The 122,730-nt window shown below is 39.0% G+C and overlaps 6 protein-coding genes across 7 annotated transcripts; 3 read left to right on the forward strand and 3 right to left on the reverse strand.

Annotated features, from left to right (window-relative positions):
- Positions 1–490: 490 nt before the first annotated feature.
- ipo8 (importin 8) lies at positions 491–49,593 on the reverse strand. Of its 2 annotated transcripts, none has more exons than XM_084710723.1 (25): positions 48,843–49,593; positions 47,755–47,836; positions 46,486–46,642; positions 46,168–46,326; positions 44,800–44,956; positions 43,053–43,142; positions 39,700–39,794; positions 39,533–39,617; positions 39,290–39,424; positions 37,333–37,432; positions 36,900–36,976; positions 34,792–34,908; positions 34,612–34,701; positions 31,303–31,468; positions 30,025–30,185; positions 29,742–29,867; positions 29,512–29,587; positions 21,753–21,878; positions 19,822–19,919; positions 19,619–19,714; positions 15,594–15,814; positions 10,440–10,645; positions 6,469–6,690; positions 3,804–3,933; positions 491–1,358 (listed from the first exon to the last, which is right to left on the reverse strand). In XM_084710723.1, coding segments are annotated over exons 1-25 (3,057 nt in total). In that variant the 5' UTR covers positions 48,927–49,593; the 3' UTR covers positions 491–1,357. The 2 variants fall into 2 exon arrangements, with proteins under 2 accessions (XP_084566849.1, XP_084566850.1); XM_084710724.1 differs by having other exon boundaries at positions 29,521–29,587; positions 48,843–49,592.
- Positions 49,594–51,959: 2,366 nt separating this feature from the next.
- caprin2 (caprin family member 2) lies at positions 51,960–75,455 on the reverse strand. Its single transcript, XM_084711286.1, has 20 exons — positions 75,187–75,455; positions 75,045–75,107; positions 73,248–73,334; positions 72,398–72,636; positions 68,957–69,039; positions 66,249–66,362; positions 66,080–66,120; positions 65,757–65,981; positions 62,344–62,385; positions 62,138–62,266; positions 60,168–60,252; positions 58,312–58,361; positions 58,108–58,215; positions 57,927–58,028; positions 57,690–57,830; positions 57,078–57,213; positions 56,799–56,975; positions 56,585–56,646; positions 55,302–55,356; positions 51,960–53,195 (listed from the first exon to the last, which is right to left on the reverse strand). The coding sequence occupies exons 1-20, from the start codon at positions 75,427–75,429 to the stop codon at positions 52,621–52,623; spliced, it is 2,757 nt and encodes a 918-aa protein (XP_084567412.1). The 5' UTR covers positions 75,430–75,455; the 3' UTR covers positions 51,960–52,620.
- A 13,314-nt stretch (positions 75,456–88,769) lies between these two features.
- LOC146306499 (E3 ubiquitin-protein ligase TRIM21-like) lies at positions 88,770–92,619 on the forward strand. Its single transcript, XM_084710734.1, has 2 exons — positions 88,770–88,896; positions 90,404–92,619. The coding sequence occupies exon 2, from the start codon at positions 90,406–90,408 to the stop codon at positions 92,044–92,046; it is 1,641 nt and encodes a 546-aa protein (XP_084566860.1). The 5' UTR covers positions 88,770–88,896; positions 90,404–90,405; the 3' UTR covers positions 92,047–92,619.
- A 2,042-nt stretch (positions 92,620–94,661) lies between these two features.
- LOC146306500 (E3 ubiquitin-protein ligase TRIM21-like) lies at positions 94,662–97,010 on the forward strand. Its single transcript, XM_084710735.1, has 2 exons — positions 94,662–95,141; positions 95,268–97,010. Exon 2 carries the CDS (start codon positions 95,275–95,277, stop codon positions 96,910–96,912), a length of 1,638 nt encoding a protein of 545 aa, XP_084566861.1. The 5' UTR covers positions 94,662–95,141; positions 95,268–95,274; the 3' UTR covers positions 96,913–97,010.
- A 1,715-nt stretch (positions 97,011–98,725) lies between these two features.
- Positions 98,726–104,175, forward strand: LOC146306501 (E3 ubiquitin-protein ligase TRIM21-like). Its single transcript, XM_084710733.1, has 2 exons — positions 98,726–98,864; positions 102,373–104,175. The coding sequence occupies exons 1-2, from the start codon at positions 98,750–98,752 to the stop codon at positions 104,016–104,018; spliced, it is 1,761 nt and encodes a 586-aa protein (XP_084566859.1). The 5' UTR covers positions 98,726–98,749; the 3' UTR covers positions 104,019–104,175.
- Positions 104,176–109,329: 5,154 nt separating this feature from the next.
- On the reverse strand, positions 109,330–118,375 carry LOC146306502 (SIN3-HDAC complex-associated factor-like). The gene is made up of 6 exons (XM_084710736.1): positions 118,232–118,375; positions 114,261–114,385; positions 113,018–113,117; positions 112,787–112,904; positions 112,441–112,591; positions 109,330–109,756 (listed from the first exon to the last, which is right to left on the reverse strand). The coding sequence occupies exons 2-6, from the start codon at positions 114,383–114,385 to the stop codon at positions 109,477–109,479; spliced, it is 774 nt and encodes a 257-aa protein (XP_084566862.1). The 5' UTR covers positions 118,232–118,375; the 3' UTR covers positions 109,330–109,476.
- Positions 118,376–122,730: the final 4,355 nt, after the last annotated feature.

The following is a 122,730-nucleotide window of genomic DNA, read 5'->3' on the forward strand; positions in this document are numbered from 1 at the left end:
AAAAAAATCTTGTTTTTCTGAAATAACAAAATACATTTTCATGTGAAAAAAAATCTGCTGTTTTTCTGAATTAACAAGATAAGGCTTAATGGAAAAATATGCAGTTTTTCTGAACTGACAAAATACTTTTTCATGGGAAAAATCTGCTGTTTTTGTGAATTGACAACATACATTTTCATGGGGGAAAAAAAGTTCATTTGATTTTTCATGAAAACCTTTCTCAGTATTCTGAGATAATCTTGTTAATTCAGAAAACCAGCACAAAAAATGCTGTCTCAAGTGAATGTGTTACGCTTCCATATTTTTCAACAAGGTAGCATCAGTGTTCTCTACTGGTCTCACCTACTTTTACCGTCTTGCTCTCCAGTTTGCCGTCTACAGTCTGCCTGAATCTATGTGAATGCAGCATAAGCATTAACACAGCAAAGACATTGTTTAGTTAAAGTAGGAAGGAGTAAAGAAAAATAGAAGAACAAGAACAACTCAGAAAAATGTTACATGAACTTTTATGATTTTCTTAAATTAGTTCTGAAAACTGTTACAAAAACAAAATCCAGGGACAAACAGAAAGACAAAAAAAAAAAAATGCTTCTCCCAAGATCCCTCTCCCATTTTACATTTCATATGTGAGACGTCGCAGCCAGAGAACACAAGTCTTTGACCTTTGACCTCGAGCTTCTCATCCATCCACAGTCTGTATTCAAGGCACCCTGACAGAAACCGGGCTCTTCTTGCTCCTTGCAGGCCCTCGCTTCATGAGATGATAAAAAGTGTTCAGCTATAGAGAGACAAAGACAAGCGCTTACAGTACATACAAACACACACTCTGATGTGTTCTTATTTCTTACACTTTCTCTCTCTCTCTCTCTCACACACACACACACACACACACACACACACACACACACACACACACACACACAGTTACTTAGTCACAGACCAAAGGACTGCACTGTACAAGAACTTAAACGAATTCTGCTGGTCAAGGACATTTATACTTATAATGCAGACCTTTCTCTGGATTCCACACACACGTGCGCACACACACACACACACACACACACACAAACACACACACAGGCCAGCGGTCCTGTCCTGGTGATAGGAATATTCCAGTAGGGGCTCTTTACAGTGCACCAGGTCCCGTACTGATAAAATGCAGCCCCTGCTACTCCATCCAGTTGTGATGGCACCCTGGGACCTGGTTTTGGTGGGATCCATTAAAGTCTGATGTGGTCTGATCTGGACTGAGATCATTCAGGTTAGACTGAAATCCACTTCAGGTCAGGTCAGACCGGCTCCTCCTGTCATCGTCCCCCCCTCCTCTGATTCTGCAGTCCGTCAGTCTCCTCAGTGCTCTGAAAACACAACAAGCTTCAGATCAACGTGGGACTAAACAACACGGTACATCATGTTTTTAAACACTTCTGGAGTCATTCTGCTGGTGGTGCTCATTCTACGTGTTTGCTACTGAACCTGAGAAAAGAAGATTTTTATATTTGTGTGATCTACAAAAGTTTTCTCCCAAGACTGCAAGACTTCAGAATGGGGCTGAACAATTTATCAAGTTAAATTGTGATGTGGCCAAATCACAGAACCAGAACCAACTTTTTGAAAAAGAAAAAATGTGTGAAAAAACAGCATTATAATGAGGTACTGTAGTGCAGCAGAGATGACCTGGCCTTAAAATCTTTTTCTCCAGATGAAAGAAAACATGTTTGTTTGGTGCAGACCTCAATAACTATCACATCATCAATAGTTTTTTTTTTTTTTTTCAGTGAACATGAAAATTATAATGCAAAACTGGTAATTTTCACTAATCATATTGTATACCACAATCGCAATTTCAATCAAAATAACTGTGATATGACTTTTTTTTTACCAACTTGTGCAGCCCTACTTCAGAATAAAAGTCCCAATCCAGTTTTTACAATTGATTAATTTTCTGATTTAACGGTGGACATTCATTAGTACAACTGTAATTTGTGCACCATGCTTCTAGGCAATTAAATGATCATACTTAAGATTTACCTCAGAGAATAAGTCAATATTTTGGAAAACAGTACTGAACTATTTAGATTGCAACAGTGATTTCATATCTGTGTGTTAAAGGACCAGTGTGTAGGATCTAGCGGTGAGCTTGCAGGTAGCAAACACCACCTGTTCCTCTCCTCTTTCAAGGGTGTAGGAGAACCTATGGTAGGCGTGACAGGCCATATCTAGAGCCAGTGTTTGTTTTGATCGTTCTGGGCTACCGTAGAAACATGTCAACCTCGGTGAAAGAGGACCTGCTCCCTCTGTAGATATTAAGGGTTCATTCTGAGGTAACAACAATACAACAATTCTTATTATCAGGTGATAAAACACATGAAAACATACTTATGAATATTATATTAAATTTCTGTCATATTTCAATAAATCCCCCTGAATCTCACACACTGGTTCTTTAAGTACTTTAAGTTCTTTAAGTTTTTTATAGCAGTACAGAGACTGACTCAGGACACGGTTAGCTTAGCATAGCATAAAGACAAGACACAGGTGGAAACAGTGTGGTTATGAGCCAAGTTGAAAAATACACCCACCATCACCTCTAAAGCTCTAAACTTTATTTAATCTGTAAACAAACAAATGTAAAAATGTCCGTTTGCAGTTTTAGTTGGTAATGAGCTCCAACTATTGCTGAATCCACTTTTAGCTCCTGTATTCTGTGAGGTAAAATTACTGGCTTTGCCAAAGAAGTCTGGTTGCTTTGACGAGAGTCATATTTGGCTTCCATAGCAGTGGTTTTCTCCTGGAAAAGATCGCCTGAAGGCAAGATAAATTCCTTAAAATACTCTATATAGCAGTGGTTCTCAACCCTGGTCGTCATCAAGCCTCTGCAGAAGCCTGATAACAACCTGATCATGTGAATCAGGTGTGTTGGAGCAGTGAAACATCTAAAACATGCAGGGCAGTGAGCTCTGAGGACCAGGGTTGAGAAACACGGCTATACAGAAAGCTACACTTAAACTGGTATTCATTTTGTTTAGGTATCGAAAATATGTTTTGTTGCTGACCCTGTCCACAGCGGTACATTTTGCTTAGCTTCCTACACCAGTACTCCTGCTGCTTCTCCAAAGTGGGGACGTGTCCACTGCCATATATATATTTTTTATTTTATAAGTACCTCATATAACCACACCTCAAATCATTCAAACTATCCCCTTAACCTCCAGCCATGACATTGATCAGTCTCAGAGAGAACATGTTTAACTATTCCGTTAATATTATAGGCTTGCATTGTTTTAGTTACAAATATTTTGATTAATTTTTATTTCTTACCTTAAAAAGTCCTGATCTAAATGGAGGGTTTAAGGATTAAGAGTGTCATATGTTGAACACGCTGACTTGACAGTTTCTGTGAATGTGGGATTTTTGGTCAGTTAAGGTTTGTGGAGACTTTGCTTCATTCTGAAAGGCTTTGAACCAGAGCTCCTCTTGTAGTTGTTCAATGTAGGAAATAAGCAAAACATTTCTCTGGCTAACACAAAGGTTTTCTATTTCCCTCCATGTCCCTCCTGAGTCTCCACAGTCTGAATGATGTCCACTTGTCCTCATGCTTTGCTCCACAAAGTGAGTCAGAAAGTTGGAAATCTCCACTTCACACTATGAAAACTGTGACAGAACATGCCTTCAGGCTAATGTTCCAATTAAAAAACATCTTGAATTGAATGTATTGAACATTTTTTCACACCCCCTCTCCTGTGTCTGTCTCCATTTCTCTTTCCTGTCTGTATTCTACACTGGTGTGTGTTGCCTCTCACCACTGGCCCTTGGCGGCGGTGCTCCTCCTCTGCTGTGAGATGCTGTAGATCTCCTGCAGCTGTTTTTTCTGGTCGTCGCTGAGCGGAGCCGTCAAACACTGGTACCAGGCTGCATCGCTGTTCTGGACCCCTAACAAACACAGGTAGGGTCAAAGAGAAACGTTATGGTTAATAAATAAACCTAAAGTTAACAGGAAGTATCACCTCTTTTGTTATGTGCTCCAATTACAGTTGAGCAACCACAGTACTTTGATTAACTTTCTTCTTTTCCTGTAAAATCAACATATAGGATCACATCATAAGTTAGTCAGTGTTAGCAAAACACTGCCTAACTTGCAAGCTAACAATTGATGTAGATTAGCTAGTTAATTAGCCAGTGTTTTGCTAAGATTTGCTAATTTAAGATGTGAATATATGTCACTTTTACAGGTCCCTCAGCAACATCCTCTAACAATCTTCAAAATGTGGTTTTCCTTTTGTCACAGACAAGATGAGATACACACAGGGGCAGGACTTAAGAGTGGTCAATTCTGATAATTGATGAATTGTTCCAATCATTATTAAAGTAAAAATACCAAAGATTCTCTGGTGCCAGCCTTTGTGTGGAAGATTTTCTCGTGTAGGTTTTGATGATGCTAGCTGCAAGTGGCCGTGTGTCAACAGTGTAATTTCCAGTCCTCTTTTCCTCAAAGTTCAGTCTTATTCACTATTTATATAAATGATATTACCTCTTTATTGTACTATTATAATTACCATCTTTACGCAGACGACACTGTCCTTTATTCCTGTGCAGATTTTATTCATGCTGCCACTCTGAATCTACTACTGTCATTTAACTTCCTCCAAAATCACCCTCACATCAAACTGTGCAAAGACAAAATGAATGTTTTTGAATGCAGGAAATATTGACTATGATGGTGTTGAAATCTGTCCTGTTGATAACACCATCAGATAGAATAATAATCTAGTTATATGGATGGATGAAAAACTGATATGCTGTTATCAAAGCAGAGTTTGAAACTAGTTTTTTTCTAAACCTTGTTTTCCTTTGTTTACACAAACAGGAAATGTTGACATTGTTGTTCTTTATGGACTGCCATCCAGTTCCACTCTAAAACCTTTGGATGCAGTGTATCAGTCCTTGTTTGGTCTGGTTAAAACAAACTGTGGTCTGTTTGCCTAGGGGTGGGCGGTACAAACGGTATACAGTAGAAACAATATCAATTTGGGCAATGGTAGAGATTCTGACTGTACCGACCGGCGATAGCGCATGTTGATGATGTCATCAAGCTGTAGTAATCTGCAGAGTGACAGCCTCTACTCTGCATCGCGCTCTCATCCAGTGGCGCAGTGTACACCCACTCAGCTGACCATGAGTGATCTGAGTTGGGTGAGGAGTGAGAGGAAAACAGCCTGCAGAGTCAAACTCTTTACACTGTTTTAATACGGTGAATTAAGGATTTATTTTGACCAAACCAGAGCTGGTGATTGTTGGAAGAGTGGACAGACTAACAAAGAGGGTTTTGCTGAGTTCTACATGTTTTGTCGATTTTAAATTAAGTGTGTTTTCCGAGGTGTTAACAAGCCAGTTAAGCTTGTATTAGTTCGGTGGGGGGGACGATGGTATCGCCAATGGCAAATGGATGAGCTGACGATAACCGCTTGGACAATTTTAGCATATCGCCCAACTCTGATATATACAGAAGAAAATAATATATCGCAATATATATCATTATCACATATGCTTCAAATTATACCACAATATAAATTTAAGGCCATATGGCCCAGCCCTACGTTTGTCCCTGTAGGCTGGTTCATGTCAGCTGGTTTGAAAACTTTCAATCGAACTCTGGTGTGGACCAAAGAAACGGACTGAGTCCACCTGAAAAGGTGGATCTTGCTGCAGTTCCAAAAGAACTCTGGTGTGAACCACAGGACTTTATGATAGCAGGTGTGATTTCAAAAGCTAAACTGCTAATAAATCCATCTGCTGATCGTTAAATCTGTTCAGGAGATGATCATATAATTGACAGCCTTGATTAATTAAATTTATTTAAGTAACAGGCAACTACTTCAGCGCAGGTATTTTCCCTGATTAACAGGCCAAGTGCTTGTATCTATTCTATGTGTTGTGATCCCACAGTAATACAACTGTACGTCACACATGGGAAAAGTCAAGTGAAGGGCAGATGCCCTAAGATTAATTACTGAAGTGATCCATGTATCATTCCTTTATTGCTACCTCCCAGCTTTCTTTAATGATTGTAGTTGTGTTTTCTCTTATTCTGTGTCTATATCTCTGAACCACAGGAAATGAGGGCTCACCCTCAGTGTGTTTTCCTGAGATTTAAATAAACAAAATGAAGGAATGAGTAAACATTATGAGGTACTTAATGTGACAGATCTAGATGAAGGGTTTTCCAAGTTTGACACTGAGCTGAAAAATTATAGGTCATGAAAAAAGTTATCTGATTTAGATCACAAAAAATGTAATAAAAAAACTGACACTTTTTGATACTAAAAATGCATCATAAAATATGAATTTAGTGTCAGTCGTTGATAAATATAGGCATTTATGTTGTCATGTCGTGCAACAGAGACGAGAGCAGCTCTGGCAAAAACAGAGCATCGAATAAAGATAGCAGACAGAAGAATGATGACTCACGGAGGAGAGCAGAGGTGAAGAAGCGATACTCGTCCTCTCCGTTGTCGTAGTCCAGAGGCGTGCTGTACTCCTCCAGGGGTGTCCCTTCAAAGCCATCGTCATCCCAGTAGTCGTCTTCGTCTTCATCGTCGTCCTCGCCGCCCTGGCCCGGCGGCATGCTGGACTGCTGCTGCATGGCGTTACGGTTCTCGTTCACCTCGTCTTCATCACTGGGGATTTCCTCTGCACATACAGAACATAATGCATCAGGACACACTGTCATTAGGAGCCTTCATAACAGCAACCATATCTGTCCATTTTGAACTTTTGAACACATAAAGAAAAGAAACTTTCTAGACAAACACACAGAATTAAATGATACAGATATTTATCTCCTCACAGACTCCCTAGAGATAAACCTATTTGAAAATAATGATTTTAAGAGTCAAAAGATAAAGATTACAATTCAGGATAGTATCATGAACTCTTCATAGTCTTCAGAATCCAGATAACTATCATGCACCTTAGCATGTTTTGGGAGTAATGGATTACATGTAACAGGATTACATAACCTGGACACAAAGAAAAGTGACTATATTCCATTGCAGTTACTGTTAAATTAACCTGCACCTACTTTGATAATTGATTAATAGTTTTAAATAATTTTTTAATCCAAAGTTCTTTGATTTCAGCTTCTTAAATGTGAATATTTTCTGGTTTCTTTACTCCTCTCTGACAGTAAACTGGATATTTTTGAGATGTGGACACAGTTGTGGACGTCATCATGAGCTTCGATCCAGATTTTCCACCATTTTCTGAAATTTCATGGACCAAACAACTAATTGATTAATGGAGAAAATGGACAGATAACCAACAGATTAATCAATAATGAAAGTAATCATTAGCTGCAGCCCTTAAAACATTGTATTAGTCTAAACAAAAAACACTATATTTTATACTAAGGTAATCCAAAAGTAACAGAAAGTAATCAAGTTGCATTATTTTAATAACTTTAATTATGTTACTGGTTACATCTTTTAAGAGTTAATTAGTAACTGTTTCAGAATACATACTTGAAGTAGCCCTCCCAGCCCTGCACCTTACTGCCTGCTGGCGAATGTGTCTGCTGTTGTTTAGTTGTTGCAGTTCTTGTTTCTGAGGCTGCTATCCACTGTAGTGTTGGTGATGTAACACACAGCTTTCTGCAGGGATGTTTCTGAGCTTCATGTGCTGCTCGCCACACTATTGGCAGCATCTGTAAACTAGCTAAGGTGAGAGGACCTAACAGCAAAAATCAGACAAAAAAATCTGCACAATTTTAATAATAATCAAACTGCCACCACACAGCATTATGACACAGGCGTGACATTTTTTCACATATGATTGATAGATCCAACTTTGACAGATATCTCAACAAATATGTTTTGATTGACTCTCCCAAAAAAATCCATATCTGTTGGTGCAACGTCTCTGTTCATTCTCTTTCTTTTTGTGTGTTTGGCTGGTTTTTCCTGTTGCAGGTAACAATACACCTTTTGGCTGAGTGCTAGTCTGAACATGCCTGTATTGCCAAACATCATTTGGGTAAGAAACATAATGCTGTTTTCATTTTTTCTTTGTATTTTTCTATATAGTAGTTTTTTATGGTAATTGTTTTTTCTGAATGATTTTATGTGATTTATGATATATATTCAACTTTACCTCTGACGTGTTGGATTTAATATGTGCCTGTATAATAATGATCTTGATGTTCCTGGTTGTTTTTGCCCTTTCTGGTATGTTCTGTCCCCCATGTGGGAGTATCAGACAGTGTTGCCCAGGTTTGCTCTGATTGGTCCAACTTTGTGGGTAGGCTGACTCTCAATCAAGCAGATCCCAATCACCATGAGTGATGAGTGTGTTTGTGTCTGTATAATGCTTGTTCTGCTGTGTGATGGTGATTTGACACTGTCTGACCAAGATCTCTGGCTCAGTGTTGCTCAGTTAAAGTTGCTGGGAGCTATCGGTGCAGTGTGTGGATCCTTTGTTTGTCTCTTGCCTTCAGTTTGCTCTTTGATTCAGCACCTGCAGAAGTTTAGAGGATGTGTGTACCCTGTACACTCTACAACCACATGGCAACTACCACGGCTGTCTATCACAGGCTGACAGCCTTATCAGTCAAGGAATAATCCCCTCAAACTTACTTCTGCTTGAGCCACTAACAGAAAGTGCCTTTGTACTTCAAGGAAACTTTTTGAGTTGAATCATTTACAGTCACAGGTTTTTGCATCTAGTGGCCACATGTGAATCCTCCTTCAAAAAACATTTTTATTAACTTTTATTAACTTTTTTTTCGTAATCTTTCCAAATTATTTTCTTATAGATTTATTCTTTTTATGACTCTGTTCATTTTTATAACTGAAAGTAAAAAATTGGATATTTATTTATCTTTAATGTATTGTCTTCATCAATTTGTTTATTGAACGTTTGAGTGATTCATTGATTAATTTATTTGCTATTATTTAATGTAGCCAATTCTTTTCTTTGTCTTAAATTACAAACCCAATGCATGTGAAAGTTCATTCTTCATCTTGAAAACAGTTGTTTGACAAGAGATAAAATCTTAACTCAATGACTACTTGAGGATAAGGATTGAAATAAATACCATGAGTTTCCATAACTATGCAAACAGAAAAGCAAATATTTATTCATGTATAGCATTTTATTTATGCAATTCATTTAATTTGTATACTGAAAGTTTGAAAGATTCATTGATTTATTTATTTGCTATTTATTTATTATTTAAGGTAGCCAATTCTTTTCTTTGTTTTAAAATACAAACTTAACGTGCATCAAAGTTCATTCTTGACCTCGAAAACAGTCAGACAATCTATATGCAATAAATAAATAATTTTATAAAACTACTTAAATATATGAAAATGTTTATAATTATTATTTTATATTTTGTTGTTTCTTTATATTTCCACATTAATTTTCTTGTTCTTTTTCAGATTTATTCTTTTTTTATGACTCTTACACTTCAGTTTACCCTCACTGACATAACTGGTCTGGACAAAATATTAGAAACGTCTTTCAGACTAACAATATAATCTAACAGAGGTACAAACTGGCCTACACAGATTTGGAACAAGACATCATTTAAATAACTTGAATGCATTCGATCAGATTCATGTACATGATTAACTGGCAAATCAGTTTCTAATGTACATAAAGTTTACTGCAAGACACTTCTGCATTGTTTTCTTTATAGGCTGTTAGATGACATTTACTTCAAAATGGAGCCCTCATGGACTGGTTTTATGATTGATGACATGCTTTGATTGTTTCGTAAGTTTTAGTCAACTAATTGTGTGTTGAAATAAAGATCCGTGGTAACTTTGCATATGTAGGAACTCTTTCTGTAATAATAATCAGAGTGAACTTCTATGAGTTAAAAGAAATGTCTGACAATGGTGAAGAATGTTGCTCTGTTAGTTGATATTCGCTCCATCACGCTGTCCTTTCATATCCTTCCCTCATGACTGAAAGTGGATTTCAAACCTGATCACGTTCAACTTTCACTGGAAGAAAATGTAAGCTTCTCTATTAAGAATACACCATTCTGAACCATTTAATGTGGTGAAATCAATGCATTTTAAATACCAGGCCGCGGGAGAAACCCTTAGCCGGCACCGTAGCACTAAGTTAATTTATCAGTCTGCCCCACAAGCAGTAGACAAGGTTTAGGAATCTAATTCCTTTACGCTTGACTGAAGCAAACCAGAGCCGGTGGGGGTGAGAAAGTAAATGTGGTGCGGCTAATTTGAGCTCTGGGCTGAATCAAGATTCAAGTAGTGGAAGATCCGATATTGGCAAAAATGGAGAATCACATTTCATTATTGTCACTAAGCCAATTTCTTTTCTCCTCTCTGCTTTCTTTCTGTCCTCATTCATTGCGTATTAGTTCCTCCACCTCTGTCCTACATCGTGTCCTCTTTCTGATCTGTTCTCACCGTTCTGGTCTTCATCCTGCGTCCCTGCGCGGGCCAGCAGGTCGGGTTTGTTGACAAGGCGGGAGGCGTAGAGATGTTTCAGGCCAAGGAACAGGAGCAGGATGGAGGGGACGATCTGGGCAGCGACTCCCTCCAGCACCGCTGGCCGGCTGGGCAGCTCCATCAGCACGCTCAGGCCGATGATACACATCTTACGGTCATGGAGCCTGAAGAGAGGATCAGAGAATTTTATGTCTGTGTGTTCAGTACGAAGCAGGAGTCAGGACATGGTTAGCCTGGCTTTGCATAAAGACTGGAGGCAACAGGGAACAGCTAGTTTGGTCTTGTCCATCATTTAAAATCACACCTCCCTGTACCTCTAAAGTTCGCTTGTTAACATGTTGTACCTCATTTGTTTAATCTGAACACAAAAAGAAATGTAGATAATTGGAGAATGAAGAGGAGGAAGAGGAAAAGGAAGAAGAGAAAAGAGGAGACAAGTGACAACTACATGAGGGTACTTCACATAATTGATGATAATTATTTAAAAATATCTTTGAAATCATGTGTCTCTAATCCCCAAAACTTAATGCTTGAGTGAGTAGTACATCACTTCAGGGGGCACCAACTTACAACCTCTGACTCCAAGAGAAAATCACACCGCTGTTCAGTTACATGTCAGGTGACAAACCCCAGATGACTTCACACTGTGACTCCAGCAACCAGCAGGGCTGCACGTAGGCATATTTCAGACTAGTGTTAAAACTTCAGTTATCAAGGAAAAAATCAGAAAATTTATGTCCATCTAGACAATGTACAGATGGCAGTAATTTATTTTTACATGTCCATTTTCCACCGACTGCAATAGCTTACGTGAAGATACAATTCAAACCTTTTTTAAAAATTCAGTTTCCACATCTACCAGGACATCAACACAACAGAGATTTATTTTGCAAGAATTTGCAGTAGCTGTTTACACTTTAAACATTTTAATGCACCAAGGGCTCAATTTTTGATAAATAAAAAAAAAAAAGCTGCATGGTTTGTGGAGAACAGTCTGAACATGCTGTGGAGCACATTTGGTATCAATTAAGCGAAAAATATGGAAGGAGATAAATTTAATTAGTTAGAGTTTTTGAAGTAAACAGAGTGATGGACTGATTTAAAAGCTCATTTCTGTTAATTCTGCTCACTTTTGGATGGAAGTTGCAAAGTTGTAGGATATACAGATGATTTGGTATGAATTTTCAGAGTTTGAAAGTTTAGATGCCACCACCAGGACTATTAGTGTACAAGGTCAGCTGAAGAAATTTGGCATAGGAGTGGACCTGTGCAGTTTGGTGTGCACAAGGATCAGGTCTGAGAGGCTACAGTTGACATTTAGGCTAAAAACATGGTGTAAATGGCATCTTTCTGGATCAAATTTTAATGTCGCGGTTTATGGACACTTGGATTACACCACACGAGCAGTATGGAGACATTTTACATGTTACATTTTTATATTTTAAAACTGGTCACCATTCACTTCAATTGTACTGGATTTGGCTGCAACGCTGTTTTCCACTGAAGCTCCAGGAGTGTTTTGTGAACTGGAGATCTTCACCCATCCTCACATCAGCACAGGGGTGAGGAGATATTGAGTGAAATGTCATTTGTAATGATGTTATTGAATAAAAGACGTGTCAGTTGTACCTGAAGATTGAAGTGAACGTACTTTTAATGTAAAAAGCACAAACAGCTACCAGCATAGAGACAGTTTTACAGTACTGTCACACTGGACAACAAAACAAAAATAAAGTGTCTTAACAACAGAGAGTGACTGATGTCAGACATACGTCACCTGAAGACTCTATAAGTGATTTGTATATGTCAGGTTCATCCAGTTTTTTGGAGGCAGACTGACACTCATCAACCCCTATTTTTTTATGCTTGATAAAGAAGCGGATCAGTGATCAGCAATGACATGACATAATTGTTCGCCTGACCAAACAGAGGACACTTATTTCCTCTTTAACATCAGCCTCTGAAATTGCATTTTCTGCTGCTCAAATTAGAAGAGCTGATTTTACTCATAAAGGAGTATGATCAGCAGGAACAGCTTTGGGTAACAAGTGCAACAGTATCTCACTGTCAACACAACTCTGGGAAGTCAGTAGCCATGGTTCCAACAACATATATTTATGCACATTTTGATGTATCGCATTAGAAAAGATTGATGGAAAAGGAAAAGAAAAAGAAAAAAAAATCATCATTTTTGCAAAAAAGTTTTTACACTTGATTGAGGTGGTTTTTGCTCTTGTTTGAAACAGGTCTGATGTAATGAGCATTAAACTCACATGACTGATGAGATGTTTCTGCTCTGACAATCTCCTCCTGGTTCCCATGGCTCTATAATACATCAATGATGACTCCACACAGATATAATTTAATCTTCCTCGCATTAATACATGAAACTGACAGAAATGTCTGATTTCTGACCTGTTTTCTACTTTGTTTCTGCTTTTGTTTTGGCTTTTGGTCATCTTGTTGCGACCTCTCATTCTGCAGTGGTATAATGGTCTAACCTGATATGCCAGAGGTGGCAGGTGATTGGATGAACCATCTGTCTATCATGTCTAAAACGGGCTGATGTCAACTAATCAGATCAAACACTTGCTGAAGGTGTTTGGGAGAAGAGTGAAAACATCTTTTCCATGTAGAAAAGCCTTCAGTGTTGCTCTTCTTTCAATGAAGAAATTCTCTCCAGTTCTGATATAACTGATGTTATCACAGTATCTACACTAACATTTTCAGGAGCCATCATAGTTTGTTAAAGATGAGTCGCTTCTATGGACGCTTCTCGTTGTCATTGCACCTAAAACCACACCCGTAGCTGACAGCAGTCCCTCCTAAGACGCTGACTGGCTGCACCACTTTTAATGCGGACACAAACTGATAACTAAACACCTGGCAAGTTGGATTCTCGTGTGATCTTGCAAATCCAGCTGGTTTTTCCAATTGAAGAACTGCTGTCACCTACTTCTTATCTTGATGAACCAACTTCTAATAATCACATAACAGCAGTGGATGGAAACAAGCATTCATTTGCATTTACTTTTGCAGATTTACTTCAAATTTGGTTACAATTTGCCATACATTTAGAAGGAAACGCGGCCCAGCTATTATTTATCAAAAACAGAGCCACGACGTAAGTCCCCCTAAAACCACACACTGAACTTTTTACAGTTCTGTTTGTGTACAGATTAAACACACACATACACGTTCATCATCAAACTCTTAAACAAATTTTCCAAAATGTTGGACTATTCCTTTAAACACTCAAGCCCAGAGCTGGACTAAGACCAGACTCTTTGTTAAGCATCAGGTGTGCATTAGCAGCTCCAGGTCATAAGCAATTACAACCTAAACTGATGTACCTGTTTCCATTGACCCATCGTTCTCAGAGTCTGTCTTCTGATTTACCCTCAAGTCATTTTTCAAACACACAACTTTTTATCCTGTACTTTCTCTGACATCTGAGGTGACTCAAAAGGAAAACAGATTGAGTAAACATGTGCACACAGCAGGAGTAAGATAAGTGAGACTGGCCAAGATAAGATAAGACTGTTGACTAATTCAGCACTGTTTAATGGAATCACTGACTGTGATTACAACCTTGTTACAGTAATTAAAATTTAATGATTAGACTGCATGTAAATGTATATTTGAAAACACTGCTGACATTTTTCAGATTGTGTCTGCTGTTATTAAACTATGATAGCATATTAGGGCCATTCTAGGTAAAAAAAAAATAAATAAATAAAAAACAGAGCTGAGGTAGGGAGTAATATACAGGTGAAGAAAACTCAAGAATTTCTGAGATTAAAGTCACATTTTGTCAAGGAACCACATCACTTCACTTTGCCTGATTGGATCAACCTCATCACACTCTGAGAATATTCAAGTATTTTCTCATAAATTTCCAACTTTAATTTCAGAGAATATCCAAGTTTCTTTCTCATAAATTTACCACTTTAATCTCGGGGAATCTGCAGGTTTTCGTTCTTGTAAATTCACCAATTTAATCTTGGATAATATCCAAGTTTTTTTCCCCTCAGAAATATACTGCTTTAATCTCTGAGAATATCCAACCTTTTGTCTTGTTAATTTACAACTCTAATTTCAGAGAATATTCAAGTTTCTTTCTCATAAATTTACCGCTTTAATCTATGAGAGTATCCAAGCCTTTTTCTCATAAATTTACCATTGTAAGAGAATATAATGATTTTTTTTTTATCAGAAATTTATAAGTTTGATCTTGGAAATTCTGATTTCTTTTTTCTCAGAATATTACCCCTCATCCCTAACTTCATTTTTAACCTTCTAATATGTTGTCAGATTAAACTGATAATCTTTTTCCTACAAATCTTATCCTGGAGGCCCAAAGTCAACTCCACACAGAAAGGCTCTGCACACCACATCAGGTTTGACTGCAGGATCTTCTTGTTCTGAGGCAACAACACCAACCATCAATACCAACCGTACTGTGACTTTAACTTCCACTACATGGTATTACAGTCATTACCAGGAAAAATGTCATTACGGATATGCAGAGTTGGCATTATGACCATTAAAAATTCAATTTCAGATATCTACAAGTAGAATTGTGACTAGATACAATGTCACTGCAGATATCCACAAATTCATTATGGATATCTGTTGGAATATTTTTTCCTTTTTAAATTTGAAATTAAAATTATGACTTGGAACAACGGAAATCATGCATTAATATTTCCTTACTTTTCTCTTATATTTGTTCTTAAACAAAGAAGAAAGAGGAAAATATGAAAATCCTACATGTGATTCATGAAATGTGCACTGACAGCCAAGTCTGTTCTTACTCGCCTGAGTGTGGTGATGAAACGTGCCAGGAAGTTTGCAATTAGCAGCAGACTTAAGTGTCGTGTGCAAACCACAGAGGAGCCACTGAAATTTGACAGGTGATGTTAAACTCAAAGAAGAAGAAAGGAATCAGAAAGGAAATGCCACAGAAGGAGAGCAAAAAAAGAAACTTTTTGAACAGACATGGAGGAGCAGATTGGAGCATCATTGGAGTGATTTTGAGACCTGATCCACAAACTCAGCAGAAACAATCCTACCTGAACAAGGTAAAAACAAGAGAAGCCTCCCACTCACCCCAGGAAGAACTCGGTGTCGTTCATCCACTGGTTGATGAAGTGGGCGGTGATGGGCTGTGGGTTGTGTTGGAAGTGCATGTTGTCCAGAGTGTGGATGAGCAGGGCTGGGTTGTAGTACAGAGCGGCGATGGCCACCTGTAGGCACATGGTCCTCAGCTCGCTGGACTTCACCCCGCGCATCAAACGCTCCAGGACCGCCTCCACAAACAGAGGGATGCACTGCAGGTAGAAACACAGATACATCAGGCTCCTGTTACTCCTACTGTTTAGTCTTTTGTGAAAACTTTTACTCAGACCTCCAACTTCATGTTGAGATTCCATCTCTCATTTTCACATCAGTTAATTATGAGCACCACTGAAGGGTTTGTGCATGTTCTTTTGTTTGTCTTTCCAAATAAAGTGAACAGCTGGCTTTGAGATATCAACCTGCATTTACTTATATAACATCAAATAAGTAAAATAAACAACTTTGCTTTTGTTCTCTCTGCACAATGTGTTCAATTGTCAAATCAATTTTATAATATTATTTATTATATTACAGTAAAAAGGACCAAGAATCAACATGGCCATTTTATTTGCTTTTGTTTTTTTATTTGTTTTCACCTGAAAAAGATTAGGATTAGAAAGAGAGAGCAGCCACAAAGATTTATGAAGCACAGCTCAACCAGAAGCATAAATATTTCTGCATTATTATTTCCTTAAAATATAAAAATATTAATTATTTTCCTTAGAACATTAATATACAAAATAAAATCAAATAATATAAAACAAATTAAAGTATGATAAATACAACTTTTTGCACTCAAAGAAAGCTTTTTCTTAAAATATTAGAAAGGAAAAGAAAAAACATGATTAGCTGTCTTCATGAGCACCTAGTTATAGTCAAAAGTAGGAATGCATGATTAGAATGCATTCACAATGAAGCTCAGTTTAAAGTGAACTATTACACATAAAAATCTTAGTTTTTCATTGTGTTCTGTACTTTGAGCATTGACTGACAGATAAACACACACTAAAGGTAAATATTTACTGCAGGGAACCAAAGTACAATTATCTGATAATCAGCCTGATCAGCCACCAACAGTAATCAATACATGCATTATTAAACCATTAATAAAACAAATAACTAATCACAGTCAACAACAGACAACCTTGTCATACTTTCAACTTCTTCTGTACTGACCAAACATAAAAAAAATGCGTATCAGCAGTTTGAATTAAACAGAAGCTCCCTGTGATCTCTGGGGAAAATATTACATCAAACTATTCCTTACATGTCAATAAAAGCACACAACTCCAGAAACACAAGATAAAAGGTGCAATATGGTGACAGTTTTTTGTAAATTTGGGATCAATATAATCCATTTTACGTTAATGGAGTTTATCGACTCATTTACAGTATAACTCTCACAAGGTCACGTGTGATTTTGTGTCTAACCTCCAGCAAAGTTTAAGGAGGAGCTCAGGTCAGGTCAAATGAGAAGACCGATATCAGTCTCATGTCTGTGTGTTAAGTTCAAAGCGAGTCAGGACATGGTTAGCTTAGCTTAGCATAAAGACTGAATGCAGGGGGAAACAAACCCATTTGTTATTGATTATACATTATCTGTGTCCATTTGGAAATGGGCATCTTTTGGCAGTTTTGTGTCTTTATTGTGGTTGGTAATTTCATAAATTCAATTCTAGCTGGATTACAAAGTGTCTTGGCCAATGTTTTTAGATCAGTATTTAGGACACTCTCAGTGTCTTTATTACTTCTTGAGCCTTCAACTATTACTTCTCTATTGTTGTCCTACTGCTAGATTCTCCGGGACCTACATTCCAGTGCAACTTCTTTGCTTTTTTTAACATTACTGGCTAGGTGGCTGATATTACTGAAGTGGAAATGTGTCTCTTCCCCTATGCAACCTCTAATTAAGTGTACAGAATCCTCACAGGTTCAACCTCCACCCCTTCTCTAACTGTTTAAACCAGTGTTTCCCAGTCCTGGTCCTCAGAGCTCACTGCCCTGCATGTTTTAGATGTTTCCCTGCTCCAACACACCGGATTCAAATGATCAGCTCATCATCACACCTCTGCAGAAGCCTGACAACAACTTGGCTATTTGAATCTGGTGTGCTGGAGCAGGGAAACATCTAAAACTTATTGTGACCTGTATTTCTTACATTTTCTGCTGTTATAAAAACACCTCAGCTGAAGACACACTATGGATGCACGATATTAGATTTTGTGCTCTAGTTGCCGATATTCTTTTGATTTTCTTTACAAGTTTTTCCTTTTACTCCCCTCCTTTTATATATATGTGTGTATATGAGGGATGATAACAATTAATCAACGAACAAGTAATTGGTTGTTAAGAATTTGATTGATCAAGGTAAATTTAAATGAATCTACTATAAAATAAAGGGTCGAAATAAAAGAGAAATAATTTCCATGAGCATGCTCTGCAGATTATCTGATATTAAAGTATATGTGTTTAACATGTAGGACTTTATGTCTATATGTTTCATGAGTTATGTAAAATTGTTCAATCAGTTGGTGAAAATGTTCACCACTTGCCACCCTGGTGTGTGTGTGTATATATATATATATATGTGTGTGTGTGTGTGTGTGTGCATGTTAAGTATATATTCCCTTGTTTTAATATATTTAGAATCCCATTGTTTTGCATTCCTCTCCTCTGTTTATATATAATGAGAAAATCTCAGAATTAAGAGAAAAAAGTTTGAATTTGTCTTTTTTAAAAGCTGCAGATATCTTGAAAGAAAACAATGTTTTGTGGATTCTGTTCTTGTCCTGTTTTTGAGCTCCGTACTCGACACACACATGAGACTGATATCGATCTTCTCATTTCGCTCTCTGAAAGAAAGCAATTAAGTGCATTTCCCAAAATATTGAACCAGTCCTTTGACGTGGTAATCGTGGCATGGAAACATGCCCTCTCACCATTACTGATAACTCTTACAGGCAAAAATATTTGTTGAAAGTATGATGGTGGACAATAAAAACACAAAAGCAGTGATGAGAATGTTTCATCAAATGCTCTGCAGTTTGCAGGATAATGAATGTGATGACAGCAGGTGGTGAAACATGCTGCTCGCTTTATTCTTATGCAGCTGATAAGATTCATTAAATACTCCACATATGAAACGGCTGGCAGCCCTTCAGATATATGCACCTTCAAATTCTTCCACAATCTGTCATTTCTTAGGTAATATCATGCTGGCTTGTATATGTGTTAAATTAGTGATTCCCAGCCAGAGATACCAGTACCCGACAGGGTGCAGACCCAAAAGAATGTTTTTAAGATGTGTGTATTATGTGCTGTCATGTATGTTGGTGTCCTTCTGATATTCTTTTTGAGTCTTCATGCAAAGTAAATTCTCCTCGGGGCAATTAATGTTTCCTTCATAATAAGTTGAAATGGCTACAAGTAAATGTTTGAATTATCATATGAACACAGTGAGGGAAAAATTAAATACATTTTTGAGATACATCAGTAAGTATGCATGAGCAGTTTAAATAGTTAGCATAAAGTAGAGGATAAATGGGTGAAACAGCTGAAAGCAAATGGCTGAAATAATCTGAAAGTAACAGATAAATAATTGAAACTACAATTTAACAATAATAGCTAACAATAATGCATTAAATACAGTAATTAAAATAGCTAAAAGTAATAGATATATGGCTGCAATATAGTGCTATAAGTGATGGATAAATAATTGAAAAAGTAAGCATACAATAATGAATAAATACAGTAATTAAAGTAGCTAAGAGTAATGAAAATATGGCTGTAATATATTACTGAAAGTAATGGATAAATAATAGAAATACTTGACTAAGAACTTGACTAACATCAACCTAAATACTGACAGTTCAATTATATGAAAACTACTTTAATAATATCCACTTGTTTACGTGAGACAAAAAAGGTTGGGAACCACAGACTGTGTGTTAAAAGATGTCAAAACAGAACGATTCCATGAGAATGAAGGTTGTGTGGTGTGTGAGGTGCTTTCTGACCTGGTCGATGCCTCTGCCTCTGCACTGCAGGATGATGACCTCCAACAGTTTGGCAGCATGACACTCTGCATCCTCGCCCGCATCTATGGTCAGCACCTGTAGCAAGTGAGAGGTCAAAACAGTTGACCAGTCAGGACTGAGCAGCAACAGCACTGGGAGAGCAGGAGCCTGTGAGCAGCAGGTGAAGACGTTTATAGTCTGACCTTTTTGCACATGCTGTAGATGACCTCTAAGTGCTTAGGGTTGGAGAGGAGCATGTCTGTATCCACGGTAACATAGTTGTGCAAGAGAGGCATCATATCTGTAAAGCAAAGGCAGACCAACATTTGTAAATGCCATGTTTTTAAGGTATAATCTGCAACATTTTCCAAAAAAAAAAAAAAAACAATTCATAGACTCATATGACATCATCTCTTTCAATCATCACTTCTGACCCACTAGAAGTGACTAGAAGTGAAGTGTGCCTGGGATGTTTCACCTATCCGCAACGCTGACATCCTGATTGGGCTGAGAATCTCTTGGTACTTGATGATTTGATTTGATTGATTCAGAAGGCTATAATCTGATAATAAAATGAATACTGATGCATCTTAATGCATCAAGATTTTAAGATTTTAAGCCACAGGGTGCTGGTCAGATTGTGTCAGATTCCATCCGCAGCTGTTTGTGTTCACTCATCATCACCAAAACTAACACAGAGAATAGAATTAAACATGGTGCTCATGTTCCATTTAGGGGTGAGAACCTTTTTGTCCGATTTGATTCTTGACTGAATTAATCAAAAAGGGGTCACATATTTCAGTTTCTTGCTTTAGTTCCACTGAAATATTCATATTTGACATATTCATATTTCATATTTCAGTAGAATATGAAACATAACCGGCAATTTAATGGAGAGCATCATATAGTCTGTGTGAGAATAACAAAATAAGGGAGAGGCAGCGTGTCCTGCCGGTTGTTCTTAACATTATATCTCCAGCAGTGGAGAGCAGCCTCTCTGCTGCACCGTTAACTCTGGTGAAAGCCACCGATGAAAATAGATTTTTGTCATCTGTAAACTGATTCAGACTCTTCCACGTCTGCGTCATGATACATCTAACAATAAAGTTGTCCCCCACTCCTAATCCTGTTGCATTTACCAACAGCTTGGGCAAATCCCACTGACTCTATTTTTAATGTCTCCAGCTGTAGCACGCAGCTGTTTCCCACAAAAAAAGCTCTGATAAACTCACTTTACCTGCACAGCCGCAAACTGCAGAAAAAGGTGTGAGTAGCTGGTGAACAACGTGTCTAGAAGCCTGATATTTTTCTGAGGAGTTGGTGGAAACATGAGAGTGAATATTGGACTAACATTCATCAGGTGGATCCATACACGACTCAAGATGAATGCTAATGTCGCTCCGTGCCTGCTGTTTGCTAACACTTTGTATGTGATGTGTGATTATGTGTTGATGTGTGTTCACAGCTTGTTTTGCTGCTCACTAGTGGGTGACAAATTTATTAATGCAGCTTGAATTTGATCGAGATAATCATAAAATAAGATTATCATAGTTAAAACAAGGAAGTGTTTAGACTTTAGAAGAAATTAGCCTTTGAAGAAAAGACTTAAAACTCTGTGCTTCTGCAAATATTTGCATGAGGATGAACAAAAAAGTCCCTAATGCAGCTTAAATAAATATTTTAAAAGCAGAAACATTTCCTGCTGGAGAAAATCAAGCACTCAAGAGTGGAAAAGTGTTAGAAAAGCCCTCCCTGCCGTGCAGGTTCTGTCAAAGTTAATTACCCAACCAAACTAATTCATGAAATTTTAGCCAGATAAGCCAGTATTTGGCAGCTGCTGAATGTTTATGCCATCAGATTTTACTGCTGTTAGTATTATGCTATTATAATGTCACTTTTCCAGAAAACCACACAGTAGCTCCTGGCAGGATGCAAAATTAACTTTCCTGTCCACCAGCCAAATGGCTAGTGACTGTTCAATAGATTACAATTTTTTGGCTTTTTTTTTGGCTGGTGAGTGAAGCAAATGTACCTTTTCAAGAATTTGGCAGGTGGCTGGTGCTAACTTAGTGCCCTGTTTCTTAGAGTATTTAAGGTGTTAATGAGTGTGTGTGCGTTCATTTGAGAGACACACCTGTGAAGTAGTCGAAGCAGTCGTGCTGGAAGACCTCGTACAGGACGCCCAGAAGCTGCCACATCTGGGGGGAGATGGTCTGACAGGTGAGGCCAAACGCCAGCGACAGGATCTCCTCGTAGAACTCTGCGAAGGACAGGAAGAGACTGTCAATGAATTTCATGCATGCACGTTCACAACACATCATGTATAACTTCACTGAGAGTTGGATAAGTGTAATTAGAAGTGTATATATATGTGATACCTGAAGGTGACAGTAGAACATGTTGATATAGAATGTTAATACAGGAAGTACAGAGATGAACACAGCATACAATTGTGTGTACAATAAAGTAGCTAGCTTCACTAGCATGAAGTTCCAAACTTTATATCGTATTTCATCAAATAAAAGCCAGGTATCAAATAATGGCTGGGAAAAAAACAAGGGTGGATAAACTCCCGGTGGCTGTCATATCATGTTCATGGTCATGACTTTAATTTGAGAAATTCAGCGATATAATCATGCTATTTTCAACAACCTGTTGTTCTGGAGAGCTCAACTTAAGTGTTATAGTCCTATGTCAGTCACTAAGGGTGTACAGGTGCATTCAAGGGCTCCTTGAATGGTTCCAGTTTCTAAGATGGGAAGTCGTTATTCTGACTTTGGTGTCTTCAGGTGCTTTTAGGTTGTAAAGTGGAAACAACTACTGGGGGTAGAGTGCAGCCTGAACTGACTAAAAGCTATCAACCAAACCAAACCTGGCAACTAGCATAACAACATTTTCTCAGACATTAAGAGTTGTTCCAACTCGAGGGGGTATTCACAGGAATTTTCCCAGTCCAAAAATATTTTTTATGAGTATTCACACACCACATGAATGCACTATGTGTGTTTGCATCTCAGCCTTATTTTGTAGTTGCATTCAAGTGCATAAATGGCACTAGCTATATTTCAAGTGCATATGCAAAATTTGACATTAACCATGGCCCACAAAAAGTGATTGATTGGCCACCAAATATTCCATGTGGCCCACAAGTTTTTACTGTGAGCCTTAACCAAAACTTTTCATGGGAAAAATGGACAGTACAAGTGTCACGGTTAATGAAGGCTGCATTAAATTGCCTTTTCTGTATTGTTTTACATTAAGTTTACATCTAGTCCAACAAAAATACACTTTGACTACCAAATTTAGGGGCTTGGTGGTCCTTGGGGCCAGTGCCTAAAGGTATTAGTGTCTATCCCTTGCAAGTCAGTCAAATTTTCACATATTCCTACAAATGTTTCACAATAAAAGCCATGTTCAGACGTGAAAGGTTTCTGTCCACCGAAACGCTAGAGGGCTTTTAATTTGAAACAGAAACAGGAGGTAACTTTAACAGGGCAAACGGGAGCAAAACAAAACAAGGCTTCATACTAAAACATGACCAATTACACCAGGGGTCAGCAACCTGTGGCCCTGGAGCCGTCTGTGGCTCGTTCACCCCTCTCCAGTGGCTCCCTGTGGCTTTGACAGAAAATTAATTAGCAACAGATTTTTTTTAAAACAATTTAATTGTTTATCACTGTTGTAGGCTTAAAGGGATTCTTAACTTCATTTGTTTATTTGATAGGGACACTGCATGTTAATGAACATCAGTATAAACATACGAGATGTAAACATGCAGGAGCAAATCTGTAGTCCCTAGGCTGGTACAAATGACAATGTATGAATACATATATACAAAACACAGGTAAAAAACATAAAATAAAATGTGCAGATGTGTAACAGCTCTGTACCTTTTGGTGGTGGCCAGTCTTGGGCTAGATATGGATGCTATATCCAAAAAAAGAAGTCTTTTTTGGTTCAAAAATGGCTCTTGTGATAGTAAATAGGTTGCTGGCCCCTGAATTACAGGGAAGAAGAAGGCTTGCCTTTAATACAAGTCTGTTGTAAGTGCAGGGCTGAGGTAAATAAAGGACCTGGTGCTATTTGAGGAAAAATGGTGGTTTTATTCTTCTGAAATAAGAAACATTACATACACCAGCAGGTTAGTTTTGTTAAGAGAAAGCTGCAACACAAGAAGATGCACTAAAGTTGCCAGGTATGTTGAAACTGATTGTGAATGTGCATACAAACTAGAAGACTTTCAAATAGCAATTTCTGCTCTATGCTGTGACTGTCGGGCACAGAGGCAACAGAAGTCTTCAACAAAGACAATTCTGATGAAGTCTTTAAGAAATTCAATGTGCACCGCCTATTGAAGAAAAATGAAATGTATGAGAGGTACATCTTTGGCTTACGCATGCAGCAACAGGAAGGGTCGTTTGATAGCTTTCCCACTGACCTCAAGCTAAAAGCACAGTCTTGTAATTTCAATGATGTCTGAACATTCACATTGGAACGTGCTGTAAAAATATGCCAAGCCAGTCAGTGAGCATGCCAATATGTACTGACTTTTGATGAGCCTGCACCTGGAGCAGCGAGACAAGGCGGTGAGGCGGCAGACGCGGTGTTGGTGAAAGTAAATGCCAGGGCAAGTTTAAAACCAAGGATAATGAGATGTTCACTGGCAAGAGATGTAGTGAAAAGCACCACATGCCCTCCTTATGGGGAAACGTGTGCAGAGTGTAAGCAACACCATTATGTAAAAATATTCTTCTCCAAAGATAAGAAGAAAGGACATCGGGTGCACACAGAGGAAGAAACATGACCATGATGATGTGAGTGAAATATTTTTCATCAAGATGGTGTCATGAGATGAAGGTGACAGCACACAAACCTCAGAGATCACAGACACTGGCCAGACTGTGTTATGTGAAGTGCAGTGAAAAATGGAAAATGGATTGCACTGCTGGGTGGGTTTCCATTCACCTGCTTTTAAGTGCGTTTTCAGTTTGTGCATAAAAAAAAGACAGAAAAGTGTAAGAAAATTTGAAAAAATCTTGAAATATTGGTTTCTGGAGTGAAAAAGTTGGTTTTTGGTTTGTATTTACATTGAGTGGAAAAAAATGTGGTAAAGTGCCCTCCAGTGGACAAAATGTGGCCAAATGTCTTCTAAGGTGCCGCTCCAGTGGACAAAATGTGGTACAGTGTCTTCTAGAGTGCCCTTTGAGTCACGTAAGACTAATAAATGATGATCTAAACCAGGGATTGTAGCTGTTTCACCATAAATGCATGTTGACTTTTGGCAGGCTAGTGCCTCACCACATACACCTGGCCCTTTTTATTTTTTTTGCCACTGCCCCTCAGACAGCTTGAGTTCACCACCGCATGATGAACATGACATACATGAAAGCACAGGATTTAAACCGACATTGAAGCTTCTGCCCCACTGAAGAGATGAAATAATTACAGATGAAAACATTAGATACGTGAAAATTAATGGAAAAAACTGAGAGAGACTACAGAGCCAGACTTCATGTTCTTGAAGCCTCAAAAAGAACAAAGACCTACAGTGATGCTTCAGCAGATGTTTAGGGAGCTGTGCTGCTCTGAGCTGATGGAGACAAATGGCAACTGATGGTGTATGTTTTCAGAGGCTGAAGAACACTGTGCTCAAATAGAAAAGGACACTCTGGGCTGGTTTATGGGTGTGGAAAGTTTGACAGTCTAAGTTTGCCGATATTTAGATGGATCATAAATGCTTGATTTCAATCATTTAAAAGAACTTCACAGACATTAAAAGAGAGCCAGAGAAGCAGTTCATTGGCTGATATTGACATGCAAATTGACAGAATAATCAGGAAATATGACACGTCTCAGACACCACTATAAACAAAGGAAGCAACACTGATCACAGACACTCCAACTTAACCATGGTAAAAGGTGGGCACTGACTAGGCCTATCTCTTGGTAAGAGATTACCACTGAAACTAAAATAGCACAGATATCAAGTACATTCTGTCATCACACATACTGTTTGTTAGTCAAGAGTATTTACACTTGAAAACCTGAAGTGCTACAAGCTATGATTTAAATAAGTGTGCCTTGGAAAAAGTCTGCCAGCCCCATCTAACTAATCTGCATACTGAGTCACTCTCATCAATACCAGTGTAAATGCTCAGGCATTCAGATAGAGATGGCAAGGCAGAGACTGTTTCACCTCAGATGCTTGAGGAAATTCCAGGTACTCCTAAAATAATGAGGGAAATTGGACTCTTGCACCATCAAGAGCATCTTAGCGGGGAACATCACTGCCTGGTACACAACACCACTGAATATGGCCATAAGGCCCTGCAAAGACTGTTTTGTTCAGATGAACATACAGTACACAATGCTCTACCCTGCCTAAAGAATATTTACACAAGGTGCTGCAAGAATAAGGTGAGTCATTTAGGATGCCAACCACCTGCAGAACAGCCTTTTTCTTTGCTGCTGTGAGGAAGAAAGAACCTGCTCCACCAAACCAGCCCTGAGAGGCTGTCAGGACACTTGGATCCTAAATGATCCTTGGATCCATAACATTCAAACCTGCATTCAAACAAGTGAATGACAATGATCAACTCATTACAACAGCATCTGTCAAGCGGTGAGATATATTTGGCAGCAAGTGAACAGTCAGTTCTTCAACTTGATGTGTTGGAAGCAGTAAAAATGGGCAGTATGAGGATTTAAAGCAACTTTGACAAGGGCCAGATAGTCACGGCAGATGACAAGGTCAGAGCATCTCTAAAACAGCAGGTCTTGTGTTGTGTAGCTGGTATGCATCTACCAAAAGTGGTCCAAGGAGGGACAGCAGGTGAACTGGCAACAGGGTAATGGGTGCTCAAGACTATTTGATGTGGGGACCAAAGGTTAGACCATCTAGTTTGATCCCACAGAAGAGCTACTACAGCACAAATTTCTGAAAAAGTTAATGCTGAATATGAGAGAAAGTTGTCAAAGCACACAATTAATTGCAGCTTGCTGTGGCCAGAGAGCCCGTGCTGACACCTATCCACCACCAAAAGCACCTAAAATAGGCATGTGAGCGAGAGAATGGACCATGGAGCAATGGAAGAAGGTGGCCTGGTGTTGACAAGTTGTTGACTTGGCCTCCAGACTCCCTAGATCTCAGTCTGACTGGGCATCTGTGGGATGTGCTGGAAAAACAAGGCCCATCCATGGACATCCCAACTTGCATCTTACAGGAATTGCTACTAACATCTTAAGTTAGGGGTACAAGGGGGCTGATAGACGTTAGGTCCTTTATGCAGGTGTTTTTAAAGTTCTCTTGGCTGACTGGTGTATATTTATTTCTATTCCAATTCTATTTCAATTCTTTTTAATGCATATACTGAAGGAGATGGTGGGATTACTTTCCACTGTGATTGTTCTATTGACATATATAGAAATGGACAAGATGAGAACTCTGCAAAAGTGATGCCAGAACATCTCTATTGTCCCCTGGTGTCTGGCTGCAATATAGGTTATAAATCTTGTTAATAGATAGGACATGGATCAAACTAAATCATCAAAGTACATGACATTTTTTGTCTAACATTGGTGTATGACATTTTGGGCAGTTTTTATCATGTTAATGTGTTCAAGTGTTCAATTTTCTGATCAGTTTGATTTTAATTAGTTATTTAATGCTATAAAAAAAAAGGGGGGGATTTATGCCATGACTGACAGCTGAGCTCTGCTCGCAAGTGAGTCAGCTGACTGTATGGGCGGTCACTGCTGCACAGACTCTGATGCCATCTTGCACTGGTGATATCATTTGGAGCCACTTGTGCGCAGGATATTTTGGCTCTAATTTTGTACAGTTGGACCAAGTGGAGACAAGGCATCCATCTTTATACACAGTCACTGGATTGTATCTTATATGCTTACATGTGACAAATAAACTGTTAATATAATGTTAATACTTGGTGGAAATGGACCCTTTTTTGTAGCAAAATCACTATGTTCCATTCTCTGCTAAAAATGTGGGTGTATGTACAATGTTATCATGACTAACAGAAATGAGCACCTAAACTAAAAGTAATAAGACCTATGGTTTACTAACCAGAACTATCCTTTAAAATAAGAGATGCATCTCATTTATGATCAGCTGAAAAAGAAAAGACAGTGGAAAATAATATAGACAAGTAAAAAGGCAGTTGTACTTCAGGTTCTGACATTAAGGGGAGCAACCAAGACAAGAATAACGTTTGCTGCCATCTGCAGGTTAAAAATGTAGCCTTTCACTGTCAGAAGTGTGTCCTCACTATGTCAGCAGGGGGGAAATAAACGCTCAGAGTAGATGCACGCTGGCAGCAGTTGTAATGAATCTGTGATACCCCTGAGGAGCGTCAGTGTGATTATGAGGACTGCACTGATGTGTTCAACTCCTCCTTCTCCTTGGGGACTCATGCAATAAAGTGAGGGGTAAAGAGCACAGCTGTGCTGGATCTTATGTGTGAGTCTGTCAGTGTGGTATAGATTTCCTGAGGAAAAAATTAGCTTGACCTCTCTATCTTTCATTTTATTCATTATGACCCTCTCCTGCTGCTTTATCTGCCTCTGCCTGAACACGGCTTTCCATTCTGGCAGCAGGAGGTTATCAGTTAATCCATTCATTAACAGAGGGGGAAGGCTCCAATCCTCCGCAAGGCAAACTGCTCCAATTACCAGGATTACACACACAAACACACACACACACACTTTTTCTATGCCTCATTATCTCTCATTTTTACATACAAGCACACATTAGCACCTGCAGCATTATGTGTATTCACATACACAGATGCACAGACTGTGGGCATAAATTAGTGCATGCATGTATAAACAAATACAATACAGTCCTGCAAGTTCCTTTTCTCTGTCTTCACTGCAACATTACTTTGTTCGTATATCTGTATGTTATGCAAGGACACGAGAGAGAGAGAAATAAGAAATAAACAATGATACCCAGGAGAACAGAGCAGGGAACAAAACTCAGAACAGCAACAACAAAAGCTGCGACTGAACAAAAATTCAAATTTAAAATCCATTTCACTTTGTAAGTGCTCAAAAAAAAAACAACAAAACTAAAAGCCTAAGAGCCACCAGTGGCCCTTAGAGGCTGAAATTTGCATCATCTTCTGGCGTACAGACAGAAGAGATGAGTCAGAGAGCTGCAGGTTTCACCAATCACCTGTTTGCACAAAAGCATGTAAAGTGAGATGTGTTGCTTATGTATGAAGATCTGGATAAGCACGCCTTTGAAAATTTGTAGATTTTAACTGTGTGAAGGACATGTTGACTAATTTGCTTGGTTGCTTTGTCTTAAGTTATATGCACGTGAGAGACTTTATATCAGGAGGAAATCAACAGTTTTGCAGAGTGGTGCACAGAAAACAACCTGCTGCTCAACGTCAGCAAAACCAAGGAGTTCATTGCAAAAACAGCGAAAAGGTGCCCACCAAAGCACTGGCTGCATTCTGTCACATGATCACTGCTCTGCACCAAGTAGCAGTCCCCAAACACTCTGTGTTGCATTGCAGATATGGATCTTGGTAATGGCAGTGACCAAAACGTCACTGGAGAAACCCTTGCAGAATCTGTCTTATGAATGGATCAGTTGGGGAAAACTGACTTTAACAAGTGCACAAAGACTCTTCAGAGAGAAGGGAATAAGAATAAACAAATCTCTTCCTTAAACTGTGTGAGGAACCCAGAGGGGACACGGCACTATGTTAAGGAGCAGATGAATAAATGAAAAACAAACCAACAATTCCCCAAAAAATATTTTAGGCTGAAGTGAGAGCGACAGAATATCCAAACAACAGGAATCTGGGTGTGAGTGTTTGTGTGTAATCATGTAAAAACAATGGGTCGCCCGCGCGCACACACACCTGCCATACCTATGATGGGCTTCTGCAAGACCAGGCCGATCACCTGCAAACAGATCCCCTCCAGCTGCTGAGTGATCTGAGAGAAGAACAAAATATACAGTGTCAAATATCACAATACTGTGACAGCATGTTCAAGTGTGTTCTGTGACTGCTGTGTGTGTGTGTGTGTGTGTGTGTGTGTGTGTGTGTGTGTGTGTGTGTGTGTGCTTGTGTGCTTGTGTGAGAGAGACCTCCTTGTGGTCCTCCATGACAGTGAGGATGGTGTCAATGGTGCTTAGGATGCCCAGGGCCATGACGGTCTTGTCTTCGTTCTCCTCATACTCTTCGCTCTGAAGGACCCTGGTGAAGATCTCCGCCTGACAAAAACAAACGAACACACTCAGAGGTTACACACACACTTCAGGACAGTAAATGATATCTTCTGCAGGAACAGACAGAGCTTCTGTGTGAATGAAGACTCTTTACAAGTATGTCATGATGTAATGATAAGAATTGTGTGTGTTGTGTTGTTACCAGGTTCTGGGTCATGTCCACGGCGATGGCGGCCACCTCCTGGTTGTACTCGCAGATCATCTTCTGGATGACGTTGGTCAGGTCGTCGTTCTCCGTCTCTTTCACCACGTGCAGCAGCTCTTGCATGATCGGACGAATGTAGGGCCTGATGTATAGCTTGGCTACACACACACACACACACACACACACACAAACAGGAACAAAGATCACATGTGTGTAAAATCATCTTTCACTGTATATGTAATTTTATATAATAAAATATATCAATATTATGATATATTATTAAATGACGTGGCTTGTCTAAAACCTGTCTGATTGTTTCTTGCCTTGTCAGACTTGATGCTGCTGTACTGTATATTGCTGTATCTTCTTGCTTTCAGTCTTTGCTAAGCTAATCACATCCTAAATGAGACTGATATCAGTCTTCTCATCTTTTTGAAAGCAAATAAATGTGTTTCTCAAAACGACTGCCTTTAAGTGTTAGTCATATTTCAGGGTTCCAACACATTTTGCCAGTGAATTTTCAAAACTTTCCCATAGTTCTTCCATATTTTATCCCATTTCCATTTAAAAAAGGTATGCCTATAGCTGCACAAGCTTTTTCATTAGCGCTTGATAACGTTACTATGCTTGTTAGATATTCCCACTGCAAACTAGCGGTGTTAGCTGCATACATCAATGTGCATCATGTGCTCCTAGTGTTTTAGGGTTTTAAGGGTGGCAACGTGTAACGTTAAAAACATTTTGAGATTTTTATGATCATATTTTAAACAATGGCTAAAGATTTTTTCTAATATCACAACTGTGGGAACCCTGATATTTGCACTTGTCCAGTACTTTGCATCATTCTTTGAATATCCTTTGACCAGTTTTTCTACTCAAATAATACAGCAGCATTAGCTGATCTGCAGGAATATGGATGCTTTTTTGCAGTGTTTTGGAATTTATGCTTAAGTTTCAAATTGTGAGAGCTTTCCTTAATCAATCATTAGTAAAAATGTAATTGTTTAATTGTTATTTAAAAGAAAACATAAAATTTTGCTTCTACCAAACAATACTAAAGGCATTTTCTCCCTCAATAAAGGCACAGCAACATATTGCACATTCACTGGCAGCATTATGAAATATAAAGAAGTAAAGATCTACAAATTAAGCACATATATTTATATATCAGATAACAAGAGGAGTGATAGTAGATTAGATTTACTTGATCAATAAATTATGATCAAAAAATCACTATCATCCCTAGTTTGTGGCGATATCAAATACTTTACAGACCTTGTTCTTGGTTGCTGACCAGCGTCTGCAGAGCGATGGCGGCCTCCACCTTGACGGGCATCTCTTTGTCGTCGATCAGGTCCTGTTTGACCAGCTCGACGGCGTTCCTCAGCACCAGCTCGTCATGGAAACGCAATGGGCTGAAGCAGTGGAGCACCCAGCATGACTGCCGAAACACAGCACAGAAACACGTCAACACAACAACCAGATGTGTTTCATCTCTGTCCATCATCAAGTGAGGCTCCACCAGGTGGCTCAGTGTGGGTTACAATACACCAGGGCTGCAACTAACAATTATTTCCATTGTTGAGTAATCTGGTGATCATTTTCTCAGTTAATTGATTATTTAATCCTGTCACAATATTATCAGTTGAAAAACAGGTCCAAACATGTGCAGCACATGGATGAACGTATTTTGGACCTCTTTCTCAAGTTTCTGTAACGATTACTTTCATTATCAATCAATCTAATGATCTTTTTCTACATTAATCAATTTGTTGTTTGGTCCATAACATGGTGAAAAATGTTAAACAGTGATTCCAAAGTTTAAGATGATGTCCTCAAATGTTTTGTTCACAGCCCAAAGATATTTTGTTTATGTCAGAGAGGAGTGAAAAAACAAAAAATATTCACATTTAAGAGGCTGAAATCAGAGAATTTGGGCTTTTTTTTCCTTTCTCAAAATGACTCAAATCGATTGATCAATTATCAAAATAGTTGGCAATTAATTTAATAATTGACTAATCATTGCACATATGAAGGTGGACATTAGGACCATGTGTCCTACATCCTGTGATAGTTGGAGGGTAATTTCTTCAGCTGCAATGTGGCGCCATCTGCTGAAAACCCTACAACATTACTTTAATTCACAAGTTACCTGTATATACTAATTGTCTGTCATCTCTGGTCCTCAGGGACCCCTGTCCTGCATGTTTTAGACATTTCTCTGCTCCAACACACCTGATTCAAATGATCAGGTTGTTATCAGGCTTCTGCAGAGGTTTGATGATGAGCTGATCATTTGAATCAAACACTGCTGTATATTGAAACCCTTGTGGCAGTATTTCTTTTTCCAGCGCTTTCTGTTCCATCTACTGGTCCGTTATTGCTACATCTAACTTTATTATGGTCAAACTTTAATACCTCAAAATGTCTTCATTCTAAAACATGAAAGGATGCAACTAATGATTATTTTCACTGTCAATCTGTCGATCATTTTCTCAATGGATCGATTAATTAATCCTGCCACAGTCTTGTCAGCTGAAAATTTTGACCTATTTTTCTTTCTATCCTGTAGTGATTATTTTCATTATTAATCTGTTGATTATTTCCTTGACTAATTGAAATGTCAAAAAATGTTGAAAACATTAAAAATCCAAGATGACGTCCTCAAATGTCTTGTTTTTTCCACAAATCAAGATATTCAGTTTACTGTCAGAGAGGAGTAATGGAACGAGGAAATATTCACACTGAAGAAGCTGAAATCTTAAAAATGTACTCATGACTGTTTACTACTGATTATCAGAATAGTAGACAATTTAATAGTCAATAATCATTGCAGCCCTAAAGATAAAATTCAAAAAGAAGTTAAATCACAAAACAACAAAATTCAAACTGATTAATTATATACCACTCAGTGATATTTTTCAAAATAAAAGTAATTAATTGCTTAATTTACAAGGACCAATATGATAATCAACAAACAATTTTTAAAGTAAAATTAGTGCAGGCTTTTTAAATGTGGGTAAACTTGATAAAAAAAGGTTACTGACCCTTTTTTTCATAGCCCCAACATGGCAAGTTAACTTGAAAGTCATGATTTACACCATGTTTTTAGCCTGAATTTTTACTGTAGATCCTTAGCTTGGAGCCACGTTCACATGCGCGTGCACACCGTCTGAACTGGATGTGTGTAATGTATCAGTATGTGCGTGCAGGTTAACTTGTCATGCCAGGGCTTTAGGAGACTTGTTTTTGAAAACTGGTCACTATTCACTTCCATTGAGATTCTGCAACATTGTTTTCCTGTGAAACTCCAGCAGAGTTTTGTGGACTAAAAAACTAAACCTGACCTTCACTCAGCATGAGGGTGAGTAGATGATCACTAAATTTTCACTTTTGAGTGAACTATCCTTTTAGGGCAGACGTGCATTATCTGGGAAACATCATACTGATTCACTCTACATGGAGCTGAAACTAATACTGGTATGATAAATATTCTCTGAATAACTTAGTGTATGTTAATGAATTTTACTGTGGCTCGGCTCTGTTAAATTTAACAGCATGTTAACAGAACATGACAATGTGCCCTGAATCAACACAGACATTGATCTGCACTAACATTAACTTCCCTTTAGTTATATAGCTGATATTTACTTTGACAGACACTGCAGGACAGTGTGTTTCCAGGTGTCTTTTACGCATACCTTTAATGGCGCTCATCATAATTAGGAATGATGTCTTATTTTCAGTTTGACTACAAGAGAAAAGTGTCCACAGACAGGTCGTCTCTCCTCTCTCTGGTCTTTTCTTTCCACCTGACAGGCTGCTGGTGAAGATGAGGCACTCTGCCAGATTTATTGGTGCTTTGAGATGCTGATTACTGTGATCCAGTTAAGCTGTCCACCTAAACAGACTATTTCATCTTGCTTTTATTCATCAGGACAGAATGAATAGAGATTTTGTCATCATTCTTGTTGTCAGTATTTTTTTTTTTTTTTACCGTCCAAATCACACACACAGATAAAAGACGTCAACGAATACTTACCATCAAAATTTTTGTTGACAAAATTAACACTGGAACCAATGAATACCTGTGACTACAGCAGAGTGATTTGCCCTGGGAGTGAATGCAAACTGTACTGCAGATGTTTGAAGATTTTTTTTCAGTGTAAAGAGGGCTTAAGTTACCAAATTAAACTGACTGAAATATCTCTACAGAGAAGTTCATCGTAACTGTGAAATAAAAAATTTATATTTCCATTTGGTCACTTTTGCAGATTTCATAGGTCAGGGCAGACTTTTCTGTGCTGCTTTAAAATGAAAGGGCTGTAAAATATTTATATTCACTGCTGCTAGTGGTGAGACTGCTGTCAGTATCAAAGGGATTCAATGTCTGGAGTGAGAATATACCTCCAGCAGGCACAGTTACACTGACCTACACCTGAGTACCAGCAGAGAAGCTCCTGGACTGTAAACACATCATGTGGGGTTACAGTCTGAACGCAGCCTCTCTGTGAGACACAATAACGCTGAACAAAGAGAAAAAAAGATGAGCCAAGTACCGGAGGGACAGGAGGGTTCACTCACCCTGGCTCGCAGGTACCCCAGAGGAGAGTTGAGCAGAGGGAAGACATAGTTTTGCAGCATCAGCTCCATCTGCTCCCTGTACATCCGCTTCTGTAGGATGAGACGTACAAATACATAATACAGAGATGAGCAGCAAGAACTTTAAACTTTACCTTTAAACTAATCTGTGGATGTGTGTACCTTCAGTAAGAGCTCAGCCAGAGCTCCGATGCAATGCAGGGCTCCGTCCTTCCTGCGGGGGTCAGCAGAGGGGTCCATCAGTATCTGGTGGCAGAACTCCATCATCTGAGGAAGAACCTGCAGAGGGGAAAGGACAGCAAAAAGGTGGATTCATAAATAGAGGCTCTTTTCACTGTTGTACTTGAGAATCTCTGGCTAAGAGGTGAATGTCTTCATTTTTTCAGTAACCGAACTGCTGACAGAAAAAACTAATCAGTGCTGTGATGGAGAAACACTCATTTAAAAGTCCTGCATTATAAAGTTTACTTAAACCGGCATCAACAAAATATATGACTTATTATCCCCTTATTAACAGAGGTGGGACATTTATTTCTTTTCATTTGCAAGGAAAATCTTTATTATTAACCACAGAACAGAAGTCAAGAACAGCCATTCCTGCAATAAAGATCTTTATCTCCAGATTTAAAGTTAATTATTTCTTTATCTCAAAAAACAAGCAAATGACAGGATAATGAACCTGTTATCACACGAAAACAAAAGGCTGTTTCATTTTATTACTTCTAATGTTTTGTTAGGTCATAAAAACGTAATGGTTTGCTTTGAAACTCCTGACGCCACCCTGCAGAGCAGTGTGTGTATGTCATGGTGCACTCTTAAGAATTAAAGCACATTGGTTTCTCAGTGAACACCAGTATAACATAAATATGAAACACAAAAAAGGCTGCCTTGAGAAGGAACAGCAGCCTGACAGCTGTGGCATTTAAAGAGGAGGCTGAGCTGTTAAGAGAACAAGAATGCTGCTAATAAACCAGAACTTGTCCAAACGTATACACTGTGTAGAAAACGTGACAAAACTAATGTTTAAAAGTTGCTGTCAGTCAGACAGTTCAACTCATTTTTGCCTGTGAGGCTACATATCAATCTACTCATCTGTACAAGCAGGTCTGAGGAGTAACAGATTACATGGAAAAAAAAAAGAAAAAAGGTAACCATTACAGTAACAGATAAAGAAGATGGGAACAGTTGTGCACAGTGCACAGACAGCTGCTAACCATTTTTGTCTTTAAATCGAAAAACAAAAGAAGGAACAGCTATATTAATCTGCATCTATTTTGAAAATCGATTAATTGTTTTGAGTCATTTTTTTAAGAATGTCCAAATTCTCTGATTTCAGCTTCTTAAATGTGAATATTTTCTGGTTTCTTTACTCCTCTCTGACAGTAAACTGAATATCTTTGAGTTGTGTACAAAACAAGACCTTTGAGGACGTCATCTTGGACTTTGGGAAACACTGATCAACATTTTTCACTATTTTCTGACATTTTATGGACCAAATGATTAATGGAGAACACGGTTGACAGACGACTGGTTAATGAAATGAATTTACAGGAAAAGAAAACTTGAAAAATAAGACCAAATATGTGGAGCACAGGGATGTACGTCCATGTGCTCCACATCTTTGGACCTGTTTTTCAAATGACAAGACTGTGGCAAGATTAACAAATCAATTAATCGTTTGGAGTAATTTTTTAAGGAAAAAAAGGTCAGATTTCTCTGATTCCAGCCTCTTAAATGTGAATATTTTCTAGTTTCTTCACTCCTCACTGACAGTAAACTGAATATCTTTAAGTTGTAGACAAAACATCTTGGACTTTGATTAACATTCCTTACAATTTATCCAACCAATTATTCAGTGATGAAAATAATAATTAATAATAGTCATTTGTTGCAGCCCTAAAAACACTATTAGTCTAAACAATTTCAGCATATTTTATGTTGAGTTTGTATTGCATAAAAGCCTGTGAAAACAAAAGCTGTATTCTTGTGATTATTTTGAGAAACTGGCCTTTTCTTTCCTCTAGATAACAAGATAAATTAACCTGTTATCAGAAGAAAACAGGCTTTGTTATTGTGAGATAACCACGTTAAATAAATTGCAGGCAGGTCGTTCTTGGCTTCCATTCCACAACCATCAGACAAAAGTACTGAAGTTGAAGTGTGAAGTCTCATAAAATCCTTGGTTTCATAAATTCAGGCAGAGATTCAGTGCCTACAAACTGTAGAAGTGCTGTAGTGGAGTAAATGTACTCTGGAATTTTCCCCCTCACCTCCTTCCTCTTGCGGGCAGCTTTACACAGGAGGCTCTGGGCAGCGGTGGCTGGCAGGGCGTGGTCATCATAGAGGTCTGCAACAGAGACAAACACACACTCACTTACACAAAAGAATGGGATCAAACATGTTGAAAGACATGGGCAACAGTGCTTCTCCACCACGAAACACAACGGCAATGTTACAACTGAAAGGTCACAGATACAAAGTGCAGTTCACAAACAAAAGCCCATTTTCTCAGTTTTTCCTGTACTTTAATTTATGGTATATAACACACACACACACACACACACTGCTGATTAGTCAAGACAGTCATCTGTTAAGCATCAAAAGCAGTGTAGGGATTAGTTCATTTCCAGTGTGAAATGTAGGTTTGACTAATAAAGTTAGGTCAGATTTTTAAAGGTAGAATTGGGGAGTTTGAGTACTCACTGAACTTCATGCGGATGTACTCGTAGGGGTCTTCCTGCCAGAGCTTCTCATCCTCGTCTTTGTAACACATGAGAGGGAAGATGACCTCCTGACAGATGGCCTGGAAGAGACGAAGCTTCTCATCAGCTCAGGGGCAGAATTACACTGGCTTAAAGAAAACAGGTTAGCAAATATGGATGCAAAAAATGCATATTCTCAAATTAAAAAAAAATGTTTAAGTATGCTTTTATACTGAGCAGGCTGGACTACTGCGATGCTCTCCTTGTGTGTTTTAAAGGGTTACTTCAGATTCACTTAAGTGACTAAATAAAACAAGCACTGTAACAGATCGAGGCAGCAGTCGATCTGCAACTGCTGTGTTCTGTGAGGTGAAATGACATCTGGTGGCTTTGGAGAGAGTGACATTTGGCCAATATAACAGCAGTTTCTCATTGGAAAATGCTGTCTGATGGCTAGATAAAGTGGTGAAAATATTCTAAATATACCATACACCAAAACTTATATTGATTTTATTCACTCCAGAAAATCTGAATCATGTCCTCAAAACCAATGTCTTCAGCCTGGCTTTTGGGATTAAGAAGGGAGAGATGATCTAATTTAGTTTATATAATTATTTTATTATATTACTTTCCTATCAGTTTCATTTATTATGTATTTTTTTGTATTAGTCCACGCTTGTAGTGTGTTATTTTCTGTCTGTCAATGAAGCCCTTTGACCTGCACTGATTGACTTGATTGATTTATAATTAGTTCATTACTTCAATAATCAATTGTTTGAAACTGTCACCATAGCCTCTGGGAAATTGTTATCTGCATTTTGACTGTTTTCTGACAGTTTATTGACAAAGTGATAAATAAAATATAGATATTGAAAATAATCAGAAATTATTGTGATCAACAAGAATACACACAATGTGATTTCATGAGAAACAGTGAATGTAAATAACATTTACCAGAAAACTCCTCAGGGCACAAACCTGAACAAAACCCAGATTTAAACCGTTGCATGGCACATTCCAACGCCCTTTGTCAGTATTTGGAACAGTTCCAGGAACGAGGAAACCAGTGGAACTAAACTCTGGAGCTAAACTAGGAACTTAAAGTCCTCTTTGCAAAATTCTGTTTTTCTCCATACAAGAACCATAAGATCAGACAAATCAGACCAATGAATGATTAAAGAATGATGGCTGTGTTTAAGGTGCTTTCACACCTAAAAGTCTGGACCAAGGTTTGTTTTTTTGGGACACTGTTAACATTTGGTCAGTTTTGGTTTTACATTGCAGTTATCCAAGCAGACTGAAGAACTTTTCATAGTCTACTGTCATATTTTACATGTTTTCCAGTTGACTCCTTATAAAGTTGTCAGACCAGATGTTGATTAAACATCTGGTCTCCTCCTGTTCACAAGTGCTCCTGCGGCTCATTTTATTTTGGTGCATTGTTTTTCATTCTTCCAGCTCTGATGACATCCTGCTGTAATTTCCTGTAACTGGTCTGAAGGAACGAACCATCCAAACAATGTTTTCACACTAAAAACAAACTAAACCATGGTTTATTTTGATTTGGACCAACACCACCTCTTTTTTTTGCTGGACCAAAGTCTAGCTTTTTGATCCAGAATGTGATCCGGAGGAGGTTTCACACCCAGACTTTTGGTCCAGATCAAACTGAAAAGTCAGACAATCCAGACCAGGTGCGAAAACACCCTAAAATGCAATGTTCACAACATAGCACTGATTTTGTTCTTTGTATGTGGGACTGATGGAACTACATCCTGTTCCTGTTTCTCTCAGTCAAAATGCTAGCTAAATTCCTGAGTTCATCAAAAGGTTCTTGGTCCCCTGTGACTGAAACACCCGGACCTGAAACAAAGGGAATTACAACCCTTCCAAACCTGAACCCATTAGGCCTGATCTAATCAGGTCTGGACTCAGATTCAAAGCTGTAGCCTGCCTACCTGCATGTGTGGCTTCATTTGTTTCCAGGTCAGAGAGTGTGACAGGCCCTGGTTGAGGTAATTGATACACTGCTGCAGGACGCGAGGAGTGACATACTGCTTTTGTCGGTGCTGGTCCACCACCTTTAGTAGGACCTGGACACACAACACAGCACCCACAGGGAAAAAACAGTGAGACCCAAACAGTCAGAGCTGCAACGTGAGTGACAGATACACAGGAAAATCTCAGTGAGACATGCTCACCTGCTGTATGCCCACTGCATACGTCTTCAGGAAGAAGTCTGCAAACTCATAGTACTCCTTTGTCACATTGCCAGGGCTTCCATACCTGTCAGTCAGAGCAGAAGCATGTGATTGGCTGTTGATTACAGATCTGCTTTCTGCTAATGTGAGAGCAGCTCTGGACTAACCGTTCAAACAGCCTGGTGATGATGCGCAGCGCCCACTTCTTACACTTCCACCATGCCAGCTCAGGACGGTCATCCTCATCAACCTCCAATGTCTCCTAAAACACACACACACACACACACACACACATATTATATTCAGTTTTTAAAACTTGAGACAGACAGTTCACCGCAAAATCAAAGACGCACATTTTTCCTCTGGCCCATTAGAGCCATTTATCCATCTAGATCAGACCTGGGCATTGTATGGCCCGCGGGCCGGATCCAGCCCACATGATGGTTCTATCTGGCCCGCGATGTCGAAGACAAACTACGCCATTTTACTTAAGAGGCTAAAGAGACGAATGAAATTATCTAAATCAGCTTTTATTTTGAAATGCTTGTGTGGCGTGAGTGCGCTTCCTCCTGTCATAATTGATTGACGCGAGTGATGTTTGCAGTCCCTGCATCTTCTGCTGAGGTTGATGCTGAATGTCGAGTGTTTAATAAGTCATGGACTGTTAAGTATTTTTTTCACAGAGGTCAGCAATAAGGCTGTGTGCTTAGTTTGCAACGAACACGTTGCTGTGTAGAACACAGTATTATTTTTTGTCAAGATTTTTGTTTTTTTGGCATTAACATCCACACTGAATCATTCAAAAAACAAAACAAAAGTACTCCTTTTCTCATAAATTGAAAAAAGTAACCTACACATGTGTTTATAGGTCAGGACAGGAGACATTGTACCGTTTTGGATTTTTTCCCATCAGGTTTGTTTTGTTGCTCAACAGTTCTTGTCAAAGAAGTAAACAGGAGTTCATGATGAGATGTGTCCAAGCATCACGTGTTTGTTCTGTGTGTACAAAACAGTATTATTTTGTCATGCTATTTGTTTTTTGCACTGAGAATCTACAGTGGATTATTAAAAAACAAACTAATGTTCTCATCTGAAAACAGCAATTTGTGCATTTTTTTGTTATATTTTATATCTGGCTGTTTTTCAGCTAACACTTCTTGCCAAAGATAAAACAGGTTTACAGGATGGGTTGTGTCCACAGCATCCCTGGTGTGCTGCTTTAGATTATCTGTACAGTATTTTCAAAGACTCCTGCATAATTTAATGTTCTTAATAAGATGCTGTTTGGAATGATTTTCAATATAATAAATACTGAAGACTAAGAGTAAGTGTACAGTATGTTTTCTATATTTAATCTTAACGATAAAAGTGAGGTACAGTGTGATAAAAATTTGTGCGGCCCCCGGCAACAATTAGGGCTTCTCATGTGGCCTCTTAGGAAAAATAATTGCCCACCCTTGATCTAGATAGTTTTGGTGTGAGTTGCAGAGTTTTGGAGGTGTCACCAGTAGAGATGTCTGGCTTCTCTTCAATATTATAGGACTACAGGGAACTCAGCTTGTGGTGTTCAAAGCACCAAAAAATACCATCCATTGTCCATAACCACTTATCCTTGATGGGTCGTGGGGGGGAGCTGGAGCCTATCCCAGCTGACACTGGAGGAGGGCGGGGTACACCCTGACGAGTCACCAGTTCATCGCAGGGCTGACACATAGAGACAAACAACTACTCACACTCACATTCACACCTATGAGCAATTTAGAGTTGTCAGTTAACCTATTACGCTGCATGGACTGTGCGAGGAAGCCAGAGTACCTGGAGAGAACCAATGCAGACATGAAGAGAACATGCAAACTCCACACAGAAAGGCCCTGCCTCAGTCACAAACTCCCCAGACCCCCAACCAGATGGGGGATTCAAACTCAGAACTTTCACGCTGTGAGGTGACAGTGCTAACCACTGCACCACCATGCCGCAAAAAATTATAACCAGTTACTCCTAGTTACTCAAGATCTATAGACCATGTGATCATTTCATGTAGCAACTATTTTCTTTCTAGTAGAGAGAAAGTAGTTCTGGTAGATTCTACTGCAGAACAAAACTAGTTCGTACATGAAACTGTTGATACATAGTTCAACTCATTTGGGTATATGTGAACATTGCAATCAAACTTGGATGCAGGGCAAAACAAGCAGGCCAAAGATCACATGGACAGTTTGTTTGCAGTCAGAATGCAATCAACTCTCCCATCCAAAACCGCTGGATTGCACACTGCCTGATGAGACGCTGTTTCACGTTAGAACAGCTATCTAATCACCTGATGTTATCTGAAGAACAATTGTCGTGCAAGTTAGTTGTTGTGTGTACCCATCTACGAGAGTGAACTCTCAAGGCTGCATGTATTATAATAAGATGCTTCGAGACACTTTTCAAAAAAAAAAAAAAACACTTAGGAAGTGATTGTATGAACCATCTATCACGTTAAACAGGGGCCAACTTCAACCAATCAGATCAAACTCTTGCTGAAGCTGCTCAGGAGAAGAGAGGAAACATCTTTTCCATCGAGAAAAGCCTTCAGTACTGTTCTTTGCTCTTCTTTCAATGAAGAAATACTCTCCAGTTCTGAAATAACTGACGCTATCACTGTATCTACAATAACCTCTTCAGGAACTGCCATTTTTTGTTCAAGATGAGTCACTTCCACGGACATTTCTCACTGACGTCACACCTAAAACCACGCCCATAGCTGCCAGCAGTCACTCCTGGGATACTAATCAGCTGCACCTTTTGTTGCGGACACAAACAGATCATTTGAAGCCTGGAAAGATGGATTCTCACTCAATCACATGCTGCCTCACCAGGTATGGTCTTTGTTAGAACTGAATGCTTTGTTCATTTAATGAACAGTCAGATTTTTCCCTGCCTATCTAACTCAAAGGTGGGCCATCTCTGTATTGTTGGCTGCCACCTATGTCGAAAATTCCAACAAATATTGATTATCAATTGTTTATTAAATCAATCACCAACAAAAGTCAAAATTCTCTGATTCCTTAATGAAAATGATTGACATTGATACTGAAAATAATTGTTACAGGAAAGAAAATAAAATTTCAAGTGACAAGACTTATTAATTGATTAATCAAGAAAATAATCAACAGATTAATCGACAGTGAAAAAAATCATTAGTTGCAGCCCTAATCAAAGCAATGAAAACCATCAGCAAGACATGCTGCTGGTGCTCGATAATGAAGAAGTAAACAAATGAGAAAGAGGAGGAAGCATTTTGAGGCATTTCTGACCAATGAGAGTACAGCTTGGTCTTGAATATTACTGTGTGAACACAAATGAAGTAAGAAAAATGCAACTGATAGTCCCTGAATCTGAAGAAAGCAAAAGCACTACAGGTCTAAAAATGCCCTTAGATACAGTGAAATATAAGTGTTCATTAACTAATTACCAACTGATCAGTTAACACAAACAATTGTGCATATTTGTGTGTGCATGTGTGCATGTGTCTTACAGCTGGGACGTCTCGGTCCATTATGGCTCGCAGGATTTCCATCCACTGAGTCATCACTGTGTTGTTGATCAGCTGGAGAGGCAGCGAGTACTGCAGGACAGCAAAGAGGTCAAATCATCATCATCATCATCATCATCATCATCATCATCATCATCGTGACACACTTCACAGACTTCATTCAGACAGACGGTGTCAGTCAGGTACTGATATGTTTGTTCTGACTTTATTCAGACATGACAGGAGCTTTAGAGAAAGAAGCACTCTGCTCTGTGATATTTGTCTCCTGGTGTGAGAAACAGAGTGCAGTCACTGCTGAAGTGCAGCAGACAGTAGAAAAGACATGATATCAAGTATCTGGTAAGTGACACGCCAGATTTTTGATGTCTGGATTTTTTTTCTATATATATTATAATATTATTAGGGATGTTCCTGGTGACTAATTGTCCTGTTGAATAAACACACATTTTAATTTAGACTAGCCAACTGGTGGGAAAACATTTGAGCTCAATTTACTACATGATAAGGTTAAACATCAGTTTAACATCAGTACTGAAAAAGTATTAAGAGTTTGAAGTCATTAATCAAAGTCTACAATAACCAAATCGTCTTTTAAATGCCACTGAAATTTGTGCGCTGTGCTTTATGAACGTTGCAGATCATCCTTCAAAACATGACAAGAACTCACTAAATGCTTCAACTTTTCAGACCCAACAGGATCAAGAGCGTCTGCGGGTAAACTACATTATTCACCCAGACGAGATGTTAGCTGTCAGCCTGACACACATGGCTAACATTAGCAGTGCTAGCAGCAGCTGCTGCTGCTCTGCTTGCAGGTTAATGTCCGTGTCTGTGCTGAATGTGGTCACACATTGCTCTAGTTGAGTGGTTATACACCAGTGTATTCTGGAACGGCCCATATTCAACCTTATTTTTATTTTGTACATCTAAATACTGGCAAACCGTACTGTTTACAAGCTGTCACTTGTCCCACTTCGCTGATTAACAACATCTAGGCCACTGGGGCATTCATGCTGGACGAGAGGGGCTGTTGTCTGCTGGGGCTGCAGCCCTGGCTAGTGGCAGGTGACTACGTGACAGCCTAGAGGCAACAGATAATTAACTGACATTGTACATGAATATAATATTGATAAATAGTTTAAACAACTAGTATTTTGTGCGCCAATTGTCACCAATTTAATTGTGTATTCAACTATCCCTATATATTATATCAATTTATTTTTAATATATGAAGTTATGATAATTTCTCTCTTACAAGTCAACTGCATTCTTCTAATCATGTCACAGATCATTGCACAAAAAGTCACACCACCTTTGTGTTTCCAAAAGTTGCAGATTGAAATTGGAGCACACAGAGCAGTGCTGGAAGAAACGCAGGCTATAGCCTAGTGGTGTGTTGCTTCAAGAAAAATGCAGCTGTATGAAGGAGTAATTTAACATATTTGTTTAACTTATACGCTAATATATATGGTTGAACCTGCTGTTTAAAGCTGCCATTCCCGTTTGACAAACACTGTACTCTCTCTGTCTTCTACTGACTAAGTTTGAAATGTTCCAAGTGATCCAAACACAACAAAGTTTCTGTCTTTATTTCTGCTCCAACATTTTTGAATCTTGTGCTCACTGTTTCTGGCTTTTATCATGTGTTCTCACACAAACACACACACACACACACACACACACACACACACACACACACACACACACACACACACACACACACACACACCTGTACGAGAGCGTGGAAGATCTTGAGGATCTGTTTCTGGATCAGGACAGAGAAGATGGTGGCGTCGGCCAGCAGCTGGCTGATGAGCTGCTGAATCCTCGGCAGGAAGATCTGCATCGCTGCCAGCAATGGCTCCCTCTCATCTGCCTTCCTGTACCTGAAGTACACACACACACACAAAAACAGAAACACAATGAAATGACAAAGAAGTATATTAATACTCGTTATTTTAAGAGCTACTGGAAGGAAATAAGAGCTAATGGTTCTTTCTAGGATCCTTCTTTAAGGATTCTAATATACGCTTTTCAATATGTCTAAATTTTATGAGTTAATAGATTAGATCTCATTTGTTTCATCTGCAAACAAATAAAAAGTAAAACCAATTTGTGGTGTTAGAGAGAGATGCATGCTGGAACTATCGCTTGGTCTCTGTGCACAGAAATTACACTGAGCTGTTGTTTAAGAATGCACGAATCAGGGTTTTTGGGGCCGATCACCGATCACAGAGTCTATTTGAAGCTTTCTATTTATCATGTTGCATTATTTATATATTTATTTAACATTTCGACAACATTGTATATTGAGTATGAGTATAAAACATCTTGAAAATTACCACAGAGGTACTTGCCTGTTTTAAACAACCTTTATGGTATAGATTACTGACGAGGTGCACCTGAATGCACCATGAAATCTCTGACACTGAGAGTCTGTGTGTGTTAAACTCCGACACAGACTGCAGTCTGTGTCATTTTCTTTTTCACTTCTTTCTCCATGTTTTCAGCTGTATTACTGCTACGATTCAACCACAAATCTACTGTCTGGGCCTGCAACTTCAGTGTTCTGTGAGGCAAAATTACTGATTTTCCAAATGAGTCTGGTTACTGTGGAGAGAGCAATATTTACAGAACACTGGTTTCCCACCAGAAAAGTCTGTCTAATAGCAAGGTAAAGCAGTGAAAATATTCTAAATATAGCCTACACTCAAACTAACACTGATTTTTCTTAGGCATTTATAATGCGTTTTATTGCTGACCCTGTCCACAACAGTACATTGCTCAGCTTCCTACACAAGTACTCCTGGGTACAACTGGGTGCATGTCGACTGTCATGTACCTCATACAACCACACTTCAAAAAAAAAAATCAGAACTATCCCAAACTATTCCAAACAAAACAAATAAGTCTTTAGTGTTTTAGTTACTTTGGCCATAAATGTTCTGCTCTAATCTTAAGCGATCTGATGACCTCAGACCACAGACTCATCATGGGACTAAGGTGATCTGTAGTCGTGATGTGAGGACTAATATCTCCCCAGGAGGGCCGCTCACAGCGCTGAGGTGGAACAGAGGAACACCAACAGGTTACTCACTCGTATGTTTTGACCAGCTGGTAGAGAGCCAGCAGGCTGCCATACCAGCTGCCGCTGTTCTGAGACTGCAGGTACATGCCGATCTTGTCCACGATGGCGGTCCAGCGGCCAGGGAAGTCGTGTTTTATGATGGCTCGCAGACACATGGTCAGCTGGGCGCTATGGACAGAGCAGGAACATATGGAGACCTTTACTGCATAATTAAGGTTAGATGAGAGTGAGTTGAAAAACTTTGCACCCAAGTTAAAAAAGAAGTTAAAAGTGTGTATGTGTGTGTGTGTGTGTGTGTGTGTGTGTGTTCAGCGTGTGTGTGTGTACCGTATGGACCCTGGACAGCGGATGATGCCCTCCACTATGTGGTCTCTGATCTGCTGCCGGTCGTTCTCATGGATGTTGAAAGGAAAGACAACCTCACCCAGAGATGGCTCCCTGTCCTGCCAGTACTGACTCACCATGTTCTTCAAGTAGATGGCCGCTACAGACAGACAGACAGACAGACAGACACACACACACACACACACACACACACACACACATACACACACACACAGTCAGTGAGTAAGACAAAGTTGCAAATACAGACAATTTTCTGATTCACTGACTGTCACTGACAATTATTAACAGTCAGTAACATCTTTGGCAGTCATTAAGTGTCATTAACCATCACTGACAATCATTGACAGCTATTAACAGAATTTTGACTCAATGCCACAAACACCACCAAAAGTGGATTCATCTGTTGCTAATGGTCCCCAACAAATGCAGTATTCTCTCTTGCAGAAGTGAGTCATGATGTGGGGTATGAATTTCTTCCATCATGGGAATAGAATATTTGTTTCACAGTTTGAACATACAAACAGAAAATATTCACATATAAGAAGCTGAGAATATTGATCTATTTCTTTAAAAATATTCAAATCAATTAATTGATTATTAAAATAGTTGGTGATTAACATGATAATAATCAATTAATCACCCAATCTCTAAACCCTGTTATTCAAACTGATTGATGAAGTTGTAAAGGAAAAAAATAAAAAAATAAATAAATAAATATATATATATATATATATATATATATATATATATATATATATATATATATATATATATATATATATATAATACATAAATATATATAAATATAAATATAAATATACATATATATATATAATTTTTTTTAAGTAGAACTATATCAGCATTACTTTCTGCAGTCTTCTAGAAAATTCTGCTAGGATTTATATTTAGGTGTAAGTCTTAATATCTTTTCCTCAATTTGTTATCATCATAAAATAAACATGAGGAGCAAAATATTAGTTGTGAAGAATTAAAAATGTCAAAAAACATCACACTGACCGCACACAAACGAGCCTGATAAACAACTTTCCTTATGAACAGCACCAATGTCTTTGTATTTCTTCTCTTATAAAAATGACATGGTGGTGCGATTACCTTGGCCAAAACTGTGCCAGTGTGAACTTTGTAACTGGTGAACCAAGATGTAAACTGTCAGACAGTGCTGGAGCGTAATGAGCAGTGAGATGCAAAACAACAGTCCATATAACATCAGCTGGATTGTTGTAGTCGTACCTGCCTGACGGACAGGGAACTCCACCTGCTCCGACACGATGATCTGAAGCAGGGTGGGGGCGAAGTTGATGATCTTGTAGGACTGAAAGAGAAAGAGAGAGAGATCAGATTCGGTGAGATACAACTAGGAGAGGATAGACAGAGCTGTTTCAACACTATTTCATTAAACCATTAACATTTTACGTGTGCACAAGAAGAGAATAGCATGTGTTAATACATCATATTTATTAACATGAAGACATGGAACAGAATATCTAACCCACCATTACAGATCAGACCCAAACATTAAGGTTCCAGATATAAATGAACAAACTTGAAGAAGACAAACATCAAAGCAAAGAGGGGGAAAAAACATCACGGACCTCATAACAATCATTCTAGAGATGTTACAATACCATTTTTTCCTCTTGATGCCTATTCCTGAACTTTGTCTCATTCCAATTGGATACCAGTGTGTTAAATAAAATGTATATTTTTTTATTACTTTTTGACAGCTGCATACTACCCACCCTTTCTGAATCTGATATAACTGCTATCATTGTTGCATGGCATGGCTTTTTTTGGAGTAAACTGTCCCTTAAAGCCTGAACAACATTGTGGTGCAGTAACCAATCCACAGCTTTATTAATGAATTATTGAGGGGCCCTTATTTTTATTTACCCTGTACTGATCATTTGCTGTAATGACTGGTTACATAAATTCACTGCAGTAGCAGCAGCAGCACTGTGTACCACCTCCAGCTGAGCTCTGTGTGTGTTCCTGTGAACTCCAGTGTTGACATGAGAAAGTTTGGGCTCCACAGCTCCCGATGGTCGATGATGGCTGTCACATCTGACTCCCATTGTTCTTCTTCGACGCAGCTGCCTGGGAACACTTCAGTCAAACTGCTGATCAGATTGCAGGCCTGATATAAAACTCCCAAACCGGGGCGGGGGAATCGGCAGGCCAATGCCGAGCTGGATCACAGAAACACGGCCTCCCCTCCTCCACCAAAACCGGCAGAAGGTCTGGGCCAAAGGGGTCCATGATGCCTCCCAGTCCGGAGAAAACAAACAAACAGAAGAACTAGTTAAGGTTAGCTCACCCACCTGATTGAGTTCATTCTCCGCAGCTATTCGCAGATTCGGATCGATGGTCCCCTTCAGAGCCTGGATTATCCGGTTGGGATCCATATGTTCTCACTTCCACGGTTCCTTCTATGTTTTTACTTTCACATACATGCACCGTTAGCTTTCTGCTTTATATTCAGCCAAGCGTTATGGATCTGCATTCACTGTGGCCCGAAAAACTCAAACGTCCGACGTTTACATACACAACGTCCGCTCAGTATGTTCACAGTAAACGGCTCGTGACGGAGGACTCGTTACAGGCGTGTTATTGTGAAAGCCAAGCTGCTTTACCTTCCGTCAAACTCCGGCTAACTTGACGGAAAACGGTGGCCCTGCCCCGTTTTACCGGCAACCGACTGTCGGTGGACGTAAAGCCGAGTAAACAGACAGTTTACGGTTTTCCTCCTCTTCTGTGTAGACGTAGTGGTAAGTGAGCAGCGTTGCTGCCACCGTGAGAGCTGGAGCCGTTACTGCTGCAGGTGCAGCGCGTGCACTCAACTGGTTCTGGCCAATCAGCAGCTGAGCTGACAGACTAAAGTGGCACGTGAGGACACAAACTGTCCATTTCTTATTTTTCATTTTCAAGATAAAATAAATTTAGCATAATAAAATGTAAACTCATCACAAATTAAGCTACATAAAATGTAAAATAACCAAAAAATGAAAAAAAAAAAAGCCTTGTGAATAAAAAACAAATGGCTAAAATAAGACAACACTGATCATCAGGTCCAATTTTTAAACTGCTAATGATACACCAATAAATAATAAATAAATACTATTATGATCTAAAACAGGCAATGTTGTGATTTTCCTATTTAACCATTCTCTAAATTGCTTCTAAAAAAAAAACTGCTGAAATAAAATTATGCTTTGTTGTTTCAATATCACCATTACATAAAACACATACATTATTCTGAAAACCAAATCTTAATCTTAAAAATTAACTTGACAGTAAAAATCATTTATCGTTTTGTGGTGAATTTCTTTTGTTTTGGGTGGAATTGGGTGTAAAGAATTCCATTCCCAATTTAGATATTGTTGACTGGTCAAAAATATTCTAAATATTATTTCTAGAAGATTGGGCAGGGTATGCATCACTTGTTAGGACAGATCAAATGAATTAGTTTGAACATCTTTTATTTCTGCTTCAATCTATGGAGATGCAAGTGTTCAAAATTACTCATAAAATGAAAACTTATAACTAGTGGTGAAATGTAAGTATTTTTATTCAAGTTTGATGTACTTTACGTGAGTATTTTCTTTTTATACCACTTTGCATTTCTGATTCACTGCAGTTCAGAAAGAAGTATTATACTTTTTCTTCACCATAATAGATTTTATTTTCACAGCAGCCATTTTATTTTCACAGTAGATCTGTTCCATTCAGGTCAAACAGAGTCAGCATGTTGATAGTCTGTTATTTTAACTTACTTTTACTAAAGTAACATTTTCAGAACAGAACTTCTATCAGATATATTTATAGTGTGCCATTTGTACTTTTACTTAAGGATCTGTACATTCTTCACTGTATATAACCATGAAATTGTAAACTAATCCAATATATTCTCAAAACCCAGTTTCATCATTATGAGATGAACTTCTTTGTACAATCACAGAGCTTGTTGCAGGTTATTTTTATTTCAACCCAGCACTTTTGATTTCAAGTTAGTATTTCTTTATATATCCCAATATCACAACTCAGATATATTTATTTCCCCAAAGTCTGTTTCTTTATTCATGCCTTTTTCTTTAATTCAAGAGATGCACTATACAACATTAAGATATATTGGAGTAATGTCGTTCAGAGCAGAGAATCACACTCCCTGTGTATGTTGCCATGCAAGTCTCTGTTTATCAGTCCAGCTGTGTGTCCATGTAAGTACAAATGAGTCAGTTCAACATCTGGCCTGGTGACTAACTTTCTCATATTACAGCCAAACAGAACACTCATTCTTTAGAACTGAAACAAAACCATAATTTGAGGGGGTTTTGAATTTCACTCTGAAATGATGCTGGAAAATATATTTTAAATGATCAAACTGTTGGCTATTAAACCATAAAACAGGCCAACCTCCTGGTGATTATTTTTTTTATTCATGTAAACTTATTAAGTTGACAAAATGTGGATCTTTTTTCCATTTGCAGCATTGTCAGTGAGCAGTCATTGTATTTCATTTTTTTCAGTGTCTCAGGGATCTCTTAATGTTAACCAGAATATACATTTTTAAACCATACATCTTAATTACCTTTGATTCAGAAAGGCTACAGAGTTGACATGTTATGGTTGAGACACATCTGATGAATATCTGAATAACTGAATATTAAGTTTACCAGTTAAAAAGAAATTTTAAAACAAAGATGACTGCAATAGCACACTTTTACACCTATGCTATCAGCAGGTATTGACAGTTTTAGATTTTGAAGCCTTCTAACACATTTAAGTGTTTGAAGTTGTGAATTCTTGTCTGGGACAAGAGTGTTTTCTGGCATAGAAAAAGTTTTTAAATAAAATAAAATTAAATCAAACCAAAACATTTCATAAATTAGATTTCATATGTATAAATTCTTGAATATATTTTCACCTAAAAATAGAAATTGGAGTGGTGTTTCTTTTGGTAGGACATCACTTGTCCCTATTATCAACAATGGGTAAAATGTTTCGGAAAACATTTTAGGTGAGAAATTGAGATAATGGTCTTTTTTAAAGAACCACTGTGCAGAATTTAATGGCATCTAGTGGTAAACTTGCACACTTGAAAGAGGAGAGTGAGAGGACATGTTTCCAATCTGCATGAGAAACTAAGGTGGCTGCAAAATTTGTGCAAAACACAAAAGGACGAATCTAGAGCCAGTGTTTGGTTTGTCTGTTCTGGGGGACACTGGAGGGTGCAGGTCCTATTCTGTGGATGCCAGATTTAAAGGGTTCATTCTAAGGTAATAAAAACATAAAAATTCTTATTTTCTGATGATTACAAACTAATGGAAAACTATTACATTCAATTTTTAACATTCTAATAAATCCCAGTAAATCTTACACACTGGAGCTTTAAACCATCCAATTCCAAAAGCATGACAAAAACCAAGATGACACACAGATTTCACTGCTCATCTTTTATTTAGGCACATCAAGGGACCACTTCCATCTCTCCACAGTAGTCTGTTAGTGCAACTATTTGGCCTCAAGTGTTCAACACCATACCCACCACCAAGAACACAATTGTTCCTTCCTCAGCTTCACATTCACACACAGCAAGGTGAGACTGAATGCATAGGAGCCCAGCATCAAGCAATGTGCTGATAGCGGAGTCAATTATAAATCAGCCAGTCAGTCATTCAGTTCATGAGCCGTTTAACATCTGGTCAGTCATCCAAAGCCATTCAGAAAACAAAGGCACAAATTCATAACATTGCATTAGAGTTCTCACTGAGATCAGTGACCTATGGGCTGATAGGAGGATGGTTTACAGCAAGATGACACGTATCAAGGCCCAGCTGTACCAGTATCACAGTCACAGGGAGCACCACCATCACTGTCAACTACACATTCATGGGGAATCGGGCAGTCAATCCCCACTTCAAATGTAGATAATGGCTGTGAAGACAGATCATTCCATTTGGCCACCAACACGTATGTTATGAATGGGCTTTCTGGTGAATAAGGGCGCTGGCATGCAGCCTGACCACAATACTGTTTTATCACCATTTAGTACAAACAGTCCACACGGTGAGAGCAGAGGGCCGTTTGTTGGAGAACAGTTCAGTCCTGATACAGCAGGAAGCCAGAGAAGGTGCTATACTTCCAGGTGCTGCCGTAGATGGCACCACGATGCAAGCGAAGCCACACTTGGTCTCCTTGGAAGAGAGGCAGGATGGCGTGGTTGCTGGCCGTCTCGTGATCTGGGGCTCCGTCGTTGGCGTACGCCGACACCATCACCTCCTCGTTGCGCATGAGGTTAATGTAGAGCGGCACGTTGATGGCGAGCTTCAGGATGTGGAAGATGAAGACATAGGTTCCGTTGACGGGGCAGGTGAAGCGGCCAATGTGGGTGTCGTACATCTCGCCCAGGTTACTGTGGAGCTGGTCGAACACAATGGGTTGATCCAGATTGCCGGGGGCAAAGTTGGCGGTGCGAGAGGCTGTGAAGGCCACTCGCAGCGGCTGGGACAAGGGGTAGAGCTGCATGGGCAGCAGGGTGGTGTGATGGTGGCCGTGGGGGGTGAGAGGGACCTCCACTGTGGAGACCGACAAGGAATCACCATGACCTGAGTCCACGATCGTAAACGTTCCTTCCCGGTCTGGGCTGCTCACCTGGGAGGAGTCGCTCCACGCTGCTGCAGAGTCCAGACAAAAACATGGTAAGAGACAACTGGGTGCAGTGACACTAAGCAGTCCTGTAGCAACTAGAGTCAGCAAATAACATCCATGTGTTGGGGAATTTTCAGACTTGCGTTGTTTAGTGATTGTTAAGTTGGACTGCCTTTTATGTACAGCAATCACACAGAACTGGGCAGGGCAGTACCAGAATCTTGACCCATATCAGCACTGCTTAGTTTGACCATTTGACAGATGAGCATCACTGGTCCACATTTCAAAAGCCATGATTTGGGCACAATACCCCAGGCTCATGAAACTCCAATCAGTCATCATGACCTGTCAGGTGACCTCTTTGGACTGTAGCTCTTGTGTACTGAACATCATATGGTGACAGGGCTGGGTATTGTTTAAAAAAAAGTTGAAAATCCCAATTCCTAAAAAAGTTGGTGTGCTGTGGAAAATGTGAATAAAACCTTGAACTTGTATGTGATTGAACATTAAATATCTTGTCTTTGAAGCATATTCAAACTAAAACTTTGTCTTTTGTAAATATACCCTCGTTCTGAATTTGAGACCTGCAAGATATTTTTAAAAAATTGGAAGAGCGCAACAAAGACTGAGAAAGTTGTGGAATGCTCAATGACACCTCTTTGGAACGTCCCACAGGTAAACCGGTTCATGGGTAACTGGCAACAGTATCAGGATTGGGTATGAAACAAGCATCGAAAGGCTCAGTTGTTCACAAGCATGGATGTGGCGAGGGTCATCACTGTTAAAAACTGAGTGAGCAAACAGTCCAACAGTTTAAGAACAAAGTTTCTCAACACAAAACTGCAGGAAACTAGAGATTTCACTGATCTGAGATGGACAGACACAAAGTGGAAAAGTGTGCTGTGGTCTGACGAGATCACATTTCAGATTGTTTTCACAAATCATGGATGTTGTGTCCTCGGGGCTAAAGATGAAAAGGACCATCCAGATTGTTACTGGCACTACCATGCACTGAAAGCCAGCATTTGTGATGGTATGGGGATGTGTTGGTGCCCATGGGCAACAGTCACATCTGTGAAGGCCCCATTAATGGTGGAAGGTACTTAAAGATTTTGGAGCAACATATGCTGACATTGAGAAGACGTCCCTGCTAATTTCAACAAGATGATGCCAAGACACGTTCTGCATGTGTTCCAACAGCGTGGACTCCTAGGGAAAGAGTTCAGGTAATAGACTGACCTGCTTACAGTGCAAAATACAACACAGACCCCAGACTGTTGAGCATCTGAAGTTGTATATCAGTGCTGATATGTAATTAAAGAAAAGCTGATGTATCACACTAGTAAACATGCTCCTGTCCCAACTTTTTTAAGAACATCTTGCAGGCATCAAAATCAGAATAAGTGAATATTTTACAAAAATAAAGTTGATCAGTTTTAGCATTAAATACATTGTCTTTGTACTGTATTGAGTATAGGTCAAAAGGTATTTGCAAGTCATTGCATTTGGTTTTAATTATATTTTACACAACGTTCCAACTTTTTTGGAATTGGGGTTTGTATGATAACATTTCCAATACCAGTGCCTGTAAAGCCATTGTCATTTTTGTCTAAATTTGGGCACAGAAAGGATCAAATGCAGGTATTGCTCCACTGTTTTGATACATAGTACTGGGTTATTTCAATACCTTAAAAAAGGTTTTGAGTGCTGATACCCAGCCGTATATGGTGATACAGTAAAATGTTCATGGAGCTTTCTCTTGAGTGCAGACTATTTTTCTGTTTTTCACATGCACTTTGGTCCAACACCCAGTATTATTACTTTTTGTAAGCTCTTTCTTGGTAATCTCTTCTTTCCAACTACCAGGCCTGGGTATTGAAATTCACACAGAAATGCTTATGTGCATCATAAAATGATTACTTTCTTATCCCCTACAGGAAACTATAAACAGTATCAAACTACCACACATTAGCACACAGCTAAGAGTACTAGTATCAATAAAATCCTAACGATACTCATCCCTTCCAGCTACTGTCCTTTAGGGAAGAACTTAACAGGTATTTGCTGCAGAAGCTCTTCCCTGAGGGACAGATTACCGTTTAGAACTTTAGAGTTAGAGCATGTGTTCTTACCACTAGAGTTATGCCTCCCTCCTCCACGTCTATAGCTATGTTGGTATCCAGAGTCCTAAGAAAATACCACAGAGAAACTATAAAACATATGCAGACAGGAAAAGCAGCAAGAGAGTAATACATTTAACACAGGTCTGTATGCAAGCAGACTGATTTCTCAGCTTGTGCTTATGTTTGGTTGCTGGAATTAAAGGATTTGGTTGTCTGTTCTGCAGATCAGGGACATTATATCAGAGTATCCCAAACCAGATAAGCCATTACATTAGCTTTTTATCATTTGAGTCTGTGTGAATTTGAGCCACTAAAGACACTGATAAGCCAACAGATTCAAATAGTACTGGGGACTGCTCAATGAATAACTTAGAAAATAATTACAATACTACAAGATTAATGATGCATGGGTTGCAATTATAATTGCAAGCAAGAGTCAAAATGTGAATATTTTCTGGTTTCTTTACTTCTCTCTGACAGTAAACTGAATATCTTTGAGTTGTGGACAAGACATTTGAGGACATCATCTTGGACTTTGGGAAATGATGATTGACATTTGTCACCATTTTTGACATTCTAAAACAAATAACTTACTTGATTAATCGAGAAAATAATTGCTGATTAATGGACTACGAAAATAATCATTAGTTGCAACCCTATAAAAATTAACATTCTGATCAACAGTGGATAGGTTGGGTCTCTGGGAAATAGGGTGCGTCTTCTCAGCAAGAGAGATCCTGTGCACGCATTTACACATGAGGCACAGCAGTGCAACTTCTGATTCAATTTTTCCTCCTTTGTGCTACTGAGCAGTTGGTGGCACTGACTGTTATAATGGGAACATGGGTCATAAATGAGCTTTAAGTCAGCCTGGGGGTAAGGTGTCTAATCTTTGTCTTACGATAAGTCTTTATTTTTGTGAAATGGTCTAACTTTCAGTAGAATAATCTAGTACCAAATTAAGACTAGTCTAACACTACAGACTTGTCTAAAATATCTTTGTGAAACTGGTTCCAAGTTGCAGCTACATTCAGCCAAGATAGCTGGAAAATTCCTGCTTAATCCACTATGTAAAATACTCCTCTGGTTGACAAATATCAAAGTTACTCTATAAACACATGTCCAGTAGCATTTCAAGGTCCAAGTGTACAGAAAGTGAAACAGGGTGAGGACAAGGAGCACAGATGGTCACCATCTTTTTCCTAGCTCATCTTCAAGAATGAGATGGATCCGTTCTCGGTAGGATCTCATTGCAAAATTACACAACATAGAACACAAAGAGATGTACTTACTCTAGCAGCATAGAGGAGAGGGCCAGAGTCCCTGAAATGAGTCTGAGGGATGTAGGATCCTCCTGAAGAAGCAGAAATTAGTAAGATTCATTTCAGACAAAGCTTTAGCAAGAATGTGACAAGGCTACCCCTATAACACTTGAATGGATGTTTAGCAAAAGGAAAGGTGTGGTGAAAACCCAAGAAGAAAAGAAGGAGAGCTGAGGATAGATACCTCGATACCAACCAGAGGAGCGAAAGGATTGTGCCAGTCCCTTGCCTCCACGTGCCATACCTCTCACAGATCCTCTGGTGTAGTATGACTGGCTGGGTCGACTCACGCTTCCGCTTGACTGGCTCGGGGACAGGAAGATCTGTCCACCGTTACCCACTGTATAATCTGACTGGAACGCTGGAGAGATGACGCAGCATGAAATGGGTCTCAGACAACTGCTTTGACCTTGCATCCCATGTGGATTGAGAGATTAGGAACACAAAAGTTTGCTTGACATACCCGGCTGCGTTTCATCTTCTGACGGAGCAAACTCAGGTGGTGTTTGGGTACTGGCAGTGCTGTACCTGGGCTCAGAGAAATCTGGTTTGTAGTTTAGGTCCCCATTCTGAGGTAAAGAGGAATTCACCTTGAAGACCTACAGTGAGGAAAATGGACACTAAAAATGCTCTGCCCCATTCAGATATAGATTGTGTTGCGATCTGGAAGACATAGTTTGAGAAAACTATTTCACATGTGGCAACAGAATGCATCTATGTGACTGCATGTCATTTGATAGGCTTCTGTGTTCACACTTTTTGTTCTGTTGGGTTAGGGACATTACAGCAGCTATTCAGCATTCCCTCTCAAGTATGGACTGTCTTGCATGATCACACAGGAAAATCAGCTTTGTTTCGGAGGATTGGCAAGCTGTAACTGTAGTAATGAAGCCAACTATGCAGCCCTTGAAAGGATTTGGGGTCTTGATCGGATAAAACCCAAAAGAAACAGAAGACAAAACAGAAAACCAGTGATCTACGCTAGAAGACCTAGAAGTCTACCCGTTATTAACATGCAATCTGTTTCGGATATGAAAAAGTACAAGTTAATGGCCGTATCTTTGGTAAAACTTACTGACTGGATGTTCTGAAACTGTGCAGATGTCAGAGTTCTCCTTGTGGGGGGTGTAGAGAAAGTCTGTCCCTGAGGGGGGGTGGAGGTGCAAGATGCCACTCCATTACAGGGGGACTGCTCTCCTGACTCAGTTACTGGCGTCTGTGGAACGCAGAGGTTCAGAGTTACATTAAAATCATCAACAACACATCAGCTTCAGTGTTTAGTCTGTTGACAAGGCCAAGAACGCTCATTTACACGAGGACGGCTCTTTTCCTCCAGATTGACAGAGATGGTCGACTCCCTGCGGTACAGCGGTGGTGAAGGAAACTTCTTTCTTTCAGCCAACTGCAGTTGGTCCTGCAGAGACAAGTCAACCGATCACTTAGAAATGCAGTGTTAATATGGTACATCTCATAGCCAGTGTGCTACTTCTTACATGAGGTAGGTCCTTAGAGGAAAGTTCCAGGTCACAGGTCTCCAGGCACTGATCCCCGTTTGTTAGACTGGCTTTGCGCTCCAGAAGCCTGGTAGGTAGTGGGGTGGACTGGGTGGGGGGGATGAGGAAGAAGTGATGACAAGTCCAAGTAATTTCAATCTAAGTCACAACTGACCCATGACAGACAGAAAAATGACAGCTTACATGCATTGCTTTGGGCAGGACATCACCTGGACTCCTCAGGTCTGAGTGACCTGGTTAGAAAAAAACAAAAAGATAATTAATAAAGATATTACGAGTCATATTTTTATATGAATCTAATGCTCAAGTGTTTGTGGTCCATACCCAGTACCAGAAGCAGGGGACTGTTGTTTCATGACTTTACTTGAGTCGCAAATTTAAGGACTTGACTTGCATACATGACTAACATTGATAAAAGACATGACTGTGTCAAGTCCTAGTGAAGTCTCACAAATACCAAGTAAGATGATAGGAAAAGACTTTGCTTTTTTAATTTAACATTTACATTTTTCTTCATATTGAGAAGTTACATTTTGTTTTTGAAAGGTGACTGGGTGATTTCTAGTGCAACCTTCTAGGATCCAGCAGAGGACAACACGAGGCAGCTATCATGGAGGGAGCTAGTCCAAAAGTAGTAAAATTTGATGATTCAAGGATTGTGTGGTCAATAACCATAGTAAAAAGAGGACAGCAATACGCAAGCTGCAGCTCAAAAATCAGTGGCATGGCCATCAAAACATCCAATATCATCTGTCACTATAAGGCCCACAAGCTACAAGAATGTGTATTTTTGTTAACTTATTGGCTGGTCAAACATTAAAGGCTCATTTATACTCTGTTAGATACGCATACAGACACGAACAGGACCTTCTGTCTGTGCTGTGTTATTTTGTCTATACTTTTACGTGGTCTCTGAAAGCACAGAACAAGAAGTTTAAAAAAATAAGATCCAATAGTATTGTAAATGATGTTGATCGTCCAATAGGCTGTGAAAAAAAATTTTTGTCCACATGTCGTGCTGTATTTAACGGAACTATAGTCTCGCAGAGCCAGACCTTTCTCCACAAAAAAAAAAACTCAGATGAGTCAGGCTAATGGCACACAGACCACCACCGTCTACAACGCTGCCTTGGCCTCTTTCTCAAGAGGTACATTATTACAGCTTCGACCAGAAACTTTTGACTCTTCCTCAGGGTTGACTCTGAGCAGAGCCCTCTAGTGGATGTATTCCAATGTAAAGGATGCATGGAAATATGTAGGCAGTGACTGTTCCATTGTTTGAAATGTGGATGTCCATTTTTCTATGCAAAGGGAGCATAAATGAGCCTGAACTAAAAGCTGAGTTTAAGCTGTGTTAGACTTTGCTTCAAAAAGATTAAGGATGTCTACTCAATAAAATTCCCAATGTATAAGACAATTAGAGGACTAATATGGAGCCATATAACCACACACATTTCCTCAGCAATGACCTGACTTGCTTGATTCTTATCACAGTAACTTGGGATTTGTGTGAGACTTTAAGTGTAAGACTTGAGACACACATGTGACTTACTCTCACCTCTCCCCAGTATCTTGTGAACATTTCTTGTAAACATAATGATGTTTATGTTCAGTGCTTCTCACCAAGCATGTCATTTGTACCCTGACATCCAAACAAGACCAAAGTCTATAGCCATGCCAGCAGCTCTGTATGGCTGCATTTGGTCATTGAGCTAAATGCCAACATCGGTATGCTACCATGCGCACAGTGACAATACAGGTCTGTTCCAAATCACATAATATTTTTACTTTGTTGCATGTACTGCAGCTGTCTTTGCAAAGGTATGTACTGTTGCATGCAGTATGCATACAGTTTGGACATACTACTTGCCTCGACTTTGGCCCTCTTGCTCACTGAGTTGCATACATAGTATGAAAATTTAGTATGAGATTTGGACTGCAGCTTTACACTTGAATTTCCGGTCATCAGTCACTGGGATTTCTGTCAGCTGTCAATTATCTTGCCAAATTAAATAGCTTGTTGACTTGCTCCAAGTTACCCAGAGGAGAAGGAGATCCAGACGTCCGTCTCTTCAGTCTGGGGTGGCCATTAGTGGGGGAGATCTCACCATCCAGAAGAGAGTCCTGAAGAGGACAGCAGCATTTTAAAACCTGCCAACACTGGCAAAACTGAATATTGATTGATTCATTTCCTTTTGTGTGTGTGTGCCATAAACCCATGAGTGTTGGACACCGACATGGACATGACCAGTAAATTCCACCAGGCGTGGCACATGTGTGCCATGGTTCTGATCAGTCCTCTGCATGGCTGCAGCACCCACCAGCAGCTGTCAGCAGCGGACTGTTTTTCCTGCCCAATTATGTTTATTTGCTCAGATCTTGATGATTAGGACCTCCTTCCTTGTGCTTTGTGCTTCTACCATGGATAAGCAGGCTACATAGTGTAATAATTTCTTTTCTGTCTGTCTTTATGATCGTCAGTCTGCATGGGGTCTTTTATTTTGAAAATTAACCAGATTCTCCCTGCCTTTTGTGTGTCTGACTTCCTGCCTGTTTGATCTGCTCTGTGCTACTTGACATGGCATCCGTCAAAAATAGACTTGTCGTGTATTCTCCACAGAGCGGAGCGCCAAGCTGCTTCTGGGACACGTCTGAAATGCACCGCAGCACTTTTAGAGGCATCAAAAGCATTTTCTAGTATGCCCGCAGATTGCTCCAACTGCCACAGTACAACAGTAATGCAGCACAGCCATGCCTGGTGGAAATTGTGGGTAAGACACCAAATGAATACTCTGCCTCCCAAGCTGGACAAATAAAATCTGCTACAAAAAGTTTCCCTTTCTAAAGCATAACTCAAGTAGAGATAGGCATTGAGACCCAGTTCCACTTTAGAACCGGTTCCAAAATTATAATTCCAATAACATCATTAAGATGTCTCTTCATAGAAACTCCAGCTCAATCACCATTTTGTGAACAACACAACGCAACAGAAAGTAACAACCGTACATTAAAGACACCAACAAAACTAAACATTTGTATTTTGAAACACAAAGTAGACTTTCAGCAATGCATTATGGGCATTATGCAAATGAGTGCTGTGTCTCAGCATTGTATCTGCAGCACATGTAAACCTCAGAAGCCTGAATCCTACAGCGCTGCACAGTGGTTGGAGGAAGCCATGAACATTAAACAAACTTCACAGATGGTGAAAACTCCTAAACACAGTCCATCAACAGTTCTGACACAGAACTTTACACCACTAAAGTTCAGTTTCAGCCCCTTACACATAACACCACTACTAGTAATGATAATAATGGGCCTACTTTTTTCTACACAGAAAAACAGGACTCAAAGAATCAGATCAATAAGATTTTATTGATACCAATGCCATTATTGATTCTGCTTCTCAATTCCCATACCTAAACTTAAGTTCCTCATACTCATCCAGCAAAAAGAAGTCAGGATAAACATTTTAGTGAAAGTACATCCCTTAAGTCCTCATAGGCAGGACAGCAAAACAAAAAATTAATCTTATTCTCAATTTTACCGAGCTCACACAACAGAATCTGTCCTCCTCTAAAGTGGCATTAAATCTGCTGGTCTCCAAGGCCAATGATAAAGTTCCTGAATGTAACTGTGCACATAAAGATCTTTGTTCACATAAGATTCTACAACTCAGCAATTCTTTATGAGACAGTAAGTTCATCATTTTGGTTGATACCATGTATCAACAGACCATTTTCCTCTATACATGAGAAACATTTTACTTCTAATCTCCTTAGCATTACAGAGTAATCCGTTCTAGAAGATAAATAACAAATCATTCAAATGAAACAGGCACTTCATCTGGTTAGCCCAGGGATAACCAGATGAAATGTATCCATTAAATATCTTTTTAGCGAGTCTCTGAACTGACATCCTCACAAGTCTATTCCAAAGTTAAAGCATTTCACATAAATGTGAATAAACCACGGTTTATTCAATGGGTTTGCAAACAGCTGAACTCCACCTGCATGAAACTGAAGGAGCCGTGGATCTTCGTCATGAGGTCCTCTAGGTGCTGCTTCCTCAGGATGGGGTCTTTGGGTAAGGCAGACGGAGAGTTGAAGACCTCCACAGGCATTTTCATGTGAACTGCCTGTCGGGAAGAACATGAGGACGGTTTGCGAGTGGTTGAGATGTCTGGAAATTTAAAACTAAATGTTTTGTACTCACCGACTTGGCATGTTGCTCTCCTTTGGCTCTCCTCTCTTTTCTCTGGGGAGAATGTCATGTATTAATTATTGTTTGAAGGCCAACAACATGCTGTATTAATAGCTTTACAAATCAGACTGACTCACCAGTTAACAATTTAAAAGAAAAAGGCAAACAATAATTCTTCAAGGTCAAATCATGAAGGTGGGGAAAAAAAACAAGACTGTGCAGCGAGATGTAGCTGACAGTCCCTCCATTCAGGGAAAGTCCTGCATCAGCTGTTGTCAGAGCACCTAACCCCGAATGTCAGTCATTCCCTCACAACCTCAAATGAACAGAGATGATCCCAACGTTGACTGTTCTCTTTGAGCAGCTCACATGTCCTTAGTTTTCAGTCACATGACATGCACGGTGAAAACAATAGGCCAGCGTGGTGGCTCACACCAGATTCTCCATACAGACTCAGCACAAGCTGCTAAAACTTCTCTTCATTTCAAGCCACGAATATTTGGATCACCTCGCAGCTAAAGAAAAACAAAGCAAAGAAGTTTTGGGCACTTGCAATCCATTTATAGCACCTGCCGCCATATTTGAGTCACTAAAGTCACTGCCAGAGCTCCACTTCAGTGAGGTTTGCATCCGTCTTGTGGAGAATCCCTCACCTTACACTACCAATCTGGATTAAAGTGTACAAAAATACAGACAATTATATGTCTTTTGTATTTATATTTTGTAATTAACTAATGTGAACTATCCAACATTAACCCATGGGTTTTAGCTAGTTCCAGGGTCATTGTGGTCAGTGCTGTAGGACACTAAATGACAAGGCAGTATCATTTCGTTAGGTTAACATATCTCATGACAAATCTAATCAAAACTTTGGTGTTTGCTGTTAACACGTGTCACACTGATGGCGGTTTGCTGTCCCCGGGGACAGAGACGTGTAATGGCACAAATCCACAGCTTCCTCTTTTCTGGATTTTCTTTGTCAGACAAGATTCTGTAAAAACGCTGGTCAGGCTTGTCTTCTCATTGATTAGGGCATCCAATCGCACAACAACTATCTGAAACAGAGACCGCTCAGTTCACGATTAATCTATTGATTATTTATAGAATATTTCTTATTATTCAATTACATACCAATTTACCTAAAATACATATTAAAATCTTGTCTCATTAATATTGCAATATTTTATTCAATCATAATCCTGAAAAATAGACTTGTTCTCCAAGTGAATCCACACACTGACCAGGCAGAGTCTTTCATAGCGATACGCAAAGAATCAACATATTTTCATGATCGATGACATCTATTATGTTTATGAATTGCCTCAGGCCTACAAATGACAAACCATCACAACTCAATTTAAGGTCTCACAATTAATCTTAATTTATACATAAATAAACACTTGGTGCCATTTCTGCATCACCTTGTATCATCTTGACACATTTTATTGAAATTATACACATTTTAAATACTTCATAAATGAGAGCTAAGTTAAAGGCCATCTTACTGTTCTTATTTCCAGTCAACAAGGAAAAAAAAAAAAAACGTACAGGACATTTTAGTGTGCTTCATAAATGAGATAAAATCAGTGCATTTTGGCAGAATTAACAGGCTCTCATTTTTTCCTCTCATCAGTAAAAGAATTACACATTTTAACTCTTAAACTTGCTGAATGTCTTCTATAGTCTTATTTATTTGATGACCCACATAAAATCTGTGACCCACCTGTGGATCCTGACCCAGTCTTTGGGAAAGACTGCTCTAGACTACCTAGATTAAAGACAGAGATCTTGACCAGCAGGAGGCTATGACAGCTTCTATGACTTCTCAACCCGACTGAGGGTCAGGTCATTTGAAACAGGTATAAACACTTAAAACGCCTTTAAATATGGACCACATGTTGTATGAACTTGTTAAAGTTGATGCCTCGGTGTGCTTTAAATGAACAGCTGTGATAGCTAAATACTCTTTTCTTTCAACGTCAATCTAACGCTGCAATAACTTTTAAAGCCAAACTGGCAAAGCGGCAGTATTCAGCTAGGCTGGCATCAAGACCTGAGATCTCTCAGTTCCTTTTTAATTTCCAAGGGATGTTATCATCAGGTGCAGATCAAAATGTCTCTGGATGCAACTGATTAGGGCTGGGTATCAATTCGATTCACAAGGTCCTGATGCAATGTTATACCAATTTTGTGTGGCCTGGTAGAGGGTTTGCCTCATGCACTGAGGCTGTGAGTCGTCTGCAGTGGCTGTGGCTTCAACTCCTGCCTATGGCCCTTTGCTGCATGTCATTGCCCCACTCTCACCCCCCCTTTCCTGTCATATCTTCAGCTGTCCTATCAAGGGAATAAAAGCCCCCAAAAACATTAAAAAAAACAATACCAATTTTGCTTGGATATGAGATTCTCAGAGAACTAATGCTGTAAATTATACTAGGAACCCTCTAACCTGGTGCATTATTAAATATTAATGTTTACATAATGAATTGACCCCAAGCAGTTACATTAATCATGTACTTTTTAATAAACATGGCCTGACCAACACACTAACCTTAGTGAAATTTCACACCAAAGTTTGGTCACATGAGACTAACAGGGTTAAAACTGCAGGCTGTACCACACATCAACGGGAGAAATGACAGAATGACTGTCGCACACTGTCAGACTTACAGATTTATTTGCAGCATTTCAGTTCCAAAAAACTCCTAAATTAAAAAAAAAAAAAATCCTAAATTACGGTGTCTGAACCTGCAACACTGCTCTGTCAATCATCAAATCAAACCTGCCCCAGATTAAATAATGTGCTGTGATGGCCAGGACAGGTGGAAACCTGTTAGAATGGGAGGGTGGCCTGAAGTAACCTTGAATTGTCAAAATATGGTTAATTACCGTTGTTTTAATGCTTTGTCACTACAACGTGCTGTGCAATCTGCACGTTTACTTCTACCTGCTTACCACCACTAGGACGAGCCAACATCAGACACTCTGCAGATAGGACCTTGAGTTGACAAAATATTACAATGACTATGCTGTGAGATGAAAAATAGTAAGTATATATACACACACATCACATTTTTATATCTACGTTATTGATAGGTATTGTAGTTTTAGATTTTCAAGCATACATTTTTAAAATTGTTTGAAGTTGTAAATTCTTGTCTGGGACAAGACTTTTTTCTGTCACAGAGCAAGTTTAGAAAAAACAAAGCAAACCAAAACACTTCATAAATTACAAATATTTCATATACATAATTGCTTGAAAAACACAGAAAGGAATGAGAGTGTTAGTATTAATGATTTTTAAAGCTTTTTTGGTACAACATGATTTGTCCCAGTTCTCAAGAAGAAGAATTGGTATTACAGTCAGACATATTCACATTATACATTTTATACAAGTCCAATGCCTGATGGTTTTAATGAGAGCTCACCTGTTTGCAGTCGGACTGTTTCTTGGCGCCGATGGGGGCTTTGGGGATGAAAGCGGCGGCTCCTCTCCACGGTTTTTGCACTCCGGTTTTTGGCGAGGCGGCTCCGTCTGGGAACTCCATGTCCCAGCAGTCGGGAGGCTCCCGCTCCCTCATGGCCTGGAAGTCCTCCTTCCAGTTCTGAGTGGGAGGAGTCTCCATGTCAGTCAGGTACAGTCTGTTGAAAAACTGCCATATCACCAACAGAGCATCAGTGCATCCTGGAGCATGCTTACACTCACGTCAGACTGAAATACAGCTTTAAATCTTTCATTTATCCATCTTACCTCTTTCTTAGAAACTTCATTTGGTGTCGACTTTGATGTGGCTGTCGAGGAAAAGAGAAAAAAATATTTAGACGAGTTTAGTAGTAGACAGTTTTTAAATGCCTAACTCTCATGTCTGACACCATTAACATCACAGGTTTTACAGTGAATCTAAGTGTTGACTTCTTACTGCTGAGGCTGGTTGAGCTCAGCACCGCCTCTGAAGACTTGTCAGGTGGAGGTGGAAGACAACTGAAGTACTTGCAGTTCAACAGCCTGGTGAGCTCCTCTTTCAACAGCTTAACTGAAAAAAATAAGATAAAAACAAGGAAAACCAGATGACCTCAAAGGGATAGTTCACCCAAAAACGAGAATTCTGTCATTATCTACTCACCCTCATGTTGACTGAAGGTCGGGTTCAGTTTTTTAGTCCACAAAACACTGCTGGAGTTTCACAGGAAAATGTTGCAGAATCGTATGTGAATGGTGACCAGTTTTCAAATGTAAAACGAACAGAATAAAAACAAAATGCCTCCATACTGCTCATCTGACCAAAGAAATATTATTTACACATACATGTTTGTAGCCTGAATCTTCACTGTAGCTCCTTAGTTTGGAGTCACGTTCATGTGCACCCTGTCTGAACTGGGTGAGTGTGTGGTGTGACGGTGTGCAAATGGCATGTCAAGGCTCTAGGAGATTTGGATTACACCAGACAAGCATTGTAGAGGCATATTATGTTTTTTCTAGTTGTGAAACTGTGAAACTCCAGCAGTGTTTTGTGGACTAACAAAATAAACCCCAACCTCAGTCAGCATGAGGGTGAGAAGATAATGACTGAATTTTCATTTTTCGGTGAACCATTCCTTTAAATTAAAATTTATAACAAGTTAGTTTTCATTTCTACAGCTCAGACCACAGTTTGCATCAGCCATAATAACATAATCACTAAAGCAATTGCTGAGAATTGGGAAAGACATACACCAGTGAGGCACTGGTGGCATCATGGGTAACCGTCTCATCTGTGAAGGCCTCATTAATGCTGAAAGGTACATACTAATAATAATAATAATAATACTAATAATAATAATAATAATAATAATAATAATAATAATAACAATAATAATAACAATAATAATAATAATAATAATAATAATAATTCATTATACTTATATAGCGCTTTTCAAAATACTCAGACACTTGACAATAAAAAAGAAAAGGGAAAGGAAGAAACATACAACAATGTAGTAAACAACAAAAAGAAAAAAACAAACAAGAAAGGGATGAGGAAAAGAAACTGTCAATGGTTCAAAGCAGTGTTGAACAGGTGAGTCTTGAGTGATCTTTTGAATATGGGGAGAGAGGGTGAGTCTCGGATGGCTTTGGGGAGTGAGTTCCAGAGGGTGGGAGGAGCGATGGAAAAGGCCCTGTCCCTCCAGGATTTGTGCTTAGTCTGGATGGGTGGGGACAGGAGGTTAGCATCAGCAGAGTGGAGTGCACGGGTGGGAGTGTGTCGATGAAGGAGTTCAGACAGGTTCAAGTTCAGAGGGTGGGGCCAGGTTATTTAGGATCTTGTATGTGATGAGGAGGATTTTGAAATGAATTCTCTGGGGGATGGGCAGCCAGTGGAGTTTGTGGAGGACGGGGGTGATGTGGTTGCAGGTGCAGGTATGGGTGAGTAGTCGGGCAGCAGAGTTCTGGATGTACTGGAGCTTATTGAGAGTTTGTGATGGTGAGCCATAGAGGTTTTGGAGCAACACATGCTGCCATCCAGATGACGTCTTTCTCAGACGTTCCTGCTTATTTCAGCAAGACAATACCAAGACATACTGTGCTTGTGTTCCAACAGTGTGGCTTCATAGTAAAAGAGTTCAGGTACTTTAGAAACTCAACAATTAAAACAACGATTAGTGTCCTCAGTTACCAAACGCTTACTGAGCTGGTAAAAGAAAAAGTGATGCATCACAAGTGGTTAACATGTCCCTGTCCCAACTTTTTTTTTTAAATGTCGCAGGCATGTATATTTATAAAAAACAAACAAACTAATAAAGTCTGAACATATCTTCTACTATTTTCAATTGAATAGAGATCGACAAGTATTTGCAAATCATTGAATTTCATTTGTATTCATGTTTACACAGCATCCCAACATCTGGGTTGGAAGAGGGGTGATTTGAAACTATATAAAACTCCATTTCATCACAGCATTTTAATGGAGACTTGCAAAACAGCCAAAATATATTAATTATATAATTCTATAAACTATTCAAATTGATTTTCATAGGCAGGTTTATTGAGTAAATTTTATGACTTCTCACCGATTCAAATTTTTAATAAGATTAATTGAGATGAATTACTATTTCCATGGTTTAAAGAGCAGTGATGTGTGTGGCAGTGTGGGCAGGGGATCACTGGTGGGAAGTTAAGGCCCTTCAGGTGGGCAATGAGGTCATGAAAAATAAATGACACATCTTAAAGTTTTAATTTTACAAGTCTGAAATTACCTTAAAATATTTATGATTTTTTTAAACTACATGTTATTCTTCATTTATCTGACCTAGTTTACACCGTTATTACATTAACCCTGTTAACTCCTTAAGTTTGTGAAGAGCTGGTTTAGAAGCTTTGATAAGGTTGTTTTTATTCAGTTTTCAATCATGGAGCTACAACAGCAGCACATTCTCATGTTTCCATTTCTCCACTTTTACTGCACCCCAAAAATATGAGCACATCATTCTCCCAGGAGAACTACATCTGTGATTGATGACTACATTTTCCATGTGCCTTTGAAGAACTGAAGTTGGCAGCATGAGGATTAACAAAAATCATATTAGCCTGGATTAGCAAGTGTGGTGCTCAGTCAACTAAGCTCAGATGTCTTCATGTTCTTGTACTCACATGTGGATCCAGCCACTGGCTTGTCTTTCCCTTCCAGCAGGTCCAAGTAGGCCAGAGCTGCCTGGTCCATCTGCTCCTCTAAACTACAACACACAGTGAAGATGGAGGAGAGGTCATCAAGGAGCCCAGAACACTCTGTACACCAGTAAACTTGTGTTAGCTAGTAGGTTTGGACAGAATGTGCAAAAACATGCTGCACTGTGTACTGTTACACTTCTCATGTTTTCAATGTGCATTTTTTGCCATGTCATTTTTAGGATGTTGTCACTTTTATCTCATGTTGCAGTGTCATGTTTGTTTTTGCTTCGTCACACTGAAATAAGCACTCAACCCTTTCATGCCCCATCTTTTCATTGTACATTTAAAAACAGCACAGCTGTCTGGACTGCATCTGATCCAACAGAAAACTTGTATCCCATCTACACTTTGCTACATTAATCACCCATGATGCATGAAGTGGTTATCTCAGATCAGGTAGTATAATGCAACCAAGTGCCACAGATCTAACCTGTAGTAAATGGTCATGGAAAGATAACAGTTTTGACTTAGATAATCCTTTCTAAAAGAACAAAAACATACGGCATTAAAATTATTTGAAAGACTGCACAAATTGCAATTTACTTTAATACGACCCCATTACTCCTCTCTGGGGACAGTTTGGTGTTCACACAGAGCTAATTAGGAAGAGATTTAACTAAACATGGTGACAAAGCAAATTTTGTCCTACACTGTTTACTGAAATTGAGGCTTTTTATAGCCTAACATGCAAATTAGTCTGGAACCTCTGTTTATTTTCAATTTCCAATACTGCTGCTGCCCTTAAAAAGTATGCACCATTTCAAGCAGTATCCATACAATTGGGACATCCTACTACCTTATAAGATGGTGTCCTGAACTTTGACCCTCTTATTCATACACCCATCACAAAGGATTGTGGGTCAGAATAGCCACAAAGGCATGCTGGCTTGCATACTGCACAATGGAACCTGATGTAGTACATCAGGTATTTCTGTCATACTATGAACTGAGACATAATTTTTCTGGCATACTAAACAGTATGGGTATTAGAAATGCAGTTTGTGACGTAGCAGTACTTTTCCATTTTCAAGCAGAGCATAAAATGGCGTCCATCTAGTTGCAATCTTTCTCGCATTACAGCTTAACAGTACATGGAAGTTGTTCTTAGAAACTGTTTGGAAAAGGGCAGCAGATGACTGGATGAACCATCTGTCTAACATGCCAAACTTGGGCCAACTTCAACCAATCAGATCAACACACTGATAGTCCCTCCTAGGACGCCGATTGGCTGCAGCACTTTTGATGCAGACAAACTCATATCGTGAAGCCTGGCAAAACAGATTCACAGTTTCTGACAACATTTAAGGTGAGAAATGCAACACAATCTTGATTCACATCAGTACTGCCTAGTTTGACAGTCAGGTCTGTCCAGTGCAACACCTCTGCTTCCCAAAACTGAGATTAGACAGGACAAGACTATAGGCCAACATGGAGGAGGTCTACATTAGCCTACTACAATAACATATTAAGAATGGACATAAACATTGCTTCTAATCCTAGCTATGTCTCAAGCAGTTAATACAGAATGTTACCATCCAACTGAAGACACAGCATCCCATGATTTAATAATGTTGGACTGAAAAATTCTTGTAAATTAGTGAATCCTAAAATTAAATATGGAGCTCAATCTCAGATCAGGTCAGACTTGTTCTGACCAGGGATGTGTACAATTAGTCGACTACATGATTTAACGTTACCACCCTTGCTTGTTGGCACCAGAAATACTGGTCAGTTAAACTTTTTCTCAATATTTTATTCATGCACAATGCTAGTTAACTGTTGCCTCTAAGGTGTTATACACCCGTCCACCACTAGTCAGGGCTGTGGCCCCATCAGACAGCAGTCCCTTTTGCCCAGCATATGTTCCCCGCCATCCCAGAAGTTTTTAAAATCAGCATAAGTTGGACAAATGACAGCTTGTTAAACCAGCGCAGTTTGGCAGATCTAAAAAAAAAAAAAAAAAAGGAAACCAGGTTGGTTGTGACTGGTTGTGTGTGAAACTGGTATATAACCACTCAACTGGATCAACGTGTGACCACATTCATCACAGACATGGACATTAACCAGCAAGCACAGCAGGCTGCTGCTGCTGCTAGCACTTGCTAAAGCTGTGTAGCAGGCTAGCAGCTAACGTCAGCTCTGGGTAAAATCTAATTTGCCCATAGACGCTGCGATCCTTCTCCATCTGAAAAGGTGAAGCATTTATTGAGTCGTCATGGTCTGCAGGTCACTGTGCAATGTTTGTATTGCACGGCCCAAAGTGCCACACATTTCAGCGGCATTTAAAATGGTGATTGTAGACTGATTAATGGCTTCAAATGACTCTTAATGCACACAGTTTTGTTTCAGGCAGTGTGTAACATGATCAATTAATAAGTTGTGCTCAGTTTTAACTTCTCTCTTATTGACAGACTAGATGACTATTCTAAAATAAATTTTTCGTCTAATCAACATGGAAATTAGTCGCCAGGAACAACCATAGTTTTGACAATGTAAGTATCAATCATAGACTTCAAACCAATCAGAGCGGTAAAACATGTGATGCGACTTTAAATCTTGACCAGTGGAGCTCCTCTGTCATTCATCATATAGAACTTAGGGCTGCACAATTACTTGCAATAACATCGCAATATGGCCAAATGCAATATCCAAATCTCAGAACCAGAACAAAATCACAATTTTTTGGAAAAAGGAAAAATGTGTGAGAAAACAGCAATGAGGTACTGTAGTGCTGCAGAGATGACCCGGCCTAAACATCTTTTTCTCAAGATGAAAGAAAACATGATTGATTGTCAATAAATATCATATCATGACAATTTTAAGTCTTTAAGTAACCCTGAAAATTGTAATGTAAAACTGATCATTTCCCCTAATTGTACTGCATAGCACAATTTCAGCCAAAATAATCGCAATCTGACTTTCACCAAAAAACGTGCAGCCCTGATGGAACCTGCCCCATATTCAATAAATGGTTGTGATTGGCCCTAACGGATCCAAGGCCCGTGGAATTCTGTCTGAATGAAAACATGAGCTCAGCACATTTGTCTGGTCTAGGCTTTTTAGCCTTTGCTGTGGAAACATTTTGTGGTTCGGGTTGTTTGTAGCATCACCCTCAATCATCCATCAAATGAATGGGCAGAGTGTGGGTGCTGTGGACTGGGTGACTGAAGTTAGGCATATACTAATGTTAGAGAAAGTGAGGCCTCAGAAATCTCAGCACCTGCTGACAGGATTGCTGAGTCAATGTTCTGCAGACACACTGCTCATTGTGTGTTTAAGAGTTAAATCCTTTACACCAAAAGAGTGTACACTGGCAGCTTATCTACACTGACAGAAGTACAGGGTGTTCCGATGACGCCTCACCTCAGTCTGTTGTCCCTCTTGACACCCAGCAGGGCGGCGAGCTGACTCAGGCTGTGCAGCTGCTGGGCCGGGACGTGAGGAGCCTGGTTGTGTCCAGACAGCAGGTCTCTCCTGACGTGCTCCTGCTGCAGGCTGTGGAGGAGGTGCTGGATCTGGAGCACAGTGTTCAGACGCCTCCTCTCCACGTCCACCTTCACCACTTGCTCCTTCTTAGCAGCCTTCTTCTGGGCTCTGAGCAACTACAGCAGCAGCATGATTGAAGGAGCGGTTAGAAAACAAGTAGATTTTTAAAAACCCTCATTCTTGGGAATTGGGATGAAACTGTTATTTTAGGGAGTTTTGATTTTTACACTTCAATTATGCTGAGAAAATGTATTTTAACTTTATCTCCACCAGTTGGTACCAGAGCACCAACCATGACAAGTAGCCCCCATGTGACCCTTCACTAAGCTCCGCCCTCCTTGGCTCCTGTTGTGCCATTTACAGGGATAACAGCGGCAGATTTAACATCGAAACTGGGAGTAGTTGTTGAAGTCTTTGATTCCACTGAGAAGTAAGAAAAAAAGGATTTTGCCAGCTAAAATGATGACTCTTGTTAACAGATTTCATTAGCATAGTTATCTTATGTAAGCTAATGCTTGAACTCCTTGAGTCAGCTTCGAAGTCTCGAGCTAACTTTTTTATGTTTCCATCCGACACATTTTTAAAACAAGAACTGTGAAAGTGTACATGATATCGCTAATGCTAATGCTAGCTTACATCTCTGCAAACATGGGTCGGACGGTGAAATTCGTCATCTTCAGCGGGATGTAAAATGGCATAACCTCAGTTCTCAATCAAAAAGACTTACATTTTGAGTCAAGCCATCCAGGGTTTTGTGCAGCTCCTGTGCGAATGCCAGGTTATGTATCACCTCATCGTACTTTTCCACAGCCACCTGGAAAAGAAAGAAATCAGCAAAAACCTAAAACACTTTACATTCATGAGATTCTAGCTTTGTTGCCATTGTATAGTCTTTTCAAGTTGTTCTGATACCAGTAGGCGTGTAGGAAAATGGATACATTTGAGTATTGCAATGCTATGTTCCCACCACTAGATATCAGTGTTATCCACCTTCACTTTTCCAATTGCATAAAAACTTTTTAAACTCAGATTATACAACTGGCAGTTTCTTCCAAGCAATCCGACTGGTCAACTAGACATCCAGAACACGCTGAAGTCAGCAAGATTTATAAGATACCGTGCCCTTGACTAAAATTACTATTCCACTCAGAGCGACTGTGTTTTTGAAATTCATCATGAAAATAAATCACCAGTGTCTCTTTCCAAAAATGATGACCTTGTTGCTCAAGATAATCCATAGATCTTGTTGACAGCAGTGTTATGCAGGAACTTTGTTTTAGTAGAAAAGAAATTAGCTCCAGTAGATTCTTCTACAGAACGAAAGTAACCAGCTCATGATTCCTGGAAAGAGACACTGGTTTTGAGTAATCCAAATGTATTTTTTGGTGCTTTAAGCATCACAAGTCAAGTGCCATTTCGTTCTGTTATACTGGAGAGAAGAAACCCCACAGTCTCTAAAAAGCTTAGCTAAAATTGGCTGCTGCCTCAACAGTTACTAGCAATAATCTCTGTTAGTCATTACTAGGGTCGGTCTACTAGCTGGAGTAGTAAACTTCGTTCCATTACATAGCAGTTATACTGATCTGACTGGAAAACGGGTAACTCTAGCAAATCTTTTTTTCTTTTGAGCACATATCGCCTGTCAGCATGAAGAGATTTTGGTCAAACACTCCAGGGTGAGCTCAAACGTCATTATTAGCACTTCAGTGATATGGTTACGAGAGAGGTGCTTGTGTTGCATGAATAATAACATTTCTCTCCAATACTACTGCTTTATTTTATATATAACATGAGTTTCCCTGAAATTAGATTTTTAAAAAATGGCAGTATATTCTCTTGCCAGCGGCATCACACATCGCATCTACAGACACTTGCAAATTTACAGCCCTGGAAAAGAGTATTTGATATCCCTCTGATGCCACCTAAAATGCTGGAGTGGGTATTGAGAGGTAAATGAGTCAATGCACCCAATCAATTTCACTCAAGTTATTGGCCCCGAAAGTGGACCCTGCTACTTTTAGCACTGGTTTCAAATCACTTCTCTGTATCTACCTTCTTTGCTCACGGACCTCAGCACAAGTACCTCAGTCCTCACTGCATCATGGTCGTGCCAATAATGATGTTAAAGCACACCCTCTTGTGTAATAATAATTTTATTCATATAGTTGTACGTTCTTTAAACTATGACAGTTTCCCTAAAACTAGATAAAAAGCTCAATATATCACCTTGCTTACAGTATCATAATTTATCTCAATATATTGAATTGTAACCCCTGCATCATGATACACATCATATCGCCAGATTCTTGCCAATACACAACCCTGGAAACAACCCCATACAGCCTAAAATGCTAGATTGGGTATCTACAAGTACAAGTCTGTGCACCAAATTTATATCACGTAATTTATTGGCCCCAAAACTGGACACTGCTACTTGCCAGTGGTGGTATTGTATCGGTACTCTTTATCAACCGATACACGAGGTATTTGTCAGGTAAAAAGGTATCTGACTATCTCTACTTACCATCTGATCCTTGTTCAGTGCCTCACCCCGGCTCAGCCTCCTCTTGTAGTCCTCCAGCTTCAGCTGTGGGCAGAGAAGACACACACTGACCACCAATCCAGCTTTTAAAACGGTCATTTCCTCCACAGTGTCACCATCCTACCTTCTTTTTCTCCAAGTTGCGGACTTTGTGTTTGAGGCAGATGAGACCATCTTCTATGTAGGTCTCATAGCCGTGGTAGGCTGTGGAGGCCTCCAGGCTGAACTGCAGGGCACTCAGTCCGCCGGGCGAGCCCACCTTCGGGCTACCGGCCATGACCATGTCCTCCTGTCTGTCCTCCCCCTCCTCTGAGCGCTCAGGCGGAGGGGTGACATCCAGGGTAGGGGAGGGAGACAGCTGCACCATGTTGAGCTCCACACTGGAAGAAGAGGGACATTTAGGTTGGCTCACACCAACAAGGATCAATTTTTAAACCTGATTAAATCATAATTTAACTTTAGACTATGTTGAAAACTTCTGAACCAACTTAAAATTAATAAAGATTATATTTAAACTTCTTCAATGTAAGTTTTTACTCCAAATCTAGATTAAATCTAATTCCTTTGGAACAACTTTGACCTCCACTTTAAAATGCAACCCACTATTAACTTACCTGACATTGAGGCAGTTTAACTTTTAAAATGGCTGCCTTTTTGAGGCTGCAAAATACGTTCTTTTTAGCTCACTAGCTAACAATGTTTTGTCAGCTCTGAAGTTCTTGTTTTTTTCCCCTCAGCAAAGTACTCCTTAGGTTGGAGATATACTTGCTTTTTAACCAAGCATTTGTGTAGTGTTAGGCTAATTTCTGAAGACATGCTCAACCATCACCCAAAATGGATGCAGGATACTCAAAGCAGCATTGATGCATATGGATGCATGTAGTTAAAAGCAAGCCAACATTGGCCTGACAATATAGAAAACAACAACAGACACACCAAGAAAATTAGTTTCCTTCTTACTGTATACATAAAATCTGGACTCTGTTTATTTAATATATACATATATTTAAAAAAATTCAGGCTTAATAAAAAATTAAATAATAGGCCTAGCTGGGGATTTATATGCCCGATAAAACTGTTAAATAGAAGTAACAATAGTATAAATATAACATTTATATATATTATATACATACAATAAAATAAATAAAGCTGCAAGGATTTTTTTTTTTTAGTAATTATTGATTTTGGAGGACCCTATGGACAAAAGCTGTAGTTCCATATCATAAAACTTATATTTGCAAACTACAAACAATGCAATATTTTTATTTTTAGCTAGTATGCACACACACTGTTACACTTTGCTAATATAGCTAGCATATGCATTGTTTTTGTTGTTGTTTTTTTACTTTTTAGCTAGCTAGCTAGCAAACAATGTAACACTTTTTTAAATTTAACTGCAAACAATGTCAATGTTTTTTTGTTTTTTTTTTTACTTTTTAGCTAGCTAGCTAACAATGTAACATTGTGTTAAGGCATGGAGAGCAGCCAAAAGTCTTTTTTTGTCATTTGTCAATTTTAGTAAGTGAGACATTATATTGTAAACTCTTATCCAATTTCAGTTTAATAATTAAACTTGGATTTACTTAACAAATTAGCTTTGAAATTGTGCAACAGAACTCTGCTTAATCTAAAATATGAACGTGCTCATTTTAAAACCGAGCTTTGTTAATCTAACGAACTAATCCTAGATTAGAACTGATTTGTGCAACCCAGTGTTCAAACATGCCATGCAGCTGCACCACAGGAGAGATGCTGCTGGTACCAGGCTGACTGTTTCATACAGATGGAGATGGAGATGGACTCAGCCCAGCTTGGGCAGCCGCCAACCCCGTGACACTGCATTTATAGCGGCCACTGAACAACGTGCTCTCTCTGGATGAATCATGAAAGTAGCAGAAAGCAGCAGCAAATCAAAACACGCACAATACAAACAGCATGCAGGAACAGAGGAGCTTTTTTTTTTCTCTCTCCCCACAATCTCCCTTGAATAAAACACCCCTGCCTGCATGTGATGCATCCTTTTCCGCGAGTCATACTCCTCCCGAGGGCTGGGTGGGGATGACTGAGAGCAGAATGGGAAGTTAGGCAATTAAGCAGGGTAGAATGAGCAATTAAAGCCTTGGTTGGCACGAGACTGATCATGCTACAATCATGCTGCAGTCAAGTCTCCATGTCATGTAGTCGATGCAAAATCCACCCAAACTTTTGCTGCAAATATCCTTTAACCAGACACTCGTTTCTGGGAACAGAATCGAAACTTTGGCTCCAAATGTGAGTGATTTCATGTGTCATGGCCGCACGCGTCAGCATTTTCTTAAAAACAAACGCCACGCCGACACAAACAGCTGACCCACCTCGTGTCTTTGAGTCGTGCGCGTTGAATCCTCTCAGGAGAGCCGCTGGATCATCCGAGAGCCCCGAAACTGAACGACCCCTCTTACAACCGTGATGTTTAGCTCGCAGAGGCCACGCCGGTGTCAGCTCATACCTTTATATACCCTCCGGCCACACACACAACCGCACACACACGATCCACCCCGACCACATCCGGGTCTGGCACCTGTCACGGTGCACACGCACGATCCGCACTGAAAAATCAGGATCACGTTACTCAAATATTCCAGCAGTGATGTCAAGTTTGTAAGCAGTCCGGAAAAGTGAATTTAAAATCATTTCACTGTTTCACCATATGAGGGGTATGGAAACCCAGAGAGGCAAGAGAGAAAAAAGACATCCTGCTGATACATTTTCTGAGTCTGATCTAAATTGTTTTTGTTTCTGTTTATGATTTATAGAACAGGTGAAAAAAGTTCCAGCAGGAGAATGTTTTCCTCTTCAGCATCATTTTTACCAGCGGTGTGGACTCCAGTCACATAACATCAACTGGAGTCAGACTGGAGTCACAAAGAGAAGAGAGAATAAAGTGGAAATGTCAAGAATTAGGTCAAACTTTCAGTATTAGTGCCAGGCATGAGAAGAAATTAGAGGGGAAAAATAAATGGACAAAGGACAAAGTTTTGTTTTTTGTTTTTTTTTTTAAACTTGGCATTGTGAGGGGAAAAAAGTTGACATTTCAAGAATAAAGTCAAACTTTTAGTGCCAGACTTAAAAAAAAAAAAAAACCCAAAACAAACAAACAAACAAAAAACAAAAAACAGTGCAGAAAAAAATAAATAAATTAGAGGAGGATTTTTTTTTAAACTTTACATTAGAATAAATTAGAAATGTCAAGAATAAAATCGGAATGTTGAGAATATGGTTGAAATGATGAGGATAAATTTAAATGTTGAGAATAAAGTTTAAATGTCAAGAATGAAAGTCAAAATGTCAAGAGTAAAGTTGAAATGCGAGAATAACATTGAAATAGCATGCAGAAAATAGGTGTCTATGATAAACTTGAAATGTTGAGAATAAATCAATATGTTAAAAATAGCAGAGAGTTAAGATGAAATGTCAAAATGGTAATTTAGAAAGTTCTTCACTGAAAACTTCCAAAAATAAAAACATCAACAATTAACAACAATATTGCATTATCATTTTGTTTACACATAAATACATTTGGCATGACAAGTCAAAGGGAATAAAAGATGTAAATACTGACTATACCATTTCTGTTGATTATATCCAATGATGGTTCTTGTCTCTCCAAATATGAGGGAGGAACACATCTACTCCATATGTACCTGTTAGATCAGGGGTGGACAACTACTTTTCATGGGGGGCCACATGACAAACTGATCAGGCTGCCATGGGCCAGACACAAATGATACAGGGTCTTAATAATGGCCAAATCTCTAATAATGAAATGGTCTGAAGTTTTCTGTATAGGGCGCTTCTACTGGTTGGTCACTCTTTCTGAATTGCCATGTTGAATTGTGGGCTAATATTTTGTTGGCAATGTCCAAAACTTGATGTTTTACAGTGATTCATGCAGGCTGCATACAGACTGCAACAATAGTAGCAGCAAAAGTAGAAGAACAACATAAAGAACATGAATGTACAGCACTGAGTGAATAAAGTTTGATATAAAAGATACAGTTCATTATCATTACCAGTGAACACAGCACTGAACCCTTTCAAAATAAAGGTCTAAGGCTACTGCAATGCACCGTGTCTAAAGCAAAGTGTTAATGACTGTCTTTGCTTGGTTCTTTTAATTTTTGGTATTTCTCTGATGGCCTTGTGGACCACATCAAACCTTCCAGTGGCCCCCGAGCCGCATTTTGCCCAGGTCTGTGCTAAAGGAATCATTCACACACTGTCAAAGAATCAGAATTTAGTGGGATCAAATAAAAAATCTTTTTTCATCAACTTAACTTAAATATACAAGTTTTATTTTTCAAGGTAATTAAATTTAAATTTTCTGATATTTATTTTCAGAACACTTCAAAATTTACAAGTGTAAGTTCCTCTAACATGAAGTTTTTTTTTTTATTTGAACTTTAAGAGAAGAAATGGAGAACTGATTCTTTAAACTGAGAAAATGTAAAAGGAAATTAAACTTGTGTGTAATATTTGTCAGTGTGACTGAAGAGTTGTTACTTCAACTTAATATTTTCAGCTTGTTGAATTTTCTCATGTACAACTGAATTAATATCAAGTTTAACTGACTAAAAGTTTATATGTTTTGAATCATTTTGAAATTATCTCAACTTGTCTTTTCAAATTCAGTCAACTTAAAATGTTAAGGCAGCCAAGACACTAGCTTTTTAATGTTTGTGCAAATAGTTTATTTTTACAGTGCATGTTTATATGGAGGCTTACGACTCATCATGGATGTTACCTAGATGCTGCATTGACTACTTCAGCTTGTTGCTTCATTGTGCCGACGTTGACGCCGTTTTCGTTAGCTCAAGATTGACCTGTGCACAAATCCATGTCTACGGGGCAGCTACAAAAATGATGGTGGCGTCGACTTACGATCCAAAGACCAAGGCAGCGTCTACACATAAATGTCTATAGGTACAACAGCACTCACAGCCAATAATATTAATCTGCTTTACATTTTTCAATTTCATATTTCTGATTGCTCCCCTGATGCTCTGTCCAGCTGTGCCCTCAGGTGGTGGAGGACTGCTACAACACCCTGAAGGAGGACAGCTTCAAACTGTGAAAGAGAAAGTGATCTCAACCAACTACAATTGCAGTGATGGAAGAAGTACTCAGATCCTTTATGTAAGTAAAAGCACTAATACCACCTTGTGAAAATACTCCACTAACAGGTACAAGCCCTGCATTCAAAACCTTACTTAAAAGTATGTCAGTAAAAGTAAAAAAAAAAAAACAGTAATTATATGTCAATTAATAAAATATACTTTACTTACAGTAAAATGTTCCCTGTCAGTATTTTATTATTATATCTTATGTTTGCTGCATTAACGTGTATGTTGTATTTTACTGCTGTAGATGTTGAGCTCATTTGAGCTACTTTATATACTGTTGGCTAATTTAATCTATAGCAATGCATCGTGGTCTATAAGATCATCATATGTTTGTGGTGTGCCTGTTCTGTGAGAACCCTGTATCTCTAAAAGTCAGGTTTTTCAGCTTTGTGATGATGCATTTTCCAGCTGAACCAAGAGGGTTTTTAAAGAGTTGATTTAGCTGAAAATTTCTCAATGCATAAAGTCGTATGAGCTGGAAATAGACAGTGATTAGTGGCCGGACAGTTCTGACCAATGCACAGTTCATTAAAACTGACACATACTGAACCTGGGGTTTTTAGGCTCCTGAGGTCCTGAAGCAGTTGACCATTTAGTTGAGGTGGAATAAGTATGAGAACATTTACTTAAAGAGAGAGTTCACCTCAAAATCAAAAATACATGTTTTTCCTCTGGCTTATGGTGCTATTATTACATCTAGATAGTTTTGGTGTGAGTTGCAGAGCTTTGGAGATATCAGATTCTCTGCAGTATAACTGGACTAAATGGCACTCAGCTTGTGGTGCTCAAAGAGCCAAAAGTATACATTTGGAAAATTCAAAAGCCGTGTCTCTTGCCAGACATCATGACTCATTGCTCAGCATAATTCACAGACCTTGACGAGAGCAGTTTCGTGTAGGAGCTACTTTCTTTTTAGTGGAAAGAAAGTAGTTCAGGTAGATTTCCTACAAAAGAGGTAGAGTTCCTACATGAAACTGCTCACAACAAGGTGCATGGATTATCTTGACTGGGTCATGATTTCTAGAGAGAGACATTGGTGTTGAGCTTTTCAAATTTATATTTTTTGGCGTTTTTAGCACCACAAGCCAAGTGACATCTAATTCCATTATTTTGGAGAGAAGGCAGACATCTCTACAGCCGATATCTCCAAAACTCTGGATGTATAAACAGCACTACAGGCAGGAGGCCAAATGTGTTTTTGTGATTTGGGGGTGAACTGTCCCTTTAAGTAAAAGCAATAATACCACAGAGTAAATCTTTTAATCCAGCTGGCTGTGGCTGATTGCTGTCCACCCTGAGCATGATTCTGTCCAAGGTTTCCACCTGTTAAAAGAGAGTTTTTCCTCGCTACTGTTACCAAGTGCTTGCTCATAGTGGAAATTATTGGATCTCTCTATAAAGAGACCTGCTCTCTATGAAAAATGCCTTGAGATAACATCTGTTATGGTTTGGTGCTAAACAAATGAAATTTACTCAACTGACTTAAAAATACTACTTCAAAGTAGCAAACTATACTTAATGTATTAAAAGTAAAAGTATCATTACGTAGAACCCCACCTTTTGTTATAATAATAATAGAATTATTAGCACTGATGTATTAACAGATGGGCAGATTTTAAAGCTTTGTTAAGTAATGGGCAGATTATTCCAAAAACCTCCAAATTTACATCTTAAAGACATTCTGCTTACAACATTTTTTTGTAGTGCAATCTGAAATGCAATGCAATCTGTTTCTAATTTAAAAGTTTAAAAAATGTTCAGAATTGTAAAATATTTGGATTTAGTTGAAATATTTGTAAAAAAAAAAAAAAAAAAAAAAAAAAATCCAGATTATTTCCCATCGTGCACACAAAGGAAACACACGTTACTGAACAAGAAACTCTTTGTCATATCACAAAAGAATATGATAATTAAATATTTGTCTTCTTTGAACAGTAAAATATTGTAATACAAATATGCTGTCAGCAGGAGACGGTGCCTTTATTATGGAGCTGAATTTTCTCTGTCTGTGCGTAATGATCGGCCTGTCTGCGCAGTGTTGTGGTGTCAAACTACTAAGGGTAAAACGACACGTGTTTTCATTATGACTGCTGCCATCAGGAGATTTTTGTTGTGAAGGATCACAGAGGGTGCAGTCACTTTCTGGATATGTTGGAGATGGATGGAGCGCTTCTTGCGCACAATGGTGTCATTACTGCAAATATCCTGAGACTGAATGTAAACAACAAATCTAACAAACCACTTCTAATAAACTTGACGGGAGATAAAAAGTCTGTTGATTGTCCGGAAGAGCTGGAGTTTGTATGTGTCTTTGTAATAAAACGCACCGGCAGACAGCTGTGGCGCAGCTGGACTCACCGCTCTGTTTTATCAAAATATTTTGCCCGAATAAAGTGTGTGTGGAGCAGAACATGCGTCTGAAGTGCAGACACTGAATCACATCCTCACTCATCCTACTGTCTGTCAGCACACTGAAACCACTGGTCAAGTTTTCGCCGCTGCGCCAACGTGCGTAAAATGACGCACATCTGGATCCTGCTGCTGGATGAAAACGACAAATACACAGCTGTGGCCAGTGAACAGAATATCTGTATGGAGGGATCATATTTATTAGTGAAGCTGAGTGGTTTTGAACAGGCTCTTTATGAAGTGATGAGCAGTTTAATCTGCAAAACATCCATATTTATTTGAAATCAGTTGAAATTTTCCTGAAACTTTAATTTAAGATTAGAATGACTCTATAAGGAAACTGTCATTCACTGGAAGTGAATTTCTGTGTGAAGCTGCAAATGTTTGTATGAAATATGTGAATGTCAGTCTTGTCCTAACATCTACCGACACTGCTTCATCCGCACAGTCTAATGCAGGCTGATCTGCTTATGAAGTCTGCTGCTACAATAATGTATTTCATCAAGATGATTTATTTATCATTATATGAAAGGGTTGTATGGCGGGATTTAGATGTGCTACTACTCACAGGTTGGTCGCAGAAATAAAATGATAAAAAAAAATGAATTGATAATGAAATTAAAAAAGAGATAAATAATTAAAATCAATAAAATACCATTGACGTAAAACTTGTACTTTGATTTGATTTTATTATTTATTTTAATAATAATTCAATAAAAATACATTTTCGTCTGAGCCAAATCAGACACATATGGGATTTATGATTTTGGAGATGTCTCTGTGTGCACGTCAGTTAAAACCACGCAAATTTTGCTCTCTGTGTGTTTTTGGACCAATGAGCGGTGTCCTGAAACATTCACGTGGAGAAAAATCTGATATTCAGATGTAATAAACAGAAAATAAATAACATTCACAGTCAGATGTGGACTTGACCTCAGGCTGATTGGATGAAACTTTACATCACAGGTGAGATCTGAGTGTGAAAACAAATGTAATAATAATAAATGTAATAATAATAATCATCATTCTGTTTTCCCGGGTAAAAACACGTGTGTCCAAATTGACGGTGGAAGATTCCATGGTTGCCATGGTTTTGGATTTCTGTCAAATCATTGGAAAATACACAAAACCTAAATCGTGTGAAAAACGCGCTTTCAGGAATCAACTACGGACCCGGAGAGACTGACAACAGACACACACCTGACCTCCATCATGGAAAATGCGAGTTTTGAACACTTTCTGTGCTATCATGCTAACAGTCTCTGCATATTACCACTTTATTAGAGGGTTAGTGTTATTTATTTTACCTGTACAGTCTAATGCAACTCTAATGCTGTGCTGAGGTCTGTTATGATGCTTTATAATGTTCAGTCTGTCACCTCCACCCACAGTCTGTCTCAGCAATCTGTACTATTTGCTTCCACCTGCAGGTTCTGGCAAACAGCTGATACCCAGACCTCCACCCAAAGCCTGCCTCCGCGATCCGCAGTGTTCACCTCCACCTACAGGTTCTGACGCACAGCAGATACCCAGACCTCCACCCACAGTCTTTCTGAGTAATCTCTACTATTTGCTTCCACCTACAGGTTCTGGCAAACAGCATACCCAGACCTCCACCCTCACTCTGCCTCAACAGTTCACTTTCTCAGCAATCTTTATTATTTCCTTCCACCTACAGGTTCTGGCAAACAGCTGATGCCCAGACCTCCACCCACAGTCTGCCTCAATAATTGAAGTGTTCACCTCCACCTGCAGATTGTGATGCACAGCTGATGCCCAGACCTCCACCCACAGTCTCTTTCAGCAATCCGCAGTGTTCACCTCCACCTGCATATTCTGACATACAGCTGATGCCCAGACCTCCATCCACAGTCTGTCTCAACAATTGCAGTGTTCACCTCCACCTACAGATTGTGAAGCACAGCTGATGCCCAGACCTCCACCCACAGTCTCTTTCAGCAATCTGTAGTATTTCCTTCCACCTACAGCTTCTGGCAAATAGCTGATGCCCAGACCTCCACCCACAGTCTGCCTCCGCGATCCGCATTGTTCACCTCCACCTGCAGATTCTGACGCACAGCTGATGCTCAGACCTCCACCCACAGTCTGTCTCAGCAACATGTACTACTTGCTTCCACCTACAGCTTCTGGCAAACAGCTGATACCCAGACCTCCACCCACAGTTTGCCTCCGCGATCCGAAGTGTTCACCTCCACCTGCAGATTCTGATGCACAGCTGATGCCCAGACCTCCACCCACAGTCTGTCTCAGCAATCTGTACTATTTCCATCCACCTATAGGTTCTGGGAAACAGCTGATGCCCAGACCTCCACCCACAGTCTTTCTCAACATTCTGTACTGTTTGCTTCCACCTACAGGTTGTGATGCACAGCTGATGCCCAGACCTCCACCCACAGTCTGATTCAGCAATCTGTAGTAGTTCCTTCCACCTACAGGTTCTGCAAACAGCTGATGCCCAGACCTCCACCCACAGTCTGCCTCCGCAATCCGCAGTGTTCACCTCCACCTGCAGATTCTGACGCACAGCTGATGCCCAGACCTCCACCCACAGTCTCTTTCAGCAATCCGCAGTGTTCACCTCCACCTGCATATTCTGACGCACAGCTGATGTCCAGACCTCCACCCACAGTCTGCCTCAGCAATCTGTAGTATTTCCTTCCACCTACAGCTTCTGGCAAACAGCTGATGCCGAGACCTCCACCCACAGTCTGTCTCAGCAACATGTACTATTTGCTTCCACCTACAGGTTCTGGGAAACAGCTGATGTCCAGACCTCCACCCACAGTCTGCCTCCGCGATCCGCAGTGTTCACCTCCACCTGCAGATTCTGACGCACAGCTGATGCTCAGACCTCCACCCATAGTCTGCTTCAGCAATCTGTAGTATTTCCTTCCACCTACACATTCTAGCAAACAGCTGATGCCCAGACCTCCACCCACAGTCTGTCTCAACAATTGCAGTGTTCAACTCCACCTGCAGATTTTGACAAACAACTGTGGCCCAGACCTCCACCCACAGTCACTTCCAGTACTCTCCAGTGTTAGTCTCCACCTGCAGTCTTCCACACAGGCACCGCCTAAGTCTTCACACATAGGCTCCACCAGCAATCTACCACCTCCATCTGCAATGGCAGATTCCAGGAGACTACGGCAGTGCAGACGTTCAATCACAGTCACTACAAGAAAACTGCAGCTGTCACCTCCACTTGCACTTGCAGATTCATCCATTAGCTGCTGGGCAGAACTCCACCCACAGTCACTCCCAGCAGTCTGCAGTGTTTGCATCCACCTGCAGATTGTAACCCACAGCTACTGCCTAAATCTCCACCCACAGCCTTTACCAGTAATCTTCTGCCTCCATCTCCACAGGCCACTGGAAGTGGAGGCGGGAGAAAGCTGGTAGAGGCTGTGAGTGGAGATACAGGCAGTAGCTGCACATCAGAATCTGTAGGTGGAGGCGAACATTGCCGATTGCTGGGAGTGACTGTGGGTGGAGGTCTGCTTAACATCTTTCAGTGAGAATTTATATTTCAAGGTGGACGCTGCAGGTTGCTGGTTGTTTCTGGCATAGAGATACAGCTCAGACTTCCACCCACGGTCTCTTCCAGCACACTGCTACCTTTCTCTTTCCAGATTCAGGACACCACCGACGGTCAGCTCCACCTCTACTTGTAGATTCAGACCTCCACCCACAGTGTTGGCCAGAAACCTGAAATTTCCACCTCTACCTGCATAGACAGCTGTGGCCCACATCTCCACCTGAGGTCTCTGCCAGGAACCTATAGCCTCCACCTCCACTTGCAGATTCTGGAAGGCAGTTGTAGTCCAGACCTCCATTGCCTATACCTGAATGTTCTGGTTTAACCTGAACTCTGACTCTCCACCCACTGCCTGTGCAAGGCACCATCAGCCTTCACCCCTACCTCCACCTGCAGATTCAGACCTCCACCCACAGCCTCAGCAAGACATCAACAATCTCCACCTCCATGTGAAGATTCTGCCAGCAACCTACAGCCATCACCTTCACCTAAGCAAACTGATAGAAATGTTTTGTCTCCACCTAAAACCTCTGCCAGCAAACTGCAGCTTTCACATCCACCTGCAGATTCTGGCAGAAAGCTGCAGTCTGAACCTCCACCCACAGCCTCTGACAGGAACCTTCAGCCTCTACCTCAACCTGTGATTTCTGGTAGTGCAGACCTCCACCCACAGCCTCGACCAGCAACCTACAGGATCTGTCTGCACAAGCAAACCTGCAGCCTCTAACTCCACCTGCAGATTCAGACCTACAGCCACAGCCTCAGCCAGAAACCAGAAACCAACAATCTCCACCTCAACATGCATATTCTGGCTGACAGCTGCAGTCCCGACTCCACCCAATGTCTCTGCCAGCATCCTACAACCACTGCCTCCACCTGAGCTTGCTCAGCGTAAGTTCAATCAGGAAGACCTTCTGTTACGCTGCCTTCATTCACAACTTTCCTTTACTCCGTCTCTCTCTTCCTATTCCCTCTAATCAGCTGTTTGTGGGCGTTCACCTTCGTCTTTACTATCCAATCAGATTTTTTGTTGCAATAGCCAGTCAATTTGCTGCTGCCAAAACTTTAAATCGCCTCCTCCACCCCTCTCTCCTCCAGTCATTGGACCCAGGTGCAAGAAGATGTTCACCTCCATCCTCCCCAACGCCCTCTCCTCCAGTCTTCAGGTCCAGGCAGCAGGAGTCCGGAGCCACTTCACCTCACCAATCTCTGCTTGCACCTCTTCACCACCACCACCAGTGTCTAGACCCCGGAGGGTTCTCTTCACTTCAGCTTCATCACCCCCATTTATATTTATGCATATTGTTTCACCTCAATGGGGTCTAACCGCCAAAGACTGTTCATGTTTCATATCTCATGCACATGCCAGTAAACCATTTTCTTTTACTCTTAGTCTCTCCTGATTGAAATGTAGTTGTCTGCAATAGTGTTGCTGTTGAATGTGTTGTCTTAAAAAACAAGTTTTTAGATATTGTTATACAGTAGTTAGTTAAGTCAGAGTTAAAATACAATGTTTATGTTCACTGTCATATTTTCAACATGTATTTAAAATAAAGTAAGCAAAATATTTCTTGGAATTTGTGTCAGTTCAATTTCTGCATGAACAGCTACACAAGAAAGGAAAACACAGCATATTTATACTGTGACCCTGAATTTAAATGTGTTTTTGCTCCAGGGGACTTTAGCAAGTGACAGGTTGTTGAAAAATACTTGAAAATCAAAAATGGCTGTCATAAACAGACATGGATGTTATTGTAATGTACTGTAATCTGGGCTCTATAAGGCTTGAGGCTACTTTAGCTAAATGCAAACATCAGCAGCTGATTTTTACCATGTTAGCAATCTTAGCTTAGCATGTTTGCAACACAGGAGAGTTGAGTCTACTGGAACGTTATTAATTTATTCAAATTTTTGGGCAAAAGTTAAGGTATCACCAAAGTTATTACAATTAATCATGAGGTTGACATAAATGTTTAGTAGCAAGTTTAATTGCAATCTCTTTAATTCTTGTTGAGATATTTCAGTAAAAACCACAAATGTCAACCTCATGATGGTGCTGGAAGAAAAGTCAGTGGATCACCAAAGTCAGTATGCTTCATTTTCTGGGGATCATCAACATCTGTGCAAAATTTCATCAAATACTTTTTACAATAAATAAGTCAAGTTGTGAGTTTTCCAGTCTGGCCCACTTTTAATGTCCACTCTGCGCACTGAACCCAGAACCACAGATTCTACATGAGGTTACAAGCTTCATCAGTACAAGTGTTGCTCAAATGACAAGTCCCTTTCTTTACCTTTAATTTTTATGCTGCAAATATGTTTTCTGTTCCTCTAAAAGCTTGCAATCCCAGTGCCATAGCAGCAACCAGGAAAATTATCTTTTTGGTTTCCTATTATTCTAATAATTAGATAAATAATAATAATTAAATAAAAAACACTGAAAAATGTTGTCACCACATCATCTGAACACAACAAGGACTGCAAAGTTTTTATATCGTGTGTGTTACTACCACCATTTAGATAACTAATGGGAGTGCAGCTAGAGGAGGAGCAACATTAGAACAGGACTGTTTCTGTGTCACAATGTGGAAATGAAAGTGAACAAACTGGCTGCTACAGTGGAGAAGTCAGTTTCATTCCTGAGGAAATAAAGCTTGCTTCATCAGGTCCTCACCAGAAACACACTGGTCTCATACACAAACAGGTGAGTACAGGATATAATATGTGTCATGTTTAGGTTCACACAGAAACAACATCATTTGGGAATTGCAGGTTTTCCATTAGAGTTGAACATGTTTCAGTGGAGTGCAGTAGAAGGGGCTCTTTAAATCTGTGTGGTTTGGTTCCCTAGTTTATCGTGTCCTGGTGGGTGACTCATTCATGACAGCCTGTCTGACTGGTTTTCACTAACCTGTGTTCCATGTATTCTTTGTGTTTGGGTACAACTCTGCCTGCCTGGTGTCATCACACAAGTAAAAATGTTTTGAATGTTGAACGTTTTTGAACGTACGTACAACGTTTTTTGTAATGAATTGTTATTATTGCAGAGTATTAAACAATTGAAATTATTGTACATATAACCATGTTGTTAGGACAGTATTGCACATACTAAGATTAATGAAATATGAATAATAATCATCTTATGAAGATTCTTTTGATGAGCTTCTGATGATGACATGACATAAATAAATGAATAAATAAATAACATGACATAAATAAATAGACAGAGAGAAAATGTATTACAAATAGTTGGATGGGATGATGGGATTAATATGGTGACTATTATTGTTTTTGCTATGGAGCAAAACGTTGGGTTAAGCTTCTTTCCTCAGGCTGAGACCTTACAATTCATCCCCTTCATTCCATCAAAACTGATAGTTTTTTCTTAAATTTTGCTCAGCATTGTTTGTGTGTAGCATAAAGAGACTACAAACATAAATGTCATGATAACACCTTTTATTGTAAAATGACAATTGAATGAATCCTTGAACCTTGGAAGAAGGATGTGCATTTATAATTCCATATTTTAACAGTGATGGTAAAATAGTGGGGAACAATCATGTACCCTCAAAAAACATATAAAGCAACACTTTCATTTTGCTCTCATTTCTCCTTTGTTTGAAAAAATGTCTTTGAAAATTAAATAAATTTAAATTAATATTGCACCATTTAGACCGACCATAAGTGAAAGTCTAGAAGTGAGAATACCTGCAACTCAATAAAAACAGGGAAATGTTACAGTCATGCAGAGATAAGAATTACCAGCTTTCTTTTGATAAAGTTTTAATGTAATTCAATCTGCGCTTTCTTCATGTGACATGATTTGGCGGGGTGTTCACAGCTTTTCCACGAGATAACCAAGAGCAGCCTATTCAAAATATTCTGGTCCATAAACTACCATTTTAATTTTTCTAGCAAATTTTTGTTTTCCATGCTTTGGAAATTAGTCAACTGGTTTCCAGGACATGTAGGAACCCCGAAAATGTTTACACTGCAATTTGTAGGCTGCAATCTAAAGCACTGATGAGAAGAACAAGGTGGTATCATCACCTGACCTGTGCAACTTAACACAGTTCACATAGCTGGGACTAGTATGAATAATGTCATTGATAAGTTTTGTAATATTCAGTTTTTTGTATAATTATGATTCAATTGTGTCTCCTCATTTGGAGCTAATTTTTGATCAATTTTGTTTTTGTCTCATTTTTAAGCCATGTCTGCTGCCACCTGTCTACTATCTGAAGACCAGTTTCTGTGTTCCATCTGCCTTGATGTGTTCACTTATCCAGTCACTATACCCTGTGGACACAACTTCTGCAAGAACTGCATCACACAACACTGGAAAATGAATGTCCCATGTCAGTGTCCCATGTGTAAAAAGGTTTTTGACAGAAGACCTGAGCTTCATGTCAACACATTCATTACTGAGATGGCTGCTCAGTTCAGACAGTCAGCTGTAAAGAAAGCCAGCAGTTGCTCAGAACAACAACATATCAAACCAGGAGAGGTTCTGTGTGACATCTGTACTGAAAACAAACTAAACGCCCTCAAGTCCTGCCTGGTGTGTCTGGCCTCCTACTGTGAGACTCACCTGGATCTTCATCAGAAAATGACAGGTCTGACGAGACATAAACTGATTGATCCTGCGGATAACCTGAAAGACAGATTGTGTAATAAGCACGAGAAACCTCTGGAGCTTTTCTGCAAGACTGATGGGATGTGTGTTTGTCAGTTCTGCACTGAGTCAGATCACAAGTCACATGACTTCATTCATATGATAGAAGAATGCGAGATAAAAAAGGCTGAACTGGGAAAGTTAGAGGCTGAACTTCAGCATAAGATCCAGGGAAGGCAATTAAGGATTCAGCAGATCAAACAATCATTGAAGCTCAGCAAGGAAGATGCAGACAGAGAGAAAGCAGACAGTGTGCAGGTCTTCACTGCTCTGATCCAGTCTGTTGAGAGAGGTCTGGCTCAGCTCATTGATGTGATTGAAGAGAAGCAGAAAACAACAGAGAAACAAGCTGAGGGCTTCATCAAAGATCTGGAAGATGAAATCTCTGAGCTGAGGAAGAGGAGTGCTGAGGTGAAGCAGCTCTCATGCACTGAAGACCACCTCTGGTTCCTCCAAGGCTTCCCATCTCTGAGTCCTGCTCCATCCACCAAAGACTGGACAGAGGTCAGAGTTCACTCATCATATGAGGGGACTGTGAGGAGAGCTGCGTTTCACCTGGTGGGGACACTCAGTAAAGACATGGAGAAACTGTGTGCTGATGTTGAGCTGAAGAGGGTCCAGCAGTTTGCAGTGGATGTAACTCTGGATCCTGATACAGCACATCCAGCTCTCATCCTGTCTGATGATAGGAAATGTGTCAGTTGTGGTGATGTGAAGAAGAATCTGCCAGACAATCCAGAGAGATTTTCCTCCAGTCCCTCTATTTTAGGAAAGCAGAGTTTCTCTTCAGGCAGATTCTACTATGAGGTTCAGGTTGAAGGGAAGACTGGATGGGATTTAGGAGTGGCCCGAGAGTCAGTAGACAGGAAGAGAGTGATTGCTTTAAGCCCAAACACAGGCCTTTGGACTGTCTGGCTGAGAAAGGTAAATGAATACAGAGCTCTTGCCGGTCCTAGTGTCCTTCTCTCTCTGAAGTCGAAGCCTCAGAAGGTGGGGGTGTTTGTGGATTATGAGGAGGGTCTGGTCTCCTTTTATGACGTAGATACAGCAGCTCTCATGTACTCTTTTACTGACTGTAACTTCACTGAGAAACTCTTTCCATTCTTTGGTCCCTGTACTAATGATGGTGGTAAAAATTCTGCCCCTCTGATCATCTGTCCTGTCAGTCAGGAGAGTTAGTACACTACACTGTACACTGATTACTCTGAGGAGGATCTGAAAAGACACTAAATCCAAGCTTGGAACACTGTTATAACCCAGGACCTGCAGTTTATGGTCACCTGCTCCCACCTGCAGCAAAGTTAAAACCACCTGCTCCCACAAGATTTGCATTGGTTCATATGGTACCATAGGATCCCAATCCCAGTGCAGTCCCCTATATAGTGTGAGGGGAGTTGGAGAGTGCTGACTGAGATTACAGCATGCACGGGAAAAATTTACAAAATAATCTCACTTTCCCCCTGATGGTCTGAATTTTTTGCAAGTTGCTTAATCAATATATTAAATGTTTTGGCATAAAAAATAGACCTGTGGCAATAAGTATGTAGTGAACCAAACCACTGTGAAGCACAATGAGGAGGTGCACGCAATCTTACATTGACTTGATGCTGATAGACAACAGTGGCTATTTTAAAATTCTTTGATTATTGAGAGGGACATTGGTAGTCAGTTGGTTTGTTTCCTGTATCTTTAGATGGTTTAATATGGTATCCCTGAGAATGTAAATTTATTAATACATAATTTTCCAAAGCTATAAAAATGTTAATGTAAAGTAGATATTGATGTCTGGGGTTCACTTGCTTTTTCAGACTTTGTTCAAAAGGTGGCACTGTTAGTAAGATTCTTGTTACCCCTCCATGTGCATCTTGATTTTTATGTCCACAAGACTGGTGCATTTTGGCTGTAGCAGGCTCAGTTTTAAAGCTAGAGTGAATTGTGTCATATAAATCTAAATCACCCTAGATAGGCCAATTCAATCTGTAGCCTGTGGGCTGAATCTGGCTCTTTAATAACCTCAACACAGACCTTTGAGCACTTATAATTATCAAAAGAAGTATATCATTGTTCTTTTATTTAAATTAACCTGCTAACATTCTAAGTCTACGGGTGTTTACAAGGTCATAAATTTCTTAGTAGGCTAATTACCCTATTAATTTGTTATATCTGTTGTTAATCACAGAGACACTTATTATTTTCCAGAAGTTTTAACTGAGAATTGTGCAAGGCGCCTTGTTCTTCCTGTACTTATGTACATAATGTTTCATTACCAATTGTGGAAACTAATAAAGTGAAGAAAAAACAAAAAGGTGCATTGTTTTACATATTTAAAATCCTGACTTTACAGGTCAAACATAGGAAAAGTAAATGTCCCGTTCCTTTGGGCACTTGACTGTTCTTCTAAAAAGTTCCTTGAAAAGGCCTGGACTACAGGCATCTGTTGTGATGGGCTCAGGAAAAGTCAGGGTTGGACCCAAATGCAGACCACACAGAGGAGAGCAGTTCAAAAAGGATATTTAATAAACAAAAGACCAAACAAAAGCTTACATGAACGACGAGGGAGAATCCAAAAAACAGGCAAGGAGAAAAACCAAAAAGTCCATGAGTCAAAAACACTGGGAAACACTGATAAAGACAGAGACGAGACGAGAGAGTGAGAGTGAATGAACCAACAAATGAAAGAGGACGAGACACAGGATTAAATACACTAGGAAGGGGAAGGAAAACAAGACACAGGTGAGGGCAGTCAGACAGGTGAAAATCATTAGTGAACACAAAGGGCGGGAAAACAAAACAAAGACAGGAAGTAAAAACAGGACACACGAGGGAGGACTAGAAACTACCAAAATAAAACAGGAAATAAACCAACAAAATCCAACACCGTGACAGCATGTTTGAATTGAAAAGATGTCAGTGCTCTAAAACAACAGCGTACACAGTATGCTGCTTTTATGGAGGAGATAACCTGTCAGGCAATGTATGATTATAACACATTTTTAAGTTGATCATTAAAATAAATAATAGACATTGAAGTTGATATTTGACACAGGCCTAATTATTGCAGACACTGAGAATGCAGTCAGACGCTCACAGGTCACTGATATAAAGCTAACAGGCTCTGCCATGAACAGACACATACACATGGAGACCTATCCTTTTAGGGTGACATATAAAGAATGAGAAAGTCTGTGTATGCAGGGGGCTGGGGTGGATGGAAGGTCAGGGGTCATTTCCTGTGGGAAACCACGAGTCAACGTGATCTAAAGTTTATGTAACATTTATTTTATTTTCCTAAACCTAACCAAGTAGTTTTGGTTATGGGTGGGCAATACCACAAAATTTGGTTTCTATTCCATACCAAGTAATTTAAGGTCAGAATCGTTGACATCAATATCAAAATGTGACCAGTTTCCCAAAAACAGACTTAAATACCATGTTTCAGTCTTACAGACTGACTATAACACTGGTTCAGCTTGATGTGAATCAGCCAGAGGACTCAACAGAGCAGGACCAGACTAGCTTGCTAGTTCAAAGTTAGGCTACTTAAAACTGCTTGCTTCATGAAAATGACCCTGACTTACTGGAAAAAGCCTGGTTCAACTGGTAATTTTGGTTTATGAACCATCCCTTAGGCATAGACGCAACTGCACCAGAACAGGAATGTCACTTCACTTGCTGTTGTACATACTGAAGTACTGAATGGTGATTTGATCGCCCAACTTGGGGGTTGTAACAGCTTAACTTAAGAAAAAAGTGAAGAAACTACATAGTCAGTGACCATGCATATTTATATTTTTATTACTTTTTCCATCCAACTTGTAGTTTTCAGCCTCAACAGATGCTGAATAAAATGAAGAGGACATGTATCAGGCTTCACACAGCTCCCTCTTGAGGCACAAAAAGCTTTGTACAACTTTTTGCAGTAGTACTCCAAGTACTCAACTCCTGAAAACATACTTTGATAACATATTTTCCCCCATAGAGTTAGATACAAAGGAAAGTGACAGCAGACTACCAATCCTGTTTCTAATTTTTATTCTTAATTAATTAAAGAAAACTGAAAAGAGGGTCTCACTAACTATATCTGAACAGGAAGGAGTTAATGAAAACAATATCAGTTGACTTACAGAAGGAGGTGGTGCATAACTGGAAGTGTCAAAGCATCACATTCCTCAGGTATGACTGAAAGAGTCACAGTAGTTTCACAGTGAGAGAAATTCACTTAGCGATGAAACATTAAACAGGTATCAAGGCATTCTGGAGTTCAACACTCACTGGTGAGTACAATACACAATATTTACTGTGTTTAAACAAGCTGAGTAAATGTGTTTTAGCTGTATGCAGGATGTGTATTTAGTGTTGATCCTTCATGTACAAAGATTTAAATGGACTTTCTCATATAGATATAATATGGCAGCTGTCAGCAGTCTCCTCTCTGAAGAGCAGTTTCGATGTTCCATCTGTCTGGATTTGTTCACTCATCCAGTCACCATACCATGTGGACATAACTTCTGCAAAAACTGCATCACACAAGCATGGAACAGTTGTGTAAAATATCAGTGTCCCATGTGTAAAGATGTCTTTGACAGAAAACCTGGGCTGCGGGTTAATACTGTCCTATCTGAGATGGCTGACCAGTTCAGGAGGTCAAGTCAAAGGAAAGCCAACACTGTACAGCAAAAACAAGTCACAAAAGGAGATGTTCCATGTGACGTCTGCACTGAAACCAAACTGAAGGCCCTCAAGTCCTGCCTGGTGTGTCTGGCCTCCTACTGTGAGACTCACCTGGAGCCTCATCACAGAATACCAGGCCTGAAGAGACATGAACTGATCAATCCTGTCAATAACTTAGAGGACAGAATTTGTAAGAAGCATGAGAGACCTCTGGAGATGTTCTGCAAGACTGACCAGATGTATGTGTGTCAGTTGTGCCTTGGGACAGATCACAAAAAACATCACTTTGCTCCTCTGAAGAAAGAATATGAACAAAAGAAGGCTATGCTGAAGAAGAATGAAGATGAAATTCAGCAGATGATCCAGGAGAGACAGTTGAAGGTTCAGCAGATCAAACAATCAGTGAAGCTCAGCAAGAAAGAAGCTGACAGAGAGAAAGCAGACAGTGTGCAGGTCTTCACTGCTCTGATCCAGTCTGTTGAGAGAAGTCTGGCTCAGCTCATTGATGTGATTGAAGAGGAGCAGAAATCAACAGAGAAACAAGCTGAGGGCTTCATCAAAGATCTGGAAGATGAAATCTCTGAGCTGATGAAGAGGAGTGCTGAGCTGAAGCAGCTCTCATGCACTGAAGACCACCTCCAGTTCCTCCAAGGCTTCCCATCTCTGAGTCCTGCTCCATCCACCAAAGACTGGACAGAGGTCAGAGTTCACTCATCATATGTGGGGACTGTGAGGAGAGCTGTGGCTCAGCTGGAGGAGACACTCAGTAAAGAGATGGAGATGTTTTGTGCTGATGTTAAGAGGAAACGGGTCCAGCAGTTTGCAGTGGATGTAACTCTGGATCCTGATACAGCACATGCAGCTCTCATCCTGTCAGATGATAGAAAAAGTGTCAGTTGTGGTGATGTGAAGAAGAATCTGCCTGACAACCCAGAGAGATTTTCCTCCAGTCCCTGTGTTTTAGGAAAGCAGAGTTTCTCTTCAGGCAGATTTTACTATGAAGTTCAGGTGAAAGGGAAGACTAGGTGGGATTTAGGGGTGGCCCGAGAGTCAATCAGCAGGAAAGGACATGTTGCAGCTGGCCCCTCCATAGGCCTGTGGGTGATATGGCTGAAGAATGGAAATGAATACAGGGCTCTTGATGAACCTGGTGTTTCTCTCTCTCTGAAGTCAAAGCCTCAGAAGGTGGGGGTGTTTGTGGATTATGAGGAGGGTCTGGTCTCCTTTTATGATGTAGATACAGCAGCTCTCATCTACTCCTTTACTGGCTGTAAGTTCACTGAGAAACTCCTCCCGTTCTTTGGTCCTGGTATCAATGATGGTGGTAAAAACTCTGCCCCTCTGATCATCTCTCCTGTCAGTCATACTGATTAGACTTGTGTTTTGATTTTCACAGGAAAGATGCTTTGAGAAAGATTATTTACAATATACAATGGATAATTTCATGTTTTTATCACCTTATTCCTTCATATGGCACATCTCATTGCATGTTTCTTTACGTATGACCACAATACCAATTTTCATATACTAAGTCATTAGTCTGATCTGATGTAGTTGTTGGCAGTAGTCTAACTATTGACTGTATTGACATGATTTTACATACAGGAGGTGTTTAGTTCTTTGTTACAGAGCAGATTTTTAAGTTAAATATACAAAAAATATGATGTTCATTGTAATAAACCCTTGTTTAAAATAAAATAAGTAAATAGGAAATGTTTTAGGTTTGTGTCAGTTGAATTTCTGCATGAACAGGTACACAGGAGGGAAAAATAAATCAAATAAAAGGTATCTTGTACCACACAACAAAAAGCTAGTCTCAATCTAGAGAAACTAAAGCTCTCTTCAGAGCCAAATAGTTTTGCTAAAGTGTTTGTTAAGTTCTATAATTTATCTTCTACTAGGTGGACAAGGATTGCAGTTCAAGGCAACCTTGTGCTGAAGAAGCAAAGGAAAGGCACTGACTGACTAAGATTCATAAAATCTTTACAAATGGCTCCGCCAACAGAATGACAGAGGCACATGTTTAATATGGTCTTCATCAGGGCATTGTCAAACTTTTAAAAAGGTTAAATTGACTGAATCTTATAGTAGAGAAAATTTATGGTACATTTATAAACAAGAGAGTCTACAGTCAAATACTGGTTCATGCCCCAGTTGAGTCAGTGTTATCTAAAGTTCTACATCATATAACATTACATGACTTACTGTGCTTATGTCATGGAATGTATATATCTTAACATACTTCATTTCATTATTAATAAAATGTTTTAAATCTCATCTTTTCATCCCAACTCAATACACCTTTGTCTTTGTCTCCCCCTGCATGGAACCTCATGGTCATGGAGCTATAGTTCATCATTTCTCTCTAAAAACGTGTTGGAAAGCCTTTTTAATGATGAATTATTACTTGAGTATCTGTGGTCAGAGGAACCTATATTTCATACTGAGTCCTACTTACACTACTGATCATTTTTATTTTATTATTGTATATGTTTTTGTTAATACACATTTTACATGTCTTTATTACTTAACTTACCTATTTCTGCAACTTACTCTTTAAATGGAGCTTCCCAGCAAATGTCTGGTATCACTGGATTCAAAACAACTGAAATGTCAATAATATGTGTTTTTATCCTTCAATAAACAAGGCAAGATAAATATGTGAAATCTAAATTTTTGATTTTGTTACGTTTAGCCACATCTTAACAGTTTTTATAGCAAATCTTGTGTTCCTTACCATAAAAAGGGGTTTTCCTTGACATACTAGATTTAGTTGTTAGTCAGTCTTAATGTCCACTCTGAGCACTGAACCCTCTCAGATCTTACATGAGATCACAAGCATTTTTATTCTCCTAACAGTTTTCTTTTTGTTACATGTACACATGTAACATTCAAACACTAAAGCAGCAACTAGTACAATTATCTTTTTGGTTTTAAACATTTTCCTATTATTCTAGTAATTTTGATAATCTAGTAAACAAATAAAATTGAAAATTGGTGTCATTTAAATATTAGTTTCTCCATTCTCTGTTAAAGATGTGTGCTGTCAGCTGCCCGTTATCTACAGAAGAGTTTCTGTGTTCCCTCTGTGTTCACTGATTCAATTATTAAACCATCAGTGAACTTTATATCTTGTGTGTTTTACTGCATACCTGATGTGGGTGCAGTCAGGGGCGGAGCAACACTAGAACAGGAGTGTCACACTCAGGAAATGAAACTAAAAGAAACTCACTTCTGTGAAGTGCAGAGTCACTTTCATTTGGGAGGAAATAAAGGTGACTTCATCAGGCCTTTACCAGAAACACACCAGCCTCATACACCATCAGGTGAGTACAGGAGATAATATCTGCTTTGTTTAGATAGACTGAAATGTTAGGGTTTTCCTTCAGAGCTTAACATCTTCTAGTTGAGTGCAGTATCACTTGTACTGAAGCAACGTAGTCCACTAGATCACAGCATATGAACAATACAGATAACAAACATGAAGAAATACACACATATTAAATAACTGGACAATGATAGTATAAGTGTAGTATAGTATAAGTACATGGATGTATGTAAGTAGTATAGACTAGTCAGTGGTGGAAAGAGTAATGAAAATCTATACTCAAGTAGAAGTGCTGTTACATGACTAAAATATTACTCAATTACAAGTAAAAGTACTGGTGTTGGAAATATACTTAACTAAACGTGCAAAGTATTCATTACAAAAAAAAATACTCAGAGTATTAGTTACTTTTAACTGTTGATATCACAGTCACTTCTCCAAACTAGAGTTACAAGTTTTGTGCCTTTTCCTTAACCAAGAGTAGAGAATGCTAACATGACAGATAATCAATTAATCATGAATCATGTATAAGATGCAAAACACATCTCTTCTTCATTTGAAATATTTTTGTTATTTATTTATTTCAAGTATAATTTTCCTTATATCCATCAATACATTTTGTAATTGGTTAAATTCTTAATGGCAATTAATTGATTAATGATCGATCATTAACAGCATGTGCTGCTGCAACATTTTGTTTTGTTTTTTCATCAGTATGTCATTGGCCTGTTTGTGATCAGGTCACCTGATTGGCTACTAAAATGCAGATGAGGGGTATGGACATTAATTGAAATTGTACTCAGTACTCTACTATGATTTTCAAAGTGAGTAAGTGGGTTACATCTTGTAAGTACAAGGAACAGCACAGAGTTGAAAATCTACTCATAAAAGCACAAGTACCCCAAAAACTACTTAATTACAGTTATATGAGTATTTACAATTAGTTACTTCCACCCCTGAGTATAGTATTATACAGTATGGTATAAGTCAGAGGGATTGAATTCAATTTCATCCCAGGCCACATCACCATTATGGTTGTCCTGGTTGTAAATGTAACATTATATAAATTTATCTTCTTGATATCAAATTACATTATTGTCTTTGCATTAAAATAATGGTTTTAGTAACAGCTTAATAATTAATAAAATGCTGTGAAAGCAGAAAATAATGGTCAGCAGATATTCAGGTGGCAACCTGTCCAGGGTGGACGCCGCCTGTTACACAATATCCAGGTTATCAGCATGTTAGTGTCCAGACCCTTCAAGAAGAAGTGTGCACAAATAATGAAGGATGGATGAATGAATAAGTTATAAATTCAAAATAATACTAAATTGTTTTCGTTTGTTCAGCCTGCAAGCAAGGTTTCAAATCCAAAATCTATATTTGAGATGAAGGTGTTTTTCTAGGGAACACAGACTTTATGGACACCATAATTAAATTGTTTGTGAGCTCTCACAGGCCACATAAAATGAAGTGCTGGGCCTGATTCAGTCCCTGGGCCTTGAGTTTGTCATGTGACAGAAATTTAAGGTCTCCACTGAAGTCACCTCTCATGGACACATGATGGCAGCACAGACTGGTTCAGGGTTCTTTAAACTGTTAATTCATCAAAGCCTGTTCGACTGGTTGTCACTAACCTGTCTTCTGTTCAGTCTGTGTGTTTATTGACCATCCAGGATAATTAAACAGACATTCTGGTCAGGCTGAAAAGTTACAGCACACAATAACAATAATTATTAGTAGTATTTATTTACTACACATGCGTATGATTAAAATACTAACTAGGTACATAGATAAATATGTGTGTACAACAAAATAAAATTGGGATTATATATCAGGAATACAATGTTAAAATGCATTTAATTCTTTAATAAATGAAAGATGATACACACAGGACTCAGACTGGAATAAGTTTACAGCAGGTTACTTGAAGTTTGAGTGTGAAGTGTGAAAAGCAGACTTAAAATACATTTAAACATACACAATTACAGCTATTAATATAGACGAGCATTTAGGCTCAACAAAGGAAGGAATATCTGGACAAAATTAATAAACCAAACAACGAACATAAAACCAGGGGTGCAAGAAAATACTGATAAGAAGATACTGAATTTACAGAACATTTATAAAAAAAAACAACAACAAAAAAAACAGATAGTTTGAAATGATGTTTTAAATAGTTTTTAGATATGGAAAAGCCTACTTATTATTAATATATCAGCCATTTGTTTTTGCTAACAAAACATTAGACTAAGCCTAAGAGGTACATGATATATTTTGATGATGATTGTGAAATAGTGGGGAACTCTCATGTAGTTTTTGGATCCATCCAATCCAAACTGAAAAACAGGAACAATTACAAACTAACTTTGTTAAAGTTTGTTGGACAACATATAATATAACAAACAGTGTGATAAACTGTTCATAAAGTCACCAAATGTGAAATGGTCAACGTATTAGTCATTATTTTTGGTGACAGTACACTACAATCAGAATGATGCATTGAAAATAAATAAATTGGTATGTGGACTGTAAAATAAAGTGCTCCATGTTTTTTTTCATTGCAGTTATGCTGTAATAACAGGGCATATTGAAGTTTGTAGTAGTTATTGTCTGAGCTTCTTTCATCTTCTTTGATATTTTTAAAGTTCAGATTATTGTTCAAGATATGCAGTTAAAAAAAAATCTCACAGGATAATGTTTACAGTGAAGACCTGAACAATTGTTTTCATAGAACCTTCAGTCTCTGCCGAACATCAGAAATGTTCGCAGTTAAAACAACCAAGACAAGTAGAACAATAATAATAACATCAGGGAGAAGAAAACACTGAATTCATCTGTACTTACGGTGCCTTTTTTCAGACCACACCCATCTTCTAACCCTGCCTTCATTTTGATCTCAACAACACACCTGTGAAGTTTTCACAGTTGTGTATCATGTTGACAAAAACTGAAATTCATTGAATTATTAAAAAATATCTTAATGACCTGATCAGTGTCTTCAGGAACACTGCCATACGGTGTCAAAATGGCCAGAAACAGCCCTGTTAACCTGTATGTAATTTACGCTGTAATTTTTAAAGCATTACTGGAGAGGACAAGGTGAAGACGATATCAACACCTGACCTGTGCTGTCTAATTCATTAGGTTAGTACCGATATGAATGAAAACCAGCCTCCAAATGTTCAGTCTTTAATTTATGACCCAATTAAATTGACTTGTGTCTATGTCCTTCACTTTGTATCAGAGTCTAAATTGTGCTTATAATAATCATTGTAAAACAATTGTATTTTTAATGGTGTATAAACAGTTTTTTGTCTCCTTTACTTTTCAAGAGTGGCTCAAAAGGCAGAATTCATTTGTGGACCTTGTGCTACTCATATGTTATGACAATTAGTGACCATATTATTATAGTTATGCCACTCAGATTACCATATTTACTAAATTGTCTTTTTGTTTAGTTAATTTTTCATTTTTCAGGTATTTTATTTTATTTCTTTTTCTAGACATGTCTGCTGCCAGCTTTCTGCTTTCTGAGGAGCAGTTTCTGTGTTCCATCTGTCTGGAACTGTTCACTGATCCTGTCTCCATACCATGTGGACACAACTTCTGCAAGAACTGCATCACACAGCACTGGAAAATGAATGTCCACTGTCAGTGTCCCATGTGTAAAAAGGTTTTTGACAGAAGACCTGAGCTTCATGTCAACAGTTTCATTACTGAGTTGGCTGCTCAGTTCAGACAGTCGGCTGTGAAGAAAACCAGCAGCTGCTCAGAACAACAACATATCAAACCAGGAGTACATGTTCTGTGTGACGTCTGCACTGAAAACAAACTAAACGCCCTCAAGTCCTGCCTGGTGTGTCTGGCCTCCTACTGTGAGACTCACCTGGAGCTTCATCAGAAAATGACAGGTCTGACGAGACATAAACTGATTGATCCTGTGGAGAACCTGGAAGTCAGAATGTGTAAGAAACATGAGAGACCTCTGGAGATATTCTGCAAGACAGATCAGATGTGTATTTGTCAGTTCTGCACTGAGTCAGATCACAGGTCACATGCCTTTATTCCTATGATAGAAGAATGCAAGGTAAAGAAAGCTAAACTTGGGAAGGTGGAGGCTGAACTTCAGCAGATGATCCAGGAGAGACAACTGAAAATACAGGAGCTTAAACAATCAGTGAATCTCAGTAAGGAAGATGCAGACAGAGAGAAAGCAGACAGTGTGCAGGTCTTCACTGCTCTGATCCAGTCTGTTGAGAGAGGTCTGGCTCAGCTCATTGATGTGATTGAAGAGAAGCAGAAATCAACAGAGAAACAAGCTGAGGGCTTCATCAAAGATCTGGAAGATGAAATCTCTGAGCTGATGAAGAGGAGTGCTGAGGTGAAGCAGCTCTCATGCACTGAAGACCACCTCCAGTTCCTCCAAAGCTTCCCATCTCTGAGCTCTGCTCCACCCACCAGAGACTGGACAGAGGTCAGAGTTCACTCATCATATGAGGGGACTGTGAGGAGAGCTGTGGCTCAGCTGGAGGAGACACTCAGTAAAGAGATGGAGATGTTTTGTGCTGATGTTGAGCTGAAGAAGGCACAGCAGTATGTAGTGGATGTCACTCTGGATCCTGATACAGCACATGCAGCTCTTATCCTGTCTGATGATAAGAAAAGTGTCAGTTGTGGTGATGAAAAGAAGGATCTGCCAGACAATCCAGAGAGATTTTTTTGTTCTCCCTGTGTTTTAGGAAAGCAGAGTTTCTCTTCAGGCAGATTTTACTATGAGGTTCAGGTTAAAGGAAAGACTAAATGGGATTTAGGAGTGGCCCGAGAGTCAATCAACAGGAAGGAACATATTGCTGGAAGCCCAGAATCAGGCCTTTGGTTAATATGGTTGAGGAATGAAAATGAGTACAAAGCTCTTGCTGGCCCTAGTGTCCTTCTCCCTCTGAAGTCAAAACCTCAGAAGGTGGGGGTGTTTGTGGATTATGAGGAGGGTCTGGTCTCCTTTTACGACGTAGACGCAGCAGCTCTCATCTACTCCTTTACTGGCTGTAAGTTCACTGAGAAACTCTACCCCATCTTTGGTCCCTGTACTAATGATGGTGGTAAAAACTCTGCTCCTCTGATCATCTGTCCTGTCAGTCAGAGGAAATAGACTTGTCATTTTATCCTTTTGATGAACTCAGTAGTGGTAATCAGTGTGAAATTTCCCATGTAATTCACAATCTGATTAATACTTAATACATTTACTTTACATTCAAAATAATAAAACAAAATAATAATTAAAAAAAATCAAATACTCTACAAAACAACTTAAATCAGAAGCAGTTAAAAATGTGTTTAAATGTGACAAGAACTTGTATCAGTCTTAAATTGTAATGTTCTTGTACATATTTTGAAGTCTATACAGTGCAGTTAAAAAAAAGCGCAATTCTGCAACAAGTGGACACCAATATTTTGTCAAATAAAAAAGATGATGGATCACAGATATTTTCTGCTAATCTAGTGTGTCTTCTGCTGTTTACTATGGTACATCTGAATCATTCAACAAAAAACAGCTTACATATCTCATATTTGATTATTTTTTTTTGTGTTCTGTCTGACTTGCAGTGTTTCTATATTTGGCGGTAATTTGTTTTTTTGTGTGTGTGTGTGTGTTGTGTGTTGTCAAATTAATGAAGATATTCTCTTAATCTGAGTTTTGAATTTTGTTTTTTTTTTTCATTTTGAAGGTGTTTTCTTAAGGGGTAATGATTTTTATTCTGACACTTAAATTGCAAATATGAAGCATGTTACACACAGACAAGTTTAGAGCTCTTATACACTGATTAATAACACTGACTGTAGACAAAGTTCCTGTCATTCAAGAATAAATGTGTCTTTTTGGATTGGTCTTTAAAAGGTCAAAACTGAGCTCAATTACAAATTTACAGCTACTGCATGACAGTCAGTAAACAATAGAAACATCACCACAGTCAAACATGACAAATAACATTTATTGAACAAGTAGAAATTACAAGTGTGTACAAAAATACAAACTTTACTTTTAGAAATGAACAGCAGTGCATCTCTCTCTACAGAATAACCACATATAGACAGAGACAGACTACTAAAATCTATTATCTAGATTAAGTGCAGACCTACATCACATGCTAATGTAACTAAAGACAAACAAAAATCTACATGTTGGCATCTCTATCCAAAATATCAGGAGTACAAGAATCTCTAAACTAGAACTGTTAAATGCAATGTTTCAAGGAGAAAAGTAGAGTTTTAATACAATCATATCCACTGTGTTCAGTCTATATGGCAGCATTGTACAGACATCCTGAAATGCATTCATGTTCACAAGGAACAATTCATTTCAGTGTAGTGAAAATAAAATATTTTAAGGATAAGTTAATAAATAGACATTTTTAGACAAATCTATCCCACCTATGAAACAGTTCCAACAATTATACAGTTAATTTGAACAGGAAAAGCTGTGTGACCCATGGCAGACACATTCCTCCTTTCACTTAAAAAAAGTTCAGTACTGAGTAAAGCTTTGATACAGTTAAAAAAGCTGCCAAACTAAATTCAGTACATTGTTCAGATTCTGTACTGCTGTTCATCAGTTGAACAACTGACCTTGTTTCTCAAGAAAACAAAACTTGTTTTCTTGAGAAACAAGGTAAAATTAACCTGTCATCACGAGAAACCAAACTTTCGTGTTACTTCAAGATAACAACATATTTTAACAGTTATCACTCGAAAACAAGATTCTGAGCTTTGTCAGAAAACAAGCTTTGTTATCTCGAGATAACAACATACTTAACCTGTTATAACACAAAAATGATCCCGGTTATCTCACAATAACAATATAAAGTAGCCTGTTAACATGAGATAATTAACCGGTTATCACAATAAAATGAGCTTTGTTATATTGAGATAATGAGAAAAATTTACCTGGCATTATGCCAAAACAATCTCGAGTTAACAAAATAATTAACCAGTTATCAGGAGAAAAAGACAAGTAGCCCATTTCACATGAAAAAAAGCTTTGTTATCTCAAGATAAAAATATAATTTAACCTGTTATCACGAGAGATCAAGTTTGTTCTCTCGTGATAACACAATAATTAACCAGCTGGCAGGAGAAAAGAAGATAAGTAGTCCGTTTCATGTCAATCATTTGAAAATGAACTTTGTTACCTCAAGAAATAAACTCTGTTGCAACAAGATAACAAAATAATTAATCAGTTATCAAGGGAAAACAATAATGAAAATGTGATTAAAAAAATGAATTTGTGATCTTGAGATAATGGTGTTAAAAATATATTTGCAAGTATGACATTCTCAGCCCCCGTACATATGGATCCATCGCCATTCTGTAATCATTAATGAAAGTTACACAACATGGTTCAAATGGAGGACATCAAATTTGTAACTGGACAGATGCTGTTTTCTATTTATTAATTTATATACAAAAATATATATTCGAACTGTACAACATCACATCAACAAGGCAAATTTAGCCCAAAAATTGAGGTGTGGAAAGTTCATGCAAAATACTCCAAGCTCTGAGTAAAGTGAGTTGAGAACATTAAACATTCCTCTGAAGGCCTCAAACTAAAAGAAAAAAAAAAACTATTATTAATGAAAGGGCAAATCCTCACAGCATTTTCAGCCTGTGGGAAAACAGGGCTTCTATTATGATATCATTAGAATATAAATATCTCCTAAGCCTGTTCTGACACGACGAGAAAAGCTGTTGAAAGGTGGCAACAACGGTGCAGGAAGTGCTTTCACCGTATTTCATTCTATGTTGCTGCCACAGTCTTCCTGAGGCTTTATTTAGCTTATAATGGTTTACTTGAAAGTTTCAGATAACAGCTGCATGTGGACTGAGAGCTGAACGCCTCCCTGAATATTTTGATGTGCTTTTTATGGATGTGCACCATGAATCTATCCGCTGAAACAACAACCATTTAATCAGCTTTCACTATTTACAGAATTAACAAGAAGATGAGCACTATGGACAGCAGGGAAGTTTCATGACTTTTTGGTAAAGACACACCTAACTATTACTCTACTTTTATCAGCCTGTATCAGCTTTAAAACTTAGGAATCCATCATCAATAACCCAATATATTTTTATGACTAATATTAGGCAATAGTGGAAAGGGCATTTGTGTGTGGTTTTTGGGGTGTGGCACATGATAACTGTCAAATTAGCAACAGAAAAAATATGTTGTGTCTTAAAAACAATGACAGATATGATCACAAGAGTATTAGTAACGGCAGCATTGTGGACTAAAATCAAATAATTTCAATGGAGTCGACACAAACCAATTTCATGAAATGCGCACAGAGCTTCAGAATTGACTGTGTTGACAGTGCTGACCTTTGAGGGAATGAAGGCCTTGACAGTCCAAAATGAAGAAAACTACCACGTTCACTGTGCCACACTGTCCAATATTATATAACTGTCCTCTTCCAGAGTGAGCAGATGCACAAGAGATGGAGGAGTCAGTGGTACAAACACAAAATAAACTGCAGTGTTCAAATTTCACATAAAAAGTGAAATACTGAACACTGATTAAAAAAAGTAATGTTGGACTCTTCAGTTCAAACTTCAGGTATGTTAAGTGCAACAGGCCGTGCTCTGTTCTAAAATGCACTGTGTCCCCGACACATTGTTTGGCCTGTTGTCAGTAAACTAGGCTACTGCACCTGGTTTTAACACATGTTTTGGGTGATCCAATCAGAAGTGCACAGCTCTGAGTATGTCGGTTCACGGCTGGAATTACAACATGTATCCAGATCAGATCTCACTTCCCCGCTCTATATGCAAATAAACACAGGTACATAATTTCATTTGCAAAGACCTTCATTTGCTTTGTTTTTTTGAACCAGTTTCTCCTAACTCAACAACTCACTGAATTGTGTTATTTTTAAAAAGGTTTGGGGACTTTCTCCTGTGGCGAGCAGCCCATGTTGGTGACTGTTTGATGTTCTTATTAAACTTGATATGTTTACTATGAATAAAATGCATTTTCATAAATTTAGTGTAAATACTGATTGAAACAGTGTTCAAACTGCTGCTAAATGTTGGCAGGTAGATGCACTTCAGACATGGTGTGGCCACCAGTACAGTGATGCCGTGACAAACTGACACAATGATTTTTACATGGAAAGAAACAACTAAATGTGAAGAATTTAATGCCAAATTTACAAGAAGGAATAAATGATTAAGACTTTGCTGTGGTCGTGGCCCATAGTTTATTATGTTTAACCTCAATCAACAACTGTTTGAATTTTTCTAAGGGAGTCTGGGGATATTGCGGTTACTAGTTGGCTTGACCTACTGGGTCACAGTGCATCTTTCTGCATCTGCAGTGCTTTCACACTTTTATCTAGAGCTGTGCACCTATGATCACCTGATCACGCAGGACACATGTTAATACCAGGTGTAAACAGTCTCATCATCATGGCACCAAACCATCTCAGACAGAAAAATGAGGACGAATTCTAGATTCAGCTAAAAAGTTGCTGGCTGTTTGCTGAGTTTAAAATGCAGTCTTACAGTTAAGTTAGAGTGTCACTGAATGAGGCAGTGAAAGTACCACAAATGAATGTAACATTAATTCTACAACATAATTTAGTATCAAATTGGATGGGATGTTTGATTTTTCTCATTTCATTTGTTCAAATTTACCTTACATTCCAGATTACATGCTTTATGTTTTAAACTGCAAAATGCAACCTGATGTAATAGGACATCCTGGTATTTTTGACATACCGCATTTGACAAACTATGTATTAGGCATACTTAATCTTTTTCTGGAATACTAAAAAGTATGGTAGTCTGGGTATTGGAACTGTTGTCTGGCTAGTGGCTGACTCGTACTGGCCAGCTCTCCTGCCATGGTAGTTTGTAAAGTCACTTAGCTTCCAGTAAAATCCAGAAATGCCTTTAACTATGCCACTTTCTGGTCTGATCAGGCTCTTAATCTGTCTCATACCTGTGCTTCTACCTCTCATAACACTTAGTGGTGTTGGTCAACATGGGTGTGAATGTATTCGTTATTGTTATCAGCTTCCAAAATTCATACAGATTTACAGAAGCTGGTGGCAGTGTGCCTTTACCCGCTTCTGACACCAGATAACAAGAGGCACTGGCACATCTACCTTTTGGAAATGTATAGACAAGTTCAGATCCTGTTTGAGAAAAAGAAGTAGAAACATTAAATACAGCAACATATGAGAACAAGCTTGAGTCAAGAAGAGGAAAGGCAAAGAGTGGGAGGCTGCTTTCCAATGTATGGCTCCATCCTAAGAGTAAAGGGTGAATTTTAGAGGTTTCCACGTTTCCATGCAGCATTCGTTGATCCAGCATTTCAGACAAAACAAAGTATTTACAAAAAGACAGAATCTCATAGCAAGCCAAGACACTGAAAACAGAACCAGTCCAAGGATTCAGAGGTATAAACCAAGTCTGGAAGGGTTGCAGCAGCTTGTGAGAGATAGAAAAACTTCAGTGAGGTTTGGTTTGGACCATTTACTCTATGTTGAGTGTTGTCAGTGCCTGTCCATTGAGGAAGACTGTACTGGAGCAGCTCTGTGCTGCCATCACCGTGCTTCTGCACCCAGATGACCTTTCTCCTCCATCTCCTCTTCTTGTTTGGGTATGGTAGGTGGGGACATGCTCATGGTGTTCTTTTCCATTGCCTGTTCCTCCTCCTCCTCCTCCTCCTCCTCCTCTCCCTCCTCCTCCTCTTCCATCTCTCCACCCTCTTTATGTTGCTGGTGCAGTTTTGGCTTCCTCTGACAGCAGGGCTTGTAGAGGTGGGGATCGATGATGACTTCTCCATAGCGTCCCTTGTACACGATCCCACAACACACTTTCTGTCTAAACATCAAACAAACTTTTGTCAGTTGCAGTTTGCATTACCTACAACACAAGAGCACTTTTGGAAAAGAATAAAGGGTTCAACTGAATACAGTCTTGAACTCCAGTTGTTTGTTCTGTTTTGTATATAATTTGAGGCAGTTCAAGGCCAAACTAGAACTATCAAGGTAATCAATTTAACTGTTTTGCTCTGGAGAAATAAAACCCATTCAACTATAAGACCCTGACTTTTCCTAGATGTGTGTATGTTTTATTCTAACACTGTTATTTTATTAAAATTAACACAAAAGAGTTCTGTGTATTTCTACCTTGACTTTGCCATATTGGTCATACTGACCTCACTGTACATGCCTTATCACTTCATTCCTGTTGTTGAGGATGCATGTCACTGTTGCCTAGTAACTTTGGTCTAGGGATGCACCAATACCAATATCAGCATCGGGTATCGGTCTGATATTATCCTCAGACACTCATACTCGTACTCATAAAACTACTCTGATACCCCACACCTGATACCACGTCATGAAAAGTCGCTGCTTGATACAAGCAAACATCTAAAGGATCAACACTGTGCAGAGTTCAAGAAGTTTGCTGATGTTTACCCTCTATTTTTGGACGTGCCGTCATCATCAGCAGGAGACTCGCTGTCGTCAACATCATCCACTAACGACTGCAGTGACTTTGTGCATTTATTTCGGTTTTATATGGACTTACATGGAATTTTACAAACAGTGCAGCTGTAGACCGCAGCAAGCCGCTGTCCAGTAAGTCCTGGCAGGTGTAAACTAGTTGAATGTCTTGGCAAATTAATCCGAAGACAAAGAAAAACACCACCGCCACCAGTCTGTAACCCGCCTTTCTTCATAATAAGCAGCTACAACTTCTCTTTGTGTACTTATTCTTCACCAGAACAGCCTGACAGCACAGGACACACAACTTCACTCTTTAGGGTTCACAGAAGGGTCAACAAAACTGTTGCACACATGGCACCACACTCATACCTGTCCCCCCTAAACAATGACAGGTAGGAACTAATTAGCTCTTAGACAAGAGGGACATATAGAAGAAACTTAAATACTACACATGTAAATGTGTCATTAATATACTAGGTAAAATGCTGTAAATGATAATGAAATAATTATCATATAACACAATTTATAATAGTATACTTGATTCTGCAAGTCCATAATAATGTTATGGAATTATTACACTGAAATATATCACATACACAGTAAACTGCACAGCTTAATAAGGAACACAAAATCAGTAAAGTAACTTACAACAAATAACCTAAAAATGTAATGTGTACAGTAACCACAGTTACACTTCTAGCACGAAACAGCAACAATGATTTGTTACATTTAGAAAGTGAATGAAAAAAAAAACCTTGTTTAAAAAGTTATTGAAGAACTTTAATGGCATTATTAAATACTTGTATCAGTACTTGGTATCAGCAAGTACCCAAATATAAGTATTTGTACTTGTACTGAAAAAAAAATGGTATTGGTGCATCCCAACTTTGGGCTAATTGTTTTTTTTGTTTTTTGTTTTTACAGTCTAGCTTTAGTGTTGAACAGCCAAGGCGAAAAGGATACTCTCCAGTTCTGATATAAGTGATGCTATCACAGTACCTATGCTAACCTCTTCTTTCAGATGAGTCACTTCCATGGACACTTCTCGCTGTCATCACACCTGAAGCTACACCCATAGCCACCAGTAGTCCCACTGAGGACGCAAAACCAGCTGCCTTGGAAGGTAACTATTAACCTGCGATTTCTGCACAGTTTCAGTAAAAGCCAAGCATACTATAGGCTACAAGCCAGATGGAAAAACTCTGTGTTGCATATTGTAACCCATTTCAGAACGACAACAAAATCTAATTGCTTCTAAATGTGATTCTTCGTGTATACCTTGAAGTCGAAATGCTGAGGAAATGCATAATCTACCACCCTTTCCACAGTCACTAATTGTATCTGAGCCCAAGCAAAACTGTCAAAGCCATAAAGATCATTGATTACAGCTATTTCATTACATAACATTTCTATTTCATAACATTTCAACACCTGTCACTCTGTTGGCCTGGATGTGGCGTAACAGGCTTAACATTGTCAAACAATTGCCAGATTAGTTGAAGAGATCTTGATGATACAGAACAGAACAAAATGCCTGTTCATTGCAGAGCTTTTTCAAATTAGTGCAGTCATGCATTATTTGCAGAGCTGTGTAAACAAAGGTTTTTAATAATAAAGTTCCTTGTGGCAGAATACCTAGATTATATAGAAATAATCTTGCTATGCCACCATTACTATAAAAAAACAAATGCAAGATTATTTTCCCTAGACAAATGATGGTCTATGGACCCTCACTCAAAAACTTTAAGCTCTCCCAGTTCATTATGACATATTTTAGAAGGAAAAAGGAATCCACTAAGTCATGGTTTACTGGGACATAAAATCATACAACTGCCCTGTTTGGACAGTTTAAGATTCTTCAGGTAGGTCACATTAGGGTTGGGTGACTGGATGAATATATCAGCTATTGACAACTGGCTGAGTCGACCGCTGATTGTTTTTTGGGGGATTTTTCTCATTTTATCTGACTAATTAAATGGTCTATCTCAGAGGAACAACTGAGAGCCATGAGAGGCCAGTGGGGCAAAATGGTGTATTGAGCCAGACAGTTACCTTTTCCAGTAGGTGAGGTCCAGGAAAGAGAAGGCCTGGGATGGGGCGGGGCCAGGTGAGAGCTCTGTGTCCGAGCCCTCGTCTGACTGGTTACTGTAGCTGGGCGACTGAGCGGGCGAGGCACTGGAGGTGGTGCTGTGGGCGTCAGAGTCTGGGAGGGATACAGAAAACACTGATCACATCACTTCAGGAGACACATTCACTACAGTATGTTTACCCAGAGATAACTACATTGTACTATATATGATGATAGGAGTATTTTTTAAAACTGTTGTAACTTTATTTTTGGTACGACAGTTTAATACCACAGTCCTACATCTGACACAGTGCTGCATTGGTAGCTTACTGTTTCTCTTCTGCTCACTCTGAACTCGACTAATCTGGCTCGGTCTCAGCTTCTTTTTCTTCATCTTCTTTGTCCTCAGTGTGGCCTTCATACTCGACCCGGCTTTTGCGTCGACGACCTGCAACGGCACCGGAGGCACATAGGTTTTACAGGAAGATCGAGCTGAATAATGTGACCAAAACACTCATCAGAAAGCATGTGCAAGGACAGTGAAGCTGAGTGTATCCTTACATGATTCCAATTTTTCTTGGATCCAGCTGGGAGTTTTTTCCATCTCTTGACCAGGAGCACACAGGCGTTACAGATGTCACCACAACGCACCTCACACAACCTGCAGGGACAGGAAGAGTCACACTTTTTAGTCACTCTTTTAACCTGGTTGCAGCATCATGCTGAACACATAACCTGGTCCGGAGGAGGTTATGTTCAGAGCTGCAGATTAAATCAGTGATGATGATTTCCACTCCTCATTCACTATGGGACAGTGTCAGACCGATGGCATCATGTTCAAATCTGCAGCATCAGTTTTAAAGTTTACTGTGCAGTTGTCACATTAGAAATAAACAGAAGCATTAAGAGCTCATTAAGTTGATTTGTAATTTTCTGCCTGCATTCCTCTCGTCTTATTTGCAGCAACAATGTTTTTTTTCATCATAATGTATTTTTTATATTATCAATTGCTCTTCATTATAACAACTTGTTCATCTTGACTGATGTTTAAAACTCTTGTTAAAATGTATTTTTATCTTAAGGGTCTTTTCTTCACTGATGGTACTGATGCAATTGTTTCCATGCACTTTGTCTTGTTTTTACCATTTATTTTTTTGATTTTATGGACATTTTATTCTTTGTTTTAAATGTAAAGCAGTTTGTCGGTGTGTTTTTGAATGGTGTTATACAAGTCATCATCATCATTATTATTATTACCTTCCTACAATACCTGGCTCTCTTACTAACTGACATGACAAGTACCCATGGCAACAGAGCTTGGCAACCTGCTTGAGTCAGCAGAGAGTTATCATCAGTGTCATAACGCCTTACATGATGCATTATACAGCTGCATGTGTCACAGGATGAGTTTCCTAGTCAAATAATCCTCAGTCATTATTGGTGCATGACAGATGATTCATTTTAGAGAACAAAATGAGCAAACAAATTAGTTTAACTCAGGGGTTTTCACATTCTGAGTTGTAATTATTATTACAGTTATTATTCTTTTTCTTACTTCTATTTGGGGAATAAATCATGCTTTAAGTTTTGGAACTAGATTTCTCAGAATACTTGGGGGCTGTAGATATGAAGTAAATGTTACCATAGAATTTTAGCTTGCCTCATAGACTGAAAATCTTACTAATGCATAACAACACAGGACACTACTTTGTAAGTTCTGGAAATCTACAAGAAAAGCAAAGACCTGAGTCTCTGTGATCACTGAGTCAACCATGTGGACATGTGGACGGTGCTGCTGACTCACCCGAAGCAGCTCTTGAAGTCGGTCTCGTAGCGCTTGCTGTCAGTGAAGCGAGAGCTGGACGACTTGGCTCTGCAGATGCAGCAGCCGTCTACACTCCGGTACATCTTCGGCTTGTGGCCAAACATCTACAGAAACACAGGCAGGGAAACAAACACAGAATTCAATAACGAGAATGCAGCTTCTCAATATTCTTTTTACTATATTCCTTGACTTTCTCTTGAGAAAGTTACATTTTAACTCAAACGCCTGCAAGTTACTTTATTATTCTTAAACTGTATGGTATTCTTACATTTCTATATAATTCTTGTATTTATTATATTTTTAACTTTCTTCATTAACACTTTTTCACTTTTCTTATTTCACAAAGAGCAATACTGATTAATAGTCCCAACTTTTCATTTGTCAAAACGTTGCAGTTTTTCCATGAAACATGACTTAAACTGTTAATTTATTATCAAAATACTTGGGATCATTGGAGTTAAGAGAAAAAGTAACTTTTAAGTCAAACCAAATAATGTCACCAGAAAAACCCAATTCCATAAGGAAGCATAATCTTTAGAACTTTAGGATAAACCATTTAAGCTTTGGATTATCAGTTCAGAAATTACAATTTTTCTCCTTTTTAGGGTGGATTTAATATCAATGGTTGTTTTAGATAATATGATAATACAAAGACAATCAAGTTAACATTAACAGCAAATACAAATTAAATTTAAATGACAGATACATATGAAGAGCATAAGATGGAAATATTAAAAAACATTACAAAAACAAATAAATAAATAAAACAGAGGTACACAGATGGAAATATATCCAGACAGCAATATCAGGGAAAAACATTTCATAATATTCCACAAACTCATTACTATTTTGGGGAATAATCTGAATTATTTGAATAGAGAATTCAGCTATAAAAGAAAGGATTAAATATTAGGAAATTATAAAAAATTGAAAATCTATGAATAAAAAAAATTAGAGTCTGACAGATATATTTGTTTGTTTACTTATATTACTGGTCTAATACTGGGCTATCAAACTTCATACTGTATTAACATATGTGTTGTCCAATATTTGCCTATATAAAAAGAACACAATGCCGATTTTTAAAATTTGACTATAGACATCATTCTATGTGTATTTGGTCATGTAATATATACGTTTATTTTTGCTCTACTTGGTGTGTTTTTTAAAAAGTGTGTAGTTATTTATAGTAAAATATCCTGCCTCCATTACATATCTGTGTCACAAGTGTTAATCACCTTTGAGGGATGTTTTAAAAAAAAAAAAAGAAAAGTGTCTTCATGTATATAGTCTATATTCTGGATAAAGAATGTTAGCTGATATATCAATATTGGATTTTTTTACTCCCTTATACGTAATCGGCCCCAAAAGTTCCCTTCATTATTAAACTGATTAAATATTCAGAAGTGCCAGTATTTGAGTTTTTGTCAGGACATGCAGACAGCAGGTTTTGTGTCTGAAGTGTAGACTCATATCATTGGAAACCACATCATAATTTAACATATTGGTGTAATCTTATAATTGCTTCATACAGCCCAATAAAGAGCAGAATTTAAACTGAATATAAGATGGATGTGTGTGTGTGTAATATGCGCATTTACGTCATTTACCATTTAAGCCGACCCCCTCCTGCCGCTCCTGCAGACCAGGGGGGAGGGAAGAGAGGGAGGAGAGAGTGTGTGTGTGTGTGTGTGTGTGCGTGTGTGTGGTGAGAGAGACAGGTTATCAGGCAGAGCATCACCGAGCAAGGACCAGCGCGCGCCTGGCTGCCTCTTACGCAACAGTGGTGCTGATGCAACTGGAGGCTCGACATGTGGCCGCGGGGATGCTGAGCCAAACTCATCCACAGCCACCGAAAAACACCGCTATAACCGCTGAAAAGGTTTATTTAACTGCACTCACTTCACATGTTTAACTGCGATTAAACCGTTAATAGATGAAACGGAAACGGTCGCGATTTGCTCTCCTCAAACTACAGAAATATCACAATTTGATCAAAATGAAGAGATACTTGAGCTGTCATCAGTGTGTGGCAGGAGACACCTGAAATATAGCCTCGTTCTGGGCTGCGAGAACATTTTAACTGTCACGTGCTGCCAGTGGTTGTGTAATCGCGTCCTGATGAAGCAGCCCGGCACATGGCAGCCAACAGGATGGATGGATGCTGGCGAGCCGACTGATGCGGGGATGTGATGCTCTGCCTGCTGCAGATTATGAATCAGGGCTGAAAAAAAACACGTAAATGTGACTAGAAAGTGGATAAAGTTCACAAAAGGCGGTAACACGGTGGATGATGGGCGAAGTTTAGAGATTTATCATCGTCTCCCAGTGCGTCGGTACATACTGTCAGTCCAGACTGATGTGAATATCAATTGCCTGCAGACGCACAACGTCTCTGTGTGAACAATAACCAATAGATCAGCTTGCAAAACGCGAGAAGTAAACAACTACAAAGTGACAGTCAATACTGATCAAGTGAGCTTCACTGTGTTTGTTTGGGCCCACTGTCTCCGATCGCAACGTGGAACGAGGTCTGCGTCCATTATCGGACATCGACGTGCAACTTCCACTCAGTTTTACTATGAAAAACTATTGCTGGGGTCTGAGCAGCCAGTCTACTATATTCAAACATATTTACCCAATGCATTTAGACATTTTTTATAACCATCAACAGTTATGAAATATGAAAAGATACCAGAACAATAATGTATATGGTGTCTAAGGTTATCCGGGAAGGTTTTAACGTCAGATGTTGGATTTTAAATTAAAAAATATTAAACTTTGAACTGCCTGGCATTGCCATTTATCAATAATGGGAGAATGTTCACAATTACTGACCGTTAATGCTAAAATCTGAACATAAAAAACAGGGTTGTCTGTAAAGGAACCCCAGGCCCGCGAAAGATCTCGCGAGAGTATTATTTCTAACTCAATCCCTGACATCACTCTAACCCTAATTAAGTGTTTTATGTCGCAAAACCTACCCACAATTTAACCACAGTATTATAACATCATAAAACAAAATTCATTTGTACAAGGTGCAGAATGAAAAGAAAAAGAGCGCGTACAAATCTCGCGAGACTTTCGCAAAACAATGGTTCCCTTCTACACACGACCGACCATACACCAGCCGCTCAATTCATGTCCGACAATGGAAACAGATACAACCCGACACTAGTCAAACTGTCAACATTTGCACATTTTTCACCGCGCTTAGTTCTTCAAACATTGTGAAATTACACCTCGTCAGAAGTGACATTTTATAGTCATGGGCCAGAAAGCTGAAGATTTTAACGTCGGCATGCTGTGTTTGAGAGTTGAGATGTAGCTAGCTGAAGGGGGGCTGGTCACTGACGCAGCAAACACACCCACAACAACCCAACAACACAGTGGAGCTCAGCTTTTACACACACCAGGTCTTAACTACTCGCTTTAATTTAACGTCCAGACGTGTTTAGCAACTTTACACATTTTAAACTAACCATACCATTTAAAGTTGGCTCGTTCTGAGCGGTTATTCGGACGAGGAAGAAGAGCAGACGACAGCGTGGTCTGCCTCGACAGACTAACAATGTGAGTATCACTGAGTCTAACGTATGAACATAATATAGTTCGCTTATGGCGGACTGCTGAAGTTAAAGTCATGTTTTCTGAACTAAGTGAGCCACTAACTGTGAAAAAATGAAGAGGGTCGTCAGACCAGCTGCCATGCCTTCTAACAACACAACACAGGAAAACAAGTACAAAAAAGCACCAGTGTCACATTAAGTATTCTCGACGTTTTCGTAGTGATAAAACTAAAGCTTTATATCAGTTCAGCTGAGCGCCGCTCAGCTTTGTGAATCTCAAACACCCTCCTCCACCTCCGACAAGTTTACTGCACCCGCGACACACACCAAGCTGACGAAAAGCACTTCGGGTCCGTGTACAAAGTCAGAAAACACACGTACCTTGTTCCAACGCGAAACGCCGAGTCACTCAAAGTCGTGTCATAAGCGGTAAAAATGAGCTCTTTTTCAGAAGTGTCTCTCACTGAACAGTTAACAATGCCGTGCAGACCATCAGTTGTAACGTTATCCCGCCGAGGCGTCAACTCACGGCAATAACGAAGCCACTTCCGCGTTACCGTTTCAAAATAAAACGAGCGTCACGCGCACCATTTTGTGGAAGCCAATGTCCGCCAGTACAAGAAAAAATATCCCCATGGTAAGTCATAATTATGACATACCAAGTCATATTTAGAAATTAAGTCGAAATTGTGTGATGAACATTAAAAATATAAAATAAAGAAAACAATTAAATTGAAAGTTATTATTGTACGATAAAAAGTAATAATTTTGAGACAAAAAGTCGAAATTCTGAGATAAAATTTAAAAAGAGAGATTAAAAAAAAGTCATATTTATGAGATTAAACGTCATAATTCTCAAAAAAAAAGTCATAATTATTATGAGATAAGTTGTAATGTCAGATAAAACGTCACAATTATGAGACTAAAGGTCAAAATTATGAGACAGAAAGTCTAAATTATGAGTTAAAGTGGAGATAAAAAATATTACTTTCCATCTCATAATTATGAGCAGTAAGAAATGAGTTGCAACACTCCATTAGCTTTGAACTTTACCAAACGTAAAAATGCTCCTTATACAGAATGGCCTGTTTCAGAATAAAATGCATAATATTATTGATACATTAAAGCGATTATCACTTATAATTTCTTAATATACTGTAGTGCGCTACAAACAGAAATGCCTTGAAACGTGTAATCTTGATTGGACGTATGTGCTGCTTGAATGAGATACTCACTTATTTCTGTTTTGTTTTTTGTCTTTAATATTGTGTCGAGACTGATTTAAGTTTTTCATTATAAAATATTGCGTAAGGGTTTATACCTGAACATTTTCGATTTAAAAAAAAAATCATATTTTGAAGGCTAGGTGGACAGTTTCCGCTGTGTTCCGCTCTGGCTTCGTGTTGTTAACTTGATACAGCCAGTGTGGCCGTAGTAGAAACGTACACGCAGGCGCGCTGTGCGACTCTCGTGCCACCATTTTCTGATTTCTTCAATCAGCGTGATTTACATACAGCCGTGACGTCTGACTGCGTAAACACGGGATATCCAAATAAGGAATTACATTTACGCGGGAAAAGGAAGTTTACCAGTTGCTGTGTGGAGATTGCAGCGCAGAAAAGCTGCCAGCAGGTGGCTCTGATGAAGCTTTTTATTTAATTCTATTTTGTTTTTCATTATTATTATTATTTAAATTTTTCTAAACAGAATATCTCAACTCAAGTTTAACTGACTATCCTTTCTGTGCATTCAACCATATTTTACTCTTTATGACCAAATACTTTTTAAAAAAAATATATATATAACAAACCTTTAAAAAAAAGGTTTGTTATATATATAACTCTGAAAAAAACAATAATATTCAATACAGAAATGTTCCTTTTCTACAACTCTTTGCAATTAAATAATGAAAGCTGTTTTTGCCCATTGTTTATGTATCTTTAAGGAAATAAAATACTATAATAAAAACTGTTTATCAGACAAACGATCCATCTGATGTAACCGCCCCTGCAAGAATAAGAGTGTCAGTACTGATGCTTTAACATGTAGTTCATGTAAAGGACATACAGTGCTTAACAGGACACTGACCCTGCTACTGTCCACTGATAATGTCTTCTACCTACAGTAGGACTGGCACAAAACCTCCCTTATAAATTAATTCAAACTACATTTTAAAGAAATCACAAAGATTATGCAGAAGTGTCACTCCAGTTATTATATTTCTACATTTATTTTGAATTTGAGCCCAAAAATGTAGTTCATGGGAGATTTCAGAGGAAACTCTTACATATTGTGCTTTAGAAATTAATGTAGACAGGGTTGGATCAGATTACTTTGAAATGTGGTCAGTTACTTAACACTACATACACTTTTGGATTAATTCAGAATTAAACACTGAAATTACTGCAACTTTTACTTAAAAAACTGATGCAGCCACAATAATTTAAGTTCCACAAATATTTTTCCTAATTTTTGTGCAGAGTTCTATTTTCTCCCATCAGCTCCGCTACAAAAAGAGCACTTATCCAAGAAACTGTATGTCAGATGCTCTTTTCATAAGTTAATGAGATCATTATGTGTTAAATGACTTGACTAACATACGTATTTTACCTCCACCAATTATTTTTATCCTAAACCTACCCAAGTAGTTTTTGTTCCATTATTTTGAAAGTCTACCTGGAAGCTACATATTTGTTTTTGCAAACTTGTCACATGTAGACCTAAAAGTCAGCGTTGACTTTTTACTTGTGTAGTGTTCATAAGTTACGTTACCCACGTCAACTTACTTGACGTACTCATCACAAACTTAAACTTACCCAAGTAGTTTTTGTGCCTTTATTTTGAAACTACACCAGACGCTGCATATTTATTGTGTAATGTACGTATATTATGTTACATGTGTTATCTAGCTTAACTAACACATATTTTAACTTGACTAATGATTTTTATCTTAAACCTACCCCAATAGCTTTTGTACCCTTATTTTGAAAGTATACCCAGATGTTGCATATCTATTGTGTAACATACTTAGTTATGTTATGTGTTAACTGACTTAGGTAACACATAACTTAACTCAACCAATGATTCATATCATCATAGTTTTTGTGCCATTATTCTGAAAGTCTACCTGGACGTTGCATATTTATTTTTGCATACTTGGCCTCAGACCCCTGCATGTGCAAGACTGACGCTACCTACAGCATCACAGTTAAATGTAGGTCCACCAGAGGTTCTCCTACATGATTTAAAGGGGAGGGTGAGGCAAGGTGGTTGCAGTCTACAACCTCAATACTGGATGCCACTAAATCCTACACACCGGACCTTAAATTTGAAAAAAGAAAATGTTATTTTTAGATATTTCACATCTGAAATGTCAAATGAAAACATCAGTTCGACAGTGATACCAACTATGAATTATTATTTTACCACAGTCACATAAAGTCAGGGTGCTTTTTGGACACTGTACATGTACGAAGTGTAGTTTATGAACAGACACACAAACAACTTTAACACAGTGGGTGTTTTTATTGAAATAGGCATAATAAATATCAGAACAGAGTCAGTCCAATACAGACATGAAACTCTATGTGTCCGGTGGCATTCTCGCCATTAGCAGGACGCACGGCCACCGCTGTCGTGGCTGTCAGTTGCATTCCCTGTTTCCTGTTTGAGCAGATCCACTCAGGGTTAAAACCACTCGCCACACAACATGTTCATGTAACAAATCCACCCGGTAAGCAAAATGTGCAGTAGTCTGAGGAGGAATCTCCAGAAGTCCGCCTTGTAGGCATCAGCAGAGAGTCTGTACACGGACAAATCCAGGACGAGACACACGGGTCTGTTATTGTGCTTTGGAGCTGTGGACAGTCCTGCAGGTGAGGCATCAGGGGCACAGCAGCAGGAGCACAGAGGGTTAAAACATGATAAAACACAGGAAGTGGAAATAGTGGTTACTGTTTTAAAGACATGAATGTTTCCAGTTATTCCACAGGCTTCATCAACCTTTAAAAACCAGTGCTGCTGTCAGCCTGTGATGGATTAATACTAAATTAATAAATACACCAAATCAAGACATTCAAAACAAATCATGATAGGCTGTGTCCTTCACAGACGCAATACTGCAAACAGCAAAAATACTACAGGGAACTGCAAAAATGTCCACTTGTTGTCCCCTCACAGCTCATCTAGAATGCATTAGAGGAGAGAGACAATAAATACAGCTCAGTCTAAATGTCAACATGCACTAATGAGAATATTTACACCGTTTCTCAGAAAGAAGTCATTTAGACGGCGGTAAGTGGCAACATGGCAAAAATCTCTCATGCAGCAAAAAGTTTAAGGGAGAGTAAAAATCTGTCTGAAGAAAAATATTTATTTTAGTTTCCACCCGTCTCTGTTGGCTGATGCTAAAGTAGAAAAAATCAGTGTGTGTTTGGAGGAGGTGGGGTTGAATTCACTTTTTTAAATATCATAAATGACAAGTAAACGTGTTTTGGATAATTTTTTGTGTGTTTGTTGTTGTAATACTCAATTTGGACACAGGGGGAGGAAGTGCTCCACTACCCCATGTTCTAAAGAAGTCTAAAAGCATTCTTAATTCAGTCTTAATAGTAACGCACTTCAGCCTCTTGTGGCCAAAATGAATATCACAATAACATCATGCACTAATCTCAATTTAATAAATTTTATGCTAAAACTTAATTAAAAGATAATGCTGATATTCTGTAGTTTTCTTACTGTCAACACATACCAAGAAGAGGCCCAAACTAACAATGAATGCCCCGCAAAAATAGAAACAAATACATAAATAGTGCACTAGGCACTATTTGTGAAAATAGTCCCCAATAAATGCACCATTTCCTCCTGAGTGACGTTTGTTA

Source organism: Lutjanus erythropterus, chromosome 22, assembly GCF_056507025.1.
Source record: "Lutjanus erythropterus isolate fLutEry1 chromosome 22, fLutEry1.hap2, whole genome shotgun sequence".
Classification (NCBI taxonomy): Eukaryota; Metazoa; Chordata; class Actinopteri; order Lutjaniformes; family Lutjanidae; genus Lutjanus; species Lutjanus erythropterus.

What these genes read in the sequence shown, in the direction of transcription:
- ipo8 (XM_084710723.1), bottom strand. Translation starts at nt 48,926, where the DNA reads ATGGATCCCAACCGGATAATCCAGGCTCTGAAGGGGACCATCGATCCG. An exon ending in CGCTGTCCAGGGTCCATACG is followed by an intron (nt 46,327 to 46,485) that starts GTACACACACAC and finishes CTCTGTCCATAG; the next exon opens with CGCCCAGCTGACCATGTGTC. An exon ending in TGGGGTACCTGCGAGCCAGG is followed by an intron (nt 31,469 to 34,611) that starts GTGAGTGAACCC and finishes GTGTTTCGGCAG; the next exon opens with TCATGCTGGGTGCTCCACTG.
- LOC146306500 (XM_084710735.1), top strand. Translation starts at nt 95,275, where the DNA reads ATGGCAGCTGTCAGCAGTCTCCTCTCTGAAGAGCAGTTTCGATGTTCC.
- LOC146306502 (XM_084710736.1), bottom strand. Translation starts at nt 114,385, where the DNA reads ATGTTTGGCCACAAGCCGAAGATGTACCGGAGTGTAGACGGCTGCTGC. An exon ending in GACTTCAAGAGCTGCTTCGG is followed by an intron (nt 113,118 to 114,260) that starts GTGAGTCAGCAG and finishes CTGTCCCTGCAG; the next exon opens with GTTGTGTGAGGTGCGTTGTG. An exon ending in CCAAGAAAAATTGGAATCAT is followed by an intron (nt 112,905 to 113,017) that starts GTAAGGATACAC and finishes GTGCCGTTGCAG; the next exon opens with GTCGTCGACGCAAAAGCCGG.
- LOC146306499 (XM_084710734.1), top strand. Translation starts at nt 90,406, where the DNA reads ATGTCTGCTGCCACCTGTCTACTATCTGAAGACCAGTTTCTGTGTTCC.
- LOC146306501 (XM_084710733.1), top strand. Translation starts at nt 98,750, where the DNA reads ATGAAACTAAAAGAAACTCACTTCTGTGAAGTGCAGAGTCACTTTCAT. An exon ending in CCAGCCTCATACACCATCAG is followed by an intron (nt 98,865 to 102,372) that starts GTGAGTACAGGA and finishes TTCTTTTTCTAG; the next exon opens with ACATGTCTGCTGCCAGCTTT.
- caprin2 (XM_084711286.1), bottom strand. Translation starts at nt 75,429, where the DNA reads ATGGTGCAGCTGTCTCCCTCCCCTACCCTGGATGTCACCCCTCCGCCT. An exon ending in GCCAGTGGCTGGATCCACAT is followed by an intron (nt 66,363 to 68,956) that starts GTGAGTACAAGA and finishes TATTTTTTTCAG; the next exon opens with TTAAGCTGTTGAAAGAGGAG. An exon ending in AACAGTCCGACTGCAAACAG is followed by an intron (nt 62,386 to 65,756) that starts GTGAGCTCTCAT and finishes CATTCTCCCCAG; the next exon opens with AGAAAAGAGAGGAGAGCCAA.